The sequence below is a fragment of the Durio zibethinus genome, chromosome 14, assembly GCF_047325235.1.
Source record: "Durio zibethinus cultivar Kanyao isolate XHJ-2024 chromosome 14, ASM4732523v1, whole genome shotgun sequence".
In the NCBI taxonomy this organism is placed as follows: domain Eukaryota; kingdom Viridiplantae; phylum Streptophyta; class Magnoliopsida; order Malvales; family Malvaceae; genus Durio; species Durio zibethinus.
This window is the reverse complement of record NC_143175.1, coordinates 24752944-24877935: the sequence shown is the minus strand read 5'-3', so window position 1 is coordinate 24877935 and position 124992 is coordinate 24752944. Positions and strand designations below refer to the sequence as shown.

At 35.4% G+C, this 124992-nt stretch overlaps 26 protein-coding genes and 1 non-coding gene across 52 annotated transcripts; 9 read left to right on the top strand and 18 right to left on the bottom strand.

The window, feature by feature from the left end:
- The first annotated feature begins 12296 nt into the window (after positions 1-12296).
- LOC111295418 (uncharacterized) lies at positions 12297-15312 on the top strand. The gene is made up of 3 exons (XM_022888897.2): positions 12297-13447; positions 13527-13676; positions 14536-15312. The coding sequence occupies exons 1-3, from the start codon at positions 13436-13438 to the stop codon at positions 15004-15006; spliced, it is 633 nt and encodes a 210-aa protein (XP_022744632.2). The 5' UTR covers positions 12297-13435; the 3' UTR covers positions 15007-15312.
- A 2906-nt stretch (positions 15313-18218) lies between these two features.
- On the bottom strand, positions 18219-18939 carry LOC111294924 (DUF724 domain-containing protein 6). Its single transcript, XM_022888228.2, has one exon. It carries the CDS (start codon positions 18812-18814, stop codon positions 18395-18397), a length of 420 nt encoding a protein of 139 aa, XP_022743963.1. The 5' UTR covers positions 18815-18939; the 3' UTR covers positions 18219-18394.
- Positions 18940-25636: 6697 nt separating this feature from the next.
- Positions 25637-27388, bottom strand: LOC111295059 (dof zinc finger protein DOF2.4-like). The gene is made up of 2 exons (XM_022888412.2): positions 27208-27388; positions 25637-27044 (listed from the first exon to the last, which is right to left on the bottom strand). The coding sequence occupies exons 1-2, from the start codon at positions 27256-27258 to the stop codon at positions 26067-26069; spliced, it is 1029 nt and encodes a 342-aa protein (XP_022744147.2). The 5' UTR covers positions 27259-27388; the 3' UTR covers positions 25637-26066.
- A 697-nt stretch (positions 27389-28085) lies between these two features.
- LOC111294979 (transcription factor-like protein DPA) lies at positions 28086-32198 on the bottom strand. 2 transcript variants are annotated; one of them, XR_016327266.1, is made up of 11 exons: positions 31787-32198; positions 31253-31390; positions 30951-31012; positions 30681-30724; positions 30134-30199; positions 29889-30029; positions 29675-29743; positions 29216-29314; positions 28978-29048; positions 28451-28865; positions 28086-28319 (listed from the first exon to the last, which is right to left on the bottom strand). XR_016327266.1 is itself a non-coding variant. In XM_089742929.1 (10 exons), the coding sequence occupies exons 2-10, from the start codon at positions 31375-31377 to the stop codon at positions 28688-28690; spliced, it is 855 nt and encodes a 284-aa protein (XP_089599055.1). In that variant the 5' UTR covers positions 31378-31390; positions 31787-32198; the 3' UTR covers positions 28407-28687. The 2 variants fall into 2 exon arrangements, 1 of the variants encoding a protein (XP_089599055.1); XM_089742929.1 differs by lacking the exon at positions 28086-28319 and having other exon boundaries at positions 28407-28865.
- A 716-nt stretch (positions 32199-32914) lies between these two features.
- LOC111295423 (RING-H2 finger protein ATL33-like) lies at positions 32915-34350 on the bottom strand. Its single transcript, XM_022888904.2, has one exon. It carries the CDS (start codon positions 34172-34174, stop codon positions 33449-33451), a length of 726 nt encoding a protein of 241 aa, XP_022744639.2. The 5' UTR covers positions 34175-34350; the 3' UTR covers positions 32915-33448.
- Positions 34351-34967: 617 nt separating this feature from the next.
- On the bottom strand, positions 34968-36342 carry LOC111294923 (RING-H2 finger protein ATL52-like). Of its 2 annotated transcripts, XM_089742928.1 has the most exons (2): positions 35385-36342; positions 34968-35259 (listed from the first exon to the last, which is right to left on the bottom strand). In XM_089742928.1, the coding sequence occupies exons 1-2, from the start codon at positions 35677-35679 to the stop codon at positions 35234-35236; spliced, it is 321 nt and encodes a 106-aa protein (XP_089599054.1). In that variant the 5' UTR covers positions 35680-36342; the 3' UTR covers positions 34968-35233. The 2 variants fall into 2 exon arrangements, with proteins under 2 accessions (XP_089599054.1, XP_022743962.1); XM_022888227.2 differs by having other exon boundaries at positions 34968-36338.
- Positions 36343-39497: 3155 nt separating this feature from the next.
- On the top strand, positions 39498-42329 carry LOC111295093 (uncharacterized). Its single transcript, XM_022888458.2, has 2 exons — positions 39498-39926; positions 40428-42329. Exon 2 carries the CDS (start codon positions 40621-40623, stop codon positions 42091-42093), a length of 1473 nt encoding a protein of 490 aa, XP_022744193.1. The 5' UTR covers positions 39498-39926; positions 40428-40620; the 3' UTR covers positions 42094-42329.
- A 2248-nt stretch (positions 42330-44577) lies between these two features.
- LOC111295678 (heat shock cognate 70 kDa protein 2-like) lies at positions 44578-47557 on the bottom strand. Its single transcript, XM_022889286.2, has 2 exons — positions 47233-47557; positions 44578-46438 (listed from the first exon to the last, which is right to left on the bottom strand). The coding sequence occupies exons 1-2, from the start codon at positions 47444-47446 to the stop codon at positions 44712-44714; spliced, it is 1941 nt and encodes a 646-aa protein (XP_022745021.1). The 5' UTR covers positions 47447-47557; the 3' UTR covers positions 44578-44711.
- A 1229-nt stretch (positions 47558-48786) lies between these two features.
- LOC111295679 (dolichyl-diphosphooligosaccharide--protein glycosyltransferase subunit 4A) lies at positions 48787-50453 on the bottom strand. 2 transcript variants are annotated; one of them, XR_016327855.1, is made up of 2 exons: positions 50259-50453; positions 48787-49277 (listed from the first exon to the last, which is right to left on the bottom strand). XR_016327855.1 is itself a non-coding variant. In XM_022889287.2 (2 exons), the coding sequence occupies exon 2, from the start codon at positions 49590-49592 to the stop codon at positions 49479-49481; it is 114 nt and encodes a 37-aa protein (XP_022745022.1). In that variant the 5' UTR covers positions 50259-50343; the 3' UTR covers positions 49324-49478. The 2 variants fall into 2 exon arrangements, 1 of the variants encoding a protein (XP_022745022.1); XM_022889287.2 differs by lacking the exon at positions 48787-49277 and adding an exon at positions 49324-49592 and having other exon boundaries at positions 50259-50343.
- TRNAH-GUG (transfer RNA histidin (anticodon GUG)) lies at positions 50448-50519 on the bottom strand. The gene has a single exon. It is a non-coding gene; the product is annotated as a tRNA-His (tRNA).
- Positions 50520-51480: 961 nt separating this feature from the next.
- Positions 51481-53597, top strand: LOC111293871 (uncharacterized). Of its 2 annotated transcripts, XM_022886906.2 has the most exons (5): positions 51494-51835; positions 52013-52178; positions 52303-52514; positions 52622-52798; positions 53331-53597. In XM_022886906.2, the coding sequence occupies exons 1-5, from the start codon at positions 51662-51664 to the stop codon at positions 53415-53417; spliced, it is 816 nt and encodes a 271-aa protein (XP_022742641.1). In that variant the 5' UTR covers positions 51494-51661; the 3' UTR covers positions 53418-53597. The 2 variants fall into 2 exon arrangements, with proteins under 2 accessions (XP_022742640.1, XP_022742641.1); XM_022886905.2 differs by lacking the exon at positions 53331-53597 and having other exon boundaries at positions 51481-51835; positions 52622-53047.
- Positions 53598-53707: 110 nt separating this feature from the next.
- On the bottom strand, positions 53708-56343 carry ORC2 (origin recognition complex second largest subunit 2). 2 transcript variants are annotated; one of them, XM_022886904.2, is made up of 7 exons: positions 56105-56343; positions 55788-55936; positions 55594-55700; positions 55360-55492; positions 54932-55226; positions 54096-54323; positions 53708-54020 (listed from the first exon to the last, which is right to left on the bottom strand). In XM_022886904.2, exons 2-7 carry the CDS (start codon positions 55914-55916, stop codon positions 53824-53826), a joined length of 1089 nt encoding a protein of 362 aa, XP_022742639.1. In that variant the 5' UTR covers positions 55917-55936; positions 56105-56343; the 3' UTR covers positions 53708-53823. The 2 variants fall into 2 exon arrangements, with proteins under 2 accessions (XP_022742639.1, XP_022742638.1); XM_022886903.2 differs by lacking the exon at positions 56105-56343 and having other exon boundaries at positions 55788-56098.
- A 149-nt stretch (positions 56344-56492) lies between these two features.
- LOC111293872 (histone H4) lies at positions 56493-57041 on the top strand. Its single transcript, XM_022886908.2, has one exon. The coding sequence runs from the start codon at positions 56558-56560 to the stop codon at positions 56867-56869; it is 312 nt and encodes a 103-aa protein (XP_022742643.1). The 5' UTR covers positions 56493-56557; the 3' UTR covers positions 56870-57041.
- A 2318-nt stretch (positions 57042-59359) lies between these two features.
- On the top strand, positions 59360-62994 carry LOC111293852 (cation/H(+) antiporter 20-like). The gene is made up of 4 exons (XM_022886870.2): positions 59360-59671; positions 59784-60812; positions 61490-62308; positions 62386-62994. The coding sequence occupies exons 1-4, from the start codon at positions 59492-59494 to the stop codon at positions 62701-62703; spliced, it is 2346 nt and encodes a 781-aa protein (XP_022742605.2). The 5' UTR covers positions 59360-59491; the 3' UTR covers positions 62704-62994.
- Positions 62995-63215: 221 nt separating this feature from the next.
- On the bottom strand, positions 63216-66785 carry LOC111293853 (putative ADP-ribosylation factor GTPase-activating protein AGD6). Its single transcript, XM_022886871.2, has 5 exons — positions 66672-66785; positions 65695-66520; positions 65519-65608; positions 63805-64300; positions 63216-63693 (listed from the first exon to the last, which is right to left on the bottom strand). The coding sequence occupies exons 2-4, from the start codon at positions 66505-66507 to the stop codon at positions 63806-63808; spliced, it is 1398 nt and encodes a 465-aa protein (XP_022742606.2). The 5' UTR covers positions 66508-66520; positions 66672-66785; the 3' UTR covers positions 63216-63693; position 63805.
- A 1138-nt stretch (positions 66786-67923) lies between these two features.
- On the bottom strand, positions 67924-71025 carry LOC111294952 (uncharacterized). Of its 2 annotated transcripts, XM_089744113.1 has the most exons (3): positions 68806-71025; positions 68574-68730; positions 67924-68423 (listed from the first exon to the last, which is right to left on the bottom strand). In XM_089744113.1, exons 1-2 carry the CDS (start codon positions 70918-70920, stop codon positions 68662-68664), a joined length of 2184 nt encoding a protein of 727 aa, XP_089600239.1. In that variant the 5' UTR covers positions 70921-71025; the 3' UTR covers positions 67924-68423; positions 68574-68661. The 2 variants fall into 2 exon arrangements, with proteins under 2 accessions (XP_089600239.1, XP_022743990.2); XM_022888255.2 differs by having other exon boundaries at positions 68574-71021.
- A 1736-nt stretch (positions 71026-72761) lies between these two features.
- LOC111294036 (actin-depolymerizing factor 2-like) lies at positions 72762-74903 on the bottom strand. 5 transcript variants are annotated; one of them, XM_089744114.1, is made up of 6 exons: positions 74799-74903; positions 74369-74461; positions 73992-74123; positions 73827-73876; positions 73463-73728; positions 72762-73371 (listed from the first exon to the last, which is right to left on the bottom strand). In XM_089744114.1, exons 5-6 carry the CDS (start codon positions 73708-73710, stop codon positions 73221-73223), a joined length of 399 nt encoding a protein of 132 aa, XP_089600240.1. In that variant the 5' UTR covers positions 73711-73728; positions 73827-73876; positions 73992-74123; positions 74369-74461; positions 74799-74903; the 3' UTR covers positions 72762-73220. The 5 variants fall into 5 exon arrangements, with proteins under 5 accessions (XP_089600240.1, XP_089600242.1, XP_089600243.1 ...); XM_089744116.1 differs by lacking the exons at positions 73992-74123; positions 74369-74461; XM_089744117.1 differs by lacking the exons at positions 73992-74123; positions 74369-74461 and having other exon boundaries at positions 73827-73856.
- Positions 74904-81015: 6112 nt separating this feature from the next.
- On the top strand, positions 81016-84285 carry LOC111293612 (uncharacterized). 2 transcript variants are annotated; one of them, XM_089744109.1, is made up of 5 exons: positions 81016-81757; positions 81871-81939; positions 82035-82233; positions 83694-83762; positions 83894-84285. In XM_089744109.1, exons 1-5 carry the CDS (start codon positions 81569-81571, stop codon positions 84070-84072), a joined length of 705 nt encoding a protein of 234 aa, XP_089600235.1. In that variant the 5' UTR covers positions 81016-81568; the 3' UTR covers positions 84073-84285. The 2 variants fall into 2 exon arrangements, with proteins under 2 accessions (XP_089600235.1, XP_022742158.2); XM_022886423.2 differs by lacking the exon at positions 83694-83762.
- A 143-nt stretch (positions 84286-84428) lies between these two features.
- Positions 84429-89014, top strand: LOC111293610 (arginine biosynthesis bifunctional protein ArgJ, chloroplastic-like). 4 transcript variants are annotated; one of them, XM_022886419.2, is made up of 17 exons: positions 84429-84690; positions 84789-84914; positions 85021-85144; positions 85279-85352; positions 85589-85633; positions 85849-85899; positions 85998-86066; positions 86250-86308; positions 86593-86662; positions 86859-86939; positions 87017-87103; positions 87249-87371; positions 87660-87722; positions 87977-88054; positions 88125-88270; positions 88554-88624; positions 88716-89014. In XM_022886419.2, exons 1-17 carry the CDS (start codon positions 84628-84630, stop codon positions 88796-88798), a joined length of 1413 nt encoding a protein of 470 aa, XP_022742154.1. In that variant the 5' UTR covers positions 84429-84627; the 3' UTR covers positions 88799-89014. The 4 variants fall into 4 exon arrangements, with proteins under 4 accessions (XP_022742154.1, XP_089600232.1, XP_022742152.1 ...); XM_089744106.1 differs by having other exon boundaries at positions 87953-88054; XM_022886417.2 differs by having other exon boundaries at positions 84433-84685; positions 84763-84914.
- On the bottom strand, positions 88977-91066 carry LOC111293611 (uncharacterized). The gene is made up of 3 exons (XM_022886421.2): positions 90377-91066; positions 89819-90115; positions 88977-89723 (listed from the first exon to the last, which is right to left on the bottom strand). Exons 2-3 carry the CDS (start codon positions 90089-90091, stop codon positions 89301-89303), a joined length of 696 nt encoding a protein of 231 aa, XP_022742156.1. The 5' UTR covers positions 90092-90115; positions 90377-91066; the 3' UTR covers positions 88977-89300.
- Positions 91067-92228: 1162 nt separating this feature from the next.
- Positions 92229-92948, bottom strand: LOC111294175 (histone H2B.9). The gene has a single exon (XM_022887379.2). It carries the CDS (start codon positions 92797-92799, stop codon positions 92392-92394), a length of 408 nt encoding a protein of 135 aa, XP_022743114.1. The 5' UTR covers positions 92800-92948; the 3' UTR covers positions 92229-92391.
- Positions 92949-93590: 642 nt separating this feature from the next.
- LOC111294174 (uncharacterized) lies at positions 93591-95763 on the bottom strand. Of its 2 annotated transcripts, none has more exons than XM_022887376.2 (2): positions 95000-95763; positions 93591-93930 (listed from the first exon to the last, which is right to left on the bottom strand). In XM_022887376.2, the coding sequence occupies exon 1, from the start codon at positions 95611-95613 to the stop codon at positions 95002-95004; it is 612 nt and encodes a 203-aa protein (XP_022743111.2). In that variant the 5' UTR covers positions 95614-95763; the 3' UTR covers positions 93591-93930; positions 95000-95001. The 2 variants fall into 2 exon arrangements, with proteins under 2 accessions (XP_022743111.2, XP_089600237.1); XM_089744111.1 differs by having other exon boundaries at positions 95012-95763.
- A 981-nt stretch (positions 95764-96744) lies between these two features.
- Positions 96745-100111, bottom strand: LOC111294275 (soluble inorganic pyrophosphatase 4). 2 transcript variants are annotated; one of them, XM_089744110.1, is made up of 9 exons: positions 99927-100111; positions 98842-99037; positions 98715-98743; positions 98329-98394; positions 98136-98243; positions 97835-97900; positions 97624-97744; positions 97400-97481; positions 96745-97096 (listed from the first exon to the last, which is right to left on the bottom strand). In XM_089744110.1, exons 2-9 carry the CDS (start codon positions 98975-98977, stop codon positions 97054-97056), a joined length of 651 nt encoding a protein of 216 aa, XP_089600236.1. In that variant the 5' UTR covers positions 98978-99037; positions 99927-100111; the 3' UTR covers positions 96745-97053. The 2 variants fall into 2 exon arrangements, with proteins under 2 accessions (XP_089600236.1, XP_022743268.1); XM_022887533.2 differs by having other exon boundaries at positions 98842-98979.
- Positions 100112-103745: 3634 nt separating this feature from the next.
- LOC111293549 (ras-related protein RABE1c) lies at positions 103746-107146 on the top strand. Of its 3 annotated transcripts, XM_022886271.2 has the most exons (9): positions 103746-103878; positions 103982-104110; positions 104686-104758; positions 104856-104956; positions 105959-106024; positions 106270-106367; positions 106497-106559; positions 106647-106739; positions 106879-107146. In XM_022886271.2, exons 2-9 carry the CDS (start codon positions 104038-104040, stop codon positions 106960-106962), a joined length of 651 nt encoding a protein of 216 aa, XP_022742006.1. In that variant the 5' UTR covers positions 103746-103878; positions 103982-104037; the 3' UTR covers positions 106963-107146. The 3 variants fall into 3 exon arrangements, with proteins under 3 accessions (XP_022742006.1, XP_022742007.1, XP_089600233.1); XM_022886272.2 differs by lacking the exon at positions 105959-106024; XM_089744107.1 differs by having other exon boundaries at positions 106270-106559.
- Positions 107147-109623: 2477 nt separating this feature from the next.
- On the top strand, positions 109624-111754 carry LOC111293548 (WAT1-related protein At2g37460-like). Its single transcript, XM_022886269.2, has 7 exons — positions 109624-109920; positions 110048-110110; positions 110193-110309; positions 110576-110819; positions 110899-111060; positions 111217-111368; positions 111456-111754. Exons 1-7 carry the CDS (start codon positions 109724-109726, stop codon positions 111691-111693), a joined length of 1173 nt encoding a protein of 390 aa, XP_022742004.1. The 5' UTR covers positions 109624-109723; the 3' UTR covers positions 111694-111754.
- On the bottom strand, positions 110770-115930 carry LOC111293547 (uncharacterized). Of its 5 annotated transcripts, XR_016327853.1 has the most exons (8): positions 115655-115832; positions 115236-115292; positions 112934-114199; positions 112786-112854; positions 112498-112696; positions 112216-112303; positions 110920-111014; positions 110770-110813 (listed from the first exon to the last, which is right to left on the bottom strand). XR_016327853.1 is itself a non-coding variant. In XM_089744103.1 (7 exons), the coding sequence occupies exons 2-6, from the start codon at positions 115236-115238 to the stop codon at positions 112233-112235; spliced, it is 1608 nt and encodes a 535-aa protein (XP_089600229.1). In that variant the 5' UTR covers positions 115239-115292; positions 115655-115832; the 3' UTR covers positions 110886-111014; positions 112216-112232. The 5 variants fall into 5 exon arrangements, 4 of the variants coding, with proteins under 4 accessions (XP_089600229.1, XP_089600227.1, XP_022742001.1 ...); XM_089744103.1 differs by lacking the exon at positions 110770-110813 and having other exon boundaries at positions 110886-111014; XM_089744101.1 differs by lacking the exons at positions 110770-110813; positions 110920-111014 and adding an exon at positions 111487-111625.
- Positions 115931-116824: 894 nt separating this feature from the next.
- LOC111294385 (type I inositol polyphosphate 5-phosphatase 8-like) lies at positions 116825-123092 on the bottom strand. 4 transcript variants are annotated; one of them, XM_022887669.2, is made up of 11 exons: positions 122792-123092; positions 121688-121729; positions 121510-121594; positions 121340-121411; positions 120945-121032; positions 120568-120672; positions 119599-120079; positions 119277-119473; positions 118986-119094; positions 118647-118795; positions 116825-117720 (listed from the first exon to the last, which is right to left on the bottom strand). In XM_022887669.2, exons 2-11 carry the CDS (start codon positions 121703-121705, stop codon positions 117450-117452), a joined length of 1575 nt encoding a protein of 524 aa, XP_022743404.1. In that variant the 5' UTR covers positions 121706-121729; positions 122792-123092; the 3' UTR covers positions 116825-117449. The 4 variants fall into 4 exon arrangements, with proteins under 4 accessions (XP_022743404.1, XP_022743406.1, XP_022743405.1 ...); XM_022887671.2 differs by having other exon boundaries at positions 120945-121029; positions 122792-122949; XM_022887670.2 differs by having other exon boundaries at positions 121688-121750; positions 122792-122866.
- Positions 123093-124992: the final 1900 nt, after the last annotated feature.

Genomic DNA, 124992 nt, shown 5'->3' with positions numbered 1-124992 from the left:
ATCATGCTATTTATACATGAAAAAGTAAATGACTAGTAGCCTAATAAGACAAGACTAGGACAAAGTAACTTTACAAGTGGCTTATGATAAGACTAAAGGACGGTGAGTTATAACTAAGGTATAATGACTCATAACTATGGTTCAAAGGTTCATTATTATGATATAGTGACTCATCACTTAAGGTACAGTGACTAAGCACTATGACTCATACTAAAGTACAAAAACTTATTATGACTTGACTAAGACATAAAGTTGATGAAGACTTGACATAAGGTTGTCTTGATGTGAAGGCATCATTATCAACTTCTGTGGAGTCTTCTAGAGAAAACTGAAATTAGCACACGTAATTATACAATATTTGGACTGGAATTGGGAATCTTCTGTCTTGTAGCACCATCAGGGTCATCATTCTGGGAAATCTTCTGCGAAATCTTCAAGGTACTGAAGAACTAGAGAATCATTTACCCATCTGAACAGCTCTTGTCCAAAATCATCAGGATTAGAATCACAACATTGGAATAAGTGATTGTAAACTCTGTGTTCAAATCTTGCTTGAAGTCTGGAGAGATCTTCATCATTCTGCCAATAAGGATTTGTTGAAAGTTCTGCTAATTCGAAAGGACAGTGAAGATCAAAATTAACAAGTCTGTGTGATAAATCACTCCACCAAGTGTCATAAGGTGGTTCAGGAATCCAATGTGCCAGGTGAATGTGTAATTCTTGGATGTATTCTGGAGGGTACCACCACCATGGTTTTTTCTTGAAAGGAGGAAGTTCTGCAGGGACTGGGAGGTTGTTAATTTTACAGAGTCTTTTTAACAAGAGCTTGTACTCATGAAATTTTACAGAGTCTTTTTAACAAAAGCTTGTACTCATGAGCATAGAGAAAGATAGAGTTGTATAGAGAGTATGGATTACACACATACATGTCTGAACGGGGTTGAAAGAAAGCATAATTGTCAGAAAGGTCACAAGGTCGGTGGAAGAAGAAGATAACATAGTAATGGGAGGAAAAGTATTGGGTGAGAGAAAACCAAGTATGGAGGGATTTAAACCACTTCAAAAAGGTTCCTAAATGAACATGAGCTTCATAAAGGAAATTATTATTAGTAAAAGTGATTGTGGCAAAGCTGAGTTCAAAGGAGTTAAACTCAATGGCAATGGTGTAGAGTTGGCATAAGTACCATAAAAGAACTAAGGTTTCTTTGAATAAACCTGAGGTATGAGGGATCTGGAACAGGTAGAGAAAAGGGAACTGAAGATGAAAACCAATGGGTCTAAGACCATGATCACCTCATTTTCTGATGAGAATAACCTGTATTTTGTAGATGAGATCATGAGTACGTCTTTCAAGTGTCTTTTTGGTAATGATCTGCTGGATTTCAGAAGGTAGGTTATGAACTGGAAAAACTGGTTGAAAATCTAGATCTGGAGCAAAGGGTTTGTATTTTGGGGTGTAAAGGTAAGGGAAGAGAAAATGATTGGTGATTGTTTGAGGAACAGGGTCAAAAGAAGGTAAAGGTAAAGGTAAGGAAGACATCATGTAAAAGACTGGAATAACCTGGAAGATGTTTGAAGGAGGTTTGGAATGAGGTCTTGTGAGCATGTCTGGGATGAGGTTGTCTTTTACTTTTATATGTGCGGTGGTGAAGGAGTACTGTGAGAACCACTGTGATAGCCTGAGTAACTGTGCATTTGGCATTTTCTTCTTTTTGAAATTGAGCATCTGATCAAAGGCTAACATATCTAATTCCACGAGAAAGTGAAATCCAATGAGGTGAAATTCAAATCTTTGGATACCATACTTTACAGTTAAAATCTCTTTTAGTGTAGAGTGATAATGGAGTTTCGAATCTTTGAATTTTCTGCTTTTGTAACCACAGATTTGTCTGGTTCCATCTTTTTCTTCAAGAAGGATTGCTGACCAGAACTGTTCACTAGCATCTGTCTGTAATATTCTTTTACCATCTGAAGAAATCTTTAAAATGGTAAGTGACTTTGCTTTTATCTTCAAGGCTTGTACTACTTTTGTCTGTATCTGAGACCACGTGGGTGGTTCTTTTTTAAGTATTTGTCTGAGTGGATATGTGAGCTGGGCAATATCTGAGATAAATTCATTCATGTAATTGACTATACTGAGAAATTACTGGATCTGCTTCTTTGAGAGATTTGCATTAGAGAAATCTGTAAGTGACTGAGCAATATGAGGTTGAGCAATGTACTGACCATCTTTGAGATGCATGCCTAGAAAATCAATTTCTGTAGCACCAATGAGCATCTTTTTCTCTGAAAGCATTATCTCATACTGTTGAACAATACTCTGGAACTTATCCAATAACTGTGCATGAGATGTGTCATCAGGAGAGAATAGTAAGATATCATCGATGTAAATCAAGGTATTATCAAGAATTGAAGCAAATATCTTGGTCATGGCTTTTTGGAACAGTGAAGGAGCAACTTTTAATCCAAAAGGCTTTACGATCCACTAGAAGTGGTGTTAAAGAATGCAAAACACCATTTTGTATCTGTCCTGTGGATGTATACCTAGTTACCAAAATCCTGCTTTGAGATCAAACTTTGAGAAAACTTTTGCATTTGCTAAATTTACGAACAAAGTTTTTCTGTCTGGAAGAGGGAACTTATCATCTGCAAGAAAGATGTTAAGAAGCTTATAGTTGATTACCAATCTGAGTTTTCCACGAACTTGTTCTGAACGTTTGTTGACATAAAACGCTTCACACGCCCATGGAGAGGAGGTTGGTTCAATTAATCCTTGAGCCTGGAGAAGGGAACATTCTTGGATAGCTTGTTTGAAATGATCTGGGTTCATGCCTAAATGACTAGCTTTTGTAGGATTGGCATTTTCATCTTTTTTGAAGGGAAGGGAAATGAAAATTTTATGGTTTTGCCAAAGTGGGTGATCACATTTCTGGAAAAAATTTGAGTGAGTTTCTGCACACGAAAAGTGAATGAACTTATGTTTGAAATCTTGAAAAACATTTGGTTGAAAGGTTAGGGTGAAGATGTTAGGAAGGTTTTTCCAAGGTCTAAAATAACTTTCAAACTTAATACCGTTTCCACTAAGCTTTAAACCTGGTATACTGGTAATGATATCGAAACCAATAACAAGGTCTTTCTAAGAAAGTGGAGATCTTAAAATCTTTTGAGTTATTTGACATTCTGGAAAGATTTGAAGGGTAACAGGGTTGCTGACAAAGTCTGTAAAAAATACATTTTCATCAGCGGTTTTGAATAAAGTTTTTTGTTTTGTCCAAAAGTGTTTGGGTAAGACAAGAGGGTTTGCTATGGTTTGGGCTGCACCAGTATCAAAAAAAGCTGTAACTGTTATAGGAGAGAAATGTTTGTTAGTGAAAATCTGAACTGGAGCTAAGGGTAATTTTGGAGGTTGAATGGTTTGAATTTTTTAGAGTTATTAAACTGACATATACTCATAACATTGATCATCTGTGAAATCATCTGAGTATTCTGAGTCTGCATACTCATCATTATCAAACTGCTTAATCATAAACAGGGATCTTTCATTCTGCTCATCATCAAGAGAGAAAATTGATTCAAGATCATCATCTGAGAGATTGATACCTGAGATAGTAGTAATATCTTGGATCATCTTGACTGATTTTTTATCTGACTTTGGGTAATTCTTTGAGAAATGTCCTGGTTTTTCACAGAAAAAATATTTTGAGCTTTTGATCTTTGGGTCTTTCTTCTTTCTTGCAAATTTGAATCTTTGAAATCTTCTGGGTTTATCAGCATATCTGAAAAACTTCTTATGTTTGGGTTTGGAGATTTGTGGAGGTCTGGAAGGTCTGAATCTTCTGAAATGCTTCTTTTTCTTATTGTTGCAAAAACATGTGAGATCTTTGGAGGAACATTTGATTTGTAGTCCTGAGGAGGAGTTAAAACAGGGCTTTTCTAGCTTTTTGGAGTTGTGCACCAAGGTTTTGATGTATTTGTGCTCTTTGCAAATCTTATCAAGGGCTTTTAGCATCATCTTGTAGATGTCTCCGAGGGTCATAGATTTAACATCAAGGGATCTGAGGTTCAATTGGGTTCTTGTTTGCTGGGCAAGTTCTTCTGGAATAGAATTAAAAAGTGCTTGCTTTAAGTTGACATCATCGAATCCACCAAGTATGTAAAAATACTGAAAGAATTGTTGATAGTGTCTGTCAAGATCTTTTGGATAGAGAGAACAGTATTTTAGTCTGAAGAATTACTCTTTGATCTTTTTCAATCTGTGAGTTTCTTGTCTATAAAAGATTGCTACAAATTGAGAGATAGCGTCTGTGATTGTTGGGCATTGAAGAAACTGGAGTTGTCTGTATTCACCAATGTTGTCTCAAAAATTTTTCAGGGTTCCAACTAGTCTGGAAACAAATCTGATAAAAACTATGTTCATCGGAACATTGGGATGAGAATTCAATTCAACAAGTCTCCATGCTAAGAATTCTTGAAATCTTGAGGGCCATTTTGAAGGAAGAATATCATCAATGGTAAAAACTGAGAATTTTGATGTTGAAGGAGGAACATGTGATTGCTGTGAAGGAAGGTGTTGTTCAGCATCCATTGCATCAAGGTTATGGACTTCTGGAGTATCATCTGAAACTTCAACTGTTGGTTCTGTCATGAAAATCTGAGGGAGCATCATTTCATCTGAGTCATTAGTATCATCTATTTCAACTAATTCATCTGATTTGATAGTATCCATGTGAGATTCATTGTCAAAGGTAGAGAGAAAAATATCTTCAATAGAAAACTGAGGAAGGTTATCTTATGCCATCTGGTGAAGTATTTCTAGAAGTGTTTGGGTAGGAGAAATCATGAGTTGTATAGGTTTTTGGGTTGGTTGTGGTGTAGGGTTTTGAGGTGTGAAACTTGAGCTTGGGTATAGTTTTAAAGGTTGAGAAAGTGGTTGTTCTGCTACTCTTTTGGGTTTTTGATCAACTGTTATTTTTCTCTAAATCTGTGAATCCATTTTTTAGTTGTATCGAAAGGGGATTGGTCTGGTTGTTCTGAGAGAGGAGTGAAGTATTGTGTTGGTTGTGAGGATGCTGGAATAAATGTTGGGGGATGTTTGTACTGAAAAAGTGTGAAAAAAGGTTTTTGAGGTGAGGTTGGAAGATTGTATGGTTGAAATGGGAGAGGAGTATATGCTTGGTAAGGAGTATCATGCATACCAGTATGATATGGTGTGAAGATGTTGTAACTCGAAACTGTTTATTGTTATTGTTGTTTCTGACGAAACTGATTTTGAAGGTCTGCAAGTTGAATCTTTAGGCTCTTCATTTCTTTCTCTCGTTCAGTGAAAGCATAAGTGATACCAGTATTGGTTTCAGCCATGTATCTGAGTTCTTGATCAAGTGTCATTATCCTTGAGTGAATTTTAAGAATAATATTTTGGAGATTGACAAGGCTCTGATCAAAGTGTTGACTGACTTGGTCTAACTTATGTTCGATTCTGTGTAAGTAGGAATTCTGTTGGAGAGAATTTTCAGTCTGCCAGTTTAAAACTGCTTCAGCACGAGAAACACTTTTTTGGTTTCCATATTCATCTCTGTCAGTAGGAGTGGGGATTTTTGGAATGTGTTTGTATTTGGTCTTTATGAAATTCTTCAAAATGAGGGAAATTTGAGCTGAGATAGGTTGGTTGCATCATAGAGATTTATGGTAAGGGTGGGAGTAAAGGTTTGGTGAAAGGTTGGGTGGAATCTGATTTGTGTGTGGGTTGATTTGAGTAGGTTTGAGAGGGTGGTTTATCTTTCTTAGGATAGATGACATAATAGTCAAACTATCCTGAGGGTTCACCAAGGAGATCAACTTCAGGGTCTCTATTTTCATATATTTCTTTGAGCTTTTGCTGGGAAGACTTTTTCTTTTTTTGCTTTTTTGAATATCATCATCATCATCATCCAGGAAGCTTTTATCTGCATCGATCTGGCATTCTTTGCATTGACAATTTATGTCCCAATAGCAATGTCCTGTTGGAGATTTATATGCATACACGGGATTTCTATTGGACTGAAAGTGTGTGACTGGAACATCAAGGAGATCGCATGACATCTTTGCATCATAAATTACGTTGGAAAGATTGTTGGAGGAGGAATATCCTTTCCTTTGCTGTGATCAAATTCTGTCGCTTGAACATATGCTTGTGGAGCTGGATATTTGGATTTTAAAAGAGTTTTTAAAGATCTGGTAAGAGAAGAGGAAGAGTTTGAGAAAGCTGTATAAGGATTTACAAAGGGTAAGACTGTTTGTTGGGTTTTCTTTTCTTCTGGAATATAATCTACTTCATATAAGAACTTAAGCTTAGAAGAGAAGGACTTTTTAAGTACAGAAGATGGAGGAGAGGATAAACTAAAAGAAGATCTGGATGAAGAAGGTTGAGAACTAGAGTTGCTAAGAGTGGATAGATCCATGAAAGTAAAACTCTCTTTTGGCTTTTCCTTTTCCAATTTTCCAATAATCAAAACTTTTAGAAACATACTTTTCTTCTCACTATCTTGGCAAGTTGTTAGGCCTGATACCATTTATACACATGCTCTGATACCATTTATACACAGCGGCAGGTAGTACGACCAAGGCTCTGGCAACTGACCAGCTGTTTGTTTTACTTGGAAACTTCAGTTTTATTAAAATTCATGTAAAGTTCAAGTGTTTACTTAGTTCGGGTTAAAAATCTTCAGGTTATTTACCAATCGTAGGAATCTGAGTTAGAAATCTTCAGTGTATCAATCTTAGGAAACCATAATCTAAAAGTTTTGTTTTTCATATCAATCATGATTTATTTGCACAGCAACTGTCTTATTGTGAATCTTTGATCTTCATGTGTCGCCTATTTTTTTTGCTTAAAAGTTGAGATCTTTGTTAATATATTCGTAGGACATGCTATGAATTGGGATATTGTTAGGAATACCTGGGTCTAGCTCTATATAATTGGTTTTGATCATTCAAAGCTCATGAGCTTTGTGTGTTTTAGGCTACCCTACGAGAGTTCTAAGTAATAAAAAAAAAGTTGCATTTTTTTGGTGAGAAAGAGAGGGTGGTGCCAAAACCGAGGGAAAAAGAAAGTCAGAAAAATATAAAGTAAAAAGAGAAATGAGTCAATTCATGATTCGATTGAACTGAAATTTTATCAACAAATTTATGTTCAGAGTTTTACATTCTAAACGATGAAGATTATGTTTGAAGCTTTTTAAAAATAAATTCATGATGTATTTGTTAAGTCACTTATTTAGTGAGATTTTTTTAATTGTCTCTTTAATTGTTGATTAGCTCTAGTTTTAGCTATAGGTGAACTTTGTATATCCATTATTTGATAGTGGATTTTTTTTTTTGTGGTCTATGATTTTTTTGCTCTAAACTAAAGGATTTTTCACATAAATCTTAGTGTATTTTATTTTTCATATATTATTGATTGATTGTTGTCTATTGCTATGGATTTATTGTGATATATTACTTTTGTGTTATTGTGTTTATTGTTTTATGTCGAACAAGTGATATCAAAGTGAGAATTATTTTGAGACATTGATACAGAAGAAACCCAGGACATAAATAAATTCTATTTGAGATCATGAAGAGTGATACAAATTTTATAATAAAATTAGCAGCATCAAATTATTTAATTTGAAAGCCTATGATGAAAGTTCATTTATACTGTAAAGATTTATATAAGCCAGTATTAGGTGATTTAATTAAACTACCAAATACAAAAGATGAAAGATAAAAAAAATTAGGCAAAAAAACATTGACGACAATAAAAAAATGGGTTGATATCATCATATTTTATCATGTAGAGCGGGAGATAGATGTCACACTATTTGAGAAAAATTGACAGTATTGTATGAGAAAAAAATAGGTATGAATAAAGTTATGCTTATTAAAAAGCTTATAACTTTACAGTCAATGATAAATGATCGATTACAAAGCACTTGTGTAATTTTTAAGATATATTTAATCGGATTACTACTATAAAGCTTAAGATAGATGATGAAATGAAGGCGTTATTTCTTTTGGGTTTATTATCAGACTGCTAGAATTCTCTAGTTGTGACTATTCTTAATTTAGCTTCTAATTGACATTGGAGATGATAAATGACAATATGATTAATGAAGAAACAAAATAAAAAGATTGAGACCCTGAAAATCAAGCTCTGGTCATAAAGAACATGGGTAAAAATATCGATGGAAAGGTATAACTCAAAAAATCGAAGTAAATCTAAACTAGATCCCAATCTAGAGATAAAGTGAAATATTTTTATAGTGGTAAAGCAGGTCATGTAAAATGATACTGTAAAATCTTGAAGCAAGAGCGAAAAGATGAAAAAAAAAAAGTTCAGATGATGGCAATCTTGCAGCAATGAATTCATATAGTGATTCAGTTACTTTAATTTATACACATAATTATTGTAATCATGTTGGTGATCTCAGTATTTAGTGGATAGTTAACATAAGAACGACATATCATTATGTTCATAAGAAGAAGTTGTTTATAACTTACAAAGCAAGAGACTTTGGTTGCACCAAAATAGAAAATAAAAGTGTGTCACAGATTATTAGGATTGATGATATTATTATACAAACTAGTACAGGCTATATGTTGACTTTAAAGGATGTTAGACACATTTCAGATATGAGAATAAACTTACTTGCTATTAATATCCTTGATAAGGAAGAAAATGAGAGTCGACAAAAGAATAAGCAGTGAAAGATTCTCAAAAGATCTATAATAGTTGCAAGAGAAAAATTATGCTGCACAATATATAAAATATGGATGCAATTGTACAGCAAAAAACTTGTGGTACAAGAGACTGACACACATGAGTGAGAAGAGGTTACAGGTTTTGGCAAAGTAGTTTCTATTTTTTTGATCAAAGGTATGTCTCTCGATTCATGTGATCATTGTTTATTTGATAAGCATTGTAGAGTTTCTTTTCATAAGAGTTCTTAGGGAAAAGAAAATAAATTAGAATTGATTCATTTTGACGTATGTGGTCCTATTGAAGTTGAATCATTGGATGGTAACAGGTATTTTGTTACTTTAATGATGTTGTTTCATATAAAACTTAAGTATATATGTTAAAAAATAAAAGCTAGATATCATAGTATTTTTAAAAATTCTATGCCATGGTGACAAGTATGATGGGGCTACCTGTGAAATGTATTCAAACTGATAATGGTGGAGAATACACATTTAAAGACTTTGAAGAATACTGTTTAAAGTATGAAATCAGGCATGAGATGATAAAACTTAAAACACCACAGCATAATGGTATAGCTGAAAGGATGAATCGTACAATTGTGAAAAAAGTCATATGTATGTTGAGGATGACAATATTACCAAAGCCATTCTGGGGTGAAACAGTCAACACAACTTGTTATTTATTTAACAAATCACCATCAGTTCCTTTAAGTTTTGACATTTTAGAAAGAGCATGGACAGAGAAAGATGCTTCATACTCTCATTTAAAAATTTTTGGGTGTAAAGTATTTATGCATATACCAAAAGAGCAGAGATCAAAACTTGATAGTAAAACCACACAATGAGTGTTTGTAAGATATGGTGATGAAGAATTTAGGTACAGGGTATGACAACCAATGAAGAAAAAGATAGTTAGAAGCAGAGATGTGATTTTTCATGAAAAAAAAATCATAACAGACCTTGAAAAAAATGAGAAGACTATACGAGTTATTATTAAGTGTGATTTTTCAACATTGATAGAAGTTTCATAGGAAAGAGTCACAAATGGTGGACATGAGCAAGAAACAAAATTTGAGGATATGAATAAGCCAGCTACAGTTAGTGATAAGCCAGATACAAACAATTTTGAGTAACAGGAATAATCTTCTCTACTTGAGAGTATTGAGCATGATGAATAGTTTTTTCCACTAAAAAAGTGTTGAGCAGAAAGAGCTACCTTCGACATTAGATAGTGTAAAGTCTCAGCCTAAGAGATCTATTAGAGAGCATAGGTAATCTATCAGATTTTTAAGTTTATATTTTATTTTAGTTACCAGTAAGAAGAAGCTAAAGAGCTTTTAAAATGTACATACTACTTTGGATAGAGAGTACTGGTTAAAAGCAATGAAAAAAGAGATAGAGTCATTACAAAAAAATAAAATATATGATCTTGTTAAACTTTTAAAAGGGAAGAAGTCGTTCAAAAATAAATTGGTGTTTAAGCTGAAAAAGGAAAATGACAAACTAGTAATGTACAAAGCTCGATTAGTGATGAAAGATTTTTTTCAAAAATTGAGTATCGATTTTGATGAGATCTTTTCTCTAGTTGTGAAGATGAGTTCCATTCGAGTGGTACCAAGATTAGTAGCTAGTTTGAATATTGAGCTTGAGTAACTTGATGTTAAAATTGTATTCTTGTATGGTGACTTGCAAAAAGACATCTATATAGTTCAACCTGAGGGTTTTGAAGTGAAAGAGAAAGAGCACTCAGTTTACAAATTAAAGAAAAGCTTGTATAGCTTAAAATAAGATTTACGATAATGGTATAAAAAGTATGATTCTTTATAGTGGGCCACAACTATAAAAAAATAGTAACAGATCTTTATGGGTATGTCAAAAAAAAATTTTATGGTAACTTTATTATTCTCTTATTATATGTTAATAATATGTTGATTGTGAGATAAGATGTTGGTATAGTTTATAGGTTGAAAGAACAATTGAAAGTCTTTAACATGAAGGGTTTAGGTCCAACAAAAATAGATTATCGGTATGGATATTATTTGAGATAAAAGAGCTAGAAAGTTATGGTTATCACAAGAAAAATATGTTGAATGGATACTTAGTAGATTCAACATGCAACATGCTAAATCGGTTAGTAGTTAAGTTATTGACCATTTTCATCTGAGTAAAAAATCTTGTCCGATAACTAAGAAAGAGCAATTAACTATTTTAGTTTTTCTTATTCTTCTACAATCGATTATTTAATGTATCTTATAGTTTATACACGACATAACATTGCTCATGCAATTGGTGTAGTGAGCATATTTCTTTCTAATCTAGAAAAGGTTTATTGAAAAATAGTGAAATAGATTTTCATATATTTGAAAGGCACCAAAAAATGTGCTTGAATTATGGAGTTTCATAACCAGTTCTAGAATGATTTACTGATGCTAACATTGCAAGTGATCTTGATAGTAGAAAATATATTTTTTGATATTTGTTCACTTTTGCAAAAAGAGTTATGTTTTTACAGTCTAAGTTGTAAAAGTGTGTTATTTTATTAACTACAGAGGCTGAGTATATTGCAGCATCCAAAGTAGATAAAGAAATATTTAGGATGAAATATTTTCTTCTTGAATTTGGGTTAAAAAGAGTGTGGTGTTTTGTAATAGCTAGAATGTTTTATATTTAAGTAAAAATATCATATACCATGCTAAAATAAAACATATTAATGTTAAATATTATTGATTACATTTGTGACTGAGAAATAACAAAAGCTATTACAGAAAGTCTATACTGTGAGAATATAACAGATATGTTGACTAAGACACTTCTTAAGAAAAAGCTTGAGCTCTGCAGTAATTTGGCTCAAATGGATTTCTTGGCTAAGGTAAGTTTAAAATGAAACTGCTATGATAATGAATCTCCTCCTAATAGGACTAGAGGGTAAAATTGTTAAGAATATGTGGGGTCTAGCTCCATATAATTGGTTTTAACCATTGTGTGTTTTAGGTTATCCTAAAAGAGCCTTAGGTAATAAAAGAAAATGGGAGTTGCATTTTTTGGTGAGAAACAGAGGGTGGTACCGAAACCAAGGGAAAAAGAAAGCCAAAAAATATAGAAAAAAAAAAGGGAGAGTTAGTTGAACGGAAGTCGATCCATAGTTCGATTGAGCTGACATTTTATCAATAAATTTATGATTCAAAGTTTTACATTATAAACGGAGAAAATTGAATTTGAAGCTCTATAAGAACAAATATATTGTGTATTTGTTAAGTCACCTATTTGATGAGATTTTTTTAATTATTTCTTTAATTATTGATTAACTTCAATTTTAATTACAGATGAATTTTGTATATATATTATTTAATAATATAAATTTTTTTAATAATTTATGATTTTCTCTCTATATTAAAAAATTTTCTAATTAAATTTTGATATACTTTATTTTTTTATATTATTAATTATTATCTATTACTATTAATATATACTATATATTACTTCTACATTATTATATTTATTACTTCACAGGTAACACATATATCCCCCAATTTCGGCGATAAATATAGCCATTCACTGTTTCCGCTCCATGGTCGTGTTAGTTTCTGACAAATGGCCATTGCTTTGGCTGCTCTGTTTTTTCGTGGTTTGCTTTTACTCGCTCAGAAGCAAATCTATTGCTGACAACTGGCCAAAAAATGAGCTGCTGTTATTCGAATTTACCGACTGCAGTATCTCTGCTTTGATGATCGATTGTGTGTGGACCAAAACGTACAAGGTAAACCCCTCGAAATGCAGGACTAAACAGTTTACGTACACCAAAGCAGAACCATTTCCTTTTCCATTTTCAGCTCTTTTTTTAACAGTTTCTTTTGCTCCTCTCCCCCTATAGTAAAATAAAAGTTACCAGTCATGACAACCGGCGTGCTATCCTTTTGCAGAAATGGCTTCAGGGTCCCAAAGGAATGTGTTCACAAATTGAAGATAAAAGGACCGTTTAATTTTGATATCAATCAGTAATAAATGATTCCTTTCAGGATCCAATCATTCGGATTCCGGGCCAATTATCAGTCCTCTGAAGATGAAAATTCTAGGTTGTTGGTTCAAATTACCGCATTGGCTGGGCAATTCCCAAATCCTTTCATCCTCTCTTGTATGACACTGCCTTAATAGAAGTTTGGCAAATTGGGAATTTGCAAAATATGGGATCTTTAAAAAAAAAAAAACTGAAAATGGAATAGGGGGTTATTTTGGTCATAGAGGAAGGTGCTGCCTGCTTTTATGGAGCCAGGAGCCTGGCCCCGCTTTGCAGTGCCATGTTCTCCTTTTCTCTCGCCCCGGGACAAAATTGATTCCACTTCCTCTCCTTCCTCCTCCCTTCTGTCTCCTCAACAGGGGTGATGTCCAAGTGAAAAAGGTCACTCGTCGCTTTCTTTCTCTCTCTCAATTGTCATTTAATTTTCAGTTTGAAGTGGAAAATTGCTCTTTGGCTTGGATTAGAGAAGCAAACTTTACCTGGTTCTTTAATCCTCACCATTTTTATATAAGCTTCCATTCTTTTCAACCCCTTTTGTTAAGTTCCTGGTGGTATCTCTTATTTTTAGTATTGCAGCTCTTTCTTTTCTTTTCATAATGGAGCTTGATGGTGGAAATCACATCTAATTCTCTATCTGAGGTGACTTCTCTTAGTACATGTATCAATCTTTGCAGTTTTCCAGTGTAATTGGACTGAAACCTCATGGCACAACGGGTACTACTCGTCTCTCTCTTACAAACTGATGGTTCTTTCTTCTGATTTGCACGTTAAATGAAACATTTTTTGGATGCAGGAAGAAGGGTGGCCTCTAGGCCTTCAACCATTGAATGCACGAATTGCGTTGGCTAGAGATCCTGATTTCTCCGGTTCTGTTTCATTCAGTACTTTGCTTACTGCTTCTCCCAGTTCCTCTAGCATTTCGTCTTCAGATCTCGATACACAGGTCAGTCCTTTGATTTTCCTTATCTTTAGTATTTGGCAGAAGGAAAGCCACTAACTTGTATCCAACTGGTTTAAGAAACATTATGATCAAACGAACAAATGCCTGATGTTTCCTTTTCCATGTAAATGTACAAAAACAATCAACAAGACAGCCTGTACGTGATTAAACTGAAGTTCTAACTGTAACTACAGTGACCACATTTTTCCTTGTTTGTTGGATTCCCGAATCCTGAAAACTACATTAAGCCAGACTGCAGAGCACCGTTTCTATAAATGTTCACGTCTTCTTTCCGTATATTACTGTAATGGGTTTTCAGTTTCACTCTCGTGCAGTATTCAATAAAAAGCAAAGCTTGAAGCAATAGCTTTACTCCCTTTTCACATGGTCTTATTATGATGGTGTTTTGACTGCATTATGTTCTTCAATTGCTCCAGCAAAGGCTAAATCTCTCTCTTTATATAAAAATTATTATTAGTCTGCTTCTTCAGGTACTCAATATGTTTAACAAGATGAATACAAAAAGAAAGATGCCCACGTGCTCTCAGATCCCTAGCTAAGGTGACTTTGGGGTCCCAGAGAGCGTGGTCTAACAGATCATTAAATTGTCACTTCCAAGCCTCAGCAATTATTCCCGCATACTTTAATCTGGACTCCTAGTTCCCATCTTTGCTTGACCTTTTTTAAAAAGGGGACAATCTGCAACTCTTAATAGAGTTTGGAAGAAAAAAAAAAGAAAAAGGCTAATTTCACTACTCTAATTTGAGTTCACACATGTATATAACAACTTTAATTGATTTACCATGTTTTCTTTTCTTTCTTTCTTTTTTTTTGACAATTTTTTTCTTGTAAATGATTTCAGTCCACTGGCTCTTTCTTCCATGACAAGAGCATCACGCTCGGAAGCCTCATAGGAATTTCTAGCTTTCTAGAGCAGTCAAGGAGATCAACCAGGAGAAGAACCACAGAAACCTCGAGAAACCAGCGGAATACGTCTAGACCTTGGCTGTTCTCATTATGTTCAAAACTAAGCACTGATGCTGTGGACACTAAAAACGCTCAGTCCCTTGGTCACTTCCTTGAAGTAGAAAGGAGAGCCGCCAACATTTACAGAAGGAATCAAACCCCTGCTGCCTGTGGACCTAGTGATTTCTCACCAGTATCGAATTCACTCTTTGTCGGTGACCACATTGCTTCTCGTTCTAATGCTGCATTGAATGCAGAAGATGGCATGAAATCTGGCAGAGAACTATTGGAAAATGGCACTGGGTACGGAGTTCCTTTATTGCTTTCATGTTTGTGTGGACAACTCATCCAATGTGGACTTCAATGAAGCATTCATTATGTTCTCTTTTTAAGATTTATTCTCAATCTCGATTTGACGTCCACAAATTGAAAAAAGAAAAAAAAATTACATCCCCAGGTCTTACTCTACTCATTTTCAGTATTTGAACTAAAACTCCCTTACATAAGCATTCACAAAATTTGTTAAGTGTTTTAAGATATATAGGAAATTTCGAAACGTATAAATAAAATATGTAATATGAGTTTCAATATATTTGTAAAAAAATATAGATATTATTAATACCTGATTAATTATTATAAACATTACCATGATCAATTCTTGTTAACAGTCAAAGTAGTAAATTGCAGCAGAAAAAAGGAAGGAATTAAAACTTGCCATATGTATTCTCCACTGCTCACTGGGGATAAGCTTTTTCATACAATCGGTCTTCCACGCGTTGCAGCCAATATCAATGGGTCTAAACCAATCACAAGCAAAACAGATCATGAGATAGAAATCAAAAGACAACCAATCAGGAATAAAAAAAGCAAAAAAAAAGGATTTCCTGTCTTAAAATATACCTGTCTATGACGATTCAAGATATCTGAATTGGGACACCGATCTAAAAGAAATGAACCAATCTGCATCAATGATCAAACCAAACACCAAAACAAAGGAATCGCAGAAGGAAACTATTAAGATTGTCCCAAGAAAAAAACTGAAAGAATCAAGCAAAATCAATTAAGAAACACCAAACCCACCTCGATCTGACCATAGATAGCTACCACACGCAGAATAGACAACTTCGCATGTCTAGTGGTCCTTTTTAAGGTACTTGTGTCACGGGTCGAGACTCAAGCTCCGAACCCGCGCGGCTCCGGGATCCGGGCATTCACCCTTCCGGCGTCCCGAATCAGCCTACCTGTCACGGTTCACACCCTTGTGAGGTATTGTCCGCTCTGGCCCCCCTGGCCTCACGGTTTTGTCCTACAAAAGGCGCCTCACAAGGCGGAGATGGTGTGAACCCTTTTATACCCCAGTGACCTTCCTATTATGTTCGATGTGGGATTCAGGACTCTCCCTTGGGTCCATGACATTCTCCCGCACCCAACCTCGTGACGCCCTCGTCACGGAGGCCGGCCACCCTGCCTACCTCCATCGAGGCGCTCGGCGTGGATCGAACGGTTTAGGGCTGGCTCTGATACCACTTGTCACGGGTCGAGACTCAAGCTCCGAACCCGCGCGGCTCCGGGACCCGGGCATTCACCCTTCCGGCGTCCCGAATCAGCCTGACCGCCGCGGTTCACACCCTTGTGAGGTATTGTCCGCTCTGGCCCCCTCTGGCCTCACGGTTTTGTCTTACAAAAGGCGCCTCACAAGGCGGAGATGGTGTGAACCCTTTTATACCCCAGTGACCTTCCTATTATGTTCGATGTGGGATTCAGGACTCTCCCTTGGGTCCATGACATTCTCCCGCACCCAACCTCGTGACGCCCTCGTCACGGAGGCCGGCCACCCTGCCTACCTCCATCGAGGCGCTCGGCGTGGATCGAACGGTTTAGGGCTGGCTCTGATACCACTTGTCACGGGTCGAGACTTAAGCTCCGAACCCGCGCGGCTCCGGGACCCGGGCATTCACCCTTCCGGCGTCCCGGATCAGCCTGACCGCCACGGTTCACACCCTTGTGAGGTATTGTCCGCTCTGGCCTCCCTTGCCTCACGGTTTTGTCCTACAAAAGGCGCCTCACAAGGCGGAGATGGTGTGAACCCTTTTATACCCCAGTGACCCTCCTATTATGTTCGATGTGGGATTCAGGACTCCCCCTTAGGTCCGTGACATTCTCCCGCACCCAACCTCGTGACGCCCTCGTCACGGAGGCCGGCCACCCTGCCTACCTCCCTCGAGGTGCTCGGCGTGGATCGAACGGTTTAGGGCTGGCTCTGATACCACTTGTCACGGGTCGAGACTTAAGCTCCGAACCCGCGCGGCTCCGGGACCCGGGCATTCACCCTTCCGGCGTCCCGGATCAGCCTGACCGCCACGGTTCACACCCTTGTGAGGTATTGTCCGCTCTGGCCTCCCTTGCCTCACGGTTTTGTCCTACAAAAGGCGCCTCACAAGGCGGAGATGGTGTGAACCTTTTTATACCCCAGTGACCCTCCTATTATGTTCGATGTGGGATTCAGGACTCCCCCTTAGGTCCGTGACACTTGGGTCTGCCTCAACCATTGCCTGCACCATCTCCAGGTCACCTGTCTGAACAGCACTAAGCAAAGCAGTCTCATGTTTTTCTCCTTAACTAACCTTTAATTCGACCCATCACTTCCTGTCCACCTTATCTGTTACTTGTTTACAAATGGAGAACTGTCCCAGCGGAGACAGCCTCACGCACCACCTCCAAGTTGTGGTGTTGTTAGATGGTGACGGTGATAATGGTAGCAATGACCGAGAGTTTCTGAAAGTGAACTGGTTTATCTATCTATTTGTACAACTAACTTGACATTGTGGAGCTGATGCCTTTTTGTTTGGTCCGAGATTTCGGGCAATTATCAAATTACATTTCGAACAATTTAAGATTCTTTTTATGTATTGTTCTTTGATCTTTGCTGGAATTAGAATTTTATTATGGTACATTGTCCTAATGGTGTTAAACACTTTTGTTCCCGTCCATAACCGAAGATCACTTGTCAAAGCTAGAGATCATAATTGTTTCTTTCTTTCTTTTTTTTTCCCTTTTAATTTGATCTTCAAATTTAATATTTTTAATTTTATGAATTGGTTTTTATTTTTTAGTAAAAAAAGCTTGTACTTTACCTACCCTACTCAAATTTAATATTTAGAAAAGTACATTTATTCCTGAAAAATCGCATTAACTTTTACTGGGTTTCTATAAACAAAATTCTCATGATTTTAAGCAATAAAACATATTTTGATTTTGTTCAAAGTTTTTTTTGCTTTCAAATTTTCCAAATTCAAAAACTACAGATTTTTTTTTATCTTTTTAAAAAAGGTTTTGTCCATGCGTAAATCACTTAAAAACTTGTTTTAAGATGCTTTCTTTCACTTAAAAGATTGATTCCTACTGTACTTTTTCTATATGTTTTTATGTGTCAATGTCCTTTAGGAATTTTTCTTTGTTTATACATTGATTATTAACAAGTAAACAAGAATATCTTTTGAACAAGAATATCTTTTGAATATAAAAAAAATAAAAAGAAATCAGACGTGAGGGAAGATGTAAGAACTAAGAACCAAGAAATTTGGCAAACAACAGCACTGTTCCATCAAACTTAGATTAATCCATAAGCAAAACATTGTTTGCAAATAACTCATTGAAATAAAAAAGAACTAAGAAAAAAAAAGAATCAGATTGAAGCAATAACTAGAAATCCCCTTGAAAAGAAAATGAAAAAAAAAAAGTGATCAAAAGAACCTTTACTTGGAAGAAACCCACTTGCCATTGCTCCATTCCAGATGATTTCTCAACTGAGAAACAGGGTACGCAATCTCATCCTGGGTGGTATCAAAATAGACCCAATACTTTGACCCTTGTTTCCCACTAATATTCCCAACCCACCAACCATCATTGTCGAAAGCATCAACCTTATCGAGATAATAGAAAATCCGAGTGGCTTCCCCTACGGTTCTTGGTGGCATTGGTCGGACCTCGTCAGCGGAAACTATCTCAACCAAAGGCCGAGTTTGATCTTCTTCTTCCACCAGGTTCTTGTATTGCACCTTGTAACGAGTATTGCCGTTCAGTTGCGATATCACCGTAGCTTCGTAGTATGAGCCCAAGAACCCTTCTTCCTTGCTGCGTACTTCAACTTCATCTCCTTTACGAAACACCTCCATTCTTGCACTCGAGAAAAAAAGAAAAAGAAGAAGAATTAGAGAACGCTTTGGAAAAGTTTTGTGAAGAAAAATTGTGATCCCAAGTTGTTTTTTAATAGATGCCTAAAGGCGGTTTAGGTGTTTCCTATTCCATAAAGGAAACGAAATTGGTGAGGTTTAGCTTGGTTAGGCATCTGTGCGAATTTTATGTTCTATATTTATTGTGACAGCAATTATTTTTATTAAAATAATTAAATATTTTTAAAAAATTTTAATTTTTTATGCATTATTAATATTAATTACTCAAATTTTGTTAACAATCATAATTTTCATTTGAAAGACAATTAATATCAAAGTTATAATATTAAAAAAATCAAATAATAATAATCCTACTAAAAAATTTTCATATGGCATTTCCAAATTAGAATAATTAAAAAACAGTAGTGATTGAATATATATATATATATATATATATATGTTTGTGTGTGTGCAGTAAGAGACAAAACTAGGCTTGGGTTTGTTGTGGCCCATGATTTTTTGACAGTTGTTGTACTCAATGTCTTGGACCAATTGAAAATTACTTTACATTCCCTTTGGGCCTAGAAAAAAAAAAGATGGAGAGAGGGAAAATCATTTTTATCACTTGGACTTCCATTTGCAATCTTCAATTGATAACCGAAAGAGACATGGGCTCGATAGATGTTGCACAAACTTCAGAACTCACTGGCATCAAAATAATCAAATAGCAGAAATTTTAAACATGCTTGGTGACCCTTGCATGTATAATATGATACTGAAGAAAGAAAACTAATTCTTGCATTAGGACAGAAAAGAAATTTGCACTGGAAATCAGACGCAACTGTTTGATGATGAATGTGTAATCAAGAGTATTGAAATTGTCATTTGAATGTGCCTTCCAAATGGATAAGAGGGCATCAAATTTCAACCTTTCGGGATATTCAAAGGTATTTTTCAAACAAAATCTGACAAAAACATAAGCCAACTTTGAGGTTTCTCCCATATTAGTGGCTGGAAAAAGGAAGATGCATCCCATCAAACAATTAGCAGTGAGACAAAACTGAACAAAAAGCAAAAAAACAAACTACTAATAAAAAAAGTTGGTGCAATTATATTTCAGTGTAGTGCTAATCAACATCAGTTAGAAAAGAGATATACATATATTTGGCCTGTAAAGAGTCTGGAGAATTTGTGGCTGAAATGATACATGAAAATTCCAACGTTGTATCAAGCTGGATTAATTTGGTAAAAATCATGTTGTTACAACTTTTTTTTCTTTGTTTATATTCCGTAATGCTTACAACTTCTGAAGTGCTTACTTCACAGCCAAGACAACCCTCTGGAAGAGAAATTCCAATTTGTCAGCATTGCTGGACCTGAGTTCTTGGATGCCCAGTTCCCTTCAGACCCACAGGCAACACAGCTTGGCCGGACACCTGCGCGTATTATTTTTTTTCCGGCCATCATCAACTGTGCGTTTAATAATTAATAATATTATAGCATGGATAAATTTTCATGTTGGGAAAAGGAAGAAAAAGGGAGGAAATTATTGAGATGAATTACTAGTATTGTATAAAATTGGTGATGAAATTGTAAGATCAACTGCCCCGTTCCTGATCTTGACTCTTGAGTCTTGACAATTTTCCTTCCTGTCTTGTAGCCAGGCAACAAAAATAAAATTTTAAGGTTGTTGAATAGGCAGATTCAAAGTGAGCTGGAAGAGATTTCATGTGTTTGTCTACTGTCTAATTCTAAAAGGACTAGAATATACATACTGGTCTTCCATTTCAATGGTCAGATTTGACACCAAACTATCAAATATACACTGTATGAAAGGCTGAACATTAGTAACCCCGCCAATCTGGTATGTGGGCTCTATTTGTATAAGAAGTAAAAGAAATTTTTAGAAAAAAAAAAATCTGGGGGACATGAACATACAAACAAACCAAACAATCATAATCAAATTGAGTGTTTCCTCACGCAAGCTTCCATGTTATTTTCCATTCAAATTTTTAGAACAAATTTTTTGTATGACTCATTCCATTTGAAAAATCAGAAGACAGTGTAAAGACAAACGATGGAGAATGTTTTTTAAGATATGTTTCATGAGACATTAAAATACGTTAATGCGATCAACAAAATTCTGCTTTGCATGAAGAACAAGACAACACCCACTTTGCCACAAACGATTAAAAGCATATTAATATTCTTGAAATAAAAACACATGTATTTTTCTCTTTTCATTTGAAAAAAAAAATCCCATTTTCCCTTTAGTTATCAATTTATATAGGGTTTTATGCTCGGAATATATAAGATGTTTTAATAATGTATAAAAAATATTGCCACAAATTTTCTATTTTTTTCTTTCGTTTTCCTTTCTGAAAAGTAGAATAGATTATATAATTAATAAATTTTCTACTTATATTAATATGCAACGTTGTTTCGTGGAATGTGGCCTAAAATAAGTGAGGCATAACTAAGATTTTTTTTGGCCAAAGCATAACTAAGAGAATTGAAGATTGAATATTAAGCTTGATTTGTGACATATGATTTAATGGTATAGTGCAATAATAAGAATCATGTACCTAAGTTGGTAAGACATTCCACATGCACTAATTCTTCATTAATAAGTATATAATTAATTTAAATAACCCAACAAGATAAGTTTATGCATGTGCATTAGTGAGTCATAAATTATCAACCAAACAAAAAGAATCATGTCATGTACATGATTTCTTAAGAACTAAGCCCTAATAATTCATCTTTAAAAAAATTCAATCATATATAAAAATAAATTGATGCACGGAATGCCACCTAGATTTGGCATCCATCAAAGGCTAAACAACTTAAGCTAATAATGATGCATGTTGGCTAATTAAATTTTAGTGGCCACCCCCATGTTTTCCTTTGGACAGCTAAAAAGTGACATCTTAGGATGCTACTCAACCTAAAAAGAAATCTATCAGCCGATTTAATTGGTTTATTCAATAGGGGGAGGGGGGGGGGGGTCCAAAAACCTCCAAAGCGAGCCACAAAAATGGAGGAATTGAGATCAAATTAAGATACCCAAGGTCCTTCTAGGCAAAGGCAAAAAAAAATCCCCATTTCCATGATGGAGACAGCAACAAAAGGTTCCCTTAACGACATTGTTTTTAAATCGAGTACAAGGATATTTCTGCTTGCTTATACTTGTTTTTTTTTTTTTTACCTGCTTAAGGAATATGGCTCAGGCAAAAAAGGAAATGACACCATTTCACCTTTATGAAACAATTATCATATCACATCCTCTTTTCTTTAAAATTCATCTGGTAAATATTTATATATTGGTATTTGTTTAATTTCCCTCAGCTTCAATTTTATTTTATTTTTTGACAAATGTTACAGTGGTTTTTATTTCCCTTGTTAAGGAAACTAGAGCACAGCAAAGCCTGAATCCGGGTCATTTAGGTGGGGTCGTTAGAGAGTAGAGTAGGCAATATTTGAAGGGTAAGAGAGAGAAGTGATTGACTGACAGGGGCTGGGGAATCTAAAATTCATGGGACATGTGTATGATTGAGAGCACTTGTGGGAGAACGTGAAGGACTCAGACTCAGAAGAAGAAGTTGGAATCTCAGTCTCTCGCTTTCTTTCATCACCAACTGCCGTTTAATAATTTTTCATGTATTAGTCTTAATTTTCAACGAAGAAAGAGATAGAGAGGGATCTGATCTGATCAGATCTAGGGTTAGGGTATATTGTAGTAACAAAGCAAAGACGTTACCAAAGTGAAGGCTGCAGCTATTGCTCTACTGCACACAAATCCATGTGCCCCCATCAAACATGGAACTCATTGGATACAGTGTTTAGATTTGATTTTCCTTGAATTTCCGAGCCTTTTAAATCCCTTCGGCCCTGTCTTTGGGGTTGCCAACTCTTCTTCTTCTACTACTTTTCTTCTCTTTTTCCTTCTTTTTGTTACATTGGCTTAACGTTATTTTCAACATCGACAATTTCGGGATCATTGCAAATTTCTATTCTTTGATTACTGAGATAACGAGGATGATGACTAACCCACCGACCGACCAAACTGTAACATTGTTATCTACTTTCTCTCTCTGTGACTAATTGTATTGTGTGTCTGTGAGAGAGAGAGTGAGAGGGGCTTTTCCTTTGACGGTGTTGAATGTGCTTTATTCGTTCTTAGTAAGCAGCCTTGGTTCTTGCAAAAGCAAACACAAACACTCTCTCTCAGATTCCTTTCTTTCAACATGACCCAATTCCAGTTGGAATATAAATACATATAGTAATAGGCTTGATTATAATAACATTATATTAATAGCAGTATTATTGTCATTTTGATGCTTGTGGTTAGATGATCGAGGGAAGTTTGCAATTAAGAAACTGAGATGATACACAGTTGGAATTTATTTTTTTAAAAAATTAATACTATATATTGGTTTATTTATGCATTGGACCAACACCCGTGATTTCTAATCATGAATTTCGTTTTCAAATTTATTTATTTTGGTGATTGCACCTGTTATGTTTTATACACAATTGTACATTTAGCCCCATATTGCTGAATATTTTGTCCAGCTTTCTGCAAACATCAAGCCAAATTTACCGGTTATATGACAATTGCAAATATTAATGCGATATAAAATATGCTAACACCAATTTCTCTTAAAGAAAAATTTATTTTTCAAACTCAAATTTAGGTGTTTAAATAGAACAAGGAATCAGAAAAATTATATTATGTAACTTAGATTCCTTTGATTGATTTTTAGTTTTTGGTCAGATTTGAAGCTTGAAGTTTAAGCTTACAGATTTAGCAGTGTGGTAGGGATAAGGGAAGCGGAGACCACCATGTGTTTGGACCAAAGCACTGAAGAATGTGTGTTGTGTCAGTAAGATGAGCAAATGATAAGAGAGAGCATGACAAACAGACAAAGCATCAGGATTTTAGCAGAGTAATAGGAAAAAGAAAGCTGCAGCCATGAAGCGCGTGCATTGTAAGATCTAATCACGGAGACCAAGGATCAGCAGTCAGGTCCACATGCTGACAAACAAGTGCTTTGTCTCATAGTGAGTCGTGAACCACCAAGCGATCACGCGCGTCAAACTTAGGAAATGGGTCAGACATTCCATTCTCTTGTCCGAAAGCCAGTAGCCCTGCCTGGCTTTCTAAAACTCCCCCCTCTCTTTGACCCTGCTGCCTTGGCAATCTTTTTACGTTCTCAACAGTTTCCTATTTATTTATTTATATATTTATATATTTATGAACACTATGATGATTTTTGGTTATATAGAAATGAGTGGGATTTTGGAGTCTTTTGAGACTCCTGTCCTTACATTATTTTTCTAACAATTATTACTATAATTAATTAATGTTGGTTTTCTCATGACTATGATTTCATTTCACTCCCTCCCTTTTCTCACATCACAATACAAACAAGTACGTTCTCAAATCATGACAAAATCTGTTCCCTTTCAACAATGGCAGCAGTCTCATATGTCTGACCTGATTATCCGCAAGAGAGTTTTTTCTTTTACGTAACGTATTATCATTACCAAAACAGGTTTATACGGAATTTTCTCTTTCTTCTTTGTCTCACCATGCAATAATGGCAGCAATCAGATATATATGAACATGCATCGTGAATAATTCATTGCTTAGAAAGTTGGAATGGAATGCTTGAAAATCTGGGTCTAGGGTCTCCTAAATTTAGGGTGAAAAAAACAGGAAACTCAAATATTCAATCCAGATCCGGCCATGTTTCAAGTGTATTGAATAATATAAACCGGCCTTCTTGCATATATTTTTTCTTAAACAAGCTAAGCTGGAAAACACTTTTTTTGCTCTTTTGTTCCCTTTCCCCCACTGTACTCTCTTGGTTTTTGTGAGGGCGAAACCAAAATTTTCCTTTAAAGGAATCAAGTGAAGTCAACTATAGCTACACAAAAGAGAAAGAGGGTCAAATTTTACATTTGATTTCTATGCTCATGTGAACATGCAGATTTAGTCCTATAAATTAATTTTGTAAAAATTTGAATTCTTTTACCTTTATGAATTATTAATTAATTTCAGTCTAATTGTTAACCGAGTTTAAATTTAGTACAGTATACATATAGAAGCATTAAATTAATTAGTATCACTTTATCATTCAAAAAATAGTACACTATATGGGAAGAATTCTAAGGTTTCTATTTGTTCATAAAGACTAAAGAGATTCTTCTTTCGGGATAATATTGATATCAACTAGGAGGATGCTTGTTAATGGAAACAATCAGAGTTAAGAATGTTCTTGTCTCTGATAAAATAAGTGCTAAAAATTAACTTGGGAGTATTAAAATATTCTTTGATATGGAGGCTAACGTTAGAAATTATTATGGAAAAATGAGTAGGAGGATACTTCATCTTTTTCTACCCTGATATAATAAAGTGTGAAATGCTATCCAAATCAACTAAAAGAGCTTTGAATTCTAAACTCCGCGAATGTCGTCCGATGGTCTATTGTTCAAGAATTCATTGTAAAGAGGACGAAATGGCACTTTGCATATTGGTAGGCTTATGATTATTTAACTAAAGTTATACTTTAATATGATTTCTTAAAGTTCTAAACCCACCCTTTAACTTGAGAAAAAAATGAAAGTTTTAAAAGGTAGAAACGATTAAAAAAAGAAGAAGAAGTCATTATAAATTCCAAACCAAAATGAATGGATCTTAGCATTCTATGCACTCCAGGTTTAGATTAAATTGTTGAATTCAAATGATTAATAATTCCACTATATAAACTAGCTATAGTAATGTAACAATGATTTGCTACCCTTGTAAGATCATCAAAAGCCATTAAATTGTCAATATGATATATAGGACTTAAAACAGATCATATATTTAGCGCAGTGCATATATATATCATCAGTAAGTGCTTGATAAAAGCTCTATAAACTGATACATTCACTGTGGAAACATTCTCATACATTGAAAATCTACCAATTCTACTAAAAAAAGAAAGAAAAAAAAAAGCCTAGCAATTCTAGGGTCTGGGTCGATTTTTGAGGAACCAAGTCCTCGATGATCCATCTTGGATAAGGTAAGGTTTTGATCATTGATATGATGCCATATGAAGTTGGAAAGTAAGTAACTTTGTCTTCATCATAGTTAATTTTTCTTTAATTGAAGCTACACTTGAAAAAAAGAAAAAAAGCTTCAGCACCAGGTTCTTGAAACAAGAAAGAGAAAGAGGGAGAGAGAGAGAGAGAGAGAGAACCAAATTTATAAATGATTGCTAGTGGATGAAGAGCTGAAACTGGAAAGATCTGTCCATGCAGTTCCACCCCAGTAATGGTCATTTCCTGGAACCCCCAAATATTGCCTTGACAAATTGAGTTCCTGCTGATTATTATCTTCCATTTTCACTGAAGCCATCTGGGTGGCCGTTGAGCTTGATATCTTAGGTCGGACCTGATGACTAGCTCCACCTCCATAATCCGATGGCTCAACACCTGCACTTTCAAATTGGTACAACCCGCCGGAAGAAGATTCCAAGCCTCCTAGGTAGGGAAATTGCGGCGCTTGTTGTAGCCGCCACTGATCCAAACCAGTCATAGTCAAAAGAGAAGTACCAGGAGCAGCACCAGCTCCACTAGCTAAGGCACTTCCTATTTGAAAGCTTAAGTCACTTGTTCCTCCAAGTGGAGCAGAAATTGTCCCATAATTCAACCCAATATCAGAACTGCCACCAAATTCAGTAAGATGATGCAAAGGAGCCATGAACCTCAGCGAAGGAACCTGAGGTCCAAGGCCTAAAATATCAGTGCTTCCAGTACTGTTTGAAGATATTGTATTTGAGGAACCAGAAGCTGTTTGTAGATCACCACTAACGGGAGATTTCGAGCTACTTCCTTTGCTTCTTTTGTTCCTACGGCATCCACCTCCAACTGGAACATTTCTTAGGGCACCCCCTCTAGTCCAGTACCTTCTACAAGTTTTGCAAAAGTGACGAGGCTGTGTGAGGCTGTAGTTGTTGAAGTAGCAAAACTTTGTGTTAGTTGATTCACATCTTGGGCATTTTAATGCTGCTTCTGGCATCGGTATGTTGGCCAAACGAGCTCGATCGGCCATTGAACCTGGTCGGATCGAGCCGGCTCCACCTCCTCCATGTGGTTGTGGAGGTGGCGGTGGTGGAGGAGGAGGAGGAGAAAGTTGATGAGCGCTTGCACTGCTACTAGAACCAGCTTGATGATTTGGATGCTGTAAAGATAGAAGAACCAAGAAAAAAAAAGAAATCAAATACCTGGTATATTCAACAAGATATAACAAAAGTAATAGGAATATTTATCTTTTGAACATTTTGCTTTTTCGGCAAAGAAACCTTCAGAACAAATTCAAAGAAAAAAAGAAAACAAACCCTTACTTGTTGCCAGTTGGCTGGATCAAGATAAGCTGGGATGGAGGTAAACACCATGGTTTCTTGATCTTTCTTTTCCTTTTGTAAAGGTTTGTTGCGATTTGTGAGATAATAGTGGAGAATCACATCAAACAAAGAGAGAGCGTTAGAGAAAGAGAGAAAGGGAAAAGAGAAGAAAAGAAGTGGAGCAGTGGAATGAAGAGAGAAGCAAAAAAAATAATAAAAGGACGGTCCTTTATATATAGTATATTTATTTGTATTATATACAATATAATTAAGTTATTGTTCCTTCTCACTCGACTCTTTTTGTTTTGTGCTTTTTAGGGTTCACAGAAGGCGATGTTTCTTAACCTATAAGCTTCTTTTTTTTCCATTTTTTGTTATGCTGATCATAGAATGCAGTGCAGCGATTCACAGTAATTTAGAAAAATGGGATTAGTGGTTCTCCTCTTGCTCTAGTTGCATGCAAAAAGTTGGTCTCTTGAAATGTTCGGAAAGGAGAGAGTGCAAACCAGCTTATATTAATAATTAATTAGCAAGGTTTAATTTTGATTAATTAAAGGTGAGATCTTATTGAGTTTACTTAGTTTATAATTAAGGATTTTTTTAGATAAATAATTAAGAAAATTTTAATTACTAATATATATATATACATGAAGAGAGATCCACTTGTACTAATATAGTTTTTACATTTTTTTAGATTTTTGGATTAAAACTAGTAAATTTAAAAATATTATTTGAATTCAAATGAGTGGTAAATTTATTTTAAGATTAAAATTAACTGAATGAACTTTTTTCCCCTATCTGAACTGATTTTTTAATAAAATTATAATTATAATAAAATATTACATTCATATATTAAAAATCATTAATCTACTCAGATTCTTAATTTCCTAATAGAGTGCTTAACCATATGTTTTCTAGGATATCGAAGTCTTTAACATTGGACACAAAGGCCATACTTTGCGCTCCAAAATAAGGTTTTCTTAAACGGGCTAAGTTTCATTGTCTTCAGGAAAATTTTGGGTCCAATGGGCCGATAAATGGCATCAGCTCCTTCGATAAACAGTAGCGTGGGCGACTTTGCATTAGCGTAAAGCTCGGTCCTGCTTCGGGGTCTTCCTTGGGAGGTAAAATATATAAGAAAGAAGATGAAGAAGCAGAAGCAGAAGCAGAAGCAGAAGCAGAAGCAGAAGCACTAGCGGTTAAAAAATAACTTTAATAAACTTCAAAAGAAAAAAAAGTATACCATTGTAAGGATTCTTCAGCATTTCCTCCACTTGGTCCTCAAAAAACCAAACACAAGCCCCCAAGCCTCGCACTCAGCCCAATGTTGAAAAACATATTGAGAGATCTCATAAGAGATGCAAAATAATCACATAAATATTTTTTTTAACTGAAATAACAATATACAAGTACCATGGATTTAGTTTTACATGTGTTTGTTAGGGGCTTTAGTGATTCTATTCATCTTCCTGATATACTGTCATCTGAGAGTGTCTGTTTCAGAATTCCAGAAAAATGGTTTGCTGACTCCAGATGCTTTGTAAGAGCTTGAAGATGAATGGATTGAAGAACTTTGCGAGATATTTCTACTTTCATGTTGTTGGTAGTAGCGCATTAACTTCAGAATGTAAGCATCATCGTGCAGGCGAAACGGTGTACTGGCCGTAAGATAAAATAATGAGAACAAAAGACGTCACTCCTTAGGTTAAAATTAATTTAAAAAAAAAAAAAACGTTATATATTTTCCATGGTAAAATGAAGTATACTTGCCTGTTGAAGTCAATGTGTACCAGTTGCATGTCCTCAGAAATCTCAATCTCAACAGTAGCATGAGGACTAGTCTGTGATTATAGGAGAAAGGGAGAGCAAATGAGTACTGCTGAAATTAATAACAAACCTGAAAATAAATTGTCTCACATGCACATACACACACAGACCAAAGCAGAAAAAAGTGGGAACACAGAACATTATAACTTTTAACTAGTTAGAAAGATAGAAACATGCATACTTGAACCACCATAAATGGCAAGGTAAATCCCTCTTTAGGAGCACTATTATTCTTGAGCAACTGCTGGTTACGTTCGATTATATTCTGGAGACCTGCAATCTTTTTAATTGTTTAAGAGACTTTAGGCATGGAATTAAGCTGATAAACCCACTTCATTATGCAGAAAAAAAATGAGCAGATAATATATAACATCCGATGGTTGTCACCCCAAGTTTTTCTTAGGAGGTAAAGATGCCTATGATGAAATCCGAACCTGATATCCTGCTCACAGCTCAAGTAATTCAGAACATGGTTTTTGAAGAACAAACCAAAATATAAAAGAGAAAAAAAATCATTTATGCTCTTAAGTCGTCAATGGCTCATGAGTATTGTTCTGTCTCTCTCTCTCTCCAAGTCTAGAGCGCAATCATGTTTTCTATTAATAACATGTTATCTAAAAAGTAATCAAAAGAAACTTACTTGTTCTTCTAAATCTTTCAAATAGGCTTCTTTCCTTCCAATCCTTGTCATTAGCTGAACGTGCACTGCCTACAAGCAGAAAAAACAAAGTCATGATCATCCGATTTATAGAACAATCTTTCCTCCTGTGAAATCTCATGTTCATGTCGACATGTGTGAGTTCTATCAAATAATGTTAATTACATCAAATAATTATGGTCAGAAGATTATCAACCTTTAGTTCTTCCAAATCCTTTCTTTGTGTAGTAGAAAGCCCCTTCCACCTGATTTCTTTCTTATCCCTTGTAATAATATCCAATGCCATTAGTACATTTAATGCATCATACACCCGTCGTCGAACATTCTTCTCATGGAACTGAAAAAAACCCAAAATGCTCATTTGTTTTGCAATACATTTAAGTGAGCGGCAAGCAACAAATAATTAAAGAATAAGTACTTAAAATTCATGGGGAATTAAACCTCATCCAAAGATCCTGCTGTATTAGTCTGAGTGGTGGCAAACTCTTCTATAATTTCATCCGCAACCTGAGAATCATAAACCACTCAACTCTACTTGTGAATTCAGGCTTGCCTTAGAAAAGATGCAGCAAGAGATACACTAACCAAGATGGAAGAAAATCTTCTCTCAGAAAAAGCACTGACAACCTTACATAGATTATATTGACCACAGTTATTTACCATGACAGGATTGGTAAGACAGCATATTCCACTATTATAGAGCATCATAACAATTTCTCAAGTGATTTATTACTTAAAAGATGTAATTCCAATTTTAAGACACCAAAATGCAACCATATCTTTACATTTATAGAAAGCAAGAGTAACCAAGCTATCATGTTCTCAGATTATATTAGTCTGCACATTATATACATTATAGCTTCTCAAAACTCAACAAAATTCTCATTTAAGTCACCATATCATTCACATATGATGAACCTCAACAATAACTGCTGTAGCAAAAACATTTATGTATTGTGAGAAAACAAATCTTAATGAGAATACATACCTCAGCATATGTGGTGCTCCCCTTACTCTCCAACTTCTTACAAACTGAGAAAATCTTTCAGGTCAATTAAGATGAACATGGAATCCAAAATTATCTATCAGTAGTTCCAGCAAAACTACATATTTTAAGTACATTGACCTTGCTAAATCTTAACATACCAAGCTTTCCTATATTTCTCAAGGAATATACAAAGAATTTGAGATAGCATAAAAATATACCAAAGAAAATAGATTACATCTAATTTAGTATATAAGAATAATAATTACTAACCCATAACACTGAACTGGCGCAGCCCCCCACCAGGCATTCTTGATACCTTTTTCTTTCTTGTACTGGTTATATAGAACGAAAGAAAAAACGAAAAAGAGAATTTCACAAGCCGAGGTTGAAAAGAAGGGAAAGACACTTGAGAAAAAAGACAAGCCTGAAGTGCCATTTACTTGCAGGCTAACAGAACCAGTACTCACTGGCTCAAGTTCTTACATATAGTTACTAGAGCTGATTTAGCAACAACTGATTAAAATAAGTGTAGAACAAGAAACAGAATTCATGTGAAAACTGTAATTAATCACCTATCAACAAGACCAGCACTCCCATTCTTATGTTTAACTGCTGGCTGAGGACTCTTAGAAGTTGAAGCAGTTGTTGGAGTGGCAACCGGACTCTGCTCACTGGAAGGACTTGGGTCTTCCATCATATTCCCTCACTAACTTGCTTAGCAGAAAAACAAAACAATTAACTCTTTTTAGCCGCATTACCAAGAGACCATACAAACCTAAATCAAGCTAACCCAAAATTTATCACTCAAAATAGTACAAGTCAGACTAAAGCAAGAATTGACTCAAAAAAATTGAATTTGAACTATACCATTGTAATAATTGAATGCAATGCTGCTACTTTCAATCAAAATTAGTGAAATTAAATTGCCCATATAATTTTTATTCACATTCCTTCAACCTAAAACAACCCTAAAATTATAGATCAAAACGCAATATTAAAAGGGAAAAATGTGAAGAAAAGGTCAAAACGAGGGTTGATCTGATCAGAAATTATTAACAAAATTAACAATGAAAAAAACAAAAAAAGAAGAAGAAAAAGAGACAAACCTGGGATTAATCAGTGAACTAAGATTCAAAGCAGAGAAAAACCCTAAAAAAGGAAATATAGAAGCTTTTGAACGAAACAGAAACGAATTGTGTTCCCGCTAAATGTTATGTTTCCATGAATAGAACTCTCGTCAAGAGTAAAACTCGTCGAAATTTCAGAATTACCCCTCACTTTTTATTCGAAATTACAAATTTGTCTATTGACGAACCACGTGTCAATTGCGCATTGGGAAATAAATCTGATTCATTGACCTGTCTAGTAGCGTTTAGTCGACCTTCGCCACAAGATTTTCCTATTATTTCCCTCCGTTTTTATAGCTTAAATTATCATTTTTTATACATGATTTAATCTGAATTATCATGACAAATATATATTCAAGATTTATGAATACATTTTTTATATCATGATGTTTCTCAGCTGAACAAAATTTTTATATTCAAGAACCACTTTGACATCCTTCTCAGCTGAATGACAAAGGAAATTTCCTGCTACAACTGGAAGAGAGTGCCATCAAAGGCAAGATGTTAGATTGCATGGGTCGTATACTTTGTGTGGGCTTGAGAAGCCATGGGGGAAAGCTCCCATGGACTCAAGAATATGTCAACATTTACCATATTTGGGCCCCAACTGATAATGATCAAACCACCCCTTCATAAAATGCATACCGGCAAAAAAGTAGGCAAAGGATTGTGTTGTGAATAGCAAAATCACCGTCTTTGAATTACATTGTAAAAATGCCTTTTAATTTTTTATAAAATGTAAACGAAAGCAGCATCCAGATTCCACGGAATAGAAATCTATAGCCTTTTCTGTGAGATACACCTTTCCTTCCATTAAAAGAGTAGAGCTCCTTTAATTTGGCCCAACAAATGGGCCCTGTAAACCGTGTAACCAGGTCATGGATTCGATCAGAAACAAAGAGGAAAGGCATATATTCCAATGCAAATATGCAATTCATCTTCGTATTTGCAGGGAATTGATTGGCAGGAGCATTTTGTCAATGAGCATGGAGCCACGGTTAAACATAGAACGTGGATCACGCGTGTGGGATCCCACTGTTTTTGCTTTTGGTAAACAAAGAAAAAAATTACTAGACTAATGAAGTAGATGAGACAAATATATGATTGATGAAGCTATTCAAAGTCATGAATAAAAAGCCGCCCTATAAGGAGAAAAAAGGAATGCTGAGAAAAAAGGATCAGTCACTCCCATTTTTAACCTCTCTTCAGTTTTTTTCAAAGCAGAATCACAGAAAATAAAAGTGAATGTAACTCAGTTTTGAACCTGTGAATCAGGACCGAGTTAATTCAGGGCTGATACCAATACTTACCCTTTTAATTAAGTAACCAATGCGATTTCTATCTGAAGAGTTCAAGCTATAATACAAGAATGATCCACAAAAACTTTTGTCTCAAAACCCTGGCTCTTAGTTGCCTTGAATTCATCCCATTCCCTCAAAGGGAAATAACCCAAAAGAAAAAAATTGACGGCCAATCTATATGATATCTGGATTCTAGACTACCAATTCCAGTCGAAGTATTGAATACCAAATCTTCCATTTGCCATTTTCACTTTCCATATAGCCTCGGAAGGCCAAAAGGGAAAAACAATATTTTAGCAAGAAAGGAGAAAAAAAAAATCAAGAAATTAAACTAGGCATGTCAAACCAAATTGGCTGCATCTGTCAAACCTTGTTGGAGATCACTATCTCTAGCTGAAACCGACAGGGCCGTATCATTATTATTTGGCCTCTTTATAGTTACAGAAGCCCGGCAAATTGGACAATTGTTATGGCTGTTAAGCCACAAATCAATGCAAGTAGCATGAAATGAGTGCTTGCTTCCACTCAACTGCCTTACTTCTTCCCCATCGGCAAAAACGGATAAACAAATAGGACACTCACTTCCAATATCTTTAGAATGAGTCTCTTTTTGGTACTTAAAACCTGCAACAGGCTCCCTCCTCCGCTCAATCACTTCTACATTACTTCCACCGTTGTCCCTGGGAAGCTCCCTAGGGCTGTCCTGACGTTCCCTGGAAGTCCAAGGAGGGCACTTGACAGCAAAAAAGAAAGAGTAGATTATAGCAGGGATCGTTATAAATGCCATAAGGGATAGGATGAATTCAAGTGGGGATAAATCAACGCTTCTTGATGAATCAGGAAAAGCTGGCGGTGGATTGATGGTCACTATAGTAACAGTTCCGTTTTGATCTATAGGGTATATTTGGGGTGATAAAGAAGAAGGTAAAGGCGGAGGTGACCTGATAATAGTACTGTTAGTAGTGTTATCAAGCTGGGAAAGTGGTGGTGCTGCAAAGACATACGGCGGTAGTTGTGGTGGTGGTGGTGGTGGTGGTGGTCTGATAATGGTTGGTAAGTTCTCCATGATAAAGAGAAAAAAAAACGATAGTAAAAGACTTCAAACTTATTTTTATTTGAGCAGGTGAGGGAGGTAGAGAAATGGTGCGGTAGGCGGTGATGGTGATGTATTTTCGGGAATTTTCAAAAGCAATGATTTATGGAAAATAAGGGGTCGTTGGGACAAAATTCACGTAACATCAATCATGAAACCTGCATGTTACTGGTTTATGGATTGGTTGGTGTTTGACCCATTTTAGTCATTGTCTTATGTTTTGGACTGAACCAAACTCAATACAAATCTAGTTCAGTACTTTCAAAAGGAGGCCAAAATTAATGTAACCACACCCACAAAAGCTCTTGGCCTGTTACCTTTGTTATGATGGGTTTGTAAGGCCCAATTTAAACCAGGCTTCCAAACATTGGAAACTTGCTGATTACTGTGTCCTTTTTCAACCTTCTTGCTCTTGGGATGATTTATATACTTATAGGATACATTATATAGTGTTGGAAATATTTAGACAATAGTGATGAAAACAGTGGAGATAGTGTGACAAATTATAATTCATAAGTTTGTATATCAAAGGTTTTCATAAGATATATAAAATCTGTAAACAACATTAGTAATAATGTTATAAACCCATATTCAAATTTGAAAATTGGATTTTTGGGCATTAAAAACTGATCTTAAGCTTCATCATTAAAGGATAGTTGACATTTGAAACATAATTATTTTTTTGGTTTATACTATAGGGGATACCGATGAGATAGTGGGGTTCGAATTCTCACTTTACATGTTCTTTCAAACTTTTTAAATCAAGTTAAAAACATGAAACACGATTATCCTTAAAGTGGAGAGAAAATAAATGGTAGAATGCGGGCTTTGACAGGAACCGAATTCATAAAAAAGAATGATGCTATTTGCATGACGAACTATATACATCTACTTTTTCTCTTTCACTAGGCATTTTCTCGCTTTGACGCACTTCCAAGCAAATAAACTTCATAGTAAAGCTATCCCTTTCATCATTTGGAAAATTACACACCAAAATCCGGTAATCTACTGAGTTCCAGGGGTGGTGTTCTGCTAGAATCCGGCAAAGACACGGCCACCTGCTCTGGAAGTGAGGAAGTATCAGCGCGACAAAGCGGGCAATTAGAATGCAAATTTAGCCATGTATCAATACATGCCACATGGAAAAAGTGCAAACAGTCTGGCAATACCCGAATTTGCTCACCTTCCTTCAAATCACCCAAGCAAATGGCACACATGTCTTCATTGCAATCTTTGCTGTATTTAAATATGGGGATTAACCTGGGTGTTGAAATACCCCTGTTTCTGTCACTAGGCCTTTCCTGCTGAATATGTTGAACATTTTGCCTGGTATTGGCAGTGTCCAGCATCTGCCTGCGACAGCAATTGCAAATAGAGAAAACTAAATGATAAGTAGCAACCATGATGGCTCCGGCAATAACTCCAAAAAGGCCGACGAGAATCGGGTTAAATCGGAAACCATGGTGACCTTCATCCATAGTACGAGGAGTTAGGCACGGTTGCAGCACTGGTAGGAAAGTTTGGTGGAGAAGTTAAAGTTGGCGTTGATTGCTAGGCGACCTGAGATTATGCTTTTATAATTTTTTATTTCATGAAAAATGTATGCTAACAAATTAAAGGCTTTCACTTTCGTTATCATAGGTAACCATAGACGTGGATGGCACGGATATGAATGGGGGGAACGGCCATTTTTAGGTTCAGAAATTGGTACAAACGCCGAATGTTCTAAATCCTTTTCAGGTCAAATCGATGACCTTCAAATGCCTGCCAAAACAAAGTCAAAATTAGCAAGCAGAAAAGAGAAGAAATATCAGATACTCCTGAGATAACTTGACTCCATTAAAGATGTAAAGAGCAGAAATTCAGCTATCAGATTTAGATGAGATATGGAAAAATGGGCACTTGCTCTTGGTAAATCCAAAGGACAAGTGGCCATTGAGAGTCGGTGGCTTGCTGATGTTGATAAGAAGAAATGATAACAATAGCTCAGCTAGCTGCATTATTGCACATGAACTACAATATAAGTCATGGCCCATATCATTTCTTATTGGAAATTCCTTAAGAATGATCCAATTTTAGCTACTAAATAAGCAGAAAATCACTATTCTAGCCTGCTAACTCTAATTGGACAGTCCAATTTATCATAACCCTTCTTTCTTTTTTTGTTCATATCTCATTAGCAAACTTGGAAAGAAAATCCTATAAAGTATTGGGTTTTTTTTGTCTTCGGATTATGAATTATGATTAGGATTCGAATTTAAAATTCTTAACTTTTGAGCTAAAAAGTTGATTTTACTGACATTTAATACTAAATGCATGTACCTTGTATATTTAAAAATAAATAAAATAAAAAATTCCCCATTCTCTCAATGAAAATAATTAATTAATTAATTAAAATTTCAATAAGTATGCACTTGATCTAAATTTTTACTTCAATAAGTAGGATTCTTCCTTTTATTTTGTTAAAAAAAAAAAGTTAAAAACTATGCTGAATTTCTAGTTGCTACTAATTCTCACTATATATTTCACAATATAGACATGTGAATCACCTTGGAGCACATTAATTAAATAAAAGAAAAAACATTCAAATAAATTAATATCAAGAAACCACCATAAAGATATCAGATATGTAAGGCATATTATGGCCAAAATTAGAAAAAAAAAATTTCTCCACTATACATTTCTTAATCCTCAAAATTCTGATCCATTGCTGGTTGCCTACATACATCAAATGACAACATGGCATGTAGCAATTTGCCCAAATAACTTGTTTCCTGTGGGCAAAAGGCAAAACAGAAAAAAAAAAAAAAATGGAAAATTCACGTCGTGTGCTTTGAAGATTTGATTCTCACCAACTCATTGGATACGGCCCATGATGTTGCTATTCACATGTTAAAAGACTTCAAAAAAGTTTACACTTTTTGGATAAGTGAGACGAGTAGGATCCCCAAATGCCACCAATCTCCTTCAAAATCTCTATTATAAGTTATTTCAATTATTGAGTTTTTTATTTCAGATAGATAGGTTAGTTGTTCCTTTAATTTAAAATAAAATATATTATATTTAACAGTCTAATATAAATGATTACAAATTATATATTTAAAATAATTCTAACAATAAAATTCAAAATTAAAATCTCTTTATTAAAAAATATAAATTTTAACCAATTAAATCAAATCAATCAAGTCAAATACTGAATTTTAAATGGTAAAGATTGTTTCTTTTCCCCATCCAGTTTCAGTGTTTCTTTTAGATTTTTTAACATTATCTCAAATATAAAAGTTTATTTTGCATGCTGCAACATGGTTTCTTTACTTCATTATATATGCATCTAAGTGAGCATAGAGTTTCCCCAGTTGGACCTGTTTAGCTCTCATAATATATGCTTTAACATGACCCCACTTTCCATTTTCTTCGCACCTATCTGAAACGAGAGACTACAAGGTAAACTTCAAAGACACAGAAATGCATGAATAATGCAAAATCATCCTATAATAGAGCCTAGCCCTAGGTGATCTATGAGGCAACTTCTGGGCCATTATTATAAGGGTGAAAAAGAAAGGGTGACCTTAACACTTTGTGCTTATAAACAAAGCCAACTGTGCTCTTTTCTTATATGGGTCGAAAGATAATTTGTGTAGATCAGTGTCATCCCCCCCATCATTCATTAAATATTTGTCAAAACCATATATTTTTCTGTTTATCTTGTCTATGTTATTGTCATTTTTTAGTTTCTTAAAAAAAAAATCCCATTGTCTTAGAAGTTTTTTTCCAAATTAGAATGCAATTTATTTGTCTATTTCATGTCAAATTTATGAAGAAAAAATGAGATTTGTGGTTCTCCCCCAAGGGGGAAATCAAAATCTATCCATATTTTGGTATTGTTTGATTTTGGTCAATGGAATTTTATAACATTTCAAAGATATATATATATATTTTTTAATTATGAAATCCAAGCCTATCTATAAGTAAATTATGAATATTCAGACAGAAAATGTTGCAAAAGGCTGAAAATTTTGTTATGGTTAAATCAAAATTGAAGAATAAAAATTCCATAAATCAAGGAAAGTCCTGTTGTAAGCACATGGGAAAACTGCATTATCTTTAGAAATACCATATAAATGAGTGAATTTGTCATTAAATATCAGAAATTAATTTTATGAACTCAAAGAAAACATGGTTTTAGCAAGTAAATTTGTATTAATATTTTCAAAAGCAGAAGATCCAAATCAAGTGCACAATAAAAAAGCAAACCCACTTTTCACGAGATCAGTAGGTGGAGATTTTTAGGGGTTAGGCAATGTTGGTGAAATCCCTCTATGAAAGTACTGATAGCCACACCCACCATTAAGCATGAGAGGGAGTTCCAATCCCCATTCCAAACCAGGTGGCTTATCAACCAACCCATGAAAATTGCCAAAATAATGAAGAATTGGTGAAGAAAACCACAAAATAAAGGATTTGTAAAGATATTCATTAAATGGTTATTAATGCCTATAAGATTTTGTTGCTTTCTTGCTTTTTATTTTTCCAATTTGAGAAATTGAACTTGTTTAGCCCCATGGGGAAAATTCTAAATTCTAAAACCATCAAAATCAACCATTTTTTAATTGAGAAAAATCATATTATTAAATTTCATCCCTAAAGGAAACAACCCAAATGTCTCATCTTTAATAGTATCTATCTATAAAATTAGAATTTTATATCTTTCCTGATTGTTTTATAAAAAAGGTTAATATATAATTTGGTCTTTAAATTATACTATTTTTAAAGATTTGGTATTTACAAAAAAAAATTACAATTAAATACTCAAATTTTATTTTCCTTAAACATATTACATCGTTGATTAATAAGTTAGATAAAAATCTAACTTGATAAATAGTGACCTATGAAAGTGTATCATTGTCATGATATTATCGATTTTTTTGGCACATTAATTTACTTTTAACAAAATTAATGTGGGAAATAAAATATTCGATGAAGAAAAAATTTAACTATCTAATTAAAATTTTTTTAATAAATTTTAAATCGTAAAATATTATATAATTTAAAAACTAAATCACATGTTAACACTTAAAAAAAAATCAAACTCACCATATTCTTCATTCCCCATTAAAATTTTCTTTTGATTATATATATCTTCCATGCTACAAAGATAGATTTTTCATTAATTTTTTAGTTATTTATTCAAATTAAAAGTAGGAAGGAAACATTTAAAAGGAAAAAGTAAAAAACAAGTAAAAACAAAAACATAAGTAAAACCTGGTTGCAGGAAACTGTGGAGTTTTGACCTATAAAAAAATGGCGCGAGAAAAAGTGCACCGTTATCGTTAAGTAACGGCAAGTTGAATCGGCGATATCCAGTGTAGGCTTTAACTGACATAACCTCTTCTACAATGAGACGGTGCCTCACGTTTCTGTTTCTGTCGTCCCATTCACGTCCTTTTTCTCGAATCTTTTGTCTTTGCCCCGTTTTTCTCTTCTCTTCTCTGTTTCTTTTGTGAAGGCAGTACAAAGGATGAAAAGGAAAGAAGAAAAGGAAAAGGTGTGAACGCATAATAGAGGGAAGACAAGAAAAAAAGAAAAGAAAAAAAGAGAAACAGAAAAGAAAGGAAACAACAATGGTGGATAAGGTTTTAGGTAATGATGATTTGGTAGAGATGAGCATCATAATAGTTCGTGGAGGTCCCTCTTCATCTCGATTCTATGATGCTTATCCCAAAAGGTACTCTTTGAAGATCCCTTCACTTCTCTTCTAGAAAAATTTTCCTTCTTTCTCTTCAAAGTTGGGTTTTTTATACTTAGATATATAAATTCTATCTATTTTTTTTTTCACAAAACGGAAAAAATAAGAATTGGGTTTTTCTTTTTTGATGGATTTGATGTTTTTGATTCAGTCTTTCCCACCTGTGTTTGGAGGATTTCGGGAGATTCTGGGGTTAGGATTGGATATTGTCTTTCTTTAGCAATTTTGCTTTCTCTCTCTCTCCTTTGGTAGAGATTGAAGAGATTTTTTTTTTCACTTTTTTAAAATAGAGTCCTTTATTTTCGTTACTGTATTATTATTAGCATTATATACATTTCTTTGGGGGAAAAGTAAGTTTTTTTCTTTTTTTCAAATGTTCGGTTTGTTATATTAAGTTGGGGTTACTCACTTGACAAAATTTTGTTAATTTCTGTGGGTTTTGTGGGAATTGTTGTATGTTTTCTGATTGATAAATTCTAGGGTTTTGATGGAGGGGAGATCATGTGGTGATTGATATGATGATAGTGGTGATGATGGAGATGTTTATAAGGTTGTTATTTTGTTGAATTCTTTGTTTTTCCGGAAATGGAAAAATTCAATCCACCAGCAACAAAACGTATCTCCTCGAACCGGATAAGCTGAAATTGGAGATTCTATTCTCACGGCCTTCTCAATGGAGAATCATCACCCTTCCACTCTTTTATCAATGGATTCAAGCGCTTCTTCTCATGATGAATTCGATTTGGAAATGAATAGGCAAACTGTTCTTTCTCGTCCGCCTGATATCAATTTGCCCCTCTCTGCTGAGCGTAGCCCTCCCCCGCAGCCATGGAACTCTGACCACTGTGATATTTTGGATGTTGGGCTCGGTTCACAAGCTTATGAGACTGAGATCTATCTCAGTGTTCCTAAGACAGGACGAAAATGTGCCAAGCGGGTAGATGGTATATGGGGTGCTTGGTTTTTCTTTAGTTTTTACTTTAAGCCTGCTTTGAATGACAAATCAAAGACCAAGATAATTCGTGATAGCAATGGTGTTTCTGGATTTGATAAATCAGATCTCAAGTTGGATGTTTTTATGGTTCAGCACGACATGGAGAACTTGTACATGTGGGTTTTCAAGGAGAGACCAGCGAATGCATTGGGTAAGATGCAGCTTAGAAGCTACATGAATGGGCATTCTCGCCAAGGGGAGCGTCCGTTTCCGTTTTGTGCTGATAAGGGATTTGTCCGTTCACACAGGATGCAACGGAAGCATTACAGAGGACTGTCAAACCCCCAGTGTGTGCATGGTATTGAAGTTGTTCCATCTCCAAATCTTAAGGCTGTTAATGAGAAAGAACGGAAAAAGTGGATGCAGCTTACTGGAAGGGATTTAAATTTTACAATACCACCTGAAGCTAGTGATTTTAGTTCATGGAGAAACCTTCCAAACACTGATTTTGAGCTAGAGAGGCCTCCTCCATTAAAGAGTGTATCAAATTCTCACTCAAAGAAGCTGCGTAATGGGTCTGGGCTCAATTTGTCTACTCAAGCATCTAGCCATAGCTATGGTGACGGGATGGACTTATCACTTGTCAGCAGAAAAAGGAGGAAAGACTTTTTCCCGCCCGAAAATGATGATTGCTATTTGCTTGCCATTCCTCCGTCTGACCAAATTCCAGACATGGAAATTCATCCCAGTGAGCCACACTGGTTAAATGACTTCAGTGGGGTAATGAAAAATGTCTGTGGGCCTGTTACTGCTGCAAAAGCAATCTATGAGGATGAAGCAGGTTACTTAATCATTATCAGCTTGCCTTTTGTTGATCTTCAGAGGGTCAAGGTCTCTTGGAGGAATACTATCACTCATGGTATCATAAAGGTATCTTGTGTGAGCACATCCGGCATGCCTTTCATCAAGAGACATGATAGGACTTTCAAACTGACAGATCCTGCTTCTGAGCATTGCCCTCCTGGGGAGTTTGTTAGAGAAATTCCACTGTCAACACGAATTCCTGAAGATGCTAACATAGAAGCATATCATGATGGTCCGGGTTCTGTGCTTGAGATTATAGTGCCTAAACTGCGGGTATTGCCTGAAGAACACGAAATCCGTGTTTGCCTCCGCCCTAAGCTTGTAGGGAATGATCTCTTGTTGACATGAAGTAGCATTTATGGAGGATCATAAGGGTAGTTACCATGGTTGGTGCTTCATTGTTTTACTGACTTTGTCCCATACAGTGTAATCTATGAAACAAAATGTGTTTTGCAAATTTTACTCGCTCATTGCTATGGTTTTTTCCCCATGATTTTGGTTAGCATTTGAGTGTAACTATAATTGATTTTCAGACTTATGTTTGATTATAGTCATTAATATAAAGATAGTATACTTTTTGGTTATTTAGCTCTTCAGTTCCTTTCATTGTGTTTGTAATAGCAATATTTCTCTCGATGCTCTTGTTGCAGCTCATGGAATTTAATTAGGGGTTAATGTCTTGACTTATGCAATTGTTTGCACTCACCACAATCTCTGCCATAAGTAGAATTCTTTTGTAAAAACCATGTCGGCCAACAGATAAATGCACTTTCCTCTTCTCTTTCTCTCGTATACGAAGAATTTTGGTTGCATTTTCCAACTGAACCTTTAGGACACTGTCACGAGAAAATTCTTCTGAGGAAAAAAAAAGTAAATGTCACTGTTTTGTTAGTTTGATTCATTGAACAAGCCTTTTAGTTTAGCCATGGAATATGAAAATGAAGAAGTCGACCCAAACCCAAAGCAGAAGACGACATTGACAAGACTTTGGTCAAATGATTCCAAACACACTGATTCTGCGAGGAATGAATGCTACCCAACGTGGAAGGCAAACACATTTTTGAAACCAAATAAAGTGGTGATACCTAACAAACTTTTTACATCTAAAAGAAAGATCTAAATGATAATTTGGGTGAAAAGAGGTACCAATAAGCTATCGTGAGGACTAAGTGAAGAATTAAGGGGGGCCCTCTCTTTTGCATCGTTAAGACAGTGGGTTGGCGAAACTCTGTGGGTTAAAACCAAGGACCATGGTCTAGAATGACACGTTTCCCCTTGGTAACCTACAATGTCCAACGTCTAGCAAAATAGTTGTCACTTTGTCCTTTCGACTAAACTATTACTGTAGCTTGATTGGATTTATCTATTTATCTTCAATTAAAAGGGAACAAAAACCAATTCTATGGCTCAACAGGTTCTTTTGTGTGGAATTTTCTTTGTCGGTTACATATAGATTTTTGTCTGCTTTGCTTCTCCTTTTTCCTCTATCAGATTAAAAAGAAAAAAAAAAATCTCAGGAAGTGAGGAGGGAAAGCTGTTAGAAAGGTGGATCGTTATATTTTTCTTTTTAATTTTAAACAGAAAAAACGTCTCATTTATGAAGGTTGAGAAAAGAAACCAAATTGAGTTGAATTTAGAAAGGAAGAACTTTTTGGTTTGGAGAGCAGATTGTAGTATAAAAATCCTGAGTTATCTTCTTCTAAGCTTGTGGAGAAGTTGAAGATGATAATGATGATGCGTCCAAACTCCAAAAGCCAATCCATCTCTCAGCTTAGATTTTCGACCTTCCGCATTTTATAATAAGAACATCACTCTCTTTTTTTTCGGTTAATGGTTTCATGGCGATGGGGATTTGGACCTCACCTCCTTTTTCTTTTTATAACGAGTAAATTTGGTTTTTCATTAAGAGCAGCCACCAGCATCTCATTTGGGTCAAATTTTGACCCAGAGTCCAAACCCATCCAACCCATCCCATTTACGACTGCTATTACCCCCACGAAAAGCGAAAAAAAATTAAAAAATCTAAAAATCGATTAAAAATTATAGTATTTGATTCTATTCAAATTAATTTTTTTATTCGATTGAAATCAAAAAATAAAAAATAAAAAAATTAAATATATATTTTTTAATTTATATATATATTTAAAAAAAAAATTTTAAATAATTTTATATTAAAATAATATATAAAAATTAAAAATTAATAAACTAAATTTAACATAAATTTTAATTTAATTTGAATAAATAAAAATTTAATTCAAATTTAAATCAAATTTTAAAATTTTATAATATTATATAATATTTAAAAAATCAATCTAAATTTATTTCGAACAGAATTATTGTCACCCTTAACAACCACTAAATTCTTTGAAAAAATGAAAAAAAAAAAAAAAGACAAATATTATCCAACCAAAGGGACCACGAACCCTTTAGTGCCTTCGGACCACCACCTGCCTCCAGTATCCTATGACTAGTTGAAGTTGATAAGGAAAAGATACTATCAATCACATAGGAAAATCGAAAAAGGTTTTGCAAACACAACTTTATCTGATCCTGAATTATCAAAAAGCAATGATTTTACAAGTTCCCTTCATGTATTTTTTGCTCCTGATTATTTAAAAATGTTTTTGTTACCTTAAAACGAAAAAAAGGATCCAAAGCAATTGACGTCAAAATTAAAACCAAGCAAGAAAATAGTTGCGCAATGAAAATCTTTATGAAAGAGCCGGAACCTGGCAATAACACCCCCAATTATAAATTTCTGTTTCCAAGATCCAAGTATAATAGATTGCTTAAAATCTTAAAAGTGGCTTCCGACAAAATACTCAGAAGAGGTTCAAACCCAGAAAATGATTATAAATCCGATTCAAAACGAAACCAACACCAAAGACATAATTAAATCCGATTCAAAACGAATCGGACACCAAAGACATATAGTAGAAGTAGATAAAAGAAATCAGACTACTTTCTTAGTCCACTTCCTCAATCTTTGGGCCAGCACCGCTTCCACCAGCTGGTACATCCTCATCCATGCCACCCATGTCAGCACCAGCACCCTGATACATTTTTGCAATGATGGGGTTGCAGATGCTCTCCAATTCCTTCATCTTGTCTTCAAACTCATCTGCCTCGGCAAGCTGGTTGCTGTCTAGCCATTGGATGGCCTGCTCAATTGCATCTTCAATCTTCTTCTTATCTTCTGGAGAAAGTTTGGCACCAATCTTCTCATCCCTCACTGTGTTTCTCATGTTGTAAGCATAGTTCTCCAGTGCGTTCTTTGACTCGACCTTCTTCTTGTGCTCTTCATCCTCAGACTTGTACTTTTCTGCCTCTTGAACCATCTTCTCAATTTCCTCCTTGGAAAGCCTTCCCTTGTCGTTCGTAATGGTGATTTTGTTTTTCTGCCCAGTGGTTTTATCCTCAGCAGACACATTCAAGATACCGTTGGCATCAATATCAAAGCACACAGTGATCTGTGGAACACCCCTGGGAGCTGGTGGGATACCTGAGAGCTCGAATTTACCAAGCAAGTTGTTATCTCTGGTCCTTGTTCTCTCACCTTCATAGACCTGGATCAATACACCAGGCTGGTTGTCGGAGTAGGTAGAGAAGACCTGCTCCTTCTTGGTGGGAATGGTGGTGTTCCTTGGAATCAAAACAGTCATGACACCACCAGCAGTTTCCAAACCAAGGGACAAGGGGGTGACATCCAAGAGCAAAAGATCTTGCACCTTCTCATTACCCTCACCACTCAAGATAGCAGCTTGGACTGCAGCACCATAGGCGACAGCCTCATCAGGGTTGATGCTCTTGCAGAGCTCCTTTCCGTTGAAGAAATCCTGCAGAAGCTGCTGAACCTTGGGAATTCTAGTAGAGCCACCAACAAGCACAACATCATGGACGCTGCTCTTGTCCATCTTGGCATCCCTCAAACACTTCTCAACAGGTTCCATACACTTTCTGAATAGATCCATGTTAAGTTCCTCAAATCTGGCACGGGTAACGGTTGAGTAAAAGTCGATACCCTCATACAAGGAGTCAATCTCAATGGAGGTTTGGGCAGTGGATGAGAGAGTTCGCTTTGCCCTCTCACAAGAAGTCCTCAACCTCCTAAGAGCTCTGGGGTTACCACTAATATCCTTCTTGTTCTTTCTCTTGAACTCCTGCACAAAGTGGTTCACCATCCTGTTGTCAAAATCTTCACCTCCAAGGTGAGTGTCTCCAGCAGTGGCCTTCACTTCAAAGATACCCTCTTCAATTGTAAGAAGAGAGACATCGAAAGTACCACCACCAAGATCAAAGATCAAGACATTCTTTTCGCCGACACTACTAGCCTTCTTGTCAAGACCGTAAGCAATGGCCGCAGCCGTGGGTTCATTAATAATACGCATGACATTAAGACCAGCAATGACACCAGCATCCTTTGTTGCCTGACGCTGTGAATCATTGAAGTATGCAGGTACAGTAACCACGGCATTCTTAACTGTAGAGCCAAGGTAAGCCTCGGCAATTTCACGCATCTTCATGAGTACCATAGAAGAGATCTCCTCAGCAGCAAATTGCTTGTCCTCACCCTTGTAAGAAACAACAATCATGGGCTTGTCACCAGGCCCAGAGATGACCTTGAATGGCCACAATTTAATATCACTCTGAACAGAGGCATCACTGAATCTACGACCAATCAACCTCTTTGCATCTGTAACACCAAAACACATTAGTTCACCCAAACAAATTCAAATGATAACAAAATAAACAGGACGGTAACCACAAAACTTCAATCTACAAATTGCTAATAATTTTCAAGCCATTGATGAGATGCAATACCTAATATAACTACTTAACTTAATCAAAGCTTATCTCACAACTCCAATTAAAACAGACACATCCAAAACTGTACCAAAAAATTCGATCTTAAAATAGCGAACAGTAAAGATTATAACCTAAGTTATTTTATACTTATTATGCAAAAACAATGATCACATAAAAGTATTCTAATTTTACATACTAGAACTATATTTAATAGAACTAGATTTAAAAAAATGAAAATTGAATAAAACTTCAATGTTGAGAACAATTAACAATAAACGAATATGATTATCAACAAAACAAATAATTTAATCTGTTTAAGACTAAGAGCCATAGATCAAACAAAAACTATAACTAAAACAAAAGCTAAACAAAACAGGTCTAACGAACAAGTCAAAATTCTCATTTAGGATAGTCCACAGTATTGAATAGATTTTACCTCAAGTTTCAAAATAAAAAAGATTCAGATCTGAACAAGAATCTAAGTTCAAGCTACAGTGGTTCCTCGGTAAATCTCAGCAACCTTAGCTAATAAAGTTCAGATCTCTATTTTTCTACTTATCAAAAACCAACCTACGCATAGATCTAAACAAGACAAATCCAGATCCAATAAAAAGACAAGATCTAAACTATGCAAAAGAAAGTAAAGTCCTAATAAAATGACAAAACAGAGTCAAGGCTTACCGAAGACGGTGTTCACGGGGTTCATGGCGACCTGGTTCTTTGCTGCATCGCCGATCAAACGCTCGGTATCAGTAAAGCCAACATAAGACGGCGTCGTTCTGTTACCTTGATCGTTGGCAATGATCTCAACACGATCATGTTGCCAAACGCCAACGCAAGAATAAGTGGTTCCGAGATCGATTCCGATCGCTGGACCTTCTCCTTTACCGGCCATTACTTTCTCTTCTTTAGCAGTGCCGACGAAAAAGAAAATAAAAAAGAATGAAGAAGAAAAAAAAAACGAATAAACGAGAAAAACAGCTGCTAACAATTAGGGTTTCAAGTTGCTTAGCAAGAAGAAAATAGTCTGTTTAAATAGAGGTCTTTTTATGTTTAGTTTCCAGAATGTTCTAATCCCCGGACTTTAGGAGCCGTCCGATCTTGAAACTTATTTTCTGCGATTTGTACGGGGCTTTCTAAATAGTAGGTTCTAAATATCCAGTAATTTCGTGCCACCTGTGTACAGTGATTTGATTGGATCTAGACCGTCCGCACAGATCTAATGTTCATTGGCTGAAAAAGGTTACGTGTAAGACAGGTGCATCTCGTTAAGGCTGCTCGTTAAGGCTGTTCTCATGGGACCGTCGCCGTCCAAGAAGATTCCACGGCGAAAAAAAAAAAAGAGAAAATCAAAGACTGTTTTTTTTCTCTGCTTTTACTTTTGTCTTTGTCGGGCAACACTTTGTTGTTTTTGTTCACGTGCTGAATTTATTTTGATGAAAGGGTATGGAAGTTACAAAGAAAATTGATGGATTATAATGCATAAAAAATTTACTTGAAAAAAATGAAAATAATAAGTTTTTTTTCCGGATATTTACTTGTAAATATAATTGTTTTGTTATAAATAGTGAATTTTTTATTAGCATAATGTCATGTTTGACCCCACGTCAATATATTAATTTCAAATACTACATTATCTCACGAGTTGATTTTGTATTTAAAAATTTTTAAAATACATGTACCAAATTAAATGTATATATACAATATAAAGACAAAATATGACATTAACCCTTTTCTATTTATGAACATAATCATACCATGTTTTTAATCAATGCAAATGTCTTTGTTAACTTAAGTGGTAAAGTTCAGAATAATGAAAAACATACTACTATTTACAATAAACTTCTAAGGCCTATTTACAAAATGGCAGATTTATTACCCTTTGTGATCCACCATATTGAATTTCTCTCAGAAGCATCCCAGAGGGTGGGAATTAATTGGGGGTAGATCCATAAACAATGATCTAGATCATCTCACGGACAAAACTGGGTCTTTACTGAAATGCCTGAGGTGTTACTAGTCAAGTCCCTAGCAGAGCTTGAAAACGAGTTGCAATTTGCAAATGAAAAATGAATCCCATGACCTCGAGTTGGGAAAACCACCAAATGCAGATGTCTCTACACGTTTGAGGCCTGAATAAGACGTCATGGCGGAGATTTGTAGGTCTTTCCTTCAACAAACAATGGGAGCTGCCAAGAAGACTGAGATTAATGAAGCTGAAGAGAAGCTTAAGAATAAGAGCCAAATGGTTCTCTGTATAAGCATCCTAGGGGTTCTTCATTAATAATTTGAAGAGAGAAGCCACATAAATAAAGAAATTGCGTAAATCCAGCAAGACGTATAAATTCGTATGAACTGTTATCTAAGCTTAATGCCACATGAAAAATATAACTCCCACTTCACTAGTCCATCACTTACTACTTTCTAGCTACCCATAACCTCAAGTACAGAAAGAATACCCGATCTCAGTTGCTATAGACCTATCAAGGAGGATTTCAGTGAAATTTACATAATTCTTCGAGAATTATATGTTTCCTTGAAGCTGTATTTGAAACAGCATGGACCACATGATCGACCACCTTTAACATGACACCCCCACTTTAAGTCCAAGACATTAGCTGCATGTCCAACACAATGCAGCCTCAAGCGCTGAAGCTGAACTATACGTTCAAAGCAGTTGCCTGAGGAAGTCAGTGCCCATCAATTGCTGCTAAAGCACTTAAGAACTTGTGCATGTAAAGCAAAAACAAAACAAACAGATATAAATAAATCTGAAGCAAAGCATCAGCAATAAGATGACATTTATAGCAATAATTTTTTGAAAGTTTTTAACAACATTCATTTGTCTCCATTTCTGAAACAACTCAGTCTACAAAACTATTATCTAAATGTCCATTGTAGGCAACTTTAAAACAAGTTAAAAATCCTCAATTGCCTTCATATTTTGGGTCAGCCATCACGTAATGATAAGCTATAACCAGAACGAAAATGAAGATTCCAAGGAAATTCGCAAAGAAGCCAAGGTCTTGATCGTCAATCATCTGAGACATTACAAGCAAAAGTAACAGATTAAATCAGTTTCCGAACATAAAAATTTAATCTTATTTCATGGCCAAATCAGGCTGGGAAAAAAAGACCATTAATGACATTTGAGGGAATGTGAATTCTAATTGACTCTGTACTCTTCTCTGTATCCTTATTCCTTAACCTAAAGTTTATTTTATCCAAACAGAAACCAAAAAGGCATATCAGAACACAGCAAACGCATATCAGAACACAGCAAACGGCCAAATCAGAACAAGAAACCCCCAACGATTCACTTACAATCCAAGTCATGAGTTAAAATACACGAAACCCAAACTGCCAAACACTCGAATTAAACACATTGGAATTCATTATTCCGATCAAAACTTAAAATACGAAAACAAAGTCTCTTATGAGGCAATTATGGATCATTCAAGGACCATTAGGGGAAAAGAGATTGAATCTTTCTTGAACTACAAGATCATGTAACCGAAAATTCAAAAGATAACAGTTAATAGTCGGTGATTCTGATATCAAATAAACGGAAATTACAATATTAATTATCTCAAAAACTTAACCTAAAAATTGTAAATAAAAAATTAAAGATATAGAAAATTGGGAAAAGGAAATTGTATTATTAAAGATCTAAAACAAGATTTAATTGTAAAATTTAGAACTCTTACGATGACAGCTTTGCGAGTAATGAAGACGAGTATCCCGAAGAATCCCAAAATGGTCAGAAACCAGAAAAACCCTTGAACAAGACTGTATATAACAAGAACGTTTTTTAAGTTGGCTTATAAACGAAGTCGTTTAAAACAATGTTTGTAAATAATAAAATTTAACTTAAAAAGGGATAAACAACGAATAGATGTGGCTGCTGGGATTCGAGCCCAGGTCTCCACGGCCACAACGTGGAATTCTTACCACTAAACCACAGCCACAAGTGGCAATTTTGCTTCAAATGATTTAAAGAATCTTGTGCTATCATTTCTAGCTTGAGATGTAATCCATTTTAAAATCTCAATTGTCTTCGTTTTACATCATTTTTTGTCATTACTTGACAAGCCAGCCAAGTACTGTAAGAAACCCCTCTTCTATTACCCTTGCATAGGAGAAGGCATCTTAACTTTTCTTTCAAACTAAGTTCATTTTTTAGTTGGAAGAAGCTTTTAGGTTTGATTTTTTTAATGTATTCAAATGGGTTTATTTGTGTTAAATTTAAAAAGTTTATCAAAAATTATTTTTTATACTATAACAAATTTAAATTCAAACAATTAAAAAAAAATAAAAAAAATTTATCTCCTAAGTCAATATTCATTGATTAAATTAAATTTATCACGAATATGACAATTTTATTTTTTTCATGCTCAACTACTTAACAAGTAAACAAATTCTTCTCATCCGACAATGATGTTAGAATATTGTGTTTCAAAATTTAACGTGAACTCTCAATCTTTTACAAAATCATAGTAACAATTTAAAATCAACACAATTTTCGCTCTAAAAATTAAATGGTTTAATATTACAGCCTGCTAAGCTGGAAAATGTTGTCTTCTTTTTCGGTTGTGATTATTTTGACTTTAAAAATCCAACATTAACCTCGTACTTTGTAATAAAAGAAAATTATCATTTTAATTTCATCAGAATGGTATAAGATTAAAATAAGTAATAATATAATAAATGCAAATGTAATAATTTTATTCACTTGTGAAATAATAATTTTACAACTATAATAAAAAAATTGTAAGGTGCAACAATGTTATGCTATTACCTTTTAATCCCTAACATCAAAAGGAATCTTCGACAAACCATCATTGCCGTTAGCATGGTCCATCAGGGTTCCCAACATTGTTATCACATCCAAAACCGGTACTCCGAGATACACCGAATCAAAATGAAAGCAACTCAACTCCTGTCTCCTGGGTACTTTCCTTGCATCAACCGTTTACTGTTCGATTTAATTTGAACCCAATAATAAGGGTTCTACTTCCAGATCGAAGTGTTTTTTTTTTTTTTAAATAAAAAGAATTTGTTAATTTGAGGATAAAACTTTAAACCCCTTTTTAAGGTTTTAAGAGGAGCCATGTCTGCAGGGGTTTGTGGGAAAAGGGTGGGATTTGAAGAAATATTCGGATCTTCTCCCAAGAGATTTAGGTGTTCCAGTTTTGAATCTCCGAACCCATCGTCGGATTCTGAGTCCAGACCCGATGACCCGGCTTCAACTATGTTGCAAATGTTCCCTTCTTTTGATCCTGAGGTTCATTTCTGTTCAAATGTTATTCTTTTTCGTTATTGATTTCCTATGTTTTATTTGGCTTTTGTTTAAAGATACTTGTGAAATTTTGATGTTTTGTTCCTTAAAAGGTTCATTTACTATCTTCTTTGTTTAAAACCTTTATGATGTGCTAAGCTTGTTTCATGATTCTGTGTTTAGTTAATAACAACCACTCTTAGAAATCACAACAATAAGATTGAAGATCTAAGGGAGAGTTTGAACGCTCTTTCCTCCGATCTTGAGGAAAGAAATAAACCACCACATAGCTTTGATTATGCGAGAACTGGAAATTGTACTGATATTCCTGTTCATGGGACTGCTACGTGTAAGTTGTTTGTTTAAATTGTTCTTGCTTAGTTGCTTTTGTTTTTCAGTCACTTTTCATCGTGTTAGCATGTCGTGTTTCATTTGAAACTGACGGTGGATTTTGTGCTTTCTATGTAAACCAGGTAGTCAAATGTCAGAACAGAATGTTGAAGATGTAGATAATATCAAACAAAAGTTTGATAATGGAACTACTGTTGATAGTCCTAAGTGGGTAGATTTGTTTGTGCACGAGATGATGAGTGCAACCAATATCAACGATGCTAGGGGGCGTGCTGCAAGGATTTTGGAAGCCTTTGAGGGAAGTATAACTGCCAACAAAAGAGTTGCTGAGGAGGTAATTTTGCCTCAATCTTTCTTCCAAGATGATGACCGACTTGTTTGTTGCCTCACTCCCATCATTTACATGCTGATCGATTTCTGTGGTACATGATTATGAAGCAGATGGAGTATGCTTCCTTGAAGGAACATTTGCAGAGCTTGTTAGATAAAAATCAGATTTTGAGGAAAGCTGTTGCAATTCAGCATGAACGCAATTTAGAGCAAGAGGGAAAGGAAAGAGAAGTACAACACTTGAAGCTCACACTCAGCCAGTACCTAGAACAAGTTCGAACTTTAGAGGTATTCATTTTTTTATTTTACATCCTGTTTTTTATTACTGTTTTTTTGGTATGGAATCTTTCGGTATCTGATAGTCACTTTGGGTCCTGATTAATTCGAAATCGAGCTGGGTCGAATCTTGTAAGGGGGATAAGCTCTCCCAAGTCTGTTTTCTCCATTCACAATACTCAAAACCGAGACTTTATTTAAGAGAAACCAAACTCCTTATCATTCGGATTAATAAGCGTTGATATTTTTTGTTTTTAATAACTGTTTCCAAACATACATGGTCCCCGTGCTTGTTGTGGTATTTGAAGATTCGCTTACACTGCTAGAGGGACAATTTATGGTATGCTTTATGATTTTCTATTCGTCATGCCATTTCACTACACAGGCCACCAGTAGCTCAATTCATATTGAACTTTTTTTTTTTTTTTTTTGTTTCTATATTTCAAACCTTCTCTGCCTAAGGTTTTAGCTGTAAGCCTCTAATTGTAGTGCTTGAGGGGGAAACAAACTCTGATTATAACTGTTTTTTGTTTTTTGGATTTAGCTGAACAACTACACCTTAAGGCTCCATCTTCAGCGGGCACAAGAAAGTAGCTCTCTTCAGGGGCAATTTCCGCATGACATACACTAACGGCCTTTGTTGTGTCATTATCCATTAATTTGGTGTTCCCTAAATAGCTAATTTTCTACTATTAATGGTTCATTTAAACCAACAAGCAACATGAAGATTTATACACAAGTTGTACTAATGTGTGTAATTTGTATAATTCAAGCCAAATATCAATTTATGCACCACTTCCGGTTTGAGTCACTTGCTGGTCTTGATTTGGGAGGGAGTCTACTTAAGCGCCTTAGCTTGGCTTAACTTTTTATTCTTAGGCTCAGCCTGTGCTCGATCAGGTTCAAACCGTTCATGGTTCCTTTAAACAAATGAGTTGCAATTGTTATGTATTGATTGTTCAAGACAATTCATTTTGCAATGGCTGCATGAACCGTACGAGACATATATCCCATTTTACATGCAAGGCTAATATATATCAACCAATCTCAGATAATAACTTTTGAAGGGCCTCGGTTGCAAGAGGAATATACAAGCAATCCTGGCCATCGGGATGCCTTCTGGTCTTAACAAGCTCATGATCTTTGAACTCAGTCAGGTGAGCATTCAGTGTAACCTGGCTACTGACAAGGAATCGTTCTCGAGAGACGGAGTACAGATTATCAATTGCCATCCCTAAAAGATAAAAAGTGAGTATATTAGGACCTAAAATGACATAAATGATACTCCAAATCCCAAACAACTACTTGCCTTCATCATCAGGATGAGACAGTTGATGTTCTGCAAGAATCCTGAAGACACTCTGAGCATTAGGTGTCAAACTCTGTAAAACTATTGCAGCTGTTTTGGCACTCTGGTTACTACTGCCATGTGCAAGAATCATAGGAAAAAAGAGACCTTCAACCTTGTATGGAGCAAATGTAGGAACATGATACCAGTACCAGTTAAATTGTGTATGAACCATCTTCTTGTCCCACACTAACATCAAAACCAAGTTGCGGTTATAAGGATCAATGACATGAAAATCTTTAATATTCTAAAATGCTAAATATCTTCATTCCTTTCAAGAAGGGAGTTATATTACAACATTTATTGGAAACCACATAAGAGATTACTAAAGACCCCCCAACCTCCCAAGAAGGATCCTTTTTTCTGATGATTAGCATGACGACAAACACATTTCCATTTACTAGGTTTGTCCTGGGTCACAAGGAGAGACCTTCAAGCCTAACACAACATCCGACATTGTTCAAGACAAGAATGAAACATTTTCACTATTTGAAAGTTATATAACAAAATAACTGCTATCACCCTATCTGATTTTTCTTTCTCATTAAAGCATACAAAATTATTGCTATGAAAAGCACACAAAACATTACCATATTCTTTGCAGCATCCAAGAAAAAACTGCAGCATTATCAGAAACATATTTGGCTAAAAAATACTTTAAAAAATAAATTTAAAGACCACATTGCAACACTATCAAGATTACCAATAACAATTGTTGGCAACACTTAAAACCGACGAGTCATGAGTGAGCTAGTTACCTATCTATTGATTGACAGTAGAAACAAGAGTTTACTTACAAAGAGGTGCATTCACATGGTCAATAGAGGCAACAACACGAATATGAGAACAAGAAGCAAGTTGTGCAAGATATTGCTGAGTTTCAGGATCTCTTAACCCAGGCCCATCAATATTGTGAACGATAATACATATGAAACTATCATTCTCCTCCATCTCTGGTCCATCCAAAAACGCTAACAGATCATCCATAGATCGAGAACTAAATGGCTGTTGAACCTTAGGCAAGTTCCCTGATGGAATCCTTCGTTTTAATTTCAATTGTTCCCATAGAATCTCAGCTAAGCCTATTATAACCTACATTAAAAAAAAAAAAAAAAAAGAGCTCAAGAAACCTTTATTGAAAAAGAAAAAGCATTTTAACATTAGAAATATAACAGCTATTAAACTAAAAAAGCAGCATTGGAATGTTATGTAAAGAAAATTGCACCTGCTTTATATTAATTGATTGAAGGTAGCCATTGATTACAACAACAGAATACTCTGTCAAAGCTGTTGAAGCAAAATCTTCAATCAATGGCTTTTTTGATCCAAACCCATACATTAAAAGGCCAAAACCACATCTGGAAAAAAACTCAAAAACACAATTAAACAGTGGAACATTAGGCCAATATCAATTTCAACGTAACATCTTGGAATTGAAAAAAAAGGGACTTTAAAATACCTTAGCTCAAAAACCCATTTTGGGTATAAACTTTTGTAACTGTTTATTAAAGCTTCAATGTCTTTCTGATGCTTCGGTTCAATAGTAGCTGCAGCTGCTCTGAGTTCCTACAATGTTAAAAATAACCGATGAAAATCGAAAGCTCTAGATTAGGTTCTGGTATTTAACGGGAATTTGAAGGTAAGTTAAAGCACCTGTTCGTCGACGACGTTGATATCAGAGAGTTTACGTGCAGATTTTTTTCCAGAACTACCCAGTTCTTTTGCCAAGAAATAATTTCTTGAGAACCCGAATTCCTCTTCCTCTGGATCGTTAAAATCCATGTCTTCCGATCCGCTTTAAACTGTAAAAAATGCAAAGGTGAACTGAAATTGTTGTGAACTATGATACCAAACTCCAAATTAGAAAAAGAACACTTAAAAACATGGGTGCCCTAGCCCCTATCGATTAGGGTCTCTTCCCGCCATCTTCATTTCGGGGCACCAGACTGGATATACAAGTCAGTACTGACCCGGAGTTGTTGGGCCTGCCCATTTTCCTCCGCATATGCTAAAAATATAAAAAAGCAAAGTGGGAAAGCAAAAATAGAAAATCTGGGAGGGAATTTGGATTTTGTGGAAACATTCCACCTAAGCAATCCGAGGAAACAACAGTTCACCAAGCCGATCGATTGGGGAATCGAGAGCCGTAGATGAGAACTGAATCGACGGTTCGAAAGCGCACAAATACACATGACGTGGATCGATACATTTCGAGCTCCAACCAATAAAATCAAAAGCCACGGATCACTAATAGTTACTGTCGATAATGTTCCAATCCAACGGCACATATACTCCTCCCTTAGGTAATCCCGAAAACACACCCCCACAACCTCCCTATTTAAACCGCTTCCAACATCTTCTTTTTCCAAACAGCTAAAATATTTTTCAGTTTATTCTTCTTCTCTCAAGAACTCCTCAAAACAATGTCGGGCCGTGGAAAGGGAGGCAAAGGATTGGGAAAGGGAGGAGCCAAGAGGCACAGGAAGGTGCTTCGGGATAACATTCAGGGCATCACCAAGCCGGCGATTCGAAGGTTGGCACGTAGAGGTGGCGTGAAGAGAATCAGTGGTTTGATCTACGAGGAGACACGTGGTGTCCTCAAGATCTTTCTGGAAAATGTGATCCGTGATGCCGTTACCTATACGGAGCACGCTAGGCGCAAGACTGTTACCGCCATGGATGTTGTGTACGCTCTAAAGAGGCAGGGCAGGACTCTTTACGGTTTCGGTGGTTAAGTTGGCTTTAGGTTATGATTAGTTGGATTTTGTAAATCTTTGCTACAGTTTGTTGTAAGCTTTTGTTTGGCTATCTGTAGTTTGATGTTTTAGGTTTGCTTTAGTTTGTTTTAGTAAATTGTATCTTGATCTCAATCTGCAATGAAATTTGACTCAGAATTTCATTCCAAAATCCAATTGAATTTTCAATATCTGCTTTTAAATATTCGATTTCCTGGTTTCATTTTCTAGGGCACCTTTTAAATTTGGGTATTAATTTGTATTTTGGGTTTTATTGCTGTTGTGCCATTGGACTTGCACCATCTTTGTCACAACCCCAACCGCTACGGCCATCTGCAAGCCGGCCCGCGGTTGCTCTGCCCTGCTTACCGGAATTATGTAACTTGAACAACACGGACAATTCGAAGGAGGAGTTTAGGGTCTTAGCTTGCCACCATGGCCTTAGGAACGCGCTCTCAGCCTAATCGAGTCAACCAGAAGCACAAAAAAATCCCAACTCAAGCTTTTCATAATGTACCTTGTTGAACTCATGGAACGCTCTTGAAGTCATCGGGCAAGAAGGAATGGGCTTCCTTTCATTAACAGGCTTGGCAAGCGAGTGTCAGGATCGAGTTGCTGGATCTGGAGCTTTCCAGGCCTAGAGTCCATTGGGTGGAGTCTCAGGCCCACGGAGCTATGTCTGCATTGTCCACCATTCATGACGATATTTCCCACGTGGCAGAGACCGTAAGGGAGACGATGATCGCCTTGCCCTTCCACAAACAATAGCGGGGAGGGAGTGAGCAGCAGATGATAGAAAATGTGGGCCATCGATGGAGACTGGTCAATCAAGGGTGGTAAAGATAGTACCACGTTCAGTGGCAGTCCTAATGGATCGTGGATTTGTAACGGAGCCCAGAGTACTGGGCCATTGCCACTGTGGCCCAAAGGGTTTGCATCCTGTTCTCATGGCAGTAGTGATGATATATATTCTTATCATCCTGTTTTTTGATGAATAAAAAGCCTTTGAAATAGGGACAAAACTTGAAGAATACTTGCTAATCAATTTACAATGAATGGTCAATATCAGCAATCAATATGCTTTGTACAATAATTTTAATGTCAGCGATTCTATTGTTAGATTCCATCCCATTTTGCTTCTGAATTCTGCCACTACAGCAGCCTCATCCAATTCCTGATTTAATTAAAAAAAATGCACATTAATGGCGTTACAATTTATTTAGGAAAAATGTGAATCTATGACCAATATTTGATGGAAAAATGCACATTAATCCTTCGTTTTTAACGAACCTTGCAACGGCCACTTAACTGCTGGGTGCTCAGTCATTCTACCACCTTAACTCCATCTACCAATCATCCCCAAACCAGAATACTGGGATAACTGCAATTTATTCGTTTATCCAAAAGAAGCATACCAGATGCTACATGGTGAACATCCTGCTTGTAGCAGTACAAAGAAAACAGATTAAGCAAACAGGAATGTTCTGATGTTCAACCCCAAGCATTACAGTGATCCCTGTTTACCAAGTCCCCAACTATATTCTTTGATGCCAGAGTCTGAATCTAACAGCTTCATTAACAAAAGGGAACAAGGCAGTGCTAGTTTTAGCTAGCCCTGCCTTCCAAAATCTCTCCAAATCCCTTCCCCATTCTGATACCCAATGAAAAGGGATAGCAAAGTTTAAGTAATTTTCTCCAACCCCAGCTGGTATCCTGGGCTGGTGAAATTTGCCAAATAGTTCTGTCCTTCTGACCTTATTTTTGGAAACGTTTCTTCACTATTGCATGAATAACAATAGAACAGTTCAGAAAACAGAAATCCTTATCGCAGGAATCTTACCACCAATGCTTTTTAATTATGAAAGTGGTTAAGATTTAAAACCGAATCTAAAGTTTGACACGTTGCAATTTCACTACAGGCAATAAAATGGTAATGATAATCTCATTAATATCTAATGAAGGAATAAAGATTAGAAGGGTCCCGAACAAGGGAGCTTCACTCCACTAAACAGAGAGTATATGCCACTAAATGGCATCTACAACAGAGAAAAACCAAAGAGACACTGAAAAAAACTCCTTATTCTATACGCAAACAGGACAATTTGATTATAAAACCTACGACAGATCAACTTGTTTAAGCATCTGTTAACCTCCGTAGGGACCAGCCGGTGACTAGTGACTATTGGCTCAAAAGTAAAAGATTTATATTTGATAATATGATTCTATATATTTTCAGTGAATAGGATAATGCAATTTCATTAATAAAGTGAATCAGATGATTTTACCTCATTAATGAATAAATTTTTTAAAAAATATTAATTTTTGTATATTTATTTTAAGGATTGATTTTTATTCATTAATGAAGTGACATCATCTAATTTATTGATAGTATATAAAATTTATAAATTGAGAATATATCAAATATAATCTCTTAATTAAAATCCAATATCCCATTGACAAGGACTGGCATTAACAACAGGATCACTTCATCAATCAACTCTATAAAACATAGTCTAATTTGTCTCCGCATACAAACAAAGCTTCAGGTTGTGAAATTTTACATACTAGGCAGCTTTCAGTGGGACTGGTACTGGTACTGATCCTCAACAGGCAACGGTAACCATGCAACATAACGTAAACACTATAAGAACCTCGTCCGATGGAGCCTGGCAAGGCGACAATCCTCTAAACCACGCCTTCCCATTACTTATCGTTCAAACAATCTTGGTTCTCTTCACCAGCCGCTTCCTTGCCTTTCTTCTGAAACCTCTACGCCAGCCCAAAGTCGTTGCCGAAATTGTTGTACGTTAACTTGATTGATTCTCACAGGATGGTTTACAATCCCATTTTCATTACTTGTTAGTACTACTTTTATTTGATGTTCTTAAAATGAAATGTTTCTCGTGTTTTCCAGGGTGGAATTTTGCTTGGCCCGTCTGCTTTAGGCCGTAACAAAGATTTCTTGAACTTGGTTTTCCCTTCGTGGAGTACACCAATACTCGAATCCGTGGCAAGTATTGGTCTTCTCTTCTTTCTCTTCCTAGTGGGACTTGAACTTGATCTAAGAACAATAAGTCAAAGCGGTAGAAAAGCTTTTAGCATAGCCATAGCTGGGATGTCGCTCCCTTTCATTTTGGGAGCTGGACTTTCCTTCTTTCTCCGAAAAGCTGTAAATGGAGAGGATAAGGTAGGTAATGGCCAGTTCATCTTATTCCTAGGCGTGGCTCTTTCCATCACAGCTTTTCCTGTCCTCGCCCGCATTCTAGCAGAGCTCAAGCTACTAACGACGCATGTGGGCCAAACCGCCATGGCTGCAGCTGCATTCAACGACGTTGCTGCTTGGATATTGTTGGCCTCGGCCGTGGCCCTAACAGGCAACGGCTCAGGTGAAACTCACAAGAGCCCCTTAATATGCATATGGGTTCTTATTTCTGGAGTTGCTTTCGTTGCTTTTATGTTAATTCTGGTCCGGCCCATGATGAGCTTGGTTGCTCGTCAGTGCTCTGCAGAGCAAGACTATGCTATTGATGAAGCTTGTATATGTTTGACCTTGGCTGGGGTAATGTTATCCGGGTTCATGACAGACCTTATAGGAATCCATGCAATTTTTGGTGCATTTGTATTTGGACTAACAATTCCTAAGGGAGGCGCATTCGCAGCAAAATTGATAAAAAGGATCGAGGACTTCGTAGCTGGTTTGCTTCTTCCGCTTTACTTTGCGTCTAGCGGGTTAAGGACGGACGTGGCTAAAATTCAAGGCGTAGAGGCGTGGGGACTTTTGTTGCTTATTATATCGACGGCTTGCGCAGGGAAGATTCTTGGGACGTTCGTGGCGGCGATGCTGTGCATGATTCCCGTAAGAGAGTCATTGACGCTTGGCGTTTTGATGAATACCAAAGGGTTGGTGGAGCTCATTGTTCTCAACATTGGCAAAGAAAAAAAGGTAAGTAATTAGCAGGAAGCCTATAATCTTTTGCCATGAAGTTTCTCAGGTTACTAATTAGCAGGAAGCCTTGGGATTCAATGATATTGTACCTTCAACAGTTTCATCTACGGTGCCTATTTTAGTAGTATTTTTCTTTTTCATACAGATCAAATGCAGTAGAGTACCGAATTTTTTACTCTCCTAGAGTGTTATGTTGCAGGTCGACATCCAAAATTTAAGATCGGTTTTTTCTATCATCTGATACAGCATTATTCATTTAAAATGTTGATCATATTGTGCTTAGACTCACATCAATTTCATGTTCTATAGAATTTCAGGTTCTGTTTGGTTAATATTTTTGTTATTTGATTTTTTTTTTTTTTTTCAATAGAATTTATGTTAATGTAGGCAATATGAAATCGTTTTCTAACTGATCTTTATGCCTGCCTAGTAGTGCTCTGAGCAGGACACAAGTGGCAGTTCTTTTCCTGGAATCACTTTTTGGATTTGGAATTTAGATATTCTATATGTCTCTTGTCCTCCATTTAGAATGAATAAGATTCCCGGAAAGAAATTGAAAAGCTACATAATTTGCAAAAGAACCCTCTTGTCTCAATCATAATCATATTCAAATCAATCTTCAGCTTTATTCGCTTTACACAAAGATGAGTAATTAGCTTATAATTGTCAACCAGGTTCTGAATGATGAAATGTTCGCCATTTTAGTCCTGATGGCACTTTTTACCACTTTCCTGACAACTCCAGCAGTCATGGCCATATACAAACCTTTGCGTCGTTTGGAACGAGCATTGCCCCCAGCTCAAAACTCAGAAGATGAGCTTCGAATCCTGGCATGTGTCCATGGAGCTGGCAATGTACCTTCACTCATCAACCTTATCAAGTCAATCCACACCACCAAGAAATTCCCACTGAAGCTATATGTCATGAACCTTGTAGAGCTGACTGATCGATCTTCATCTATTTTGATGGTTCAGAGGGCCCTAAAGAATGGTTTTCCCCTCGTTAATCGCCTATGTCGAGGCAGCAAACATGACCAAATTGCAGCTGCCTTTGAGGCGTATGGCCAACTTGGGAGAGTCACCATCCACCACTCAACAGCAATTTCAGCGTTGTCAACAATGCATGAAGATATTTTCCATGTAGCAGAGGATAGAAGGGTAGAAATGATCATCTTACCTTTCCACAAGCAGTGGAGAGGGGAGGGCGAGGAGGCAATTGAGAATGTCGGCCATTGCTGGAGAGAGGTCAATCAAAGGGTGCTAGAAAGCGCACCGTGCTCAGTGGCAGTTCTTATAGACCGAGGATTCAATAGTTGTCCGTCAGAGCAAGCGGCAGAACCCGCCACCGAAATGCCAAAAAGAGTAGGCATTCTGTTCGTAGGAGGACCAGATGATCGTGAAGCTCTAAAGCTCAGTGGGAGAATGGCTGGACAGCAATTAGCTCATGTGACTATTGTGAGGTTCCTCCAAAGGGATGGGAACAGAAGGGAGAAGGTAAATATACAAAATTTTATCCAAAATTTTCAATTATCTACGCCTTTCTTTCTGTTCTGAGGAAATGCAATTAGCAGGAACTGGACGAGATTGCATTGGCAGAGTTTAAAAGGTGTAATGGATCTGTACAATACGAAGAGAAGGAGGTCAACAGCGTGGCAGAGGAAGTGCAGAGGATAGGAGAAAGCAGAGTGTATGAAATTCTCGTCGCTGGGATGGGGCAGCAGCTCCTATCATCTATGGAAGTAACAGGAAATAATACGGAGAGTGAAGAATTGGGAGCTATGGGAGATATTCTGTCTTCAGCATATCTAGGCAACTTTCCATCTACCCTAGTGATCCAACGACGAGAAGGAACAGATGACAATGAAGGCACCTTCTCCAACATGTTATGATCGTATATCTGTTATGGTGAAATGGGATGATAAAGTGTGGCTTGTTGATCTTTTAAGTTATTGGAATCTTTAGGTCTTGAACAGGTACATGTCCAGCCCAGAAAGTGAACCAGAATCCAAATCTAGAACCACGAAAGTTAGGAGAATCACTAATCATGTTAATAAATAAACCTTTACGTCCTCTCAAATGGTTTCAAAATTTTCATGTTCCTTAATGATAACTCATTTAGAGATACTGTAAGATTTGCCTCGATTGCAAATGAAAATTTACCCAGTGGAGCTGGAAATAAATGTCGATATGTCTTGGGGCAGTGTCTTTTGCTTAAGCGCCCACATGCAGTGAAAGCTACAACAGCAAAGGCAAATCTTATAAGAATTAAACTTCTGGACAAGAGTTATGCCATGACAACAAGAACATGTTTTGCATCCAGGTTAATTTGCAAATTAATCTTCCATTACTTCATAGTTTTGGTCAAAACATGAAACAATTCTAAATATTACGAGAAATAAAATAAATAAAAGGATGAAAAATTCATTAACTACAGTTGGTACAGATCCAAAGCAATTTTGAATTTTCATGTCACAAATAATGTTTCCTCACTCACGACAGTCCTATTTCCATCACTCACAACAGTCCTATACTCCTATTTCCAACCGTGCAATTAGCCCTTTCCATCCACGGTTTTACAAATATAAACTACCATCAAACACGAAACTTACCCAAACAATTACAAAGTAAAATTATTAAAGATTAAAAAAAAAAAAGGAAAAAAGGGGCAAAAGGGTTGCTAAAGATATACTAACTTCATGAAAAGCATCCCCCCTTCCACTTGGAGATCTAATTCACAAACAATTTTTCTTACCAGCTGTGCTAAGGTAGAAAAAGTTCTACCCATCCCCTGCGTGCGTCATCCCAGCAGGTATCAATTGTGTGCTAATTATTTTTTGTGGGTAAGGTACTGATAACTGTAACATCATTCAGAGTTCAACCTGGCCACACATCAGACTATTTTATTTATGTCTGGAACTCATATGAACATGATCACGAAATAGAGACTTATACAATAAGAAAATAAGAAAGTGAATATATAAGAAATTAACCTTAAAGAAAGCCTCCACCCGTCCATGTGGCATCTGACTTTCCATTGTGACCAACAGCTTTTTTGTCAGATGCACCATTATAAAAATGATCACATCCATCATCCTTGGCATCATTCCAGCCAGCCCAACCATCATTGCTATGAGAAGCAGTCACTTTTGTATTATCTTCCTTCCTATTGTCTTTTGCATCCCAGTCATCCCAAGAACTTGAGCTATAAGAATTATAATTCCCACCAGAAGAGGATTGTCCTCCAGTAGTAGAATTCCATCCTTTATTCTCCTTTTTAAACTCCTGATAATATCCATTCTTCTCGCTATCATTTCGTTGCCAGTTATTATTTTTCCAGCCATCCTTAGTGTACTCCTCAACCTTCTGTGAAGCTATTGCCATGACCCCTTTCATAATCCCCCATGTCCTCTGGCCAATCTCACTTGTCTTTGTAGTGACAACATTGACAGTTTCGTTAACCCTGGTATCATAGCCGCCTTCCTTAACCTGCAAAAAAAGGTGCGTCATGCCCTTGTCTATGTAATTTCAAATTCCCCTATCCTTATAACTAGAAATATAAGGAAAGCAAACCCATCAAGTTATAACAATAACATCAACAGTTTAGCCAAAACAAAATGCCAAAACCAAAGCAGCATGTTTTTCTCAAGGAATCAATTCCAGGTATGAGAGTTTGACTTGAATGTAAGGATAAGCTCTTAGGGCCATGAAGAGCAGCCCTCAAGTCAAAAACTGATTTCCTTTGCAGAATAAGAATTAAACAGTTGCAAATTCTTAGGATTTGAAACAAACAGATAGCAAAAGGATTAATGATTCAAAGAACTCAAATTTCTAAGTTTTATTTCTAAAATAGAATTGGCCCAAACGTTCTATTCAGTATTTCATATATCTTCTGTCGAACAGTTATATAAGCCCAGCAGTCTCATTGTTTAAAATTAATAAAGAATACTAAGACTCCAACAAGTTAAAGGGGCATCTTAACCTTAAAAATGCCTTGGAATATTCAAAAGAGCAGTAGAGCACAGAAAAGCAGAGAATTCTTAAGTAAGAAATGACAAGTCAGTGAAATGGAGTGAAAAATAATTTCCCTTTAGTTTGGACGTTAGCAAAGCAATTAAGAGAGAAATGAAATGAAATTATAGGTTCATCAACTTTAACTCATTGATTGAGAGGCATATTTTAAAGTTGAAGAATTTAACTTAGGAGAGAAATTTGCACCTATAATTTCCTCCTTTTTCTCTCCTCACTTGGTTATCCAACAACAGATGGTGAAACTAGGTGTACCATGCAGAAGATTACCAACTTGACCAAAAAAAAAAAAATTCTGACCTTAATGGTTTCATTATACTTACATATATTTTATTCAATAAAATATAAAGAAATTAGCTTGCTAATGTCCAAACTAAGTGTGGAATTTGAATGTTCATCGTGTATTTTGTATAAAATCATACAAGGATATATAAACATAATTAGCTAGAAGATTCTTTATACAAAGAAAGAATTTATGTAAAGGAGCTTAACTCTAAAATGCAACTCATACATCACATTATCTATAAAATCATATAAAGATAGCATCTAAAAGAATATTAGAATGCAGACATGGACAATAAAGATTCAACAACAGTGAATATCATCATTAACCAATGTAAGATATCAAATTGCAAAACAATCAAAAATGAAATCAAAATTAAAATTCCCTAAAAATACCTTTGAGGTGAACTCCTTCGTTCCTGCTTGGACAGCATTGGCAGCAGATTCTGCTGCGGATGCAGCTACTAAAGATAGCCTCCCAATCCCCTGCACCAAACAAAAAATTAACCAATACCTAATAGTCATCACACCATAAAAAAAAAAAAAAACCATTTAAGGGGTAGTCTCTTAACCTGAGAAACAACAGAGAGCACATCCCCCTCAGAATTATTATTCCTCTGGGTAGGCATAGGGCTCGATCCAAACCCAACATATTTTCCTCCTTGTGAAGGTGCCAGCCCTTCAGGCCTCAATTCATTCTCCGCCATCTTTCTCGCAAAAAAGCTCTCCTTATTTGCCGCTGAGGCCTCCAATTGGGATCTCGTGTACATATCCTCCGTGGACCTCGACCTCACCGGAGCACCTCCCATTCCACCACCATGAATATTCCCTCCTCTAAAATCACTCGCCGATTGATTCCTCCTCATATCGCTTGAAGATCTAAACGAATCGTCATTGTCCCAACTATCCCACCCTCCATTATTCGAATAATTACTGCCTCTGCCACCACCACCGCCACCGCTCAACGGCGGCTTTCTACTACCAGCACCTCCATTGAGAGTCTCCTTTACAACGGGTGGATCCCGCCAGGGACAGCCCTCGGCTAGGGCTTGGATACGATCGCGATAAATACTGGCAGCATTGGTGTTATATTTGGTCACGATATCGGTTTCTTTAGGGATCCCGTATTTGGCCAAAAAAGAGTTGAGCTGCTCGTTACCACCCGACTCCATTTTCTTGATCTGAATCTCGGACCATGAATCCATGGTAACGGATCGGACGAATGAGATGTGGACACCTAAGCCACGGTGTTTACCGGAGCACTCTAAGCACATGAAAATACCGTAGGAAACCGAAGCCCATTGGGGATTCTTTTGGTTGCAATCGACGCAAGTTTTGTTACCTGGCTGTGATTGGAGGTCGCGTAACCGTCTGGTTGCCGCCATTTTTTAATCCGATCTGAACCGGATTCGGCAAAAAAAAAAAAAGATCGAGGGAAAAAAAAAGAGAAATTGTCAATAAAAACGATCTATACGAGAAAAAAAAAAAAAAAAGGACAAAAATTAATGGAATGCTAAATCTCTGGGTGAAGGGGGAGGAGAGCACTGACACCATCAAAACATGCTAGCGGAAGGGTTGTACGCGATTTTGGTTTTTTTTTTTAAGCGAAATTGCGGTTTCCTGTAACAAAACACGTGTCGTTCGTGTGAAAAAAAAAAAAAAAAACTCAACTCGGTTGTGACTCGTCTGTGCACTTTGTAAAGCTGCCCCACGTTGGCCGATTCTTTGTACCGAAAGTGGATGGTGATTTAGAATTTATTATAAAAAAAAAATCTAATTATTTTCAGCTGACTGAGATCTTTACTGTGAAAATATTCGCATTCAAGATGAGAGAAAAAACAAAAACAAAAACAAAAAAAAGGGCTTTTGGAAGGTATTGGTATTAAATCTGAGGAATTAGCAGCCCGCGCCACTAATCATGGATTTAACTAGAGCCCAAGGCTCGACATTTTTAGTCAGTGGGTCTTTCTATAAAATGTAGGCCTGCCCTTTGTAAAATGGTTTACAGAAATCAAATCAAAATTGGCATAACAAATACGAAGATGATGCTCTAAACATTTGATTTACTGGATACATAGCTCTTTACAAATGAAACCTAGTTCGTTAAGAGCCCAAGCCTGCAACCAAAATCCAAACGAAAATGACTGAGTACCAGGAAAATCTATAATTACCATGTTTGTTCCAACTGTGATTTGTGTGCTTAGAGTTGTAGTTTCTGACGGATTTTGCCATCAGAGGGACCAGCATAAAGCATTCCTCCATCCATATCTGAAACCAAGGATGCAATCTTTGCATGTCTCCTGCTGCCCATTTTAATATTAGCAACTATGGTGATTCTTTCTTTTAACCAAACCTCTATGATCCCACAGTTCGTGGCTGTAAATATGAAATCATTGCTCACAGCAATTCTTTGGATGTCGAATCCCGTTGAAAATGATCCCACTACTGCCTTAGAAGATCGGGAGAATACCTTAACACATGCAAATTTGCTTTAAACCGACTTAAATTACTAATTGTTGTATATATCCTCCTCATTTTTCAAAGGAATTGCGTTGCATATACATATACCCACCTTTCCTGGAAGAAAGTGGTAAAGTTTTTTATATTGCTTCCATGCATGAATGTTCATTCAGGCCCGGACCTTTACGGTTCCATCTGAGTGAAGAAAAAAAAAAAAAGCTTTTCATTTTTACTTTACCCATTTATTGTGAAAAAAAGAAAAAAGTGCCTCCTGATCTCTTTCTCTTTCTTATCTGGTCTCTCTAGGGGAGAGATTTTTGGGGCTTACGGTCAACAAAATCTATGCAAAGCACTCTCAAAGTTTTTACGTTTAAAATAAAAGGTTCATGCTTTTCTCATTTCACATTTAAGCTACCGATCACTAAGAACTTCAAAATCTGGGTGTGCCGCTGTTTAATTTTTGTAGTCACCCCTGCTCTTCTCGATATCCTGCTCTTTTGCCAGATACGTTGGAGAAGGAAACTACTACGTTGGCCGAGAGCAACATCTTTTCGGATCTCTCCCCATCTCCAGCTGCCCATGGCTTTGACTGTGGCATTAATGTATGATCTGCACGGATGATAAACTGATCGAGTAGCAGACCAGCTTCCCAGCTTCTTTGACTAAAATCGAAACAGCTCAAAATTTTCTCCAAACTCGGGTCTCCCCGTCCAACATGATGGATTGATGGCCAGTTGGAAACTTGGACCCCTCGCTAGTTTGGAGAAAAAAGCTAACGGTATACATTGCATTAGAACAAAAAAAGGTAAATCTTCCTCTTCTAATGAGAGGGGTTATGTATCTGCGTATAGAAACACGCTTGTTGTTAGAACAATGCATCAGTGCCCGAAAATTTAAAAGTGGAAGAGGAATCTCCTCCACGCTAGAAAAAGAAAGCATTTCATCATACGTAATTCTGTCATGCCCCATTGTCAACAGGATAGGAACTTACACTTTAAATAACATTGATCTCCAACTTTACAGAATCAACATTGAGGCTTCTGTGTTTGCTAACTGTTCACAGGGAGCAGTAAGTAGCTTCATCTTGACCAGAAAGATTTCTTAGGATTTCTGCTGTCCAGAATGTTTCCAAGAATGGCCAATGCATCCTGAAATTTACGAATTCTAAGAAAACCTCTTATCATGGAAACCTCACTGTCTGAGCAGTTTGCTTTCTCCATTACCTTATTAAGAAGCTTAATTAAGGTATCCTCCATAGATAATGCCCGAAGTCCTTCAGCCAGCATATAGAATGATGAGAATTCAGGTAAAAATCCTTTCTCAATCATCTCAACTAAAAAATCAACAGCTTCTCCAATTGGACCTCCACCATTGCAAAGGCCACGAAATACCATCTTATATGTGATGGCATCTGGAGGGTCACCATTCTCCAACATCTCTCTATAAAGCCTCATAGCTTCATCAGCTCTCTTTCGTCTAAATAGAGCTTGAATAACAGGGTTATAAGCATGTGGGGTCAAAACCATCCCTTTCATCTGAATAGTTCTAAGTAGTCTACTTGCAACATCAACTCTCCCTGCCTTACAAAGGCCCCCAATCAGGGTTCCATAGGTGACAATATCTGGTTCACAACCACATGAAGTCATGGTTTGAACAATGTCCGCTGCCTTTGTTATATCCCCAGCCCGGCAAAAGTATGTAAGCAGAGAATTGTATGTGAACTTGTCAGGTTTCAATCCTTCCATTACCATCTGGTCCATGAGCTGAGCAGCCTCCTGAACCCTCCCACTCTTGCAGAGACCATCAATGAGCGTGTTATAGGTCACTGAATTTCTTGAAACCCCTAGAATTTCCATCTCATCAAAGATTTCCTCTGCTTCTCGGATCCTCTTGTTTTTGCAGAATCCATCAATCAAAGTATTATAAGTAACAACATTCCGTGCACAGCCACTTGACTCCATTTCTTTAAGCAGGCTTAAAGCCTCTTCTGGTTTCCCTTTATAACATAAGCTATCAATCAACATATTGTAGGTAAATTCATCAGGTTGGCACCCTTTGTTCTTCATCTCCTCAAAAAGTTCCATAGCAATGCTATGATTTCTTGTCCGGAACAGACCTTGTATCAAAGAATTAAATGTGAAAACATCGGGTAAAATTCCCTTACTCGTAAGTACACGAACAAGTTTAGTGGCTTCTTCAACTTGGTTCTCCTTACACAGGGAGCTAATCAAGGTATTATAGGTAACAGTATTTGGCGAACAATCCCTTGAAACCATTTCATTTAAAGTTTCCACTGCCTCCTCAATCATGCCAATTTTACACAATCCAGAAATCAAAGAGTTGTATGTAAATATATCCAGATCAAACCCTTCTTGAAGCATCAAATCCATGATCTCCAAAGCATGCTTAACATAACCCACCTTACACAAACCATTCACCATTGTATTGAACGTGAATTGATCTGGGTAAAACCCTTCACTCGTCATCTCTTGCATAAAAACCAAAGCTTCCTCAATCCTACCTTCCTTAAAAAACCCATGTAACAAAACATTCACAGTCACATTAGTAATCGGGCAACCAGCCTCCACCATCTGTTCTCTCATCCTCAGTGCACCATCCATATTACCTTCATCAATAAACCCTTGAATTATCGTGGTAAACGTTTTCTCATCGGGGCTTAGACCATAACTAGGCATTTCTTCCATCATTAAAATGGCAGGCCTAATTTGATGTGCTTTACACAAAGCCTTAATCAATATGTTAAAAGTAGAAACATCAGGCCTAATCCCTCTATTAATCATTCCATTATGAGCAGTTTCCACTAACTTTAACTTATTCCCATCAACCAGAACGTTCAAAAAGAAATTATAAAAATGGGTGTCGGGTTTTAACCCAAACTCACTCTCCATCAACTCAACAACGTCAAGAATTTCATCGTACAAGCCAAACTCAGCATAACTTTCAACAAGAATTAAAAAAGTACCTCTACGAAGTTCACAGCGAGAGAGCTTTATCTGTTGCAAAATATGCTTCATGGAATCAAAGGACCCAAGCTTTCCAAGCTTGGTGAGGAGTTCTTCGTAGATGGATAAGTTTGGGGTGAAATTGGGCTGCTTTGAGGCCCATTCGAATAAGCGAAGAGCTGAGGATTCGTCGTTTTGGCGGCGGATGGTGTCGAGGAGTTGAGTTGGAGTGAAATTGTGGGAGAGAGGAAATTGGGTTTGGTTTTGTTGAGTGGCTGAGAAGGAGATGGAGAAATGTGAAGTAGGTTTTTTGAAGAAAGGGAGACAAGGAGAGTAAGACCAAGGGTAGCATTTGAAACATGTAGAGGAAGACATTTTTTTCTCTTAGGAAGATAGAGCCTCAGCTCGGCACTCGGCAATGCTACGAGCGAGAAAGACGATAAATGTTTGGGGTCATTTTTTCCTGGTGTGCTTGATAAAGCAATCCTAAACGGGGAAACAGATGATAGAGCAACGACGCCGTTTGCTAAGAGTAAATATCGTTTTGCGGTCTCCGGAGTCCGGCCCAAATATAAAATGCTAAACATATCCTCTTTTTTCGCCTTTTGGGTTTCTGATGGATATCCGGCCCAATAACAAGTAAGAAAATAATATATACCCTGGCTGGCTGGTTAGCCGTCCGTCCAAGTAACCAAGAATTCCTCCAATTTATGGCAAAGATAAGCATAATCCTAGAAAAAATTAGAAAATTCAAGGGAGTGGTTGCCTGTTGTTTGGAATTTCATATCCTAAGCAAACCCTCTAAACATCCATAGATTAAAATTGGGAAAAATCTAATTCTTCAAGTGCTAATCCATATATTTTGAATTTAGCGTACAATTTACTTGTTCCATATACCATCCAGGCAAATTCAGTAAAAATTTAATTTAAACTTGAATATTTGCAACTATTTTTCTTATCCCAAAATGCAATCTCTGTTATAGAAAAAGAAAACCAGAATTTTTATCTTAATGAAAGAAAATTTGAATAAGAAACCTTTATTCCAGTTTCTCAAATTAAACAGCCCATAACTCCAGCAACTCTACACTGACGTAAACACATTTTAAATCGAGCCAAGAGTTGCTTGTCATGTCTCTTCCGTTACATTAGGTAAGCTCTTGGAATCTTGAATTTTAAGAAAAAGTACGATACTAAAAAAAAATTGATATCTAAAATTTTATTTGATTTTTAAGATTTCTCATAATCAGATCTATTTGTTTGTTGATTGAGAGAATTTTGATTTATTAATTTATATATAATTATCATAATTTTCTTGATAAATTATAAATAACCTTACATTTTGTTTTAATAAAAAAATTTCAAACAACAAATAATACCTTTAACAATAAAAAAAATTTAATTTTTTTAATTAATTATATCTAATTACGGTTAACTATACATTAAGTCATAATTATTTTCTTAAAATATAAAAAAATCAATTATGACATTTTTAAAAACTGAGCGCCTTTATAAATATCTTAGAAAAATCATCGAATAAAACATTTGTTCTAAAAAACCCACTTATTTACTTTTGTAAAATTTTTAAAACTTCTGTAATTAAATAAGACGTTTGTTAAAAAAAAAAAAAACAATCACCTTATTTTAATGAATCAAATAAAATGTTTGCTCAAAGAAACCATTTATTTGATACTTTTGTAAAAAATTAAAAAAAAAAGTTTATAAAAAAAATGTCTTAATTGATATCAAACAAAATATTTGTAAAAGTAACACTTTAATTAATATCAAATAAGATTTTTTTTTTAACAAATACCTTAATTGTCACCTATTAAAATTGAATTAAAAATAAAACATTAAAAAAAAAAAGCTAAAACAGCTTCCTTTTCACAAGAATTACAAATATATGATAAATTTTTTATTCAAATCAAATTTAAAAATAAAGCAATGCATTATCTAGGAAATCCTGTAAGTAATGGCAACACTTATAAGCTCAAAACTAAACAAAACAAGTCAAGTAAGAGCAATAGATGAACATTACAAGCATCATTGCTAACATCCAGTTGGCATCCAACCATTTGGCTAACTCTCAAATACAGTAAAAAGGTACTCTTGGTAATTGATCTGTAATCCTAGAAATGGCCTTATAAGCCAAGTCTTTTCGGCCACATCAATTCATAAATTCTGTCTAACAAAATCGCATTAATAAGCAAAACATGGTATTAGTTTCATCATGATTTCAATAAAAGTTTGATCTAGTAAAATGTAGAAATTGTACAATATATGTTTGCAAGAACCGTACTCGGTTCTCTCAACACATCCATCATTATGGCAAAGAATCAATGACTCGGAAGCCATGAAAGCATGCCCTTTAACACTCCAAAACAAATTGACGGGGGTCAATATTCAAAAAAACTTGAAAATGAACTAAAAGCGTCGCCTAACCCCTCACAAACAGTTACATAGTAGCTTGAAGGGATAAGACTACACAAAGGCACTCAACACATAGGTTCTATAGATAACAAAGAACATATACCCGGTTTATCTTCGAGATTAATAAAAGCCTATGGCAAAACTTGGAAATTGGCATCCTGATTATCCAAGTTTACCATTCCTATAAACATTTCATTCAAGTAAAGACACCTGGAGGAAGCCCATTGCAAGGCCTAAAAGATCCATATTCAGCTCGCACGGCTTTTGATAACGTCAAGACCCATCTCAGTAGGATCTGTTGCTTGCAATTCCACCTGAATTCCATCCAGTTCTCTCTTGAATCTGTCTTTGGAGCTAGCGTATATCATCTTACTCCTGACCCTTGATGTATCAGGAGACCTTCACAGGACAACAACATAATGAGTACACAAGGCAACAACAAATTACCACGCAGTAAAGATAATTCAGACGACCAAGAAACTTGCAGTACCATGCAATGAAAAAAATCCTGCTCTTTTGGACATTCTCTGCCGTTAGAAAATCAAAATCATACACAGCATATCGACATTCATCAGCAGGAAGACTTTTAGTAAAATCCTCATAGCTCTCAGCTGGCTCACCCACCTTCTCCACAATAACTTGCTTCTGCTTCTCCTCAATTTTGAAAACAATGAAACGATATGTTCTTTTTGCCTTAAGCTCCAAAAACTTCAACTTGCACTCATCGTGCACAGCCATTCCTGATGCTGCATTGGCCTGAGGATGATACAATATCACATGACAACGGGTCAAATATCTGAGGCAAGCCCAATGTTTCGTTAATCAATGTTTCATTGGAGTAGGTAATACTAAACCTATTAATTTGCCTTCAAATAGGATGCACCCTGCAACATCAAGATTCATCCTAAAAAGGGATAAAAGAAGAACCAAAATGAAGTGATAATCAACAAGTCCCTTACTCTCTATCACTGTGATTTGGTCCTAACAAAGTGAAGGGTAACAAAACAGCACTTAGATACCTTACACTAGATTCTAACTTGAAATATCAGCTGCCACCTATGTTGGCAAAACATGGTGTGGCAAGTTGCAACAACATCGTCTTAGGATACAACAGCCTACAGGGTCAATTCTTACATTGCCTTGAGAACATCCTAAAACAAAATAAATAAAACAGCTTTTTGGGCAATGAAGCGTCAAATATCTTATGTTTGGATAAATAAAATAAGACTTATTTTTTTGTTTTTTGCTTTAAAAAAATAAAAGAATGCAGACAGAAATAACAACAAACAAAAGTACAAGGATCCAAATTAAAAGTGCAGACAGATTGGATCAACCTACCAATATACTAAACTAGTAAAAAATCATTGGCCAGAAAAATAGTTGAAAATAGACTAACCAAAAAACAGAAATCGAAAGGTCTTAGATTAACAGCAAATCCAGCAGAATCAACCGGCTAAAGACACTAGAATCTACGTCAGTGACAGTTCATCTAATTCCATAGAAATAAAATCGAGTTATTAAAATCCACATCATCAAACCACAAACTAAAGATTTAGAACCATAAGATCTAGAAACTCAAAATAGATAAATAAATAACAGATAAAATCAGTCGGTGCAGGAAAATTTTCCACAAATATTTCAAGCATCGCAGCTTCGATGAAGAGATCAATCAACCGCTAAAACAAAATATTAGAAAATAAAAATCAACAAAAAGTGACGATCAACTAGGATTGCTAAGAAACTACACAATAAAATCAGATAATTAATTCAAGGAGGAATTATTTTAAACCAAAAAAAAAAGAAAAACACCAAAGATGAATCATTACCATCCTTTTCAGTTTGTTTGGAAACGAGGATATGGATCGTGATCGACGGAGAAGGAAGAGGATGAGAAAATTTAGAGAAAAAAAACGCTCTCCGATAACGAGGGTGGAAAAGGGGGTGATGTTAAAGGTCCTTTTAAGTCGGTGACCCTGCCCAGTGGAGAATTGATATCGTGATTATATTGTATATTTCTTATCGTACGGAACATTCCGTCCACTAATGGGGTGCTGCCACGTCATGTATTGATCACAGAGGGCACGTTTTTGTTTGGTTTTGTGTCGTTATCATGATTAAGCGCTGTAGATAATGGGCTGCGCTAGAGCTTTACAAATTGGCGGCTTCGCTTGACTCGGCTGAATTTACAATTTTTGCGGCTTCATGTTTATTCTTAGAAGTAAATGACACTAATATCAGAAAAAAAAATCAATAAAATAGTCTTAGCAGGAATTATATCTCATTACTTCTTTTATATGCCAAAATAATCATTTGATAAAAATTAAAAATGAAAAATTTTCACCTTTAAATTTTTTTAGCATAAATATATCATGGTCACTAAGTTATGGTTATAATTTTAAAATAATTATTTAATTATTTAAATTTAAATAAAATTTTTTATTCAATCGATTATTTTTAATAATGTATTAATATAATAGTATCACGACAATAATTAAACATCAAGTGATGATGCCATATAAATTTGCATATTAACTATCAATATATCAGGTAATATATCAAGTAATGTAATAATATCACATGATACGTGATTATCGATATAATATTATTATGTTAATATATCATTTAAAATTATTGATTGAATAATTACAAAATATTTACTCAATTTTAATTTATTAAAATAAAAAAATAATTGTTAGATGATAATTTTAAAAACATCCATGTATTTTAATCACCAATTATATTTTTATCATTTTTTCTAAATAAAATGTTTATTGATAACAAAATTAGGAAATTTTTGAATTATGTATAATTTTTCTATCACAAATAACAAGGTTCAACTTTTTTTTTCAAAATTAAAATATATATATGATAATGAAAGAGTTAACATAACAAAAAAAATTATTAGTATTAACAATGAAATTTGTAATAGACCATTTTTACTTATTACTAATGTGGAGATAAATTAAAAAAATTATAATTAACTAATACACAAAAAAAGTATAATATTTTATCTCAAACAAAGTAAAATCCATACTCCTACGTAATTGCAATATCATACAACAAATTTAATGCTTGAATACTAAAACCTAAGCTTCTATTAAAAAATAAAAAGAATTATAGTATGTATTAAAATTATATTATCTATATTATTTTTCTTTATGAATTAAATTAAAGTTTGCGTTTTGTTAGCCTAGCTGGCATGAGAATAGAGCCGTGGACTAATAATGGCAACTTTGCATCTTACAATCCCATTTCTCATTCCATCTAAAGCTTATTTGGGAAATCGTCACAAACACCTGGTTGGGGTCCACCGCTGCTCTACCTCCACTAAGAGATTCTCCCGTCTATCTCTGCGTCAATCTAACGCTACCCCTTTCTTTTGAATTTTTCGTAATTGGCAACCATGTCCGTCTCTTTTTCACGCATCCTTTCTTTCCTTATTTTCTTTTGGTCTTTTCAAAATGCAAAATTTGGTAAGTAGTATTTAATTCCAATACCATATTACCAAATTGAAAACTATATTAAATAAGTTCTAATAATAATAATAACGACGATGAAGATTATAAAAGAAAGGAAGGTACATTGTCTGAGAGGTTTTTGATCCTTCCGTCGGTTTGGTGCATGCACTAAATAGAGTTTGATCCTATTATTGAAATAATAATAATAATAATAATAATTAATCCTTGAAATCAAAGTAAGCAAAGGCTGGGGCATAACAACGGAGGGCTTAGAATTGTCAGAGTATTTTTATAAGTTTTTAGATTAAGATTGCTTCAGCAACAGACACGGAGTTCCCTTAAACAAAACAGGTTTAAGAACATGTCACATGACGTGCACATGGCAATTAAAATGTACCGTAACCAGAGGAAAGGAGACGTTAGTATTGAAAATTTGAGCAGCAAGAAATCTAATATTATTACTACCGTAGTATCAATTTATATGTTCAATTATTACGTCACTATAAGATAAAATTGATATTTAAATTTTTTATCATAAAGCGGATTCATCCACATTAAGAAAAAATTCGTTTAATTATTTTTATTAATGTTCTATTAAAACATTAATTTACAATAAATCAATTGGTACAAGATCATTAAATATAGCAAATTAATTTATTTAAGATTATTATTCATTCACGTGAATTTTTTTCGAATTTTATATAAATTTATCAATAACTGTCAATTAATTAAATCATATCACTGTTATATTTTTTTATATAAGATATAAAAAAAGGCTTAAATACAATATGAATAAAGAATTATTTTTTACGCATCCTAAATACTTTTATAGTTTTATCTTATTTCTCACCTAACCTTAAATGCTTAACTAATTTTAACGTTGAAACACATCTTGAAAAACCAACTCCACCACCTACCAACCATGCTTTCAAACTGCAAATTCAAAATATCTTCTACACGATCTCTAGATCGTCTTCCTTCCTACCAACACCCACAACACCATCAAAAACTACTAATACTAAAGTAGATAATGCAATGAACAATTCCAAGTTCAACTTGGCCAACAAACATGGAAACTCCAATATGCGGTCAAGCTTCCAGAAGCAATATCCAACTTCTCATGCCGCCTCTACAAGGTTGGTTTGCTGCGGGCGATAATTTAAATTTTGGCATTTGCTTGAGGTTGTATCTCATTACCTTAAAAAAGAGATCTGATTTATTGAAATTTGATCGATGAATTAACATCACCTAAATGTGGATTAAGGGTTTTTAATATTGTTAGTTTAACAAATTTTTAAATACAAATAAGATAAACATATTTTATCGAGAATGATAAATAAGCATACAGTGAATATTATTTTTTTAATTAAATATAGAAAACAATATTTAAGAATATCATTGAAAATTAAAACTCAAATCGAGCAGTTAAGAATAGCGAAAGATTTCTTCATTGCAATTATATCAAAATGCTAATTTTAACATGAACATATGAAACCAAAGAACAAGTTTCTTTATTCATGCTGTAAAACTGACCAACATTACACGAACTAAATAAACAAACAAGCTACTTCAAATAGTCAAATACTAAGAGAGAATTAATTTAAAACATCATGTTGTAGCATTTTTTGGTTTCTCGCCATCTTTGGCTACATTGTCGGATGTCTCTGCCAGTGCCGAGGCTGCAGCCGGAGGAGTTGGGGCACGAATCGGGTGGGAAGGTGGCGCTTGGAGGTTGGATGGTGCAGGCTTATTAATCTTATTATCTTTAGCATTATCAGATACGGGAGCCGAGAGGTCCTCGAAGGACACAAAAACGCTTTGCGATGGCTTCCTCTGGTGGCGATTGGGTCTTTGAGACATGTTTCTTTCGACAGAGAACAAACAAAAAGAAAGAAAGACTGAAGTTTTGAATGGGAAGAAGAAGGGAGAAACAATCGAGCTTTGATATCTCCTTGTACCAACTCAATTGGTCTTTATAAAGAAGAGTTGTTGGGAAACCCTAAGATTTTAACGTACGTAAGAAAATACGACACAAAATCTTATAGCATCAATATATCTTAACATATTTTGATTTTAATATATAATTACTTACCAAAAATATCATATCGCCCACCAGCGATATAGATATGGTTTTTATTTTTTCCAAGTTAAAATTTATGATTATGAAGATGCCATATAAAGTTTCGTAATTTTTTAAACAAAATTGATGAAGTTAATTGTTCATCACTCGAATTTGTTATATTTGAAATTACGAAAATTAAAATTTTAATAGGTAAAATTATTAATTATTAATGTGTAAATAAAAATAATTGGTGACACGAGAATTCATGAACTTGAATATAATTGAAAGGAGGAAGAATATAACTAAACGAGTTTTGGTCGTGTAAGATAATGAGATTGCTTCTGCCTTTGATTATAAATATTTACAAAGAGGTAGAGATGCATGTATTCAATTCATATAATGAGCATGGCTACCTGCTCTTATCATAATGTTAGATTCTGCATTAAGATGAGCAAATCGCTCTCATATTCAGTGCACCTTACTAAATGGACCCAAAAAAAAAAAAAAAAAAAAAACAAAACAAAGAAAGAAAAAATGTTAAAAAGCCTTGGAGGACAAGACACCTAGGTTTTGCTAATCTGTTTGAAAAGCATCTTTAGTTTTAATAAAAATGATTAATGTTGCAAATAGTTCATGGATTATAATATAATGTTTAATGCGATATTTGAATTTAAAAATTTTTTAATATTGTACTTAAACCATATATGAATATGATAATATATTGTACTTATGCCATTCGTAATTAATTTTCAATGATAACATATAACAAACAAACAAATTTATAAATATCATATTAATTAATAGATTAATAATTTATATATTATATTAGAGATTTTTAAAATTTAAAATATCATATTAAATATTTTACTATAATTCATAAATTATTTATTATATTCTCTCTAATAAAAACGAAATTTTAAAACACCCATCTTCATTTTGTAGTTTTTGATTAATGTTCTTCAACTCTATTTGATCCTCCCTTCAAATTCACTAACAATAGCTTAATTTACGTTATATTTTGTAGGAAAAAGAAGGAAAAAGATGATAGAACAACAAATAAACAATTATACAGCAAATGAGCTAGCCTGGTTCAAAGCAAGGATTAAAAAGAGTTATTTTCACTTTCCTTTGTCTCGTTTGAGAAATTAACTATTTAAACCAATTTACCTACAAAAAAAAAAAGATAAAATATGTGAATAATCACTTAATTTTAAGTATTTTTTTTATTTGTCATTTAACTATAAAAATTTACATTTTAGTCACTAACTTGCTTTCTAATTTAAAATTTGTTCAATAATAATAAGTATTCTTTTAAGACTAATGGTTGGGTAACAAAAAATACTTAATAAAACATTAGTAATTAAAATATAAGTTTGGCAAAAAGGTATTCAAAAATTCAATAATTATTTAAAATTTTAATATTTTATTACAATAAATCAAATTTTAATTTTTTTATTTTGAATTAGTTAAATCCTTAAACATATATTTTTATCAAAATTGAATCAATAAATTTATATTTTTACCTCAATTGAATCATCGATTAAAAGAAAATGAGTTATATTTGAGGGCTTAATTGATTATAATAAATAATAGGGACTTGGATAATTATTAATTTTTTTTTATTTTTTTACCTTTTATATATTTTTGTAATTGAGTGATAAAAATAAAAATTAACTAAAAATTGAATGATTATTCATGTATTTTACCAAAAAAATCCCTTACTAAAATATCATTTCACCACATATTGATCAAAAGCCCAAAAACAAATATTGCGTTTGTCTTGTGTCCACTTGGGCAGAAAAAGCCCCCAAAAAGAATGGATAAATCTTAATTTCCTCCAGGCCCAACAAATAATAATAATAATAATAATCAGTATTAAACGTGAAGCAGACCTTTAATACACAGGTGTCCAGGGCAGTTACCGCAGTAATTCCACGTGGTGGATTCTCATTGATTTATTTATCCCCAAGTTCCACCAGACATCCGTCAGCAACATTTTCAAAATTTTCAAAAATAAAATATTATTCCTAATTTCCTATTGAATCAGATTTATTTTCTCTCTCCATCTTCTTTCTTTCTGGACAGTTACCGCGAACAAAAGGTTTTTTTTTACCTTCTGTCTGCTGCCGCCTTCCACGTTCCCTCATCAAATTCTTCTCTCTCTATCTCTTTTTCTTTTTTTTATTCACATAAAAAATAAAAAACCCTAGCACAAATCTTTCGTGCTTATTGTTAACCCAACCTGAATTTCTTTCTTTCTATTTCTTTTCTACTTTCCACGAATCTCATATCCGCGAGATTTGAAATCTGGCGTTTCAACACTCGTGCATGCTTTATTCTTCGATTTTTTCCAGAACTATTTGTTATTTGGATTCGATTTCTGTAGATTTTCGTTGATTCTTGGCTTTTATAGGTGGTTTGCTCGGTAATATTTCAAATTTAAATGACATTTAAGCGGTTATTGGATTTTCTTTTTGAATAGTTTGTTAGTTGAATTAAAATTTTCTTTAGTTCGTTTTGCAGTTAGTCTTTTTTTTTTTTTTTTCACACCAAGAACAATGTCGGTTTAGCATTGCTTTGGGGACACGCATTCAAGCTTCAGTATATAGTGAAATTTTAGGGTTCATATATGTTTCCACTTTTGAATGCTGTCATTATCAGAAATTTGGAAACAAATTGTTATTGAATGGCTGAAGCAGCAGTTTGTTACGGAATCTCAACCGAAAAGATTATGGAGGATGTAAATTGTACTAAGCCTGAACTGAAGGGAGACCGTGATTGTCTTCAACAGGAACCAGAATTTGAAATGGAGACATCCCCTAACAAGAAACGAGCGAAAGAAGTTTCCAATGAAGATATTCGATCAGAGGTTTTTAATCCAGTTGTTTCTCCTAAAGAAAACACGTCTAGTTTCCATGACATAAGCAGCAGAAACTAAGCTGTTTACGTGAGGTTACCACTATTTGTTCCGGGAATTCAAGCTCTGAGGAGATTCTCAATGATAGTTCTCAAATGGGAATGATAGTTCTCAAATGTGTATGATAGTGAAACGTCGTATTCAGTTGGTGGGGAATGTATGAACCTAGAAAATATTTATAGGAATGGTTCTGTTGAATGGAGTAGTCGATATTCTTGTGCTCCCAATATGGAATTGAAAATGTCTAAGAAGATTGTTCCTAGTAACTACGCTACAAATTTTAAGAAGTTGTTAGGAATTGGCATTCTTGATGGAGCCCGAGTTAAGTATATTTCTATCTCGATGGAGGTAAATTGTTTTTTTTTTTCCTATCTACATTAAGTTTTGATGGAGGTTAACTTTGTTTTCGTTAAGTATTGACTTGTTTATGAAAGTTATTACCATTTTTTTATGGTTGTTAGAGAGTACTGGATGGAATTTTTCGTAAGGGTGGATATTTGTGTGGATGCTCATTTTGTAATCTCTCCAAAGTGAGTCACTCAGCTGTTCTAATTTTTACTATTACTTGTTCTTTTAGTGCTTATGGGTATTATTTTAGCTGAATGGCTTTGTGGTGTGTGAGTAGGTGCGGAGTGCCTATGAGTTTGAGCAGCATGCTGGTGCCAAAACTAGGCATCCAAATAATCACATAAACTTGGAGAATGGGAAGTCAATATATAATATTATTCAAGAACTAAAGACTGCTCCGCTCAGCATTCTGGATGAAGTGATCAAAGACGTTGGTGGTACATCCATAAATGAGGAATCCTTTCAGGATTGGAAAGGTAAAAATTTTGTTTTAATGCTTTGATTAGGTTTATCTTGGTTGAGCATAGCATAGTCCTATCTCATCCAGTGTATTGGGTTTTTTTTTAGATTGCGAATAGGTTTATAATTCCTTCTTTAATCTATAAATGCGTAATTGATACACCACAAATTGAAAGGAAAAGAAACAAACAGATGGGAATTCAATTAAAGGACTTCTATTACACTTGAGGTTGCTACCTTTATTTGTTATGGGCGAGGTTATTTAGGGTCTCAGGCTTCCAAGTCTAGGTATGCAAATACACCACAAACCCACAAATTCACTGGCATTGTAGTTTAGAAATTAATTGGCTTTGGATTAGGTGAACAAAGGCGGGCAACTTGTAGAGCCTGATAAATAATTTGTCGTACCATGAAGTTCAATGCTATTATCCATTATGATTGATTGGCTTTACAATGTCAATTTTTTGGGCAAAAGGAAAGGATTTCGCTGACTGCTGATTTCTTTGTCCGCATAACAGTCGAATGTTTTTATCGAAGTGCCAACTTGGAAGTATGTAATTCTCAAGGGTTTGAGTGGTAGCAAAATCTACATTTAACAGTTGTAGGGTTGTTACTGGCTTACAGTACCTTCTTTCTTGTGATGAACTATCCGTTCTTTTTGTCCGGTTGTTTTACAGTTACAATCGGGTTTCGAAGGAAAGAATTCAAGCAGATCATGTTGAACCTAGTCACAATTGTGGGTGAAATGAAGAATCGATAGCATTCGCAAAAGAGTGGCAGGAAAGCTTTGAGATGGATTTGTGTCTGCATATGCATGCGGATCAGATGCATATTCTCTCACAGATTGTTGAAAATGACAGGGTTGGAAATGTTATGGAGCATAAAGGTAAAATTCCTTCTGTCCTCTCATTTTCACCTTTTCATTCAACCCAAGATCATGTCTAGGTTCAAGCCATCTTAGTCTCTGAGACTCTGAGATGGCCCTTTGTTTCCTACAGTAGAAGTGGAGAACACAATATAAATAAACACAGCTGGCATTTACTTTACCAAGCTATAAGAACTAGGAAAAAAGGTATGCTAGGTGCCCACTAGAGTTCCCTCAGGCACTTCAGTTGATTTCTATAGAGTTCAAAACCTCTTTGCCATTTGCTGAAGTGTTTGGGGGAACTCCGGTTGCCATCTGAGACAGTTAAAATTAGGATAGGGAGAACGTATCAGTCTGCATAATGGATATTAGTAATTACAGGGATGAAAAACTAGTTTTATAGTTCAATGGCATACGAACTCCCGGATGAATTCTATTACGGTTGATGCATGCTGAAATTTTAGTTAGAATCACCCTTTTTCTCCTTAAGGCGGTGGTGTTCCTACATAAGAAATTAAAGAACTTTACACCATTTTTTTTTCTTTTTTTCTTATATTTCAGTTAATGGTTCCTTTTAGCATTGTTGAATCCTTATCCTAGTGAATCGAACAGGCCTTTCAGGAGAAAAAACAGATGAACAGTTTAAAGAGGCATTTAACCCATTTGGCCAGATTGTTGAAGGTTTAGTTTAATACCCTCTTTTCCTTCCCCACATCGTCTCTTGTTCCTTTGGTCTTTAGAGTTAAGTTTCTTCACTTGCATACTTCTTCGTTTTGCTTTCAACCTTATATATTGCTTTAATGATATTGCAGCCAAAGTCGTAAGAGATAGAGCAACTGGAAGATTGGTTTTGTTGGAAGAAATGAATGCCAAGTTCTTGCATGGATGGGTTATTTTTGTAGACCCTGCCAAACCAAGGGAAATCAGACCTCCACTGGGATTTGAATCAGGGTCTTCCGGAGATGGTTTCAGAACAAACAAAAAGGTCTGATGGTGCGGGTAGTTGAGTTAAACAAAGGTGGAGCCATGGAGAGAATTATTTGAAGGCTATTTGGGATGGGGAAACCTGTCAAAATTTTTTGTACTAAACACATTCGTATTCATCATTGGGCCTGTTAAATGTGTATTGTGCCGAAGTTCAATTGATACTTTGAACCATCAAACTCGCCACAGATTTTTACTTATTGGATCTCTTTTTTTTATTTTTTTATTTAGTACTTATTCCTTTATGCTTTCGACCACTTGAATTGGGCTTGGGTGAGCAAACAATAAAAAAGGCAACTCGGCCCAAAACCAGATAAGTTCGGGTTAATAAAACAAGTTTATTACCAATACTAACGCAATTATTAGTGAAAGAACGGCGTGGATTCCACGTGAAGAAATTTATTCCGTCGGGCCGCCACTCAACTCCGCCGCCGCCGCCCATAAACCCTCATTAAATCTCTCTCGTTTTCTTCCATTTCTTCTCTCCGTTTTCAAACCCCCTCCAAAAATTAAAAAAAAAAAGCCAAAAGATTCCCTGAGCTTCACACGCTTTCGTGCAAAAATGTATTCATGTGCTCCGCATTTCGTCTCTTTGAAATTCTCTGATATGTCTTCCCATAGTAAGGTCAAACTCCATTTTCTCCTTTTCCGCTTAAAGTCTCTGTTTGGCTGCCCTGAAACAACATATTTTTTTAAGTTCCTTTTTTCATTTTTTTTTTGCAGATTATAAGCTCTATTTGTTCGTCAAAGGCGGATTTTAAAGTATTTGCGGCTGCATCAAACGTTAATGAGGCGTCCAATTATATACCAGCAGCTCCTATTCTTCTCCCTGATGGAGTGTGGAAGCAGGTCTGCCACTTGATTATTATTCGATTATTAATTCTTTTTTATTTTTGATTTTTTTCTATCTAATTTTGCGAATTTTATCCTTTTTTTTCCGGTTGCGATTTCATAGATTCCGGGGGGAGTTACCGCGGCTAAGGGATTTAAAGCTGCCGGCTTATATGGTGGATTACGCGCTAAAGGAGAAAAACCCGATCTTGCGCTTGTCACTTGCGACGTCGATGCCAATGTTGCAGGTGGAATTTTGGATGCTTATTGTATATTTAGAAACATTATTGTATATTTCATTTTTAAAAAAAACTTTAGTTTATTCTGAAAATAGTGTCGAGTTTCTGGCTATTTTATAACTTCTTTGGAATTCTATTCCCAGGAGCATTTACTACAAATGTGGTTGCAGCAGCACCGGTGGTGTACTGCAAAAATGTGCTGAATAGTACCAAAACGGTATGTCAGATTGGCTATCTTATTCATCCTTATATAGGAAGGACGATGTTCTTGTAAACTTAGTCTTGAACTAAAGAAATAATTTGATTTTGAATTGCCTTTGTGGGATTTCTTAGCTTATGCCTAGTAGATGTTCTTTTGGTATGTATGTCAGTATATCTGCCCAGTTCAGTTATATATATTTGGTTTGATTTTCCATGTTATATGGCTAATGACTAAATCATGCATCTTGTCAGGCGCGTGCTGTGTTAATAAATGCTGGTCAGGCCAATGCAGCAACGGTTTGTCAAAGTAGCATTATTTTCTATATTTCTTTGGTCTTTATCTGGAAGTCATTTGCTTATTGAAGAGTGTAGCGCATTTAAATGTGCTCCATTTTTTTGTGCGTCTTAAACATGGGAAAAGAATCAGTATTTGACTATTTTCTTATTGTGTTTCAGACATGCCAGATTAAATCAGGCTTTACATGGCTAATTGACCTTCCAATGATTTTCAGGGTGATGCTGGTTACCAGGATGTGATAGAATGCGCAAATGCCCTTGCTACAGTATGCAACTTTTAGAGCATAAAGTTCCTTGTACTCATAGAGATCTTTCTACAGGCTGAATTCTTTTTCACTCTCTTTTTTCGTTTGTATTGTTGCAGATCCTTCAAATAAGGCCTGAGGAAGTGTTGATTGAATCCACTGGTGTGATTGGTCATAGAATAAAGAAGGTGCAGATCCCTTTATCCTTCTACCTTGAACATGTGCATCCCATTTATATGCTTGCTTGTTATGCTGATCTATTAGTGAGCCATTGAAGTGAATTGCGAGTACATTCTTTTTTCCAGACTGATGTAATACAATCCATGATTCTCATTCTTAAGTGGATATTCTGTTGATAATGTGATATGCAGGAAGCACTTTTGAGTTCACTTCCAAGGCTAGTTAATTCGCTATCACCATCTATTAAGGGGTACTTCTTATACTTTTTTTTTTTTTTTTTTGGTTTTGGAGTTGGGTGGGGTTTATTTCACATGCTTCCACACTTATGCAAAGGACTAAGCACACTTAGTCTGATCCATGAAGTTATTTATAATGGTATTTTTCCATTGTTGTTAAATTACAACTAGGACTAGAGGCCTAACACTTAGATGTGCAGGAATTAAATTGTATATCTGCAAATGATTCCATAATTGGTCTTTTGTGTGGTTGTATTTCAAATTTTGCTTAAACACCATTGGTCAAATTGTGGTTCAGGGCAGATTCTGCTGCAGTGGCAATTACCACAACTGACCTCGTTAGAAAGAGTGTTGCAATTGAATTTGAGGTAAGTAATAGTTTCAAAGGGATAACAATTTAATATGCTTTTTGCTATTATTTGGTAATTGTTTGTCAGAAATCAATATCTTTTCCAATTAAGATGATAGAATTGTCTCAACACTGTAGAACTTGAAGGCTTCTTAAGAATCAAGTCTTTTATTAATTGTATCTTATGTCATTGGATAAATAATTAATTTTCTCAGGTTGGAGGGACAAGTATAAGAGTTGGGGGAATGGCAAAAGGTTCTGGGATGATCCACCCTAATATGGCAACCATGCTTGGTGTATGTCTTTCGAGTGTTTCTAACTTTTCTATAGCATATAACTCCAATTCTATTATCAAGGTTGATGCCTCTTTCAGGTAATAACAACTGATGCCCTAGTTGAAAGTGATGTCTGGAGGAAGATGGTTCAGGTTGCCGTAAGCCGCAGTTTCAACCAAATCACTGTATGTAACTTCATTGCTTTTAACCCTCCCTGTTACTTATTTCAATTAGGTGATATCTTGGTTGAATGGACTCCTTTTCTTCCATGACATGGTCTATTTGGTCTCTGCTTTGTCTTTAGCTAGTTCGCTTATTGTTTTGCTACAGGTTGATGGAGATACCAGTACCAATGATACAGTCATTGCTTTTGCTAGTGGGTTAGCTGGATCAAATTGGATCACTTCTATGAACAGTTACGAGGCTGCACTACTTCAAACTGGTCTTGATGCAGTAAGTTTGGCTGCAATTGAGCTTTTCCTTGAACCTATCCAGTTTAAATTAGGTTTCTTATACAATGAATAAATACATAGCATCCCATCTACACATCTCGAAATTTATAGTTGATTGCATATTTGCTTTTCTTTTTCTGGCAATGTTAACACAAATATCAAAATTTATCTATATCACAAACTACTAGAGTTTGGTAAATTTTTGGGATGATAGCACTTGGGTTAGCCTTTTGATTTAAACCAGTGTTTGGAATGAATTTACTTGAAATTTTAACATATCTCTTCTCAGGTAATGCAAGGTCTTGCCAAATCAATAGCTTGGGATGGAGAAGGAGCTACGTGTTTAATTGAGGTCTGCATTCTTCAATTCTTTCTTTCCTCTCTTTTTTGACCCTAGAAAGATCTTTCTTACTGAATGAACCAAGTTGAATAGCATACATCTGCCCACTCAACTCAAGAGACCACTGATATTAAGCCACTTTAACTAACAACTTGCTCTGATATTGGGCACTAATGCATTTGAAGTTTTAGGCTGCAAAAATCTCTTGGGTGGTCTCTTTTTTCTTATGTAATGGAGTTTAGGTGAACACTAACCTAGAGATGCAGGTCACTGTAACTGGTGCAAAAGGAGAGGCTGTAGCAGGAAAGATTGCACGCTCAGTGGCTGCTTCTTCACTTGTCAAGGCATGAACTTTTAAATAAAATCCATCTAACAGTTAATCTTAGCATTTTCTAATATAATTAATACTGTTAGGCTGCTGTATATGGGAGAGACCCGAACTGGGGACGTATAGCTGCTGCTGCTGGCTATGCAGGGATTTCTTTTGACTCAAACAACCTGCAGATACTGCTTGGAGATATTATGCTCATGGATGGCGGGCAACCACTTGAGTTCGACAGGTAAAGTTTGCTCTTTGTTGCTGTCGGTTCCTTCTGACAATGCAAAAAACATAAAATGACATGCTAGAAAGAAAGCAGTCACAGGATAGATTTTGAGATTAATTGTGGAACCACATATATATCATGCACTTATCTAGTGCTTTTGATGCATCATTATTAGATAAACCTGATTAGATCTTCAGTATCCTAAGGAGAATTTACGAGTTATTTAGAGTGACCTCGTGAATTAGTCGAAAATCAAACCTGTTACTCCTAATCATAATTGCCCTATATATAATTTCAGGGTGGCAGCCAGCAACTATCTTAGTAAAGCTGGTGAGACACATGGAACGGTGGAAATTAAAATTGTTGTTGGTAAGTTACACCAAATTTGACACAAACATTGCCTTAACCTTTACCATCTGATCGTCATGGGATCTTAATGTTTTTGATTGACCTGCAACAGGTGATGGACCAGGCTATGGTAAAGCATGGGGGTGTGATTTAAGTTACGACTACGTCAAAATAAACGCAGAATATACAACATAGAAGACATTTTTACATGGAAAGTTACAATGCCCTGTTGCATAGAAGACATTGTGTGATTTTAGACTCTTGCAAAAAGGCCAACAGCAAAAACGAAGAACCTGCGTGCATAGTTATGTTGCAAACTTAATGGATTTAGAAGGCATGTTTCCTACAGGAAATATTATGTAAGTTCACAAACTGATAAATAATAAGCATAAAACTCCATTTCATTCGCCAGTCTTGTCATCAAGCACTAATAATAATATTCTATTTACAAAGCAAAAGACAGTTCAGGTTCCCACACCATTATCAAAACAACAAAGTCTTTCTTCGTCTTGGTGAACTCTCTTCTTCAACTGACTAAGAAAGTGGATCCAGAAACCTGCGCCCAATGAGCCTAGCCTGAGAGACCACTTGATAATTGCACTAAATCAAATATCCATAATAAAAAAGAGCTTATTTATCTACAAAAAGCAAGGTCCTTTCTCCATGATGAGAAAGGAGAGAGATTTACTCATGGAGCCTAAGCCACAGAGTAGTGCACCCGAGTGGGTGAATTTTTCAGAAAACTACTCCCACAATATGGGGCTGGACTGCCAACATTGAAACCATCAAGGTCACCAGCGGCGTTGACTACTCTACCCTGAACCTGCAATGGTTTATAACACCGATCAGAACTCCCACAGCCTCTGCGAAACTGTTTGTTGTCTTTACCACCACCACCACTACCACGTGAGGAGTTGTTTCCCTTCTGCCCTCTCTTTCCAATTTTCTTCTTGTCATTGTTCTTCTTCGACTTCTGCTGCTTTTTGCCCCTAACTGTGTGCGATACTGACGTTGGCGGAGGATCATACACATCAGGGGCCCATGTCACTGTCAGGTTCATCCGTGCTAATCCCCTTTTCTCACGGCCAACTTTAAGGGCAGACACTAGCTTCATGGGAGTCTGTTGAGGTTAAATGCAAGAACGAATGGATAAAAAGAGGGGTTAATGGACCTACCGAAACTTAAACAAACAAAGGCCTAACTAAAGATTCTTACAGGCAAAGAAATTGCGTGGGAGTAAGGTGACTGCACAGAATCCTCTGAGAACATTCGCCTCAATGCAGTTTCAATTTCATCATCATCTCCAGAAGGAGATACAGCAGAAGGAAATGAAGCACACTTGCCTAAAAACTTTTCACGAGGTTTGCTTTGATGTCCCTGTTCAACTAACTCTTCCACATCAGATTTATTATCACATTCATTCAAACAAGCATGAAGCAGAGCTTGCTTTATGTCACTGAGATCATAAACCTCTCCCAATATGTCCATTTCCAATACCAATGGATACAAAACCTGAACAAAATCTCATCGGATTGATCAATAAGAAGTGGAAAAAAAATCCCATTATTAGTCTTTGAAGAGAAAAAAAAAACATATAATTAAGATGAACTCAAAATTGAAACATTATGAACAAATAAAATAGGAAAGAAGAAATTGCAACAAAAATTTCTGGGATTCATTCTTTGACGAGTAACATTTCAATAAACAATTCAAGCATCCAATGGCTGTTCAGTACACGTGCGGATAGCACGTGCTAAATGGATAAGATTATACCTTTATTAAGACAGTTCCTGCAATCAATTCAAAACCTTAAAACCTCCGAAAAGAACAATCCCCAGTTCACGATCGAACAAAACCTCCGATTTTCTGAATAAACTAGATTCTTCTGATCGTACGGTAATAACATATAAAATAAAAAGAAGAATCTAGAAGAAGACGGAAAACACAGAGGAAAAAGGAGAGAGAAGAAAGACGGAACAAAATCACTAAAAAAAATTTAATGATTGATTGAAAAATGTTAACTAAGATTACCACGCCGATCACTTTTTTCAAGATGTTTCGAACAATGGAAACATAAACCAGTATGAAAAGGAGTCAAAGAAGGGATCAACGGAGGCAAAATCGATTCGAAAGGTAACGAAGGCATGTTATCTTCTTATGCTCTTCGAAACCCTAATTTGTACGAGAAAAAACCCTAAAATTTTCTCTTATTTCTTCGATCGATCGAGATTAAGATGAAAAAACCCTAATAAAAAACATTTGGTAAGAAGCAGAGGAAGTGGATGGGAACAGCGAAGGAAAAGAAGAGAAACAGATATACTACGCTAATAGCCTAACACAAAGAGAAAAGAATCTTGTGAGAGTCAATGGATATTGGCGGTATTTAAGACCGAATCAGGAACGTACACGTTTCAATCATTTGCACCTTTTTTCTTCTCTGACTGGGATTTTTTTTTTGCTGATGTTTATCAAAGATATTAAATCAATATTTATATTTAAATAATATTAATAAAATAATGACTCAACTTCGTTCAAAGTGGGCTTACTCTCAAATAGGTTGCGCTATGGGCTCAACTAGGCCCACTGATAGTTAGTTACGAAGAAAAATAAAACACCGTTGATCTTTGTCACTTGATTTCAACCGCTTTATAAATGACGTGGCACCTACTTAAAATTAGATTTGGATTTTATCGTAATTTTGATGTAATGTGATTATATTATTAATTAAATTTAAATATTAATTTTAATAAAATTTATTTAATATAAAAAATTTTAATTAAAGTTATAATATATTTTTTTAATTATAACTATAATAATAATTATTATTTTTTAAAAATTTTATTGAAATTAATTTAATCACGTATCCAAATACAACCTAAGTCATCATCCAAGGCTACAAAGTCTCCAAAGAAGTCACACAAGAAGGCCTAGTCTAGTCTTTGCTTCTTATTTATCTTGTGTAAGTAGCTTCATTTGTGTATTCTGGTTGTAGAAAAATGTTGATGTCAGGTAGGAATCTATGGCCATTCTATTAATTCTCTGTTGTTCAACTCTCAGTTTGCTTCCCGTTCACTTCATGTCTTGACCTGAACTCACCTCAGAGAAATTCTGGATACGTTTTCCCTCCTCTTAAATTCTTGGTTGGAAAAGTAACATTTATTCCTACGACTTGAACCTTCAACCACCCCATAACTGTCTTTCCACCTCAATTGTTTGTTCAACAATCTACCTCTCTTCCCCTACGTTCTTGGACGTTCTTTGGAATTGGAATCCATCACAAACCGTTGAGACAAGTCCAACGAAACATCAAAATCACGAGTCGGAAAAAAAAAAAATCTTATGACGTAATATTCACTCTTGTCTATGAATTTATTAAATCTAACAATTAGTATCATAACTAATATTAACATAAAAATATAAAATATTTTTTAAGTTTTATTAAGTATATATAATTATTATTAAAATTTTTAATTATATAATATTTTTTATTTATATCATATTTATATCATCACGTCGTTTTATATTCTATATTATCATCCTCCATCTCAATCCAACTCTTCATTTCCCATTTTATCGCCCAAACCAACGATTATAGCAAAAAATAGATAAATATTTAAACTCATAATTACTAAATCCAAAAATATTGTATTAAAAAAAGTTGAACCCATTTCCATTTTTCTATCCATTACAGCTAGAACGTTAAAGCATTATTTTTTAAAAAATAAAATAAAATAAAATCAGAAACTGAATTCACCAATTGGATTCCGATCTGAACCAAACCAACAAATCTAAGAACTGGTAAACTTGGTAACCGCCTTGGTTCCTTCAGAGACAGCGTGTTTGGCCAATTCACCAGGCAAGACCAATCTAACCGCCGTCTGGATCTCCCTCGACGTAATCGTCGGCTTCTTATTGTATCTAGCCAATCTCGAAGCCTCCTGAGCCAGTTTCTCAAAGATATCGTTGATGAAACTGTTCATAATCCCCATGGCTTTGCTTGAGATCCCAATATCAGGATGAACCTGTTTCAATACCTTGAAAATGTAAATCTTGTACGTCTCTGTGCTTTTCTTAATCTTCTTCTTTTTCTTTTCTCCGCCCTCTTTTGAGATCTTTTTCTCCGCCTTTGGCCTTTTCTCTGCCGGTGTTGCTGGGGCTTTCTCCGCCACCGGCTTTTTCTCGGCCTTTGGTGCCATTGATTATGAAGATGGGACGAAAAATTGTAGCTTTCAAGAGACGGTGAACCCAATGAGAAAGAATCGGGCAAGAGTTATTTGAGGGAGTTCGGTTGAAGAATGAGAGGCGAGATAGGATTCATTATATACAGAGGTGAGATGGAATTTGATTGGTTGATTGAGTTTCACGCGGATCGATGATGTGGCCTTGTTTGAGTCGACTCGATCTGAGGCGCTGTGCAGGGAGAGACGTGGACGGTTGAGATAATGTTATTAATCGAGGAAACCGGAAAATGACTGGGCTTTGCATTTGGAATCTGTTCTAAATCTGCAATTTGTCAATCTCCATGGCCCAATGCCCAATACAAAGCATTGAAATTGGGCCAGTATGCTTTGTCTTCAAAAGTCAAAACCAGAGAATAAATAAATTTATTGTCGAACCAAATACTTTGATATTTAATTCATGTATCTTTTATTTATGGTCCGTCGATTAATAAGAACAACCCCCCCAACCCAAAAAAAAATCAACTGAAAATTATAACGATGTAAAATTTATTCATTGGCTATGATTATAACCTAGGCAATGGCTGATGAGATTGCTATAAACCCAGAGGATTAGGCTTCTCGCGTAAAGGAATGGTAATCAAATGATCACACATTCTAAAACTGAAGAACTTCATGGTATAAACGACAAAATCTAATGACAATCAAAGATACCACAAAAATCAACATAGGAATGGTCAAGAGGGGGGAGGGGAGAAAGCGAGATAACATTGGTTATAGCCAATTCAAAAAAAAACTTCAAGCACCAGTAGGACACCAAAATGAGACCATGTTATTGCCAAACATCATACAAATGAACAAACTCTAATTAGCAGACTGATGCATATAGATATTCAACTCATAAACGAAAAAAAACCTGTTTCAACAAAATGAGGTCTTGTTATACAAAGAAAACAGCTTCTATTGGTATCCGAATTCCATATTTCATATGCTAAAACCATAGAAGAAACCAGATGAAACCTTTGCCCGCTCAGTAGCATGCATCATGGTATCAACCAAAAGCTTCAAGCATTAACTGAATGAGGCATTGATTGATAGCCTTCTCCTTTTGAAACCCAAAAAGCATGAAGTAAACTTCTGATCTAGATCCTGTTTCAAAAGGGGAAAAAATGAATGATTGAACATTTATTCATTGGAAAGCTCATAGAAATAATACAACCAAGCACTCAAATGTAAGTTAAAAAATGAAGTCAAGACTAAATAACTCAAGACATTCGATTCCTGTAAAATTGTTTTATTTTCCTTATGTGTCATTTTGTGATACTTGTCTCCAATATCTAATCATCAATATTGTTTGAGGTTATAAATGTACTACAAATACAGACGGAGTTTTAAACCCAACTAAAATCCAATAAGTTGTTCTCAAACATCAAACAGACTTTCCATTCCATTTCTTAACATCCAAAAATACTGGCTTCTTTCCTTACATCTCTTGTATCTAATACAGATGATGGTTCACCAAAAATTAAAATAAGAAATCAGACAATAATTATGCTCTCGGTAGCTCAAGCTAATTCATTTTTCTGCTGAATGATGACAAACAACAAAATAAATGTTCCAATTGTTTTCTAATCATGTGAGATGACTGCTATTATTGCATATCAGACACACCTCCGTTGTGAATACGAGCATGAAAAAGGTTCAATTACCATTGCAAGTGATTCATATCATTCCATAACTGCCAACATACCACTCACTGCTGCCAGCAGCAATACCACTGCCAGCAATTTGTTATGATTACATGTATTACAAAACTAATACTTGACCAAAAGCCATATATAAGACCCTGCATCTAACATCAGTGTGTGTATATATATATATATATATATTTGGTACATAATCTAACAGCGGTATTTGACATGATTGCAATCACTATATCTTCACGTTTCCAAATCAGTTTCAATTAAACACTATCATTTTCTTTTTCTACAAAAGACTTACAAACCAAGTACACACTTTAACAAAACAATAAGATTGGATGAGAGAGTTGGTTAAAACTTGCTTTTCACATGCACAAGAAGGAAAAACCAGAAGCTAAAGAACGAAATATTTCCAATTTCACAGTTAAATTTCGAACCCCAAAAAAACAGACTTCAAAACATCAAAAATAGCATCAAATTTGAGTACAAATGCGAAGATAAATGAAAGGGTATTTTACATTTATATAAACCTTGGAGAACCGGCATTAATATTCCTGTGAAGAATCCGACCCCCACCCGAATCAGCAGCTCCATCAATCAACTCCCTCAATCCCAAATTCGCAACCTTCTCGTCCTCCTCCTCATCTTCCTCCACCTCCTTCTCTTTCTCTTCCTTAACACGTGCAACAAGCGGCTTCCCCTGCAATCTCTCAAAGTAATTGCCGTAAATGTATTCAGGCGTAAATCCATTCTCTTCATCAAACAACATTATATGCCCATGCCACTCCCAAACCCGATAATCCGATCCCTTTTCTTCTTGAAAAGTGACGCAAATATGGTGGTCGTTGATGGTAACGGCTTGACCAGAGTTGGGTTTTAAAGGGTCGGTTTTTCCTGAAAGGATGATCCGGATAATTTCTTTTTCGAGCTTGGATTCCTCTTTGGCGAGTTGGGCTTTGTTGGTATCGTCGGAGTCGGAATCAGACAAATTGGCGGCGTCGACGAGGAGGTCTTCGAGGGATTGGGTGAGAAAGGGGCTGTTGTTGTTGTTGTTTGGACAGATTTGGAGTCTTCTCATCAGGGTTTGGAGTAGGAGGCTGTCGAAGTTGGTTGTGTTGGTGACGGAGCTCATCGTGTTTTCTTTTGTCTTTTGACCGTGAAAAGAGTGGCTTAGGGTTTTAGGGAAAGAGAGAGGGTTTTGGGTTTTGTGAGGCTAATCTGAGAGGAGAGGGCGTTTCTGCAGATTTTTTAGGAATTGGTATGATTCCTAATTATGGAGGTAAAGTGGGCATACGTGGTTGGTAACTAGGATGTTAATGCGCGTGTGGTTCGGCAGAGGATTTTTATCTTTATTTTTAGATTTTTATATTATATATGTTTTTATCTTTATGCGAATAGAATATTTTAAATTTATTCTTATCTTTACTTTTATAAAAATTTAATGGATATAAGTAATTTTTATATTTATAAATTTTTTCAAAAATAAAAATAAAAATTTATCTTTTTAAATTTTATTTTATATATTTAAATAAGTTTTTTATAAATATATATTAATATATATTTTTAATAAAATTTATTAATTCTAATTAACTTAAAATAATAATTTATATTATTTAATAAAAAATTTATTTATTAAATATATAAAATTATATATGTAAATACAAGATGAATTTTATATTATACATTTTTATTTCGTATCTAATAAAAATTTAAAATTATAAATATTATTATTCTTATAATATAATACTCTCTTTTTTAATTTGAATAAAAAATTTAAAATTTTTATTCAATATAAATAAAATTGATATATTTGAGGGTGTTAAGAAAATATTGTAGTTTTAAAATTTTTGCTCACGGGGAATAAACTTTTTTAAAAATTTAATTTCGTTGTTTCATTTAATTATTTTTAAAAATTAATTTTTAATAGATCATTAGAACCTATTGCAACTCCTTGCCATGAACTCGATCATAACCATGCCGCCCAAGAGTTCAGCTCTGGCTTTTACACATCAAATCTACATATCCCGTCCCAGCAAATTCAAAATGTTCCAACTTCTGACTTCCACCAGAACTGTCTGCTCTGAGCAATGGTCAAGCTAGGCTACCACACTGGTGGCATTCGATACAAAAACAGCATGGTTCGCATTTGTTTATCGACAACCATAGCAAGTGAAAAATAAAGAAAACATGGACTGAATGAAAGGGTTGCAGAACTAGAAAGATATCCATCATAGCGGGCAATTCTGTTTAAGCAAATAACAAATAACAAATAACAATAAAACAATTCACAAAACTGTAAACTATGGTACATCAAACAGGTATTATTATACAACAAAAAAAAAAACAAAATCGAGGCAACAAAGGAAAAATTTTATAGCCATCATCATTACAGTGAGATTTATGCAAAATTATCGCCATCATCATTGCATAATTGTCATAATTAATAAACACCAAATAACCATTTCACCTAGAAAATGTACTATGAGGGATAAGCACACATTTACTTTGTTGCAAAACCACTGCGTGCAGGGTGCAGTCGGCATGCATATATGGATGGAGATGCGATGAACAACTACCGCCTCAAACTTTCCACAATGTAGTCCGCATAGAGATTCCTTCAAAACAGAATGTTGAAATGAAATTAAAACTCTATTTTGAAACTGATTTAGGGAGTATAAATGCAAATGGACCACAAGCAAAAGTTTAAAACAAGAGAATCACATGCGCCAAACAAGGGACCTGGACACTGGACAGCATGTAGATGCGTATAATAATCTTCGTTCAAACAAGGGAAATGCATTTATAGATGCATGACCATGCCAACCATAAGTAGTATGAGAAAAGAAAGTCTGATTTAAGCAGCATGTACTTCTCTTGCCAGAGGCACAGGGAATTAGAGACGGGGAACTATCACTTACATGGAATGCTGGATTGCCTCATAAGCAGTAGAGGCTGGCAGAAAGTCATTAACAGCAACTTCCTTGTTCTCATTCTTTTTGTCTGAAGTATTTATTAAGGAAAAAGAAAGTTAACATGCTTCACAGAAAGGAGCAGTTTAAAATAGATATCCTTCCTAGTATCAGGAAATAGAAAGTTAACATGCAGCAACTGTTTTGCTACTAAGAATAATTAGCAAGGATACAGTCTTCAAAGAAGCGGCGAATCTCAGCCAAACGGTGGGGTGGAAGTTCCTTGATATCATTGTAGTGACGATACTCTGGATCGTCAGCACAGACAGCAATAATCTTGTCATCTTTCTCACCCTGCATTCACAAAATTGAGCGGTTTCTCTTATTCGCTTTTAAACATATATCCAAGAGTCAGGAGTATTTTAATCAGTGGCTAATGTCTACCTGATCAATCATAGGCATCAGACCTAGCGCTTTAGCCCGAAGAAAGCATCCTGGGAGAACTGGTTCCTGTATGTATGTCAATGGTAACATAAGTATTGCCTTAAAAGTAATGATTACGGCATTGGCAGGTGTACGGCCAACATAATTATTTTACCCAATGATTCACTTTTATGGGCCATGTCAATCACAGTGCCCTGGACAAACCAAAGCGATACAAGAGAGAGTTTCAAAGCATGAAATATTTTATGCAACTGCACATTAAACTCTGATATTTTCAATAACATGGGATCAAACAGCGTGCCTGCATAATAATTAGGACATCCATGGGATCATTGTCTTCACAAAGAGTACGAGGGATGAAACCATAGTTGTGAGGATACACTACTGATGAGTAAAGCACACGATCAACCTGCAAATTTATGCACCTTTCATCAGCGAACGATTAGCAGTATATAAGGTGTTGCAAGTACATTTGGGTAGTAAATAGCAATTACCTTGATCAGACCAGTTTTCTTGTCAAGTTCATATTTCACCTTGCTCCCTTTCCCAATTTCAATCACCTACAAATATATATTAACCAGATCATCATTTAACAATAATCAAGTAAGAACTCTCAAGTACTTTACTATCTTTCAACTTTTTAAGGGAATTGCATAAATGTTAATTCTTAATTCGTTTTCTCAAATCAATATCGATCACAATAACTGAGAAATATGACCATTTGAAAATATCTAAAAGGCCAAATGTATATAAGAAATGTGTTAGACAATCAAATGAGTATATTTTGTAGGAATTTATGAAGCATTTCATCTCATGCCAGACATGCTATTCAAAATGTAATGCTAATAATTGGGAAGAAGGTAACGTTTAGTATACTTACGCAGTTGAAAACCACTGGAGCTCCAGGTCCTATAACAGAAATTTTAAATAGTAAAAAAGTAGAAAGTTATTAGATTATGGGAACAACCCAAAAGAAACTATACACAGCATAAGCTGACATTGCATACCGATCTCAAGATCATGCCACGGGTGAGCAGCAACGGACCTCCTGGCCATTGATGAAAGAATCCTTTCATTCAAAGGAGGATGTGAAAAGAAGTAAGAGTCAGAGGACTTGGTTGGAGTCTCAATTGGAGGAGCCATCACTGTAAGTTACAAAAAATTGAATCAATAACTACTTCACAAGCAGTTGAATCAAATTTACTGCAATAAAAGTTCCATAAAAAATTCCCAAGTTAGAAGCAATAAGAATAAACAATGATCGTAAAAATTTCATTGTATCGGTTACAAATTTTAATTTCCCTTTCTTTTATCGAGCATGTTGCTTAACCAATCAAATGCTTGTAAAATCAAGCAACCAAAAGAAAACCCTCACCACAAATAGGCTAAAAGTCGTTTCACTTTCACAAAACTTATCATGATTTGCATTCTATACGGAGTTTTTCTGCTTGGAATTAGCAGAAGAGTTTCATCCTATGTAACATAAACAAACAGTTGAAGGTAAAACTCTCAACAATATAAAAGAAAATGAAAAAAAAAAAAAAAGAAAACAACTGAAAAACTCAGCTTATTAGAAATTTTCTTACTCTCTGTTTGGTAGAGCAAGCAGAGAATTGATTTTTTTAAAAACCAAAATGATTTCCTATCAAAGTCCCTCGCACAGCTATTCCAGAGTCGATTTTTTATAAAAATATTTTGAACGAAACAAAATTTATGAGTATAGCTTAGCAAACACAGATCTACAAAACTATTACCACTTAAATCAACAGAAAATACTAAAAGGAGAAAATAAAGAACCAAAACCACCAAAAATGATAAAAATTTATTTGAGCTCAAGATCAATGCCAGATGATTTTCACCAACAAAACAAGTGAAAAAAAAAGAAAGGCAAAAAAAAAAAACAACTAAACTCGGACAAATTTAAGGCAAAAAACCCAAAAAATAAGGAAAAACGTATCAAGGATTCCATACAACAGCTTATATACAAACTACAACAAGCAGAAGTAATCAGATCCAAAAACAGAACAGAAACAGAGCAGAAAAAACGAAAAAATCAAAGATCTAAACGTTGAGAAAGGGATTTAAAACGCACCTGCAACGGTTTCCAGTTCTTACAAAACGAAGCTTTCAGAGAAGCTAAAGGAAAAAACGCACAGATCTCAAAAACAAAGAGAAAAAAAAAGAGAATATGTAAAAGAGAGAAGGAGAAGAGTAACGAGCAGAAATAATAAAATCGTGTACGACGCTTAAGTCGAGAGGAAACAAAGAAAGCTGTACGCGTTCCCGCTCACTTTCCTCGTCACCATTTAAAGGCCACCCGCGACGCCGAAGAAAGAAAAAATTAAGTGTAAATTAAATTAAATATATTTTTATTTAGAAAAAGGAACAAAAGAAAATTCCTTACGTTTCAATGCGGGTGAGAAATAAAAATGGGAATCGCGGGTATTCTGTTGAAGCGAATCAATCGTGGTTCCTCGTTGTAATATCGGAGACTACGCGTCGTCTGATGATTGGTGGTTGAGGGAGATGGAGGATGGGACCCACTGGGGGCATAGATGGAGCTCCAGACGGTCGTGGGGTGCTGTTTGGGATTTGGGCCCTCGCTCGCCTATGATGGAGGGTGAGGTGTCCGTGTTACGGCTTCCTTTATTCTCCAAAATGGTTGGGTTTGCTGTTTGAATATGATAAAATACTACTATAAATGTAGCGTGTGGTGGCCACCTGTCCTCTGTTGTGGGACCATTTTTACTGCAATCACAATTTTAATTTTAATTTTTTAAGTTAGCAAAAAAGACAAATTTAACATTCATTACATCTAACAATTTAATAAACACCTTATATCAATTTAACATTATAAAATTTAAAAAATATAATTTATTATTCAAGTAATTATTAATTCAAGTAATCATATCCACACATTAAATATTAAAATATTTTTTTATTTTATTCATATTTTTGTGAGGTGGAAAAGGTGACTTGGAGCAAGCAAAGCAAGCCTCAATGAATGAAGAACGTGAAGAAAGTTTCAATCTTATCGTGCTAATAAGTGTTGGAGCATTGTAGGAAGGCTCGTCCCTTAATCAAAGGCTGGCTAGCGCATGTGGGTCGACTTCCCTTAAGAACCAGTCCTCTCACATTCTATACAGTATCGGCTGGATGTACACCATTCCAAAACAAAAAAAAAAAGTTGAGCTGACTTCTGTTACTTATCTTTATTGACGTAGGCAACGGACAATGGTCGAATCAGTTGATGCTAAACAAAAGAAAAATGTGACCATGTCAATTAGTGGGAGTCTTTCATTCTTCAAGCCCACCAACCAATTCGGCTGTGATTTCTTCAATTCCTCATTTTTTGAGTTTTTTTTTTTTTTTCTAACTTAACCTGCATTTGTCTTATGTTCCCATTGGGACCAAACTTGTGCTTTTGTTAACCCAAATATTATATTAAATATTTTACTTTTGTGACGTTAACCCAAAGAATAATAAAAGAGTAAAAGTATCAAATAAATATATGGTTACAATTTTTCCAAATAATAAAATTTGAAACTTTAAATTCACTTGATTGAGCAACGCCTGGAACTTTATCAGTGGCGGTCTTTTTCAAAGATAAAGCAAGTAGAAAGTTTATTCTCAGTGGCTGACGGACCGCCCTGTTTAGTCTTTACCAGGTATCACCTGGATTCGGTCACCATTTTCAGCTGAACTTTCAATATTTGAAGCTTCAATTCCTTCCTTTCATTGAAGTAGCTAGCTTTCCAATTTGTCAACTTTGGGTAGCGTTCATTCCCCTTTTGGGAATGAGCACAAATGCCTTACGGTATTTATCCAAAGAATTTGGAAGCTCATTCGCGGAGCACAGAAATTTTTAGGATTTAATTTGAAGTTTTATTTTTTGGAGCACTATAATTTACTTTCAGGCTCTACATTTAACCCTCAGATTCCATTCTTCCCCAGCTGGCGAGTTCACCCCCTTTGCATTTTGTCATCTATATAGAGTGCGTAAGATCCTTTATTTGAAAATGAACACATGCTTTCGACTTTGCTGCAGCCCAAACTTGACCAGATTCACGTAAACACGTGCTTAGAAAGTCTTTAACAGAGAATGACATTTACGTATCGTCAAGACTCAAGAAACTTTGATCGTGACCTTAAGGTTTCGATTGGGCAAGCGCGAACCATAGGTGCAGTAACTCTGGCTTTCCTTTCAATATCTCCATTCGTAAAATTTTTTAATTCTACGTTGTTCGTCAGGGTCTTGTTAGTAAATTTGGTTTGAAATTCTTTGTGTATGAGTCAGTCTTGCTTTCCTCTTTAAAATTGTAAATATGATGTGATTTTGTCATTTTATATTTCTCAATAACAATGCCCGCCGAAAAACGCCATTGAAACATTAGAACCTGTCTCCGCTGACCACCTGCCACGATTTGGCCATCTATGTTCCTTCATTGACCAAGTCTTGGGACTTTGAAATTTGTTGGTACTCATGAAAAGAACAAAATAAATTTTGTTTTCGATTGAAACTAACTTTTGGCAGCCCCTCCGGTGATGCTATCGAGCAATTTTGGTCAATTTTCGAATATCATTTGTCCTGTATTTTAAAATTTTAATCTTATGGCTACAACTTTGATTTTCATTATTGAATTATTAATTTTATAATCATCATTATTTTTTTAAATCTTTTCACCACCAATCTCACCGTTATTCTAAAACACGTTTTAAACAAAAATTTCCATCCTTTTACCACTTCTTTATTAGAGAAATTATCCCTTGCTACTAAGCCACATTCTGTCTCACATCCAATTGAATTAGAGTCCATTTAGCTCTATTAGGCCAAAAGTTCGGGTTGGGCCAAGTAACAGCTTATTCTGGTAAGTTTGCTTTAGTTACTCATAAAAAAAAAAAAGCCCAACATTAATCTATGGAGCGAATCTAGTAAAATATATGTAGGCCGGTGGATTAGACATTCTAGATATTGATATGCCTTCCCATTTATTTATTTATATTTACTATACAACTAATATATTCTTCAGTTAACTCCGACGCAGGTATAATATTTATTATCTACTAAAATATTGTTATTATGCTTTTCTTTTTCATTGATTTTATTTTTATTACTAATTTCTAAGCACTAACATAAGTTAGTGGAGAAGTACTTGTTTGTTTTTTTTTAAACTTAATATACGTAACCATGTTAATTAATACTATAAAAATGATTTAAGTCTGTATCATGCACTACTTAATTGTCATTTCTGTATTTTTAAGTTAGGTGCCAAACTTTGAAGAAACATTTAGAAATTAGCAACATGATTAATTATTTTTTAATAGTTGAAGTTCAATTTTAATTATTAAATTAAAATTTTAATATTTTATTAATAAATTATACTATTATTAATAATATGATTAATTATTCTCATAATTTTTTATTCACAAGATTTAAGGAATGAAAGAAGGATTAGCTTCATTCATTTGAAATAAATTTTTTTTTCCTTCTTTATGCATTTTGCAAGCGAAAGGCAATTATTCTCGTAATCAAATAATTACTTTGGGGGAAAATGTCAAGCATTCAAATAAAAGATCGTGTTATGCTTACAATTCTTACTCTTAAATTGACGTGAATTTTCAAAAAAAAAATTTTTTTAAATTCGTTTTCTTCAAATTTTTTTTTTTAAATTTAAATGATACGTATTATCTGATCAAGCGCATTCTTTGCCTGTTGCTTCCTCGCTTTTAGTTACCCAAATCCAACGCTTCTATCTGCGGCTAAACGTTGTCGCTTAGCTAGCAGCTTAGGGAGGCCCAGTCTTTTGCTTCAATCAGTTATTTTCCGTACGTTGACGAGTTAAAGAAATCCGTCCGTTATTTCCACACATATGTCAACACCATATATTAATCCAACGGTTGGGAGCCAATCCAAAAACATAGATTTATAGTTTAAAAAAACCCATTTTTTCAACGGCCGACCGGTGGTAACGTACCAGACGCTCTCCCTCCTCATTTCTCTCATTGCCTTTTCTCAGATCTCACTCTTCTTTTTTCTTGATCCGGTATTGTTTCCTTTCAATTCACCAAATAAAATTAAAAAACATTTATTTTTATCAATTTTTTTTTCATTGATTATTAACGTCGAAGCCTTTTTTTTGGGTCTAGGGTTTATTTGTTTTCCCCCTTTTTTTGGCTTGTTTCGATAAATTTCTTCTATTACCATGGCTGCTCCACCTGCAAGAGCTCGAGCCGATTACGACTACCTCATAAAGCTCCTTTTGATCGGCGACAGCGGTAACTATTTCTTTTCTCTTTATATATAAATATACATCTTAATTTGAAATTCGATCTACTCGTTAATCTACATTGCTTTTGCAAAATGTTAGGGTTCTTTTTTTATTTTCTAAATATAGAAAACCTAGATGTGAGACCGTGATGCGCATTTCAATATCATTATCTTAGATTAAGCTTCATTTTAGGTTTACGGATTATCTTAACACGGAAATTTCATTTTATTGCGTTATCGTGGTTGATTCGAAATGTTTGCTTTTATGGTGAATCTATGCTACTGGCATTTTTCGTCTGAATATATTTGATAATGTATTCTGCCTCAATATAGCTCATTGCCATGGGAGTATTCTATGTTTCAGTTTGTGTTACTGATGATGAATATCGTACATATACATTTGCATGAGGGAGCTGTCTCTTAATTCATGCCATCGGCTGCTATAAATAGTTGTAGTTGCTTGTAATTAGGGATTAATAGTTGATATTGCAGTTATTTTAAAGGAGTTTTTCTTGATATTTTGCACATTCTTTTGAATTAGAGCTATGAATAACTCTGTTTGCTTGTGTAATTGTGTGGGCAGGTGTGGGTAAGAGTTGCCTCCTTTTGCGTTTCTCAGATGGCTCATTTACTACAAGTTTCATCACGACCATTGGGTAGGTTTTTTTAAATCTCAGTAAAGTGGTCTTATTATTATAATTATTATTTCTACAAGGGGCACGTGGTTTAATAGGGTTGTGTTTGATTTGGCAGAATTGACTTTAAGATAAGGACCATAGAGCTTGATGGAAAAAGGATCAAACTGCAAATTTGGGATACTGCTGGGCAAGAGCGGTTTCGAACAATTACAACCGGTTAGTTTTTGCGTTTTGAAGGTGTCACTGACTAGAAATGAATTGTCTAATTGGAATAATAACTTATTTGATTTGATGAAATAATTTGATAGCATGACTTGGGCATTGTTTTACTTGAGCCTGTTAATTGCCAGTGTTGTTATGTGACTTACCATTTGTTCTCACTCTAAAATCGTCAAATTTAATAACAGGTTTGGTTCAAGGTTGCCATTCTCTTTGTTTTCTTAGTCTGCTAGGAATTTAGGAGCTTTTATGCTTCAATGGTTCGTCTCTCTCATGCATTCCAACCCACCAGCTGTTATACTTTTGAATTGTATGGCGGGACTTGGAAATAGAACTACAAAGAACAGATGCTTAGGATTGAAATTCTCTCAGTTCTCTAGATGCTTAGCCTTTCATATTTTCTGGATTCTTGATACTTGGTGCTTAGAGTGAAGGTGTTGGCTATTAGTATTATCTCTGTGGGTGATTGAAAAATTTACCTTTTCATAGTCTTTTCTTTCTTCCACCCCCAAACATGGTTGCTTGCTCGTTTCTTTTTAGTACTTATCTTGTTTTACCCTTTTGGGGTGGGTATGGATAGGGTTGGCAACGGGTCGGGCCGGGGCAAGTTTTAGCTCAACCCGAACCCGACCCGAAATTAATAAAATATTATTTTTAAAATATAAATATATAATTATATAGTTATATATAAATAAATAATTAAAAAATAATTTTTAATATAGTATCGGGTCGGGTTTACCTAAAACCCGAACCTGATTTTTTTTAGTAATACCTGACCCGACCCAACCTGAAACCCAATTAAAAAAAACCGACCCTATAATGTCAGGTCGGGTCGGAACCTGTCGGGCTTGGGTTGGGCTGCCAACCCTAGGTATGGAGGGTGTTCACGTTATTTTAATTTTTCCAGATGTCTACTCTCTCCCTGCATCCAGATTTTATTTTCTTCTAGAGTCTTGTCTGGTCGACAGATGAATTAAGTAATATTTTCTTTCTGTGCAGCTTACTATCGTGGGGCCATGGGTATCTTGCTCGTTTATGATGTGACTGATGAGTCATCTTTCAATAGTAATGACTGAAATTTTTATCATTTGAATTTTGGATTTTCATACATAAGTTGTTCAGTCTTATCAACCTTTGAATCTTTAGAAATTTTTAGTGTTTCCAGCAAATTTGGTTTGTTATTCGAAACTTTCAGTTTTCTGGAATGTTGAAACTTGAAAGTAGACTCGTTATCCAGTGATTTGAAAATTTATTCTTTCTCCATTATAATTATCTTATCAACTGAACTAATATCCTTTTTTGCACCTTAGACATTAGAAATTGGATTCGTAATATTGAACAGCATGCTTCGGACAATGTCAATAAGATTCTGGTGGGTAATAAGGCTGACATGGATGAAAGCAAAAGGGTCTGTTTCTCTTTCTCTCTCTTCCATGTGCGCACGTGTGCTTGTATTTGCATGCATTTGTTGTTACCCTTCTGTTTGCCATACTGGGCTGGATATTTTTCTTGTCGAGTTGACCAGGATATTTTTCAGGCTGTCCCTACCTCAAAGGGTCAAGCTCTTGCTGATGAATATGGCATCAAGTTCTTTGAGACAGTATGTAATTTTTACTGCAGATGTTGTAGTTAGTTTTGATGTTTAGATGATCTTTCCTATATGCTCAACATCCAATCTATTTTGCAGAGTGCAAAAACAAACTTAAATGTTGAGGAGGTTTTCTTTTCAATAGCCAGGGACATTAAGCAAAGGCTTGCTGATAGTGACTCGAGGGCTGAGGTATAGTTTCTTTAACTTGAAGTATCATCTTTTCTGATAACACATGCATATTTGTGCTAATTATGCAAATCCATTTCTTTAACATATTTTGATACATATATTGTTGTAATTTTTATTATCTTTTACTTCCTCTTTGCAGCCACAGACAATCAAAATTAACCAAGCAGACCAGGCAGCAGGGGCTGCAGCAGCTGCTCAAAAATCAGCCTGCTGCGGGTCTTGAACAAACTACACTGAGGATGAGATTTGAAGGGTACATTTTCTTCTCTAGGGAGCCATTTTGGTCCAGAAAACTAATTTTGTTACAACTATATTGTACATGTTTGTATGCTCCTGCTCAATGCCATGATTATTTTATATCTGCTACTCTTTGGTGTGAAATGTTAGATCCTTGGTATTTTGCAAAATTAATTATATTAGATTATTTTTCCTAAATAACATGTGTTTGAATCGAAAGCAAATTTGTCTACCATTTTGATATATGGAGTTGAAATTATGAACTGCCCTAGCCTTCCCTGAACAGATGCAAACCAGGCTAGACTGGATTTGACTTACGCCCCTAGCCTCAAGAGTCCTCTAGAATCAATTGTTAATCTTATTAATGTGGTATGTTATTCATTTCTCCCCACTTGTTTCCATGTGAGTGGATGACAAGGTTGGCTTTGCTCCCTGGCCTAGGGCTTGCACAGTGGTATCATATCAAGGAAAAGATTGGGAGGCATCCGATGTCAATTCATTTCTTTCGATTTTTTGTAATTGGAGGAACTGTCTATCTGGAGAATATAAATTTGGTATACAGTCGGATTGATTCTCTTGGTACTTTTGTTAATGCAGAATCATCTGAAAATGTGTTTTTCTTTTTTATTCGTCATGAGCATCATAAATTTTTGGGTGATCTCACTTTTCGGGCATTAGGATGAGTCGTGTCGTGCATTTCTTACGTTTGAGAAGTGCACCTAAAACTAAGGAATTTCAAATAATTTATTCCTCAACTAGTTTGGGTGGGATATTATCTATGGTCATTCTGTGGGCTCCAAAGGCAAGAACCCCTTATGAATGCTCCTCTAAAGCTTAACAGAACCCTAATCCATTGGTAGCTTATTATCCATTAATGGATTATTTACATAGTTTGTTGTAGAAGATTTGGTTGCTTGATAAAAATTATACATAGTGAGTTGGATGATGGTGTTGCACTGCTTAATAAGGAATAAGCTCAGGCATAGCTCGAAAAGCCACTTTCCTTCTCTTTCTCCCGTTGTTTTTGACATTTCCTTTTCGGTTCCTTAACGACCACACGTTTAATCAGAAAACAGGTTTTCCACCCGTAGACCCACATTTCACTAAAGCAGTAATAATTGGGTTTATATTTATTCATTGTGGAGATAGTGCTAATACATTAAGCACTATCAATCAAACTGTGAAAGTTGAAGCTTAAGCTATGAAATGGAGAGGGCATTAACTTTTACATTCCCCACTTTTTTTTTTTATTCTTTATTTTAACATGGACTGTTCTTGCTTCCTCTGAATAATTCAACAAAGCAAATGGATAATAAAGCTTAAGGATGTAAGAAAGAAGAAAGAAATCTGAAAGAGATTTTCGTGTTGGCACAAAAAGAAAAAAGGCAAAAACAAATCTTAATCATCTCTTTCAATAATGGAGTTTGAATTCATATGGCAATTCGTCCTATCCGCATTCTCTTTTTGATTAGTGGAAATATGGATAAGCAAAAATATCTGAGACTCATCCATGGGCTACAAAATATACTTGATGCAGAAACAAAGTTTCTTACCCTTATTGACTTTGTCTTTTGCCCACTAAATCTCCAAATAGAAAAAGATTAAATTTTAAAAGAAGAAAAAAAACCCAACCTTCTTCATAAGAAATTGTGTTCATCTGAGAGTGGATGTCAATACGCACTCAGTTGAGGAATTTCTTTATTTATTTCAGGTTCTTATGTTGTATTCATGGACTATGCAGACTAGCCACGAAACACTCTTTAGACAACTTTTGAGAAGGAACTTAGAAACCAACTCCACCGATTCATTCACTCCTTGAACACGCAAAGGCGCAGAAAAAAATAAAAAATAAAAAAAAATGGCGGTGGCGTTTGCAAAATTATTAAAGCAAACAGCATAATAATTATGCCACTCTGACATAAATGTTTGTTTTCGACTTTGCCTTTTTAACGGTTTGTCCGTAGTTAATGCTGCCTGTCACAATCAAATAATAGTAATAACCATTTACCGGCTAAGTTGCATCGTTTCGCAATATATTTGTTGGTTATTACAATTAGATATAGTAACTTTTTATTAGTTATAAAGGCATTTTGAATTTTGTTCGGTACTTTTTTTTTTTATCGGTTTAAATAAATTTATTTAATAAAATTTAATAAATTTATAAAAAATTATTTTTTTATAATTTTTAATGAATTCAAACTTAAATAAAAATAAAATCTTTTTTGTCACTTGATTTTAATAAATTTAAAGATAAAATTATTTTTTTTTTCTTTTTCACTTGTCTTTCTCATTGTTTAAGTTTAATGAAGTCAATGATTAATATAAGTTGATCCCTCTCCTTAATTTATTAAGAAGAGATCCACTTAAGTGTAAATTAAACTATTTTTTATCCTTAGATTAAAATTAATTTTATAATTCATTTTAAGATTAAATTATAATTATATATAATTTTTTTCCTGTGTTCATTCATTTATCACTATCATTTTAAGATTGAATTTTAAGTTATTTTTTTAAAGGATTTAGTTAGTTACTATAGCAACTTACGAATGCCAACAAAAAAAAAAGTGATTGGGTGTCTAAAGTTTGATAGAATATGTCAGCATGTGGAGCAACTTCCAAATATAAATAGGAAGAAACATGTATTACCAGAAATTCCTCATGAGTGCATCACAGCATCAGTGACGAACTTTGCTGTTTTATAAGTTGAGAACTGAATCGAGAGTGAACCCATAAGTTCATAAAGAGATATGGAGAACCAAGGACATGGTGCTTTAGGTAAGTTTAAGCCATTCTTTGCTGCAATTTTCATGCAAGTTGGGCTTGCAGGAATGGATATCTTGTGTAAGGCTGCACTCAACCAGGGGATGAGCAATTATACACTTGTCGTCTACCGTCATGCCATTGCCACCGTTGTCATGGCTCCGTTTGCAGCCATTCTCGACAAGTATCTCCTCTCTCTCAAAAAACAAACATTCAAAGTTTGGCACATGCCTGTAACAATGTAATGTTTTGTAATCAGTTTACATCATTTCAGCAGAGAAAACTGATTGGAAGTAGCTTTTGTTTGACAGGAAAGTGAGGCCTAAGATGACACTACCAATCTTCATCAAAATAATGCTGCTCGGCTTACTGGAGTATTATCCAAATTAAATTACAAGTTTCTGTTTTTTAACATTATACAATAACATGTGATAATGCTTATCTGTATTCCGGCAGGCCAGTCATTGACCAAAACTTGTATTATGTGGGGATGAAGTACACGACTGCAACGTTTGCAGCTGCCATGTATAACATTGTTCCTGCCATTACCTTTGTCATGGCTTGGATTTTAAGGTAGACAATCCAAATAGCAACAATTTCGTTCATGGACATCTGAATAACAAAGAACCCAGGAAGCAGTAGCTGGTAGCTCTGATGCCATATGATTATGATTTTAAGCATAAAAATGGAGAAAAACTGTATTAAGCTGGTAGCTCTGATGCCACATGATTATGATTTTAAAAATAAAAATGGATAAATTTTATTAATTTTCCTTGAAAATACATGCGTCCTTATTCTAATTATGGCAGCTAACTAAAAGTTCGATCATGTCCCTCCAGGCTTGAGAAGGTAAACTTAAGATCCATCCGAAGCCATGGTAAAGTTGTTGGAACCCTTGCAACAGTTGCAGGAGCCATGGTCATGACACTGATGAAAGGACCGGCTCTTGAGTTATTTTGGACGAAAGGAAGAATTAACCATCAAGCATCAGCAAAAAATGGGACAGATCTCCACGACACGATTAAAGGTGGTCTAATGATTGCAGTTGGCTGCTCCAGCTACGCTTGTTTTGTGATTCTGCAGGTACGTACATAGAAACTTTGCAGTAAAAATTGTCGATGGATTTCCTTAACCATAACATAACCTGTGTGTCTTTCTATAGGCAATCACTATGGAAACATACCCTGCCGAGCTTTCTCTCACAGTTTGGATTTGCCTGTTGGGTACGGTTGAAGGCACCATAGCTGCTTTGATAATGGAAAAGGGAAATGCTGCCATCTGGGCCATTAAATGGGACACCAAGTTAATTTCAGTTGCATACAGCGTAAGAACATTTACCAGTTACCAACCCATTACCCATGCACTTCTGAAATGTTATAGAAATCTAGTCTCCCCAAGGATTGGAATTATTAGGAATAATAGATTTTTTTTGGTATTTTACAATTTTTAAATGTTACATCTGCAATATGCATGGCTGCAGGGTATTGTATGTTCAGGACTTGGTTATTATATTCAAGGGGTGATAATGAAAGACAGAGATCCGGTGTTTGTTACGGCTTTTACTCCCCTATGCATGGTTATCGTAGCCATCATGTCCTCTTTCATTCTGGCTGAACAAATGTATTTGGGAAGGTAATATCCAAACTTCATATCACTGTAACAATTCTCAAACAGATTGAAACCAAAAAAAAAAAAAAAAATTGATCTCATATTTTACAGGGTGATTGGAGCTATCATCATAATTGCTGGTCTTTATCTTGTGCTGTGGGGTAAAAGCAAGGATTACAAGTCTCCACCCCCATTAATGGAGCAGCAAATAGAAACAGCTAAAATAGATATGGCTAACATCGAAAAGGAAAGTTTCGATCATCAGGCCATCACAATTGATGCTGCCAGGAGAGAAACGTCAATCAGAGATGAAAAATTACAAGAGAAAAGCGATTCAATTCCAGTCTAGAGTGTTTCCATTGTCATAAAGGGATTTGATTTTAATATAATATCCACTACTTTTTGAGAAACGAGGGAAACCACTAGCAATTATTATCGTAGTGGTTTCTGACGCAAGTGTAACTATCATCTAACGATACGACTTTCCACTAAAAAATTTTATGACTAAGGCCATGATGCTGGATTGGAAGGGTTACTCCATTGATCCACCAATGGGTAAAGAAATCGAGGCTTCAACTCATTTTTATCAAAACCATGGTTTCGGTCCACTTTAGAAGTGGTTTTTAAATATGCAATGCACACAGGAAAGAATATGTTTTCAACTACAAAATCGTTGAATCTGATAAAAGACAAATGGGAACCACCAAAAGATACATAAAGAAAAATAAAAGCTTTCTGAGAGAAAAGTAACATTTAAATTTCATCTCTTTCTCTTCGAATAAGCTATTAACTACATGTTGCTGAGATACAACCAAAAGTATCGTCAAAAAGATCAGTTCACATGCACAAAACAGAGATGATCTTCACTTACAAATAAACATGGTTGTTTTATGACAATTGTTTCCCTTCATCCTTTCCATATATACGCTGAAGTTCAAGAGTGGCAGCTAAAAAGGACTCTGAAAAAGAAAAGAGGAACACATGAGTAGGAAACCTTTTTTGTCAATAAAGAGTACTTGTAAAAGATGCATTTCCTTTTAATTGTCCTTGTCAGCGTAAGATAGATAATGTTGGAGAATTCATATCTACAGCAAATCACTAAAAGTTAGAGAAATAAAAAGCAAAGCCATTCAAGTTTAATAGTTTACATCACCTTTCCAAAGCCGGAAGCACTTCTGGTTAATAGGTGAACCAGTTATACTCTGAATAGCGTCAAATAACATATTCTGAGGCGTGCTTCTAAGCTCTTGGACAATCCCATAAATTGTCTTCCCATTCTCAAAGTAGATGTGATTATTTGGGTGTTTTGTTTTGCAACCAGCATGACGTTCAAATTCATATGCATTAATCACCTATTAGTAAATAGAAACCGGCTGATCAGGGACAGAGATACTTTTGCCTCAATAATTCCCTTCATACAAAAGGTAAAACTGAACCCCACCTTAGAAAAATTGCATGTCTGACAGCCACATTGATATCCAGAACTCTTTATAACACCACGCAGCTCCTTCTAAAGTGCATAAAAAGAAGCAGGTGTGTCACCAGACAGTATGGTAAACTAAAAGAAGAACATGTGAAATGAGATTTACCTCCCGTGACCAGGCAATATATTTAACAGGAACTCCATCAAGCATACCAGTTGATAGCAAACTTCTGACATTTGAAGGGAAGTTATTTGAAGGAATTTTTTTTGATGTTTTCGGCTCTTCTTTCTTCCTAGAAACTTCAGCTCCAGAGGCAGTTACAATACCAGTAGAAACAAGTGCATCAGCATTGGATTTAACCAACTCTTTATCATTTGGTGCATCAGATCTTGGGACAGAAGGTTGACCCATCAATAAATCATAGCCCGATATTAGACTTCCTGATGGATTTGTATCATCATCATCATAGCCACCAAAAGATATAATAATACTCTCACCCTTACTATAGGACTGACCAATTGACAAATTATTGTAGTCACCCTTATTGTAGCTATGACTAACAGATATGGCACTGTCATCTCCTTTATTGTAGGTATGACACACAGTTACGGAGCTATCATCTGTCCTGTTGTAGGTTTGACCCATGGACATGAAATTGTTATCACCCTTATTGAACGTATTGCTCATTGCAATGGTACTGCTACTTTCTTTATATGTTGAGCCAGTGGTAACACTGTCCTCACTTTTGTCATAGGATTGTCCCATAGACATGAAAACATTATTCTCTCTTTCATAGGTTTCACCAATAGACATGATGCTTTCATCCCCTTTGTTATAAGCAAGACCTGTTGATATATAACCGTCTTCCACCTTGTTGTAAGCATGACCTGTTGACACAGAGTTATCATCAACGCTATTATACACACGTCCCATTGATGCAGACATGAGATTCTCAGATTCCTTGACCTGACTGACTTTTACCTTCCTAATCCCTCCATAGTTTAACCCAGATCTAGGATCTTCCAATGTATGAGACATAGATAAACCAAATGAAGAATCATTGGTAAATAAATCCTCATTAACCCTTCTTCCCATTTCAACTTTCTCTGTGCTAACTGATGGCATATTTCGATCATCAAAATTCACAGCTCGAGCTGTTTCCGTATCAAATAACCTTTCAGCAAACTGCCCAGAGATTGAATGAAAATTGGAAGCATTTCCCCATGCAGAAACATTTGAATTCAACATTCCAGGAAATAAGTTGGTAGTTGGAATTCCAACTGCCTGCTTCTTGTTAGGAAATAAGTCTGTCTCAGGACCGTTCATGAACCATTGATGAGAACGCTTGGGCTCAATTCTAGAAGAATTATCATATGCCATCTCACCACCATTTGAACACGCAGCATCTTTTGTCATCCAAAAGCCCTGATTCTGGAAAGGTTTCACATGTGAGAAATTCCTAATTGGAAACAAGTCAAGACCATAATGTCATGTAGAAGGGAATAACAATAATAGTCAAATTTTTTTCATTGATCCAGTATTCAAGATTAACCACATGCCATCATGATAGCAAGTAGGCACTAACAGTGTTGTTAAGCGCGCAAGGCGCACTCAAGGCACTAGAACCTTTAATATTGCCTGAGGCAAGAGGAGCAAAAAAAGCGCTCGCCCGAGTGAAGTAAGACACAAAATGTATTTGTTTCTGTATATATATAAAATAAGCTTAAGATTTGTAATTCTGTTAATAAACTCTAAAGAGTGGTCCGCTTTTATCCTACAAAACATGCAAAATTTCCTTTCCTTTTTGCAAATATGCACCACTTGCATAGTTCCATATGGTCCCAAGTTTGTTGTAATACTCAAGCATTGAGAAGTAGAGAGTTTGATATTGTCCCTTTTTTCACTATTAAAAGTAAAGCTAATGAAAAAAAAATTAAAATAAAAGAAATGCTACAGAACTTCAATCAGGTGAGCTTTTTTGTGCCTATCGCCTTACAGAAAAGCGCACCTAGGTGCACTAGGCATGCGTCTGGCCTGAAAGGGCCTGAGGTGCTTTTGTTGTGTAGTGCTAAGGCAAAATGACATTTTTCTTCACTCTTATATATATCCAGTTCATCAGTGCACCTCCACCTACATTACTAAGTTACAACTATTGAGAAAAATTAAAAACACGTAATTGTGTGAGGATTTTTTTAACTAAAAGCATAATATTTCAGTTGATACAGAATTTTAAGCTTAAAAAGCTTCAACTACACGAAACTACATAACACATAAGCAGCTGCAGAACATTTAATCATAAAAATTGAATCAATAAATCAATTACAAAAGATACACATAAACAGATAAACAGCATCACAACAAAGTAGAAACACATCAAATTTCCAAAATATGCAATCAGAAGACCTTTCTCACATCACTTGAAGCACAAACCAAGCTCGAAATTTCCTACAGCACATATAAAACATACCATTTTTCTCGCTTTTCTTCAAAGTTTTCGATGGATGGAATTCTTGCTTCCAGTTTGCTGTAAAACTCCAACAGTTAAAACTCTATCATCATAACACGTCAAATATACATCAGGCGGCATTAAACAAAGGATCAAACGTACAAACTTTACACTAAACAGCAAAGATAACTAAAAACCTTCCAGAAATCTATTACCTTGACGATGCCAAACACTCAGAATTTCACTCATCAAAATAAAATTTATTTTAAATAAAACAAAAGTATAAAACCTTGCGAGTAGAGACTTTCCTCAAATTTTTAACTAAACGGATAACTGAGAACTAAGGGAAAACACTTGGAACCTTAACCCTACAATTTTCGATACGCAGTTGATTTGAAAAAGGTTAAAAAACAAAGGAGAGATCTTCATTGTGGAAATACCTGCAATGAGGCGATTGATTTATTTATTTACGAACACGACGATCAGTGATCGGATCAAGGGAAAACTTTCCGGCAGCGATTGGCCGGAAACCAAACCGGTGATTTTACGGACGGTGATTGCATCGAGATCTAAATAGAATGGGAAAAATGATATTTTGAGAATTTTGCTAAAAGAGATGAGATGAGATGGTGCCCTGCACGATCACATTCCGTTTGGGCCTTAATCTGACCGTACACGTGTACTTAGGTTCTGTCAGATCTGATTCTGATCTCTATGCGGCGTTTGGCGGCACTTCCAAAGAAAAAAAACCTGCGACTGAACTTTTTAAGTGACTTTGTATGTGCCGTCTAGTCAATTTAAAATATGATATGACAGTAATAAAAATATAAAATATAAAAATAATATGATTTAAAATTTTAATAATTATTATTTTTAAATATAATAAAAATAAAAATACATATTTTATAATTTTTTATGAACATAAATTATATTACATAATTTTTATGTAAACAATCTAAAATCACAAACCACCAAATCTAATGCCATCAGCTGAGACAAGAAGTGCCAAAAATTTTATTTGGAAGGCCCAATTAAACTCAAGCAGAGCCCATGAAAGAATGTTAGGCAGGCCCGTAGTCTAATACGACTGATGGGCGACCCAAAAGGGCCCAGATAGCAAGCTTCCTGTTGGACCCTTGCCTTAAAAAAAAAAACTGATCCCATCTATTCTTCAAGCCTAACCCTCCAACGTTGGCTCTTTATTCATTTTGCCTCTCTATGAGCTCATAATGCATCAAATATTTGCTTGGATTTGAGGGAAGATCAAGTCTTGTTTTTGGCTGTATTTACCATTTACTCTCTCCAATCTATGGCTGGATTTGAGCAAATATTGTCCTGGTTCTATGGATCTCCCTTGTTCACGACTCATGATCCGTCTGCTGGAACGGAAACATTATTGTTTGGCTCTAAAAATTTTACACCTAGAGCCAGATAAGAATAAAATATCCCTGGATAGAATTGGGCATTGTCATCTGAAACAAGTTAAGACTTGAGAGCGACCAATAAAAAGTTTTATTGAACCAATTTAATCGTAGACAGTGACCGCTGGACTTAGGCCTAAAGAGGAATGCGTCAGAACAATCAATGGAACATGCGAATTGCCACTTAAATTGCAGACAAAACTGAAACCTTCCTAGTGTTATTATTCTTAATTCACCGATGTTCAATAACATTGCGCTTTCTAAAGAGAGTTCTTCTGCGAACTGTCTCCTCCGCAAAGCCATTTTTCTTTCTATTTACATTTTTCACTTTAATCAAAGCTATCTCATCAGCATCAAAATTATCAAAAAATAAAAAAAAAATGGACACTTCTGTAAAAAAAAAAAAAGAAGAAGCTGAAAATGCATTCTCTCATCCAGTTAAACAAGAACTTGGAAGTCCCAATGATCCAGTTCCAGCCACCCCTCCTTTAATTTTGATTCTGAAGTGGCCTGCTTCACTGCTAACCACATCTAATCATTCACTGCTTCTTGCTCTTAACATATCTACCGAATCCCTTGAGATCACCGGTTTGTCAAATCAGGCACGCACAACAAAATCCACATGCAATTTTAAGTAGCATGCCATACCATCCATCATGAACATCATCACTCCCCAGCACGCTGTCTCAACCCGTTAAAAAAGGCCGGGGCAACACAGGTGTCAGGGAATGCTTATCGGTTTTTGCATCAGTACTCAGTCTGTCAAACAATTCCAGCTGTAACTTCACTATTGGTAGGCCATTTTTTTGAGGTATCAAAACCTGGAAGTTGCATTTATGCAGCTTTGTGCCCTGGAAATTAGCAACAGTTCCTCAGCTTGGACCTTGGCCACACAAGCTGATGACAAAGTAGATTTTGCTGAAAATCTTGGTGGGCATGATCTAGTGGCGGAGATGAGCTTGTTTTCTAAATTGACTTGTACTGAGAAGAGGGAATAAACTGGTCTGTGATCCGAGAACCTAGACTCGCCCCTTGAGTACCACACCTGCTTAATTCCCTCACCTTTCCACAGGATCCTATCACACCTGCAATCATTTCCAACGAATTGCTTAGGTTCTTCGCATAAATAACTCTCCAATAAAATAACAAGTCTTCACATAGGATTTCAGGATGGATTTTACTTATCCGGCAGAAAGAAAACATTAATAATGATTAACCAAGTGAAGACTGCATGTCAATGGCTCAACGTTTTCACCAGTCTTGCCAAGAACATTAACAAATATGGTCGGTTAATTAAGGTTATTATTTTATTCAAAAGATGCGGATAAATCTCACTTGCCGACCACTACATAATTAATTTGAACAGTCGAGTTGAAAGTTCTACTAAAACTTTCCTTGTAAGATTAATGAAGCAAATGTTGGTGGTAAGTCATCACATGAACTTTATGTCTCCGGCTACCCGATCAGATTCATTAAAAAATGCAAAACGTGTTTATGTATTTTAAAAAAAATATACATTGAAAATTGAAGCCTCTTAAAAAACTGCTAATAGTATCAGAGTTTCCAAGCATAACTGTGTTTCATGTGAGAACATGATAATACTAATTAATTGTAGTGGCTTAAATTTTAATTATCCTCCAGCAGAACAGATTCAGGGTAAAATGTGAACAACTAAGATTAGTTCAGAGTCGTGTTCAGCGGGTCCCCCAAGGCTTATTAAAAATGGAGCAAGCAAAACAGAAAAGACAAGTATAAGGAAAAACTGCCAAAACTAGGAACAGAACTGTAGTAATAAAATATAATATATGTATATGTATATGTATATATACATATATATATATATATTCAAATTATATAAAGATTAATTTGAAACTTTTTAAAGGATAATGCCTCCAACAAGCAACCTTTATGAATGCACAACTTGGGATTAATTTAATCCTGCTTCATATAGTTAAATAGCTAAGAATTTAAGAAAAACATACGTTGAAGGAACATAAATTTGATATCTTACCAGGCAGGATTTCGCCGTTTTCCTTTTGATTTAGATGTTTGTACTACATATTCGTCAGAATTGGTGAGATACTTGTAAGTTGGAGCAAAATAAATCCTGCCTTCTTCCCATCCTTTAAACACCCGACCAGCCCTTTGTTCTATCCTTAGCTGCCAAGCGGTAAAGGAAATATCACATGTTAGATCTTAAAGTAAACAATAATGATATTAGAGATCAACTTTCTATTTTCATTGTTTCACATGACACTGGTGCAAAACCAAGGCAGGGGCCAAAGCAACCAGATTAATAAAATCAACATCTATGAAACAGAACAGAGCTTTGTCTGGATTAGCCTCTCACCTGATCCCTTTCTAGAAGTGCTTGCCAGTCATTCTTCTTCAGTAATTCATGTGTATCAGCACAACCCACAGCAAGCCGATAGTTCAAATCTCCTAACCAAATAATTTTGCTGAACAAAGACAAGAAAGGAAAAACATTAGAGGCCTAACAAAAATGAGTGAAAACTTTCAAGATATTCCAGTGATTTTCTTTTGCCTTTACTGATAACAAAACAAAAACCGTGCCTATTTATCCACAAAACAAAATTATGCCATGCCGATTGTAGATGAATTAGTGGACTAAGAAGCTTACTCGTGATCTAAAATGCTCTGCGGAGGAAGTGGCTGTCTGAGATCTCTAAATGAATGAGAAAACCTTGTTCTCTTCAATATTTCTGCAACATCAGAATTTCTTCTGATCTCATCCCCTTCTTTCTCCCCGGAGGTCAAGTGGCTACAAACAAAGCAAAATGTCGTTTGGTGCAACGTCATGCTAATGGATATTGATCCCTGTTACCAAACAATTAAAAGAAGATAAAATTAATATAATTACAATTAAGTGCTATAAATGCTGGATATTTCTCATTTCGTTATCAACAAGTCAGCAACAGTGTAGAATAAATGCAAGTGCTGACCTTGTTTCCAAGATATCCCATTATGCCACGGCCAACACATGAGACTTTCAGGCTGCTAATATGCTTGTAAAGATCAGCCCGAACCCACACGCATAAGAAAAGCCCTACCATTTGCTTGCTTGCAGCTAGGCAGAAACGTTGCCGTGTTGGACTGCCAGACATGCAAGTGGGGCTAGGAGAGCCTTCTTCGCTAGAATTCAAACTCAAGTTTAGCAATCTTTCAAAATCCTCTTTGCCAAGTTCATCTTCCATTGATAGTAAATCAGAAAAGCTGATCCTATGCTTCAGGCCTGCTTGCTGCTCAAGCTGCGGGGAGGATGGACTCCTTGCTTCAGTGACATTGCTGTAACATTGAGCAAGTTCTTGGTCAACTCTGCTGGTATTCAAGGCTTGTCGAACAAGGGAAAGCCACTTGGCCGCTGGTCCACTGTCCTCAGCGCCAAGCACGTTGCCAGCATTTAGGGGAACAATTTCCTGGAACCTAGCAGGCAGAAAAATCCCGTTTAGCAAATCATTCTAAATTACCAGAACACCCTTAACTCTTCAAAAACTAACTAATTTATTCACTTATTGCTTTCTTCCCGAGTAAGTCAACAAGAGATTTAAGGTGGGGCAAAAAGGTAAATAAAGAGGGTGGGCCGACGGAATCCTAGTGGGCAAAGGTCAAATGGTTATGAGCTGTGGTGCATGTTAAAATGGCGTCGTCAACCGCGGTCCGCTAACTCCACAGCCAAGTTGAATAGTTGACGCCCTTAATGAAAAGACAACTTTATCCACACAAGTACATGCACTAATCATACAAGTAACTGCCAAAAACTAAAAAACAAAGCTATAACATAAATTTCAACAATCGAAAGGAATAGCAAAAACTTAATCAATACGATGCCTTAGACTTGTAAAGGACGGTGTAAAAAGCACTTTGGTTTAGACTATCTACTAATCGGGACAAAGAAACGAGCAAGTCTTTACCCAAGAACATAGATGTCGGCAGGAGCAGGTGACCTTAGCCATTCTCTCAAGTTCAAACCCTCATGTGGCGACTTCCCTCCGACATTCCATGTCCCTACAAACATCCTGGAAACTCCAAAAACAAACCCAACATCATTGCATAATCCTTATCACAACAAAACCAAAAAATTAGATTACACTTAAAACAACAAGTAAATCACAATTATTGATGATTATTATGCATCTTCAGCTCCAATAATGCCAAGTTTAATACATAGCATTCAAACAAGTACTAAAATTGTCTTCATATGTCATTTACTAAAAGTTTGCTACGAAGGTCAAATGATTTATTAAGCATCCTCAACATTATATAAACAAAACTTAAAAAGTAACCTTACCTGAGGTTGAGCAAATCGGTGACAGGTGGTACCACCGGCTTGATTTTCGACGGTTTGATTCCGCCGGCACCCTCCATCATCCAGCCTTCTATTGAAACCATAAACTCACAGTTACAAACAAAAGAAAAATGAAAAACAAAAGTAAATCTAAGTACAACTACATGCTACAGAGAGTCAAATCTAGCCCGTACACGTGGCAAAGAATTAAACACTGGATCATAAAAACTAACTAACCAAACCGGGACCCAACTGAAATCTTTACGATTTCTTTCTTTGACGTCCAATCAAAAAGAATCATGGCCGTCAAACTGACGGCTTCGGGAAATTCAAACCTCGGGAGAGTTAAGATCAGTACAGAACATTAAAACAGTGCCGTTGTGGCATAGTAAATATACCTGAGAAATCTTCCGGTACGATGACGAAGTAATCCTCGTCAGAACAGCTCTTTCTTCTTTCATCAGTCTTCTCTGCCAAAAATAATAGGAATTTTTCCTTTGAAATCCAAAACCAAATCTCCGAACAAAATTTGAAATGAAACGAGACATATCCGGGATGAGATTTTTACCGTTTAATGCGTAATCGGAGTAAAACTCGTCTGCTCCACTCGATATATTCAGCCATTTTCTCACGACTACTTTAGGCCACGAAGGCTGCAACCATTAATAAAAACCCGACGAAAGTTAAATCGTATCGCCGAGAAAAAAAAATAAAAGGAAAAGAAAGAAAGGGCGAGGCGCATATACCTTGGAGATTTTTCTCATATCTGTTCTTATTGCTGAAACCGCCTGAGCAATGAAAATTTCAAACTGGGATCAAAACAAGTTGGCGGATTGTATAATAGATTATTGATTAATCCGTTTTAAATGGCAAAGTATATATTTTGTGAATTAAATAGATAAAAGTCTTCAAGAAGAAAACAAAAATGAGAGGCAAATCAGGGTATCCATAAGAGTTGAAAGAAAGGGATTTTGGGTATTAATTTATCTATATTTTGAGTGAATACTCGATAGTTTGGGAGGTTAAAACTAAACGGGGAAATTCAAAGGCAATAAAAAAGAACAAGTTGCAGGAGAAATGGAAACAGCTTCCAAGGAAGGAACGTAAATGGAAAAGAAAATAGTTAAAAGAGAAGGAAAACGGACTCTCAATATAATATAAAGGAAAGCGGTGGGGAATAGGCCAGGTTCGTGCCTTCGGGTGAATATTTGTTTTAAAAAAGCTTGGCTTTAAGCGTCTTTACAGAGAGGAAAACAGAGTGGAAAATGGGTAAATCTTAATCATAGAAAAGAATTACTAAGCTTTTGTATCATCTGGGAAAATTTTGGCCTTTTATTTGGTACGTCTGTACTTGACTAAAAGAAAAAGAGCTAGCAGCTTGGAATTTTGTATAATTGACACTTAATACATGATTTAGAAAGAGATCAAAACAGAAGTAAAACTCAATCTTGAACACAAGTGGAAAGTGAAAGCTCATTAGAAATCTTTGGTTTTTTTTTAAGGATATGAAGATTGGGAAGTGAAAGGAACATGAAAAGAATCAGAAGACAAGGTCATAGTCTGATTTTGGAAGAAGGATATTTGAAAGGGAAATAAATGATACAGACAAATGGAGTTCCCACAAAGCGGCCATCAAATGAAACAGAAGGATCTTTTAATGCAAATATGTGGTTTTTTAAGGCAAGAGTAGTCAATGCCATTGTTAATAATTTGAAGGGACAAACTCAACAAACGTGAAACGAAAAAGACCATGGAAAAATAAGACTTCCCAACTGAACAAATAATTGCATACGATCAAAGCAAAGAACAAAAACAAATTAATCCCAGATTAAATGTTAAGAAGCACTTACAAGTTACAAGCTACAAGCAGACAAAAGGAAATGAAAAGATGGTGAGGTTTCAGAGAAAGAAAAAGCCCGTGCGTTTGTTTTGCCTTCTTGATTGGTTTTTGTTTACAGGGAGAAGGCGAAAAAATATGCAGAGTAATGTTGCTGGGAGCGTCCCTCGTAAAAGCCAGAAGGAGCTGTTGCCTTTCTAATTTATAAGTGCTTCGGAGAGAGAGAGAGAAAGAGAGATAAAGAGAAGCAATTTTTTGTCAGAAACAAGCCAAACTCTGACGCCGAAGCTACTGCACATTCATCTTTCTAACTCGGGGCATTCTAGTCTTTACATACTTCAATTTTAAACCATCGTTGAAAGTGGTGATTGAGCGTGATTTTGCTTTTCTTCTTTTGGGGAGGCCAGGAGGGGATTTCAGAGATGAATTTGCTGCCATTTTTTTGTTAAATTAGGTCAGCCCCTTGATTTGTCCACACTCACAGCAGCCTTGGGTAATTATTATGATTGACCTTTTTTTTTTTAATTTGCCTTTGTTTCTTTCTTCAGTTTTGAGTAAATTTCCCCTTATTGTGCAATTTGTTGAAAATAAACGTATTGATGTGAGACTTGCACGAAAATTCCACGATTTGGATAATGGTTTTATAGCAGATTTGTTTGAATTATTTTTACAATTATTTCTCAAAATTCTCGCTTTAATTCCAAGATTCTGTATTTGTGGTTGTGAATCGTTCGGACAAGAAAATTGGTTCAATGCACAGAAACCTATGGCTTCACATTGTTCATATTTCATATTACTATTTTTTATTTAAACAATAATATTTTTAATTTTATTTTTTAATCAAAATTATATGTTAATCGTTTAATCAAATATTAAAATATTATTCATATTATTAAAAAAAAAATCTGCTAACTTAATGCTAGATATCATAACCCAATGCCTTCAATAACTAAATTACAAAATAAATTTAAATTTTGCCTCATATTTTATTTGAATTAAATTGAATTTGAGGGAGTAAATAACTTTTTTATCCTCTAAAACAAATTGATTGTGAACAAAAATTTAAAAAAAGGGTCCAAATTACTCTGTGCCCTCAGACTCAGACGGCCCCTACCCAAATAGATCCATCTGGGTCCCAAATTCCCCCCCCCCTGAAATGACTAAAACACCCTTGTCGACTATCTTAAGAACAAAAACCTACCCTTTGAATATGCTAATTGATTTATTAATAGTCAAATTTCTCTGAACACTAATATATTATCCTCGTATATTTCAACTCTATTATGTCAAAGTGGTGGCCTAACATTAATGGCTTTAGGGTTTGTTTGGATTTTGGACCGTCGAGATTCAATGAAAAAAAAAAAAAAAGATTAACTGAAAGTGTAGACTACTTCATGTATGATTGGTCTATCTAAACATAATTTGAATTTTGAAATTAAATGATGAAAAGATTTCAAATTAAAATATTATTGTTTTATCTCTTAGTTTTTAGGATAATAATGAATCTAATCGAAATATTTATTTATAAATATTATTTATAATGAGAAAATGAGCAAGCTTTTAAATTTAAACATATAATTAAAATTATAAATAGTGCATATTTATTGTAAAATTTTTGATGAGTAATGAATTTTTAATTTTAATAATTTTAATATAAAAAATTTAATGCAGATTATATAATAAATAACTCAGTACAATGAATTACAAATAGGTTTGCATGCATGTTTTCTAATAATATTCACCAAAACACATTAAGCTAATTGTCCATTATTTTTAATGACATTGGTTAATTAGTACTTTTGTGACTTCGGCACTATTGATTTTTTTGGTACATATATGATATTTGAAATGTTGTGTTCAATCAATCGGATCACTTCAAATTAATTAATGTCCAAATCATATACCCAAACATATTTTGACCTTCTTATATTATTTCTCCGCTTACCGAGTAGGATCGTACAAAGGTCTAGAATCGGTGGCTTGGTTGTTTCCGTCAAATCTCTGAGTCTGAACACTAAAGTTTTAATTGATAGAAAAGATTAAAGAAGAAATAATTTTTAAGATAATAATTAAATTATAAAATAAAAAATAGTTATAGTTTTTAATTATTAAATTAATAAATTTTTCGTCTCATCAATTTTTACTTTTCCTATCAATTTTTTAATTCCAGAATTTAACTGAAATTTCCGTATATTATAATTGGTCAAGATTCAG

What these genes read in the sequence shown, in the direction of transcription:
- LOC111295418 (XM_022888897.2), top strand. An exon ending in CTTCAGATCTCGATACACAG is followed by an intron (nt 13,677 to 14,535) that starts GTCAGTCCTTTG and finishes AAATGATTTCAG; the next exon opens with TCCACTGGCTCTTTCTTCCA.
- LOC111294924 (XM_022888228.2), bottom strand. Translation starts at nt 18,814, where the DNA reads ATGGAGGTGTTTCGTAAAGGAGATGAAGTTGAAGTACGCAGCAAGGAA.
- LOC111295059 (XM_022888412.2), bottom strand. Translation starts at nt 27,258, where the DNA reads ATGGTGTTTACCTCCATCCCAGCTTATCTTGATCCAGCCAACTGGCAA. An exon ending in ATCCAGCCAACTGGCAACAA is followed by an intron (nt 27,045 to 27,207) that starts GTAAGGGTTTGT and finishes CTATCTTTACAG; the next exon opens with CATCCAAATCATCAAGCTGG.
- LOC111294979 (XM_089742929.1), bottom strand. Translation starts at nt 31,377, where the DNA reads ATGATGGAAGACCCAAGTCCTTCCAGTGAGCAGAGTCCGGTTGCCACT. An exon ending in TGAAAGATTTAGAAGAACAA is followed by an intron (nt 29,315 to 29,674) that starts GTAAGTTTCTTT and finishes ACAATTAAAAAG; the next exon opens with ATTGCAGGTCTCCAGAATAT. An exon ending in TGCCATTTATGGTGGTTCAA is followed by an intron (nt 29,049 to 29,215) that starts GTATGCATGTTT and finishes CTATAATCACAG; the next exon opens with ACTAGTCCTCATGCTACTGT.
- LOC111295423 (XM_022888904.2), bottom strand. Translation starts at nt 34,174, where the DNA reads ATGGAGAACTTACCAACCATTATCAGACCACCACCACCACCACCACCA.
- LOC111294923 (XM_022888227.2), bottom strand. Translation starts at nt 35,679, where the DNA reads ATGGATGAAGGTCACCATGGTTTCCGATTTAACCCGATTCTCGTCGGC.
- LOC111295093 (XM_022888458.2), top strand. Translation starts at nt 40,621, where the DNA reads ATGGAGAATCATCACCCTTCCACTCTTTTATCAATGGATTCAAGCGCT.
- LOC111295678 (XM_022889286.2), bottom strand. Translation starts at nt 47,446, where the DNA reads ATGGCCGGTAAAGGAGAAGGTCCAGCGATCGGAATCGATCTCGGAACC. An exon ending in CCCCGTGAACACCGTCTTCG is followed by an intron (nt 46,439 to 47,232) that starts GTAAGCCTTGAC and finishes TTGGTGTTACAG; the next exon opens with ATGCAAAGAGGTTGATTGGT.
- LOC111295679 (XM_022889287.2), bottom strand. Translation starts at nt 49,592, where the DNA reads ATGATTGACGATCAAGACCTTGGCTTCTTTGCGAATTTCCTTGGAATC.
- LOC111293871 (XM_022886905.2), top strand. Translation starts at nt 51,662, where the DNA reads ATGTCTGCAGGGGTTTGTGGGAAAAGGGTGGGATTTGAAGAAATATTC. An exon ending in TGTTCATGGGACTGCTACGT is followed by an intron (nt 52,179 to 52,302) that starts GTAAGTTGTTTG and finishes TATGTAAACCAG; the next exon opens with GTAGTCAAATGTCAGAACAG. An exon ending in ACAAAAGAGTTGCTGAGGAG is followed by an intron (nt 52,515 to 52,621) that starts GTAATTTTGCCT and finishes ATTATGAAGCAG; the next exon opens with ATGGAGTATGCTTCCTTGAA.
- ORC2 (XM_022886904.2), bottom strand. Translation starts at nt 55,916, where the DNA reads ATGGATTTTAACGATCCAGAGGAAGAGGAATTCGGGTTCTCAAGAAAT. An exon ending in AAATGGGTTTTTGAGCTAAG is followed by an intron (nt 55,493 to 55,593) that starts GTATTTTAAAGT and finishes GTTTTTTTCCAG; the next exon opens with ATGTGGTTTTGGCCTTTTAA. An exon ending in GTCTCATCCTGATGATGAAG is followed by an intron (nt 54,021 to 54,095) that starts GCAAGTAGTTGT and finishes TTTATCTTTTAG; the next exon opens with GGATGGCAATTGATAATCTG.
- LOC111293872 (XM_022886908.2), top strand. Translation starts at nt 56,558, where the DNA reads ATGTCGGGCCGTGGAAAGGGAGGCAAAGGATTGGGAAAGGGAGGAGCC.
- LOC111293852 (XM_022886870.2), top strand. Translation starts at nt 59,492, where the DNA reads ATGCAACATAACGTAAACACTATAAGAACCTCGTCCGATGGAGCCTGG. An exon ending in ACATTGGCAAAGAAAAAAAG is followed by an intron (nt 60,813 to 61,489) that starts GTAAGTAATTAG and finishes ATTGTCAACCAG; the next exon opens with GTTCTGAATGATGAAATGTT. An exon ending in ATGGGAACAGAAGGGAGAAG is followed by an intron (nt 62,309 to 62,385) that starts GTAAATATACAA and finishes TGCAATTAGCAG; the next exon opens with GAACTGGACGAGATTGCATT.
- LOC111293853 (XM_022886871.2), bottom strand. Translation starts at nt 66,507, where the DNA reads ATGGCGGCAACCAGACGGTTACGCGACCTCCAATCACAGCCAGGTAAC. An exon ending in TGCTCTCTGTTGTTTCTCAG is followed by an intron (nt 65,609 to 65,694) that starts GTTAAGAGACTA and finishes TGTTTGGTGCAG; the next exon opens with GGGATTGGGAGGCTATCTTT. An exon ending in CGAAGGAGTTCACCTCAAAG is followed by an intron (nt 64,301 to 65,518) that starts GTATTTTTAGGG and finishes CTTTTTTTGCAG; the next exon opens with GTTAAGGAAGGCGGCTATGA.
- LOC111294952 (XM_022888255.2), bottom strand. Translation starts at nt 70,920, where the DNA reads ATGTCTTCCTCTACATGTTTCAAATGCTACCCTTGGTCTTACTCTCCT.
- LOC111294036 (XM_022887174.2), bottom strand. An exon ending in AGGATTTTTTTCATTGCATG is followed by an intron (nt 73,372 to 73,462) that starts GTACTGCAAGTT and finishes TGTCCTGTGAAG; the next exon opens with GTCTCCTGATACATCAAGGG.
- LOC111293612 (XM_089744109.1), top strand. Translation starts at nt 81,569, where the DNA reads ATGAACCTAGAAAATATTTATAGGAATGGTTCTGTTGAATGGAGTAGT. An exon ending in CATTTTGTAATCTCTCCAAA is followed by an intron (nt 81,940 to 82,034) that starts GTGAGTCACTCA and finishes GTGTGTGAGTAG; the next exon opens with GTGCGGAGTGCCTATGAGTT. An exon ending in ATCCTTTCAGGATTGGAAAG is followed by an intron (nt 82,234 to 83,693) that starts GTAAAAATTTTG and finishes TGAATCGAACAG; the next exon opens with GCCTTTCAGGAGAAAAAACA.
- LOC111293610 (XM_089744105.1), top strand. Translation starts at nt 84,628, where the DNA reads ATGTATTCATGTGCTCCGCATTTCGTCTCTTTGAAATTCTCTGATATG. An exon ending in CTGATGGAGTGTGGAAGCAG is followed by an intron (nt 84,915 to 85,020) that starts GTCTGCCACTTG and finishes GCGATTTCATAG; the next exon opens with ATTCCGGGGGGAGTTACCGC. An exon ending in TTCAAACTGGTCTTGATGCA is followed by an intron (nt 87,372 to 87,659) that starts GTAAGTTTGGCT and finishes ATCTCTTCTCAG; the next exon opens with GTAATGCAAGGTCTTGCCAA.
- LOC111293611 (XM_022886421.2), bottom strand. Translation starts at nt 90,091, where the DNA reads ATGGACATATTGGGAGAGGTTTATGATCTCAGTGACATAAAGCAAGCT. An exon ending in CCCACGCAATTTCTTTGCCT is followed by an intron (nt 89,724 to 89,818) that starts GTAAGAATCTTT and finishes TAACCTCAACAG; the next exon opens with ACTCCCATGAAGCTAGTGTC.
- LOC111294175 (XM_022887379.2), bottom strand. Translation starts at nt 92,799, where the DNA reads ATGGCACCAAAGGCCGAGAAAAAGCCGGTGGCGGAGAAAGCCCCAGCA.
- LOC111294174 (XM_022887376.2), bottom strand. Translation starts at nt 95,613, where the DNA reads ATGAGCTCCGTCACCAACACAACCAACTTCGACAGCCTCCTACTCCAA.
- LOC111294275 (XM_089744110.1), bottom strand. Translation starts at nt 98,977, where the DNA reads ATGGCTCCTCCAATTGAGACTCCAACCAAGTCCTCTGACTCTTACTTC. An exon ending in AGAAAACTGGTCTGATCAAG is followed by an intron (nt 98,244 to 98,328) that starts GTAATTGCTATT and finishes ATAAATTTGCAG; the next exon opens with GTTGATCGTGTGCTTTACTC. An exon ending in TCGCCGCTTCTTTGAAGACT is followed by an intron (nt 97,482 to 97,623) that starts GTATCCTTGCTA and finishes TAAATACTTCAG; the next exon opens with ACAAAAAGAATGAGAACAAG.
- LOC111293549 (XM_089744107.1), top strand. Translation starts at nt 104,038, where the DNA reads ATGGCTGCTCCACCTGCAAGAGCTCGAGCCGATTACGACTACCTCATA. An exon ending in AGTTTCATCACGACCATTGG is followed by an intron (nt 104,759 to 104,855) that starts GTAGGTTTTTTT and finishes TTGATTTGGCAG; the next exon opens with AATTGACTTTAAGATAAGGA. An exon ending in GTTTCGAACAATTACAACCG is followed by an intron (nt 104,957 to 105,958) that starts GTTAGTTTTTGC and finishes CTTTCTGTGCAG; the next exon opens with CTTACTATCGTGGGGCCATG.
- LOC111293548 (XM_022886269.2), top strand. Translation starts at nt 109,724, where the DNA reads ATGGAGAACCAAGGACATGGTGCTTTAGGTAAGTTTAAGCCATTCTTT. An exon ending in ATGCTGCTCGGCTTACTGGA is followed by an intron (nt 110,111 to 110,192) that starts GTATTATCCAAA and finishes GTATTCCGGCAG; the next exon opens with GCCAGTCATTGACCAAAACT. An exon ending in TAATTTCAGTTGCATACAGC is followed by an intron (nt 111,061 to 111,216) that starts GTAAGAACATTT and finishes GCATGGCTGCAG; the next exon opens with GGTATTGTATGTTCAGGACT.
- LOC111293547 (XM_022886266.2), bottom strand. An exon ending in AGACATGCAATTTTTCTAAG is followed by an intron (nt 112,697 to 112,785) that starts GTGGGGTTCAGT and finishes ATTTACTAATAG; the next exon opens with GTGATTAATGCATATGAATT. An exon ending in GTGCTTCCGGCTTTGGAAAG is followed by an intron (nt 112,304 to 112,497) that starts GTGATGTAAACT and finishes TTTCTTTTTCAG; the next exon opens with AGTCCTTTTTAGCTGCCACT.
- LOC111294385 (XM_022887669.2), bottom strand. An exon ending in CACTTCTAGAAAGGGATCAG is followed by an intron (nt 118,796 to 118,985) that starts GTGAGAGGCTAA and finishes ACCGCTTGGCAG; the next exon opens with CTAAGGATAGAACAAAGGGC. An exon ending in AAACGGCGAAATCCTGCCTG is followed by an intron (nt 117,721 to 118,646) that starts GTAAGATATCAA and finishes AAATGATTGCAG; the next exon opens with GTGTGATAGGATCCTGTGGA.